The 110,422-nt window shown below is 50.6% G+C and overlaps 3 protein-coding genes across 18 annotated transcripts; 1 reads left to right on the top strand and 2 right to left on the bottom strand.

The window, feature by feature from the left end:
- Nucleotides 1-252: 252 nt before the first annotated feature.
- On the bottom strand, nt 253-17,322 carry FAM186B (family with sequence similarity 186 member B). The gene is made up of 7 exons (XM_036019068.1): nt 16,949-17,322; nt 11,113-11,295; nt 7,401-9,075; nt 6,724-6,916; nt 5,014-5,192; nt 3,933-4,123; nt 253-1,187 (listed from the first exon to the last, which is right to left on the bottom strand). The coding sequence occupies exons 1-7, from the start codon at nt 17,232-17,234 to the stop codon at nt 1,030-1,032; spliced, it is 2,865 nt and encodes a 954-aa protein (XP_035874961.1). The 5' UTR covers nt 17,235-17,322; the 3' UTR covers nt 253-1,029.
- Nucleotides 17,323-32,229: 14,907 nt separating this feature from the next.
- Nucleotides 32,230-52,673, top strand: PRPF40B (pre-mRNA processing factor 40 homolog B). Of its 10 annotated transcripts, XM_028531870.2 has the most exons (26): nt 32,232-32,403; nt 38,781-38,861; nt 39,628-39,771; nt 40,079-40,144; nt 40,816-40,843; nt 41,067-41,092; nt 41,227-41,337; nt 41,629-41,749; nt 41,830-41,854; nt 42,084-42,296; nt 42,493-42,622; nt 42,705-42,769; nt 43,236-43,400; nt 43,500-43,608; nt 43,962-44,112; nt 44,765-44,898; nt 45,604-45,718; nt 45,866-45,957; nt 49,956-50,072; nt 50,294-50,431; nt 50,637-50,732; nt 50,961-51,047; nt 51,260-51,437; nt 51,698-51,759; nt 51,873-52,016; nt 52,117-52,672. In XM_028531870.2, the coding sequence occupies exons 1-26, from the start codon at nt 32,401-32,403 to the stop codon at nt 52,207-52,209; spliced, it is 2,694 nt and encodes an 897-aa protein (XP_028387671.1). In that variant the 5' UTR covers nt 32,232-32,400; the 3' UTR covers nt 52,210-52,672. The 10 variants fall into 10 exon arrangements, with proteins under 10 accessions (XP_035874950.1, XP_035874954.1, XP_035874951.1 ...); XM_036019057.1 differs by having other exon boundaries at nt 32,230-32,403; nt 45,604-45,957; nt 50,637-50,723; nt 52,117-52,673; XM_036019058.1 differs by having other exon boundaries at nt 32,231-32,403; nt 41,629-41,701; nt 45,604-45,957.
- An 840-nt stretch (nt 52,674-53,513) lies between these two features.
- On the bottom strand, nt 53,514-108,498 carry FMNL3 (formin like 3). 7 transcript variants are annotated; one of them, XM_036019065.1, is made up of 27 exons: nt 108,101-108,498; nt 76,059-76,142; nt 74,096-74,176; nt 73,756-73,832; nt 70,548-70,631; nt 67,860-68,012; nt 66,550-66,658; nt 66,297-66,373; nt 65,874-65,967; nt 64,715-64,789; nt 61,802-61,912; nt 61,339-61,485; nt 60,788-60,889; nt 59,559-59,838; nt 59,035-59,103; nt 58,821-58,945; nt 58,420-58,622; nt 57,456-57,690; nt 57,239-57,307; nt 57,031-57,111; nt 56,788-56,917; nt 55,974-56,134; nt 55,568-55,669; nt 55,139-55,231; nt 54,736-54,859; nt 54,495-54,611; nt 53,514-53,876 (listed from the first exon to the last, which is right to left on the bottom strand). In XM_036019065.1, exons 1-26 carry the CDS (start codon nt 108,224-108,226, stop codon nt 54,520-54,522), a joined length of 3,084 nt encoding a protein of 1,027 aa, XP_035874958.1. In that variant the 5' UTR covers nt 108,227-108,498; the 3' UTR covers nt 53,514-53,876; nt 54,495-54,519. The 7 variants fall into 7 exon arrangements, with proteins under 7 accessions (XP_035874958.1, XP_028388119.1, XP_035874959.1 ...); XM_028532318.2 differs by having other exon boundaries at nt 61,339-61,488; nt 108,101-108,497; XM_036019066.1 differs by lacking the exon at nt 108,101-108,498 and adding an exon at nt 93,056-93,074 and having other exon boundaries at nt 61,339-61,488.
- Nucleotides 108,499-110,422: the final 1,924 nt, after the last annotated feature.

Here is a 110,422-nt window from a genome sequence, read left to right as displayed (position 1 = left end):
GGGCCCGTTGCTGCCACAGCTGTCCTGTGTGACCTGCCTCAGGGTACCTCTCACCTTCCTTCCCCCCAACCAGGCTTTCCTTGCAATATGTTAAGCTTTGGCTCAGAAATCATATCCTACTCTGACATCATCCAAGAGCCAGCTGTTTACATCCCACATCCTTTTCTTCCTTCCAGACTCTCAACCTTACAGCTTACTGGAGGGAAAGATTGGCACCATCCCTAAGAAACAAATCCAGGGATTGCAGGTTCTCTAAGGACGGGGTCATTTCCCCATTAGTCATATTATGTCTGGTCCTGCTGGGTCTGGCCTGGTGAGTGAAGAAGGGGAGGGCGGAGGCTCAGGGAGGGGTGAGACAGATGGCTGTGTGCTAGGAACAGTGAGAGCGGGGCAGTGCGCTTCAGTTGGATGATCTAAGGAAAGTGGTGTCTTAACTGAACCGACAGTTGCCCGAGATGGTCTCCTTAGCCCACACCATCTAGATTTGGAACTTCCATGTGTGCATTTCTTCTACTTTTGCTATCACTCCTGGGGAACTTATTTGCCTTTACCTCCCACACAGTGACACTTGGCTCTGACTTATACGTGGTATTTCCTTTTGTTTTTATCCTCTGTGTGTTCATGCTAATGATCAGTATTTCAGTTACTTATGTGCCCGTACCTTTGATAATGCAGGTGTTCCTGACCCTACTGTGTGGCAGGCACCATGCATGGCTGTCTTTGCTTCTTGGCTCTCGAAGGACAGACAGCACTTGGGGCGTCTTCTCTGATTGGTGTCCTGGTCACTGGTCAAGTGGTCATGGACCTGGTTCCAAAATTCAGCTGGGAAGGTGTGGGTTTCAGCAATGAGACAGAAAAAATTTAAAAATAAACATATCTCTACTTAATTAAAAATATACAGTTTGGGGAATGCAGGAAAGTAGAGTTCCTCAAAGTTGTAGGACTACTTAGCAACACCCCTGGTGTTTGTTGAAAAACACCAGCTGGGAACCTGAATCTGGAACAAGCTCCCATGTAATTTTAGCCACCTTAAAGTTTGAAAATCACTGGCTCAGGGATGGAGTGGCAACTGTGGTTGTCTCGATCCTTCTGGCTTTTTAGGGTTCCAGGGGGCAACTCGCTTGACTTTCTGTGAACGAGTTCGGCTGACTCACTTGAGGGATTCTGGCATTCCTTTCTTTGGGTTGCTGAGACACTGAAAGAGTAAATGTGGTTACAGGTGGGGGAGCAGCAGAGACAAGGCCCCCGGATGTGAGTGCCCCCACCCACCCCACCCAAGAGCTTCCCAGGTCTTCCCTGGGAGACCAGTCCAGGGCTGGGCCCAGACTTGGCCCGAACATGGAACTGCTTAGCACACATCTCTGCCACGTCCCGGGGTCTCTGCTTCTGTTCTTGTGAATCTGCTTCTTGTCTCACATCACAGAATACTTCCCACTTCCTTCCTCTCACTGTTCCCTGCTTCTTCCTACCCAGCTCCATTGCCATCTAATCTCCTTCCCAGAAACCAAGTTATAAGCCCTCTCTGCAGCATGTTGGACATCTGCGTGAGTTGGCACTGGCTGCAGTTCGGAGCACACACGTGAACCACTGTGAACTTTGGCTGTGCAGAAATAGGCCCTGAGCAAGGGAGGGCAGTTAGAGTGAAGGTTAAGATCCTTCTCCCACTGCAGACAGAGTTTGGCGTGTGCAGACACGTAGGTATCTCACCTGTCAGATGGAGAGCCCAGGGAGGACACTTGTGAGGCAAAGCAGAAAAAGACCTTGAAGGAGGAGGTCTGCTAGTTTTTGAGGGACATGGTCCTCCTAGTGTCCCCAACCACAGAGGGAAACCACACTGTCCCTTCCCCACATGCTGAAAGAGCACCTCAGCCAGCCTGAGATGAGAAGGGCTGTCAGAACCAGGCAGATCGGGAAAATGGGGCAATCAGTGCAAGGTTGCTGGTCCTAATTATGAAACCAGGTGGTGCTGTGAATGGGACAGTGTGGCCAGGGGCGCTGGTGAGGTCAGCAGGATCACAAAGAGGTGAGTGACCTGGGACCACGCAGCAGGTGGACTTGAGGATTCATGGTAGGCCAGGGGTAGGTGGTGGGCGAGAAGCTGCACTCTTGGGAGTGGAAGCAGAGTGTGTCTTCAGAGTACTCACAAAGAAAGCAACACGTCCACCCCTACCCACCAGAGGCAGCAGTAGCCTAGGTGGCAGCAGAGAACTTTTGTTGAAGAGCAGCAGGTCCTCATGCTACAGTAACAGGATCCCAAGACAACCCAGGGGGACCCCACGCTGAAATGTTAAGGACCAACTTGACACACTGGTAGGTGGCACCAACCTGGGATGTGGAGAAAGAAGACAGAAGAAGCAGGGCTTTGCCTCTACACCTGGCAGTGAGATAAAGTGAGTAAACTTATACAGAGTTGGAAAGGGGGGCAGAAAATTGTATTCACCTGAATTCCCCTGGAAAGGGGAAGCTGTCTTTGCTGGGAACAATATTTTGATAAGTGCTTAAGCCTGAAGCTGAGATCCCAGGGGAGGCCTGGGTGTGGGTGGAACAGCTCTGCATAAGACAGGAGGAGTTTTTAAATTCTGCATGTTATACCAAAGAGAGAGGGGGAGAAAAGAGGCTGCTGTTTGGTGCTGTTCGCTGTGAATCCCTTTCTGCATCACCCTCTTACATTTTCCAAAAGTTACCAACATCACAAAATGCTTGGGTCAAATGCAGTATGTACCCTTGGTATTTATGTGTATGTATTTGCACACATGGGAAGAACAAAGGAGTTAGGGGCCTCCAGTTCAAACAGATGCCAAGTAGAGCCCCCACACTGGCAGGGATCCAGAGGGAGAAGAGAAGGAACTCAGGAGAGACACCACCATGGGGTGCTTTGGCCAAGTTTAGCCAAATCTCAGCAGCTCGGGGCCCCATTTGACTCTTGGGTCATTTCATTCTGCTACAGTGGTTTTCTGGTTGTTCTCAAATAACTGCGTATGCTATATCCAAATCAATCCACAACAATAGTAATACACATACACACACCCCTTGGAAACTCTCCAGAAACTCTATCCATGTACTAGGTAGGCTATAATGCTAATGTCCAGCTGGGACTCTCAGGCCCACTTCAGAGTGGAATCCTAGCCAGAGACCAGCCCCCTCGGATGCTGTCATGCTACCCTGTGTTACCTAAGTCCCTGTCTCAAGGGTGGCAGCAGCACCAGCATCTCACAGCTCTTGGTTCTGGTTAGGTCTAGACTGGCAGGCATCAGTACCCTCTTGCTATAAAAACCTTTAATTGGGGCAGGGCCGGGGCCAGGGCCACAGGAGGCGGCTGGGATTGGTCATCTAGAAAGGCTGCTTGAAAGAGCCTTGAGTTTTCAGTAGTGACGGCTTCAAGCCCTGAGAGGCAGAGGAGAGTTGAACCTTCCTAACCAGAAAAGCTGATTGCTGGTCCACAGAGACCTCCCTCCCACCCCTCAGCTGCTCTTCCCTGGGACAGTTCTTGAAGGCTTGCAGGAAATGACAATGCCAAAGGCAGGCCCAAGCCCATGACTCAGGTTTATCATGCAGTCCTTGGTCTCCCTCATCTACCTACCCTGCACCTGGCTCTCTTTGAAAACAACCCCCAGACCTAGGGCAGGGATACACCTCTTGAGCAATTCACTGGCAGCCCAGGGAACAAGGAGAAGGAAAGACTTCTGTGGTCTTTCCTGAGATACCATGGAAAGTCCTTTGAGAAAACTAGACTGGAATTGGCGTGGGGACCCAAGCTGATGGCTGATGAGGCAGGCAAGCATTGCTCTGTCTGATGTGGCATAATAAATGAGGTCATTATTAGTGTTTGGAAAGAGACCTCTTGGGTCTCTGGACAGAGACAGTGTGTGCTCTGGCCCCCACCCATGGTGGGCAGGTCTCCCTGAATCCAGATCAATTGCCCAGCTGTGCACCTTTCCGGGCCTTGAGGGACGTCAAGCTTTTGTGGTAGGAGGAATGCACGTCCAACGCCAGCAGCCGGGGAATGTCTGGGTACCCCCCTAGCTGGTCCCAAGACAGGCTGGTTGGGGTCTTCTTTTCTATTGGGTGACTGGAGGAGGCCACGTCGGTCTTCCAAACAGCCTCCATCAGGTTCCCCTGTTGGCTGGGGGTGGCAAGGTAGGGATGGAAAGTGTAAAAAGGAGATAAAGAGTTAGACAGCCAAAACTCTCCAGAACCACAAGGTTCAAGACTTGGTTTTCTTTCCTTCTCAAATACTTGTCACTGCCCTCCTTGTCACCTCTCTTCCTATTAACCCTAAGTCTCACTCACTTCTCTGGGGCTCCTTTGGCTGAGGAATCTCCCCCAGGCCCATGTCCTGGGGCTGAAGCCCTGAACCCGCCATACAAGGGTGGTATAGATGTGGGTCTTTTTGGCTCCCCAGGGGCTCACAGTGCCTCTTTTTTTTTAATAGATTTTATTTATTTATTTTTAGAGAGGGGAAGGGGGTGGGGGAGAGAGAGAGAGGGAGTAACATCAATGTGCAGTTGCTGGGGGTCATGGCCTGCAACCCAGGCATGTACCCTGGCTGGGAATTGAACTTGTGACACTTTGGTTCGCAGCCCGCACTCAATCCACTGAGCTATGCCAGCTAGGGCTCCACAGTGCCTCTTTTTGAGCCCAGGGCCACATGGTGGGAAGGATCAGGCTTATTTATGTGGACAACCCAATGGCAGGTGCTGGACCAATGCTCAAGGTAGAAATGGTTGTAAGTTCTCAGCTGTGGGTCCTCAGCATCCTTCCATTGCACAGTTTGAAACACATTTGGTTAGGCTGGCCCCTGAAGCCCACACTCCCATGCACACCCCAGCCCCCATCTGAGCCAATGGCCAGAGCAGAGCAGGGCAGCTGAGAAGACAGGTGCCTTGCTACTCATGGGATGAGTCTTGCCTGTCTGTGCCCTTTAGGAGCTGCCAGCCTCCCAAGTGTGGCCACCCCTGCTCCCTGCCTCCCCATCCATCTGTGTGACTGCACCCTTGGTTTCCCTGCACCTACCGGGCCATCCTCAGGGGCACATATTCCCGGTGCTTTGATGGAAGATGCTCTGGGGGCTGCTTCCTGAAGGGGCTGCTGGAGTGGACACGCCGGAGTAAGGATGGGGACGGCTTGCTTTTCCTTGACTTTGGGGAGGTGAGTACAGGGGTGTGCAGGTGAATGTTCCACTCCAGCTGGAGCTAGAGGAACCAGCAGAGAGGCATCAGGGAGGCAGGAAGTTATCCCCTCTCTAGTACAGGAGGAGGCATTGCCTAACTCAGGGTTGAGCAGAGAGGGTGAGACCCAGGGAATTCCTCCAGTTAGAAGCTCCTGGGGCCCCAGGGTATTAAATTTGCTAGAAATTCCTTGGATTCTTATTTGCTAAATCAGTTCCTGTTATTTCCTTTGCTATGGAGAATCTGGACAATGGGTAAAACAGCAAGGGGGTGGGGGGGGGGACAAAGGAAGCCACAGCAGCTGGAACTCCTGAGGCATTCACAGAGTTTGTGACCTGGGGCCAGGTTGTGCCTGGAGTACTCTGGGTATCTTTTCATCAGCCCCCACACAGGCACTGGGCAAGGACCTGGGGGAACCCTCACAGCCACCAAAAGAAGTCATATGGTCCATTTCCATCTCAACCTCAAAACCAGTATAGCAAGACACTTACAGGAGATGATTAGGACTAGAATAAGGTGTTAGGCAACTGAGTAGGGAGATACCTCTATTGCCAAGGCTCTTCCAGCTGCCTCCTGCTGGCACTGACACAGGGTCACTTAGCACACTGCTTCCCCCAGACCTAGGCCACTGTTGCTCAGGACTCAGGGGGCTTACGCTCCAGCCCAGCCCTTGGGGAGATCCCAGCATGTTTTGAGTCACTGCTGTGGGATTCTCCAGTCCTTCCAAGCTGTGGGCTAACTCCCTGGGGACCATGTCACTCGCTGCTTCTCTACCCAAGTAACGGGGCGGGGGTGGGGGGTGGAGAAGAAACCAAAGCCAAGCCTCAAAGAGTAAAAACAGGTTAAACCCAATGGACTGGCATTCGAAATGACTTTGAACTCTCAGTAGCAACACCAAAACCTAGATGAGCAGTGTCTTCAAAATTGTGAGGGAAAATGAATTCTAACCTACACTTAACATTTCCATGCAAACTGTCTGTCAATTAAGCGTGAGAGTAGATACTAAGTAAAGATGTTTTCAGACAACCAGGGTTTCAGTGCTTTTATCTGCCCTGCACCCTTTGCCAGGAAGTGACTAGAGGAGATTCTCCCTGAAAACAAGGGAGATCTGGCATTAGAAAGCAGGGGAGCTGTCCCCCGAGAGAAGCAAAGCAAGTCCCTAGCACGAGGGTGAAGAAGACAGCTGTGACCAGGTCTGGAGAACTTACAGGAGCAGGGCAGAGACCCACCGGGGAGGGAGAACCTCACTGCAAAGCTGAGACTGCAGGGTCCAGCTAACTCCCCCTCCTGAGGAGTCTTTCTTCTGAAGCTCTTTTGAAAGTCCCTCTTTATTGCTCTCTCCATATATGGAGATTGAAAAGCTGCCCTTCCTTGCACTCAGGCATCTCCTGCCTTCACCTTTTCCTGGTCAGAGGCCTTGAGCTATTCTCTTATTTACCATCTGCCCCTCTTGTCTCCAATCACACCCCACATTTCTGGCCCCCTCCCACATTTCCTGGCCCCCTCCCTACAGGCTGTGCTGACCCTGGAGAAGGTCACCAGGCAGGAGGCCCACCTTGGGGAACATGGTCACCATACTGCTCAGGCACGCTTGGCGCTTCTCTTCCAGGTCCTTCTGCTTGTCTGTCCAGGCCTGCAGGCGAAGGTCCTGCAGGTGGTCGATGTTCTTCAGGGAGGTGTAGAGACTCTGGGCCTTATAGGTAGCCCCAGTTTTTCGAATGGCTTGTATGTGGTTGATCACTTCTTGTCTGGAGAGAAAGGAAAGTCATTTAGTGGGTGAACAGGCCTTCTTTTCCCTCTAAGTCTGTTAACCAGAGATGACTGCATTTGTAATTGCTGGGAACAAGAAGAGAAGCGGAGGTTGGTGAGAGCTAAGGAAGACAGGGAGCAGAGAAGTGGGAGGTAGTGTCAGATGAGGAGCCTTGGGGCTGTGCTGGAAATAGGAAGAAAGTAAGGCAAGTGAGGGAGCATATTAGGTGGGTTATGGACGGGGGCGTAGGAGACAAGAAGAAATGAGGAAGCGAGCCTAGAGAAAAAAGCCACCATAGGGAGAACAATGTGTAAGTCCCCTACCTCCCACTCCTTTGGGGTTGCCGAAGGCCTCAGGGGCACTTTTTTCAGGCCTGGGGTGATTCTCCCCAACCCCTTTGCCCCATGCTCCTCATTTCCCCGTGGGTTTTGACTGTGCCCACGTACCTCAGTGGGTGTGGGTGGGTGCCAGGGAGGACCTACCGGAGGCTCTGGAAGCACCTGTAGAGGATATACTTATGGCACAGGCTTTGCAGCCTGAGCACAGTCAGCTCCATGGCGCTGGTGGTGAGCTCCTGTGCTTTGCTGCGCAGGTAGTGGGGCATTCCCTGCTCAGCATCCTCACTCAGGAGCTGCAGATTCTTCCTCTGGGCCTCCACGTCCATGTGGTATACCTTGCCCTTCAGAGTTATTGAGGTTATATGCAAAGGGGGCTGGGTCACCTTTCGGATGAATGCCCCTGTAATAGGAATAGAAGCCGATTTCTTGGGCTTTGTGGGAACCTGGTGGGTCCGTGGTTTCTGGGTAAACTCGGTTGAACTCATCGCCCTCTGACTTCCTGGGGTGGTCTTCTGGGTATTAGGAGACCTGGACAAGTGTGGCCTTCTGCTTTGGCAAGCAGATTGGGCCCGGCTTAGGGGAGGTGACAGTGATGCCTTTTCCAAGTCCCTCCATCGACTGGTGGTCACAAAAATCTTCTTCTCCTCATCTTCCCTTGGCTGCTCCAGCTCCCTCTGTGGGCCCCCCTCCTCCTTTTCTGGCTGGACCAATCTCTGCTGCTCCTCCTTTGCCACCTTCTTCATCTCCCACTGCTGTAGCTTCTCCTGGTGCTCCTGCTCCAGCAGGGCCCACTCCTTCTGCCGCTGCAGCCACGTCTCCTCCTCCTCCAGCCACTGCTGCCTCCTCCTCTCCCAAATGAGTTCCTCTTCCCAGGGCTCCACCTTGCTCTCCAAGGCCACAGTCCTGGAGCTGTCTGGGGACAGCTGCTCCTCACAATGAGACTTGATGTGGAGTCCTTCTTTCTCTTGGGCTGCTTCCTGGAAGAAGTCCTCCTGGTCTTTGACTTTGTGGCCTGGGCTCTCTGCCCCTGGTATTTCCCATTTCTGAGAAAACCTGTGATCCACTGATGGCGGCAACACAAGCTGAAGACTTTCAGTGTCCTGGTTGCTGTATACATCTGCGATCCTCAAATGTGTGGTCATGGTGGAAAGTGGCTGACATATTGAAGACCTAGCACCACTGTCCCCAGCTGCAGCCATGGGACCTGGGGAAAATGGTGAAAACAACTGCTCCTCCTTCCTGGGTTCCTTTTGGGTTTCCTCCGTGACTGAGTCTTTCTTTGGAATGGTCTCTTTCTCGGGGGGGCCTGGGGAGTCAATGAAGATTTTGACTGGGTCTTCTGCTTGACCTCTAGCAGTCTGAGCCTTCTTCAGCTGGAACTCTAGGGCATGCTTTATCAGGAGAAGGTCATGGTACTTTCCCCCTACAACTTCTAACTGCCTTATTAGGGCATCCCTCTTACTCTTGAGGACTTGGAGGGACTGCTGAAAGTATAGCCTCTGGCTACTGAGTTCCTTGGTCATCTCTGTTTTCAGTTGCTTGTATTTGGTCTCCAGGCTCCTGTTCTCATCGTGCTGGAGGATCAAGGCCTTGTTGAGGTTCTCCACCACAGCTGACATGTACCTGATGGCCTTGACTTCCCCCTGGTTGAACATGGTGGAGTCCAGGAGTTCCTGCAGCATGGACCTCACCTCAGAAACCTTCGTGCAGGCAGTATTCTTATCCTGGAGCATCTGCTCTGGGCTCAGTGGCTGAGGGTAGGATGTAAATTTTTGCAGACTTTGTTCCTGCCAGCCTTGCCAGAAGGTGTGTTTGGACACTAGAAGAAGTAGAGAGAGTAAAGGCAACAACCTCCCATGGGTCCTAAGGACTGTACTGCTTTTCCAGATGCTGTTTGGCCAAATTTCCATCCAACCTCCCTGGAGCTTGGCAAGAAAGGCGCTGAGGCTACATGTGAGGCCAGGCGAGAAGGCTTGCCCAGGGCTTACCTGCAGGGCCCAGAGGAGCCCGGAACTATTCAATCCAGTTAACTCAATTCAGACTACTCCCGATCCTCCATATTTCCCTGGAGTAAAGTTATTTTCTAATCATGCTACTTTCCAGCCTCAATACCTGTGTTTCCCAACTATCCAAACTCTGGAAGTCTACCTGGCATTTAGACGCCAGATCACCTGGGACAGTTTATCTCCCTTTCTTGTTATCACTGGACTATGTTTATAGAGAATTTATCATATGATCCTATGCCTATTCACATGTTTTTTTTAAATGACTAACGTCTTTTTCCATTTGAAGGGTTACAAATTCCTTTGATACTCTGATGAAAGCAGAGGACCTTCTCTCCCTGCAAAATATATATAAGCAAAGGCTGTGCACTCTGTGTTTAAACCTGTTCATAGACACAGCTCCTCAGGGCTAGGGCATGGTCAGAGTTGTAGCCCTTTGAATCTACTGTGTAGGGCTGCTGTATGTGTGATTATCTTGGAGCATCCATTCATTTGCTCATTCAGGGAACATCACTGGAAAACTTTGGATGGGGGCTAAAGGAAATATGGAAATGAAATGACACTGAAGTCAAGTTAGCATCAAGCTAATGTTGTCTGAGGGGCCAAATGGCCTAGTGGTTCAGGGTTTGGATTGTGGAATCAGGTAACTTGAGCTTGAATCCCATCCTTACCACTTGCTTTGGGCAAGTTTCCTAACTTCTCAGTGCCTCTGTTTCTGAAAAATGGGGATGATCCTAACATCTAACTTATAGTATTTAACTTAAGTCATCTTTAGTGCCAAGCATAGAACAAGGTACTTTGTAAGTACTCAAGAACTAATTCCTAAAAAGAAATGAATAAGACACAACCTTTGCCCTCTAGGAGTTTATAATCCAGCAAGGAAGTATATAAGTAACTATATTTAGAGAAATAATATGGTGAGGACTGTAGAAGAGATGGTCTCCTTCTCATCCACTTTTCCCTGCTTCCTCCCTCCCCCAACTGTGAACCTTGCCTGGTGAGAAGGACCCTGTCCATGAGAGTCAAATGTAAAATGCTACTGTCAGCTATTATGTATTAAGCCCTGAGCATGTCTTAAGTACGGTGCCAGATGTCTATACCAAGTGGAACCCACAAGTGGGCAGTGTCCTCCTCATTTTGTATATGAGGAAGATGAGGTTCAGAAAAATGAAGTAACTTAGTCACACATCCAAAAATTGGCACATGGGATTCACACTCAGCTCTGTCTGACTCTGAAGCCCATGCTTTTGAGTGAGATTAAGAAGCCAGAAAACCTGAGTGTAGGGCCTGGTTTTGCCACAGGCTTTCTTTGTGGTCCTTTTTCCTCTTTGAGCTTCAGTGTTCTCATCTACAAAATGTAGGAGTTAGATAATCTCAGGTGCCTTCCACTGCTGGCAGGAGTGAAATTTTAAGGTTGAACCTTGTTGTTGACTGACCATTTCTGGAGCAGCCACAATTGAGAAGGTTTGGGAACCTTTGGCCTTGTTTCACCAGACTTTTGGCTCTGTGGCTGGGTTCATAGTAAGGAAAGGATGTACCTCAGACTCTAGTGACAAACTCCACCCTTTCTGGCCTTCTAGCTTTGTTCCCCAGATGTCACATGAGGCCACAGCTCCAGAGAGCACCCATAAGAACCTGTCTCCACACCACCCCTTCCTCCAGCCCTGAGGGACAGCTCAGAACTCCACAGTGCTCAGTTCAGGTTCAATGCCTCAACCACTGCCCATCCATCTCAGATAAAGCTTTTGTTTTGTCTGAGTCAGAAAGACCCCCACAGACCCTAGTACATAACTTCTCCCCTAAGATGGCATCTGCTCCACCCAGCACCACTCCCAGGTACTCCTGGAACCTACTTTGTGCCCTTTTCTTTTGTCCTTCAATGAGAGTGGAGCAAAGGGAAATGAGAGACTCAATGCCTCCTTTGGTGCTGATCAGAGAGAGAGGTAACACCTTCTCCATCACCTCAATCCATTCATCCAGGCTTTCCTCTTCCTTCTCACTCTTCCTGTTCTTGATCTCATAGGTCAGACTGTCACCTAGAGAGGGAGTGGAGGTTACAGCTCTAATTCTGTCTTCTAGGGAGCCCCAAGCAGCCCTATTGCACAGGGGTGACAACAGCAGGTTTTGAGGTCAAATTGATTTCACCTCTTACTAGTTGTGTGTTGTTGGGCAAATCCCTTATTCCCCTGAGCTTCAATTTCTTTGCCTATGAAAGGATTAGGTGGGGATTAAAGGAGATAATACATGTAAAATGATCAACATGAGGCCTGCCATGTAGTAAATATGTAGTAGACATTAAACAATATTGTCCTACAAGGCCAAGGAGGTGTCTGCCTTGTTATTGCTCTATCCCCATATTGCCTCGTCCAATATCTGTACAATTAAATGAATTAACTGGACTCAGCAGCCCTGCTTAGTTCTTGGGGGCAGCTGAAGAACCACTGAACTGAGAGCTCCTCCAGGTCAGGGCAGTGTGAAGCAGGCGGGACACATCCCTGTTCCACCTTCCTCCAGTACTGCAGCATCCACCACACCTCACCGCAGACTCTCGTGATGGGATAACTCTGATAAGGGGTGTAGCATCTGGCTCCAGGGCTGCATGCAACTGGTCCACACCCAAATGGCTATACTAGTTTCTTACTGTGACATCAGTGCTGTTTGACCCAGCATCCATGCAGTAAAAATCATTTAGTACTGTGAATAAACCTTTGGGTTCCTATATAAAATAACTAGTTTGTGCCACCAAAAAACTGTTAGAACTAATAAACAAATTCAGTAAAGTTGCAGAATACAAAATCAACATACAAAGATCAGTTGTATTTCTATACACGAACAATGAATTACCTGAAAAAGAAATTTTAAAAACTACAATTTACAATAGCATCAAAAACAGTAAGTACTTAGGAGTAAATTTAACCAGGGAGGTGAAGGATCTCTACACTGAAAACTATAAGACATTAGTGAAAGAAACTGAAGAAGATACATGTAAATGGAAAGATACCCCATGTTCACAGATTAGAAAAATTAATATTATTAAAATGTCCATACTACCCAAACCCATCTACGGATTCAATGCAATATGAATACGGTTTCTGCAGAAATAGAAAAAACAGTTCTAAAATTTATGTAGAACTATAAAAGCCCCAAAGCTGAATCAACCTTGAGAAAGAAAAACAAAACATCACACTACCTGATTTCAAACTATATTACAAAGCTATAGTAATCAAAACAGCACAATGCTGGCAAAAAACACAGACACATTGAGCAATGGAGTAGAATCAAAAGTCCAGAAATAATCTCATGTGTATACAGTTAACTAATATTTGACAAGGGAGCCAAGAATACACATAGTCTCTTAAGTAAGTGGTATTGGTAAACCTAGACATTCACATGCAAAAGAATGAAATTAGATCCCTGTCTTTTTTTTAAGTATATTTTATAGATTATGCAATAGTTGTCCCAATTTTTTCCCTTTGCTCCCCTCTGCCCAGTACCCCCGTTTCTCTCAGCAATCCCCTAACCGTTCATGTCCATGGGTTGTGCATATAAGTTCTTTCGCTTCTCCATTTCCTCTACTGTTCTTAACATCCACCTGTCTATTTTCTACCTACAATTTATGCTTCTTAATCCCTGTACCTTTCTCCCATTCTCCTCCCTCCCCCTCCCCTCTGATAACCCTCCATATGATCTCTATATCTATGATTCTGTTCCTGTTCTAGTTTTATTAATTTGTTTTTGGTTTTTAGATTCAGTTGTTGATAGTTGTGAATTTATTTTCATCTTAATGTTCATAGTTTTGATCTTCTTTTTCTTGAGTAAGTCCCTTTAATGTTTCATATAATAACGGCTTGGTGATGATGAGCTCTTTAATTTTACTCTGTCTGGGAAGCACTTTATCTGTCCTTCAATAATGATAGCTTTGTTGGATAGAGTAATCTTGGTCATAGGCCCTTGCTTTTCATGACTTTGAATATTTCTTTCCAGTCCCTTCTTGCCTGCACAGTTTCTTTTGAGAAATCAGATGATACTCTTATGGGAACCCCTCTGTAGGTTACTCTCTAGTTTTCTCTTGCTGCTTTTAAGATTCTCTCTTTATCTTTAACCTTTGGCATTTTAATTACAATGTCTCTTGGTGTGATCCTCTTTGGGTCCAACTTGTTTGGGACTCTGTGCTTCTTGGGCTTATATGTCTATTTCCTTTGCCAAATTAGGGAAATTTTCTTTCATTATTTTTTCAGATAACTTTTCAGTTTCTTGCTCTTCCTCTTCTCCTTCTAGTACCCCTATGATTTGGATGTTGGCACATTTGGAGATGTCCCAGAGTCATCTTATTGTCTCGTTTTTTTTTTATTCTTGTTTCTTCATTCTGTTCTGGTTGACCGTTTATTTTTTCCTTATGTTCCAGTTCATTGAGTTGAACCCTGGCTTCTTTCCCTTCACTGTTGTTTCCCTGTGGATTTTTCTTTATTTCACTTAGTGCAGCCTTCATTTCTTCCCTTATGCATTTGCCATACTCAGTGAGCTCTCTAAGCATCCTTATCACCAGTGTTTTAAACTCTGCATTGGATAGGTTGGCTATGTCTGTTTCACTTAGTTCTTTTACTCAGGTTTTGTTCTGTTCTTTCATTTGAGCTATATTTCTGTCTCCTGATTCTGGCAGCCTCCCTGTATTTCTATGTATTAGGTAGAGCTGCTTCAACTTGGTGTCTTAGTGTACCTGGTACCTGTTCCATTGTATGGGGTGGAGCCTTAGGTAATTGCCAGGGTGGGGCAGCCTGCTTCAGTGCTTTGTGCCTTTGTATGTGGGGGAAGGGTCAGAGAGGGAGCAATGTTGCTGCCTGATTGCTGGGGGCTTGCTTGGCACTTGCCCCACTTCCAGTTGCTTATGTGACTGGTGCCCCTCTATCAGTTGTCCCAGTGGTGATTCTCAGAGTGGGTGGGTTTGACTACGTTCTAGGACCCTGTGGGTCCTTTCAATGGACTCTCCTGAGAAACCTGCAGTTTCTTCTGTTGCCCCAAGCCCCATTGGTTTTTACAGCCAGGAGTTGTGATACTTTATTTTCCCGGCACTGGAACTCTGGGCTCTGCAATCTGGCCTGGGGTTTGCTCCTCCAATATCCCTAATGTGGGACCACCCATTCCGCCAGCTGTTGCCACCACTGCCTGGCCACTGCCACTTCGCTGCGGCCATACCACATCTTCTCTGCTCCAGCTCCTGGTCTCTGCCACTCCTACCTGTCTGGATGAACATGTCTTCTTTAAATCCTTGGTTGTCGGACTTCCATACAGTTTGATTTTCTGGCATTTCTGGGTGTTTTTTTTGTTTTGCAGTTAGTTGTAATCCTTCTTATGGTTGTGCAAGGAGGTGAAGCGTGTCTACCTATGCCTCCATCTTGACCAGAAGTCCTAGATCCCTATCCTATGCCAGTCACAAAAATTAACTTCAAATGGATTAAAGGCTTAACTGTAAGATCTGAAACCATAAAATTCTTAGAGAAAAACATAAGGGAACAGCTTCTTGATATTGGTCTTGACAATGATTTTTATTTTTTTGGATATGACATCAAAAGCAAGAAACAAAAAAAAATAAACAAGTGGGATTACATCAAACTAAAAAGTTTCTACAGTAGAAGAAATGATCAACAAAATGAAAAGGCAATCTACAGAATAGGAAGAATGTTTGCAAACCCTATGTCTGATAAGGGGTTAATATCTAAAATATATAAGGAACTCAAATAACTTGATAACAAAAAAATCCAGTTTAAAAATGAATAGACATTTTTCTAAAGAAGACATACAAATGGCCAAAAGTACATGAAAAGATGTTCAACATCACTAATTATCAGGGAAATGCAAATCAAAGCCACAATGAAATATTACCTCTTACCTGTTAGAATGGCTATTATGAAAAAAATAAGGAGTATTGGTGAGATGTGAAGAAAAGGGAACCCTTGTTCATGGAGCACTGGTGAGAATGTATATTGGTACAACCATTTTGGAAAACAGTATAGAGGTTCCTCAAAAAATTAAAAGTAGAATTACCATATGATCCAGCAATCCCACATCTGGATATAAAAAAAAATCACTATCTTCAAGACATATCTGTATCCAGGTTCATTGAATTTATAAGAGCCAAGACGGAAATAACCTAAGTGTTGGTCAATGAATGAATGAATAAGATGTGGTATAATGGAATATTACTCAACCACAAAAAGAACAAAATTTTACCATTTGCAACAACATGGATGGACCTAAAGGATGTTACACTAAGTGAAATAAGACAAAGAAAAATACCACATGATTTCACTTACATGTGGAGTCTAAGAAAGTAAACAAAACAGAAACAAATTCACAGATACAGAGTATAAACTAATGGCTGCCAGATGTTAGGGGGGTTGGAGGGCTGAGTGAAGAAGTTGAAGGAATTAAGAAGTGCCAATTTTAAGTTACAAAACAGTCACGGCAATCTAAAGTACAGCATGGGGAGTATAGTCAATAATACTGTAGTAACTAAGTATGGCATCAGGTAGGTACTAGACTGATTGAGGGCATCATTTTGTAAACTCTGTAAATGTCTAACTCTAACCACTACGCTGTAGACCTGAAACTAACATATTGAATGTCAACTGTAATTGAAAAGTTAGAAAAACATTTTAAATGTGGTATTCAGTTATAAAAAGAAAGGAATCCTGTCAGTTACCATAACATGGATGGACCTTGAGGACATTAAGCTAAGTGAAATAAGTCAGACAGCACAAGACAATACTACATGATCTCATTTATGTGTAGAATCTAACAAGTTGAACTCATAGAAACAGTGGGTAGATCTGTGGTTACCAGGGGCTGGGAAGTGGGGGTGAATGGGAAGATGTTGGTCCAAGGGTACAAACTTTCAATTATAAATTCTGGGGATCTAATGTACAACATGATGATTATCATTAATAGTACTGTGTTGTATACTTAAAATTTGCTAATAGAGTAGATCTTAACCGTTCTCACCACATAAAAAAAAGGGTAACTGTGAGATGATGGATGTGTTAAGTAACTTTATTGTGATAATCATTTCAAAACATAGGTATATTATTGTACACTTTAAATTTACACAATGTTATTTGTCAATTACATCTCAATAAAGGTGTAAAATTTAAAACAAAATAGGTAGACCCGGGCTGGTGTGGCTCAGTGGATTGAGTGCTGGCCTGTGAACCAAAGGGTCGCTGGTTTGATTCCCAGTCAGGGCACATCCCAGGGTTACCAGGCAGGTCCCCTTGGTCATGAGAGAGGCAAGCACACACTGATGTTTCTCTCCCTCTCTTTCTCTCCCTCCCCTCTCTAAAAATAAATAAATATATTTTTTAAATGTCATCATGGGTAAAAAAAATAAAAATAAATAAAATAGGGTGGGTTTGAATTTCGTTTCCATCTTGTTAAAAAATGAGATATCATAATGGACCCATGAATTAGGCTTTATCACATATGACAGCTAATATCTGACAGCTACCTGTTTGCCGCTGTGGCGAGTGAAGGCGATGTGCTGTGGCATGAGCGGGAGAACATTTCACTAGAGGGGCACCATGATCTATCTTTGCTCTCTCCACAGCCGCCACCCCACACCTGGCTCCTAGAGAATGCTGACCAAGGGTGGTGAAAGGAAGGGACTGAATGCACTGCACCAGCCTGCAAACTCACCCCAGTCAGCCAGCCAGTGGAGGATATCGTACAAGTGCTTCTCTTTAGTCTTAGCATCTTTGGAGAAGGAGGCAATTTTCTCCAACAAGATGAATCTGTTCTTGCCCTTTTGCTCCATCTGGTAAAATTTTGCCTTTTCTCTTAAATCGTATCCTAATTCTTCCTGGAAGCGAGTGATGACACAATTGACATTGTCCAAGATGTCGGAGAGCTGGGAAGAAATGTCCTGTATGGAAGATAGACGACTAGTATTTAGAGGTCTGAACTGTGGAACCAGATGCCACATTCTAGTAGTATGATCTTAGACAAGTCATTTAAGTGCTTGGGGCCTCTGTTTTCTTATTTATAAAGTAGGGATTATTAAAATAATGATGTCACAGAGTTTTTGTAAATATTAAATGAATTAATATTTGTAAAGCACTTAGGACAGTGTCTGGCACATAAAATAAGTAGCTTTTATTACTGTAATTTTGATTATTAAGGTGAGGGCCCTGGCCAGGTGGCTCAGTTTGTTAGAGCGTTGTCCCCATACGTAAGGTTGCAGGTTCAATCCTCAGGGCACATACAAGAATCAACCAGTGAATACCTAAATAAGTGGAACAACAAATCTCTCTCTCTCTCAAATCAATAAATAAAATAAAATAAAAATATCTAAAAAGAGAGAGAGAGAGCCCTGGCTGGTGTGGCCCAGTGGATTGAGCCCTGGCCTATGAACTGGAAGGTCGCCAGTTCAATTCCCAGTCAGGGCACATGCCTGGGTTGTGGACCAGGTCCCTAGTGAGGGGGGTGCAAAGGAGGCAACCACACATTGATGTTTCTCTACCTCTTTCTCCCTCTCTTCCCCTCTCTAAAAATAAATAAAATATGGACTTTTGGCCAAGATGGAGACATAGGTAGACACACTGTGTCTCCTCATACAACCAAAAGAGGGACAACAATAATTTAAAAACAAAAAAACAATCAGACTGACAGAAAATTGAACTGTATAGAAGTCTGACAACCAAGAAGTTAAAGAAGAAACATCCATCCAGATTGGTAGGGAAGGCGGAGATGGGCAGCTGGGTGGAAAGGACTCACAGCAAGGTAGCAACTGGCGGACCCAGCAAGGTGGTAGCTGGTGGAGCAGGTGATCCCACATTCGCATGCAGATAAACCAGGAGGAAGAACTGGGGAGTGAGACAGACCTTGCAACCCAGGGCTCAGTGTGGGAGAATAAAGCCTCAACCTCTGATTGAAAACACCTGTAGAGGTTGACGCAGCGGTGGGAGAAACTCCCAGCCTCACAGGAGAGACAGATGGAGAGACCCACAGGGTCCTAGTGTTACAGGGTGCAGCCAAGAGGGGGGCCCCAAACAGGCATTTGAAATGGGGTCCAGAACTTAAGGTGTCCAGGAGATTTTGGGATGTCTCCATCCCCCCCCCCCCCCCCCCCGCCCAGGGTGTGGGTTGGGGGAAGGGACAAATGGAGCAGGGCCATTGACAGCTGTTTAGCATAGCAACAGCCTTGCAGCTAAGCTCTGGCGTCGTTGTTTGGCATATCTATAACCTTTGACTGGTTGCATAGATAAGTTAAGTAGCTGTGATCAGCTCTAAGCCAGGGGAATGGAAGTAACTTCCCCACCCAGATGTAACTGGCGGGCGGGGGTGGGGGGGGGGGGTGGGCGGGTCCCCTGAGTTACAGCGCCTGCGTGGGAGCTCAGAGAGGATTGGCTCCAGGACATGGGGCCACGCCTGTCCAGACTCCTGATGGCAGCCCAGTAAAGCTGGAAGGATACGAGTTCCGGCATGTGAAGCCAAGTGTGGGAGGAGTCAGAAATGAGGCTGCAGAGGAAGATTGGCCGTGGGGATTTAAAAACCCAGATTTGGCAGCCATTGAGGAGGAGAACCACGGGGACTTGACGGAGTGGAGACTCCTGCAGCCCTGAGAGAGGGAGAACCACGCGGCAGCCCTGAGGGAGAGAACCACATGTCTTTAGCAGAGTGGAGACTCCTGCATCCCAGAGAGAGAGGGAACCATGCGGCCTGGCAGAGTGGGGACCCCCACAGCTTTAGAAGGGGGAACCACCACCTGGTTTTAGCAGAGATCCCGGCGACTCAGCTGAGGGTGCCGGGAACCCAGGGAGGTCTCCCAGTCAAGATGGAGTACTAACTGGGAAGAACCAGAGGACTGCCTGAGCCATGGACTTCTATTTCCTTTACTGAGATACAGTACTCTGGACTGGACAAAGGGGGTAAGGAAAGAAGGACTGTGTGTTTGTGGGTGTTTTAAGGGACTTTGGGATTTTGGTAAAGACATTAGGTCACTACTTTAAGTTAGTATAGCATTAAATAAACATTTCCTTTCCTTTTCACGAATCTCTGGCATTGAGAGACATCTTTCCTCTGGCGGCGGACATAACGGACCCGGGGCCTTTTTTCAATAATAGTATATCATCCCAGGCCCCCCTTGTTGTGTGTTCTGTAACACTAGAATGTACATAAACCCACCCACCCAGGAATCAGCACCAGAAAGGCTCACTTTGCTTGTGGGTAGCGGGGGAAGTGACTGAAAACTGTCAGCGGAGCAAGTGCCATTGTTCCCTCTCGGGCCCCTCTCCCACATACAGCATCATAACACAGTGACGTGGATTGCCCTGCTCTGGTGACCACCTAAGGCTCTGTCCCTCACTACTAACAGGCACACTGAGACAAAAAAAAAAAATGGCCCAAATGAAAGAACAGACCAAAGCTCTAGAAAAAACACAACTAAGCAACGAAGAGATAGCCAACCTATCAGATGCACAGTTCAAAACACTGGTAATCAGGATGCTCACAGAATTGGTTGAATATGGTCCCAAATTAGATGAAAAAATTAAGGCAATGCTAAGTGAAATAAAGGAAAATGTACAGGGAACCAACAGTGACAGGAAGGAAACTGGGACTCAGATCAATGGTGTGGACCAGAAGGAAGCACGAAATATTCAACCAGAAAAGAATGAAGAAACAAAAATCCAAAAAACTGAGAAGAGGCTTAGGAACCTCCAGGACACCTTTAAACATTCCAACATCCAAATCATAGGGGTGCCAGACAGAGAAGAGGAAGAGCAACAAATTGAAAATTTATTTGAACAAATAAGAACTTTCCTAATCTGGCAAAGGAAACAGACTTCCAGGAAGTCCAGGAAGCTCAGAGAGTATCAAAGAAGTTGGACCCAAGGAGGAACACACCAAGGTACATCATAATTATATTATCTAAGATTAAAGATAAGGAGAGAATCCTAGAAGCAACAAGAGAAAAGGAGATACTTACCTGCAAAGGAGTTCCCATCAAACTGTTAGCTGATTTCTCAAAAGAGACCTTGCAGGCAAGAAGGGGCTGGAAAGAAGTATTCCAAGTCTTGAAAGGCAAGGACCTACATCCAAGATTACTCTATCCAGCAAAGCTTTCATTTAGAATGGAAGGACAGATAAAGTGCTTCTCAGATAAGGTCAAGTTAAAGGAGTTCATCATCACCAAGCCCTTATTATATGAAATGTTAATGGAATTTATCTAAGAAAAAGAAGATAAAAAATAGGAACAGTAAAGTGACAGCAAACTCACAGTCATTAACAACCACACCTAAAACAAAAACAAAAACAAACTAGGCAAATAACTAGAACAGGAACAGAACCACAGACATGGAGATCACATGGAGGTTATCAACAGGGGAGTGCGAGGGGGAGAGAGGGGGAAAAGGTACAGAGAATAAGTAGCATAGATGATAGGTAGAAAATAGACAGGGGGAGGTTAAGAATAGTATGGGAAATGGAGAAGCCAAAGAACTTATATGTATGACCTATGGACATGAACTAAAGGGGGGGAATGTGGGTGGGAGGGCGTGTGCAGGGCGGAGGGGAATAAAGGGGGAAAATGGGACAACTGTGATAGCATAAGCAATAAAATATATTTTTAAAAAATAAATAAAATATTTAAAAAATAAAATGAGAGAGAGAGAGAGACCAAAGACCAAGTCAGGGAGAGAATACTAAAAATCCACAGCAAACATTTCTTCAGAATTTCAGAATTTGACGGGGCTGTCTGGACATCTCTCCTCACAAGGATCCAGAGGCAAAAGACTGAAAAAATTAGTCTCCAAGAAACTCTCAGGATCAGGGGCTTCCATAAAAAAATGCACTACTAGAGGCTCTCAGGCAGGATGATTCCAGCCTTTGGCCATTTCACTGTGAGCTTCTAGGGCTCACCTTAGGGGATTCTGAGAGGTCACCAAGAACCAACTCCAGTTACTAACTCTAGGCTCCTCCTCTTGGCTTGCTAGGACCTACCCCTCTGTGTCTCAAGGTCATCCTGGGGTTTCCAGGGGCTGTTCCCTTCCTGGGCCCAGCCCTGCCTCAGGAGGGTGGTTTGACTCTAGCCCTCCCTGGAGAAGCCAAGTCTAGGAGGTTGATATTTTACACTAATCTGTCTGCAAACCTAGCTTGCCAAGGATCACAGGACTCCTGAAGGCCCAGACCTGAATCTTGACCAAATATGGGACCGGTCCCCAACTGCCACATTAGACCCCAACAGAAAAAATATTCCCTCATCTCCAGGGTTACCTCCTGAGCCCGAGTTAGCTGGGCAGCCTCAATCCTCGAGATGATGGCTTTCACCGATGCAGGGGTCACCAATTGTGGGGGCTTGTCCTCCTCCATTTTGGATCACTTCGTCAGTCACAAAGATGTCCTGTGTCTCTAGTATACAAGCCTGGACACGTGATGTTGGCTGCTTTGGAGTTAAGGGCTCCAGGGCAGCTCCTGAGTGCCCCACGCCTAGCCAGAGCACCCAGTAACTGCCAGACATCAGGTTCCAACTGACCTTCTTTTCTCCAGTGACATCATCAGTTTGATTAGAAGAATGTCTTCCTGTCATCTATCTGCTTGATTACCTAGCTGATACCTAATATTTATTACTGTGACCTGTTGCTTTAAAATCATTAAATGTTTTGCTCCCAAAATAAGTGTTAATGGCTAAAAATAGAAAAAAGCAATTAGAAAAAGTTCTTTTTTCCCAAGAGAACTTTTAAAAAATTACAGCTAATCAATAACTAATGGGAACATGTTTGCATTTGCACTGGGGACCAGGGCTCAATCAGCACTTTTACCTCCTGAAGGTGATCTTCACTACAAAAGGGGTATTTTAAACAAATGGCTAAAATGGACAGTGGTGTATGTGCAGGATCCAGGACTGTGCCTGGCACATAGTAGGCACTTAATAAACATTTGTTGAATGAATGAATATGTAAGTACAAATACATATACATGCAAATTGTTCTATGCTACTGAAAAGTATTTCCATTTAGCAGATAAGGAATTAAAATAGGTTCAGTTCTTCGAAGTGCCATAGCCATTTAATAACTTGTCATCTGACACCCACCTGTCTTTCACATACTATCATTCATTCACCTGCTCAGTGCAATCTGTCTCTGAGGTGTTCAAACCCTGGTTTATGGATACCTGTCTATGTATCTGGCACTAGATGGTCCTTTAACCCTTACGATTTCAGAGCATGTCATAGTTCATAAATAATTTTTTCATCTTTACAAATGTGTGAGGCAGCTTCAGCTCAGAGGAGTTCAGAGATTTACCTGAAGTTACAGAGCTGGGAGGTTCAGAGTCAGGACTTCAGCCTAGTTTCCTGACTTCCAACCTAAGGTCCTTTCCTTTTTCCTTTTCCCTTCTTCGACTTCCTTACTTTTTTCTTCTAAACCTAACATGCTGATAATTAGATTACATATAAATGACCTAAACATCCAATTAAAAGATAAAGATTGAGCCCTAGCTCAATCTTTAGCTCAGTGGATTGAGCTAAAGATTGAGCCCAACTCAATCTTTAGCTCAGTGGATTGAGCACGGGCTGCGAACCAAAGTATTGCAGGTTCAATTCCCAGTCAGGGTACATGCCTGGGTTGTAGGCCATGACCCCCAGCAGCCACACATTGATGTTTCTCTCTCTCTCTCTCTCTCTCACCCCCTTCCCTCTCTAAAAATAAATAAATAAAATCTTAAAAAAAAAGATAAAGATTGCACAATTCAATTAAAACCCAAGGTTCAACTATGTGCTGTCTATAAGAAACACAGATTAAATAAGAAGGCAAATATAGGTTAAAAGTAAAAGGATAGAAAGAGATAAACCATGCTAATACTATAATATAATAATCAAAAGAACACTAGAGTAGCTATATTAATATCAGATTTTGGAACAAGAAATATTAGCAAAGATCAAAAGGGAGGAACCTTTCATATCAATAAAGGTGTCAATTAATAAAGAGGACATAATCCTATATGTGTATGCACCTAATAACATGGCTTCAAAATACATGAGGCAAAAAAACTTACAGAGGTCAAAGGAGAAATGGATAAAACTACAATTGTAGTTACAGATATTAATACTTCTCTTAGAGGAATTGGATAGAAATAGAAAAAGTGAGTAAGGATATAGAGATTTTGAAAAACACTATCAACCAACATAATTCAATCGACATTTATGGAACACTTCACCCAACAATAGTAGGACATACATTATTTCCAAACACATACAAACAGTAATCTGGGCCATTAAGTAACAATATACTTAAGAAGATTAGAATTATACAAAATATGTTCTCAGACCACAATGGAGTTAAGCTATAAATCAATAATTGAGAGATAGCTAGAAAATTCCAAAATATTTGTAAATTAAACATACATTTATATAATCCATAAGTCAAAGAAGAAATAAGGAAGATTACCAAATAATTTGAACTGAGTGAAAATGAAACAAAATTTGTAAGATGCTGCTAAAGCAGTGCTTAGAGAAACTAGAAAAGGAAAAACAGAGAAAACTCAAAGTAAGCAGAAGGAAATAATAAGGCTAAGGATAGGAATCAATAAAATAGCAAAAAACAAAAATAGAGAAAAATAAAAAAATCAATGCAATAAAAAACTATTCCTTTGGAAAAAATGAATGGAATTGATAAATTCTAGCCAGATTTTACCAGGAAGAAAAGAGAAGACACAAATTATCAACATCAGTGATGAAAGAAGGGACATAACTACAGATCCTACAGTGGAAATAATTAAGGGAGTAGTATGGAAAAACTTGGTCAATAAAGTTGGTAAACTGGATGAAATGAACACATTCCTTGAAAGACACCACCTATCAAAACTCACTAAAGAAAAGAAAACCAGAAAAGCCCTATATCTACTAAAGAAATTGGATTTGTAATTAAAAGCCATTCCCTCTAAGAAAACTTCATCCACAGATGGCTTAATTGGTGAATTTTGTCAAGCATTTAGGGAAAAAGATAGTTTTATATACTGCTAATCTCTTCTGGAAAACTGAATGGTAGTGAACACTTCTCAAATCATTTTATGAGGTTAGCATTACCTTGCTGCTCAGACCAGACAAAAATATTATAAGGAAAAAAATCCAATATCCCTTACAAACATAGATGTAAAAGGAAATGAAACAGAAGCCTCTGACTTGAAAAAAAAATATTTGCAAAATATGTTTGATAAAGGACTCGTATCTGGAATATATATAACACCATTACAACTCAATAACTAGAAAAAGAATAATCAGGTTTTTAAAATGGGTAGAAGTTTTGAATAGATGCATCACTGAAAGAGATATACAAATGGTAAATAAGCACATGAAAAGATACTCAACATCATTAGTTGTTAGGGAAATGCAACTTAAAACCATGAGATGCCAAGTCTGACAAGAATGAGTCAGATGATACAAAGTATAACAATACCAAGTGTTGAGGAGGATGTTGGGAAAGTGAAACCCTTGTATATTACTGGTGAGAATGTACAATGGTACAGCCACTTTGGAAAACAGTTTGGCAGGTTTTTAAAAAGTTAAATATAGATTACTGTACAACCCAGCAATGCCACTCCTAAGTAATGAAAATACATGTCTGAAGACATATTCACAAACATTTAAAAGCAGCTCTATTTCCTATAGCACAAAACTGCAGACAACCTAAATGTCCATAGACTGACAAATGGACAAAACAAATTGTAGTATGTCCATGCAATGAAATATACAACTTCACACTAAAAAGGTGTGAACTACAATACATGCAACAATGTAGATTATCTCAAAAGCATTATGCTGAGTGAAAGAAGCCAGACACAAATTACTACAAGCTGTATGATTCTTACTTATCTGAAATTCTGGAAAGGCAAAACTATAATGACAGAAAGAAGGTCAGTAAATGCCAGGAGCCAGACGAGGAGGAAGAGACCGGCCACAACAGAGCGCAAAGGAAGTTTCTGAATGAAGGAAATGTTTTATGTCCTGATTATGGCTGTGGTTGTATAACTGACAGATGGGGCGTGGAGGGCCTGTTCACGTGGCGCCTTGGTGCATGACCCAACAATCAGCATTGGAAGGGACAGGTCTTTATTTACAATATTCCAACTTTGGGGGGGTTCAGACCACTTATACTTAGAGCCCTCCTTTCCCACGAGACCCAGCACTTCCTTTGTTCCCCAAAAGGCTATAAGCCAAAACCAAGCCCAATAGTTCCCCATGTGAGCCAGCTGCACAGTCTCTCTGGAAGGTACCAAAGTTGCCATCCTCACACAGCAGCTCTCTCCTTCAGGATGTTGGGTACATTGGCATCAGCCTCTGTGTAACAGTCCAGGAATACATGTGCCATGGTGCACTGGATCATGGTCAAGTTCAGGAAAGATGTAAGTCTCAAGAGTCCCGATAAAGTTCAGGTTTGCACGCCAGTAGGTATGGCTTGCAAGGAAGGCTTCGGAGTCAGCTAGAGCAGGCATGATCAGAGCAGCAACATGTCTCCTTCCTTACTACACCAGGCCTCATGGCCGGATCCTGACTACAAACACACAGAGCTTGCTTGCTTCTCCCTCTCTTGTCATTCCTCCTTCATGGCTCTTCTACTCCCAAGCAGCATGGTCGAATCCCTCATGGCTGCCACTTTTCATTTAAATCCTGACCTGGAACTCCCTACATGACCTCATCTCTAACTCCTCCCACAATGAGCTACATTTTCCAGTTTTCAGTATAGTTTACATTCATTCAGCTGCCATCCCCATTCAGGGCAACAGTGACTCAGTGATCCAGGGGGAACCACCTCCCCTGGCTACCTCAAGAGTCAGGATAAGCCCTCAAAGTTACACCCATCTTGCCCCTAGGTAGCAGCACAGCTATTAAACTAGCTACCAAGTTGTCTTTGTAATGTAAAGTATCTTAATCCTGTCATCTACCCTTCCCTATCCCCCAACCAAGGTTTGTGCTGGTTTTCTGCTATTCTCCCAGGGGCACCCCTTGCCCTGTACCCCATTACAGTTACATGACTATATACATTTGTGAAAATTCACTGTACTATACACTTAAAATTGGTGAATTTTATTATATGTAAATAACACCTCAGTAAAGCTGATTTTTAAAAATGTGATACTTTATAATGTCTAAGACTGTGGTAGTATTGTGGGCAGGTAGTATTGTAGCGCAAGGGGCTGGAAGTTAGTCGGGAGGGTACTGGAGGATATAGGGAAACAACCCTTCCTCTGGTCTCGGTGGCAAGTCTTCTTTACTTCCATTCCCTTTCCCTTGGGGCTGGGATGCTCCCTCTTCCCGGCTCCTTCCCCATGCAGTTCAGTGGCCAATAGCAACACCTTCACCACAATTCAAGGGCCAGGAGAGGTCACTTGCCCAGGAGAGATATTTGTAAACATTTATTTTAAAGATTTTACTTACTTTCAGAGAGAGTGGAAGGAAGGGAGAAAGGCTAGGAGAGAAGTATCGACATGTGAGAGAAACCTGGGGACCTGGCCTGCAACCCAGGCATGTGCCCTGACCTGGAATCAAAACAGCAACCTTTGGTTTGCAGGCCAGCACCCAGTCCACTGAGCCGCACCTGCCGGACTGTAAACATTTTTTTTTTAATGCAGGCAACGCCCTTTTCAAGCAAAGCCTTTTGCAGAACATTACTATCTAAAACAGGTAAAAGGCAGGAGAGTCAGAAAGGAGGAAACTCCGGAGGAGCCCCAGAGTTTAGAGGACAACGATACAGGACAGAGGTCCTGTTCTAAGACCCGTTATTCCAGCTTTCAGGAAAAGCGCTGAATCATGGTGGATCATGAATGCACCTGTGAGAAGATGTTACATGACTCCTGATCCATTATAATAGCATTATAATAAATTAACATCCTGCAACCCCCTTCTCTGGTGGCCAATCAAGGAGAATCATGGGAGACCCCATGCACAGTAGCTTTAAAGTAATATAACTACTTGTACATCCACAATAAAAGCCCACCAAAACTAGCCAGAAAATATATGCCCTATAAGATAGAATCCCTCCAGCCCCTGAGGTCAGTCTCTGCTCAGAGTTGGCCTGCTCCCATGTTCTGTGGTGTGTACTATCGCTTAATAAATCTGCTCGCTCTCTTTCTGCTATAAACTCTATGTGTTTGGTTCACTTTCTTGTCTACAATCACCAAGAACCCACCTGTGACAAAAGCAATGTCTTATTAGAATGCATTTATATAAGATCAACTTCATGATATATCTGTTATAAAATCATTCAATGTCAACAAGACGTTTTTTAGAAAATTTTACATATTTATTTTTAGAGAGGGGGAAGAGAAGAAGACAGGAAGAGAAACATCAGTGTATGAGATACCTCTTCAATCGGCTGCCTCTCGCATACTCCCAACTAGGGACCTGGCCCGCCACCCAGGCGTGTGCCCTGACTGGTAATCAGACCAGTGACTTTTTAATTCACAGGCCGGCACTCAGTCCACTGAGCCACACCAGCCAGGGATCAACAAGCCTTTTTTGATAAACCCAAAACTTTGATATGTAGGACATTTGTGTATATATTTTTAAACTGTTGTTTTCAGAAGTTAAAATATATTTAAAGTTTCTGGGTAAAAATTGTAGATTAAATACATGTATCTAAATTTGATCCACTGAAAATACACTAAAACTACAGCAAAGAGATTTCTTAATTTTATTTATTTGTTTTTAGAGAGGGGAAAGGGGGGAGAAAGAGAGGGAGAGAAGCATCAATGTGTGGTTGCCTCTCATGCGCCCCCTACTGGGGACCTGGCCCAAAACCCAGGTATGTGCCTTAAACGGGAATCAAACTGGCGACCCTTTGGTTTGTAGCCCATGCTCAATCCACTGAGCTACACCACCCAGGAGCAAAGGGAGTTTTTAAGGTATAGATTCACAAGGACAGGGAAATAGGACAGGAGACAAAAACCAAATAGTTTAAAAAGCTGGAAAGCATGTGGGTGAGTGGCTTCTGATTTAGACTAGACTAGAGAAGATGGATCTTAGGGCAGCAGTGGGGCAACCATATGGCAAAACAGAACTCTGTTGTGCCCCATGGCTTACCACCCTGAGAGGGAAGTCCTAAAGATGCTGACAACAGAGGTTCCCTGCAGTGAAACTGTGACCAACAAGTCCCATCGTGTACCTGAACCCACAGAGCGCAAACACTTCAATCAGCTTTTAGGTAACTCATCCTTAAAAGTGAACAGACAACTGCCCTGGCTGGTATAGCTCAGTGGATTGAGTGTGGGCCTGCAAACCAAAGGGTCATCAGTTCAATTCCCAGTCTAGGGCACATGGCTGGGTTTCAGGCCAGGTCCCAGTTGGGGGTTGTGGGAGGCAACCATACATTGATGTCTCTCTCCCTCTCTCCTTCCCTTGCCCTCCCTCTAAAAATAAATATATAAATTTTTTTAAAAAATGTGAACAGACAACCAAGCATTATAAGACCTCCAAGAAAAGGATCTAACATGAAAGAGACCAAAACAACAGAAAAAGAAATTTAGATGCTCTGGCTGGGTAGCTCAGTTGGTTAAGTGTCAACCCAATACGCCAAGGTTGCAGGTTTGATCCCTGGTCAGGGCACATACAAAAATCAACCAATGAATGCATAATTGAGTGGAACAAGTTGATGACTCTCTCTCTAAAATCAATAAATTTTAATTTTTTTTAATTTTTAGAGAAAACAAAGAAGCAGAAAGAAGAAAACTTAAAACTCTAATAGCTTCAGAGATAACATAAGCTATTGCAATTCTGAAACCAAATGAGATGCTATAAAAATGAATATTCAGAGAATAAAATAAGGTAAAAGTAATAAAAATCTTTAACATATTGAAAAACTCAGAAGATTTCTCAGAAGAAGAATGGTGGAAGATAAAATTGAGGAACTATCCAAGAAAACAAAATAAAAAGATGGAAAGGAGGAGAGAAAAGTAAGAAACTAGAAGGACCAGTCCAGCAGATCTATCATCTGAATTACAGGAGTTCCAAAAAGAAAGAACAGGGAAAATGGAAGAGAAGACATCACCAATGGGATGATTCAAGATCATTTCCCAGAAGTGAGGGCACTAGGTGTTCAGCACAACTAATGGCCTCTCACCAAAACAAGACTGTCATTTCAGAACACTGGAGACAAGAGGTTCGGGTTGGGCGGGGGGGAAGTCACTTACAAATGATAAGGGTTAAAATGCTTCAGACTTCTCAGCAGCAATGATGAAAGCTAGAGGGGAAAGTCACACTGCTTCATAATTCCCAAGAACATCCATTCCCAGCTAAATGATCGATCCGGTGTCGGAGTAGAATAATGGGAATGTCAAATACACCAAGTTTCCAAATAATATACCACCCCTTGTCTCAGGAAGCTTCTGGAAGGCGGTCCCCTCCAAAAAGAGGGAATATATTAAGAAAGAGAAAGACATGGAATATGGCAAAGAAAAGACCCAACAAAGGAGAGAGGGAAAGAAAATGCCCAAGAGGATGAGGGAGGAGATGCCAGGCTGCCAGATGGGCAGCAAAGATAGTGGGTAACCCTCGGATTGGAGCGGGTCAGAGGCTCCAGGGATATGTCTTCAAGAAAGTAAAGTGAATAGAATTATCTGCTGTATCTAAATATTCTGAGAAGAGACACAACTGAGAGAAGATATTAAGGCAGATTTTGTGATAAATACATAGACAGCTAAACAAATAAAAAACAAGATAATTATTCATTCTAGGAAAAATAAAAAATTGTGCTAGGAAAGGAAGAGTAAGTTTTCTACACGGCTTAACTCTGAATGCCACGTGTAGTCACAATGTTGTAAGAAATTGAACTAGCAAAAATGATCAAACTTGGAAGCAGGGAGATGGGAATTAGGTATAAGTGGTGGGGAGAGAGGAAGGGGGAAAAATCCTTAAATCTGCCCCTGTTATTTGTGGGGGCTAAGGCAATACTACAATGGAGACTCACATACTAAATATTTTAATGCTATAAATTAAGCTAACAAATTGTTGAATAATATACCTTTTAAACTCATTTACAAATATACCTTCATAAGGACCAGGAAGACCAGGTTCTAAATTAGAATTTATGGAATCCTCAGAGTTCTACACTAGAAAATAGCATCCCCCAGTCCCTGGCTCTTGCCTGACCCCCTTCCCTTCTGTTTTTCCCTGTTCTGCATTGAGGGAACCTTAGACAGGGTTCTGTGGATACCACAGCTGTGCTCACACCTCTTGCTGTAAAGAGCTGTCCTTAGCTACCTTTCAGGCCTAGGGATGCCCACGTCATCAGCAAGGTGTTTCTAGGGAGGAGAGATCCAAGGAAGAAGCTGGTACAGGCCCACGAAGCAAACTCAGCAGGGAATTCCAAGGTCCTAGGTATCCAGAATATGGCATAAAAGGGGGAAAGTGGTCTCTGGATGGGCACACCACCTGGGAGTCCTCACTCTGTGGTAGGGAAGCAGCCAGAGGAGGCTCAGAGGTATGAAGGTAACTGCCAAAAAGAAACAGCTTAAAATAGTTGAAAATGGAGAGAGGGCTCTTCTATTAACAAATCTAATGCAATTTGTCTTGACTCTCTGAAACAGGTGTCTATGTATTCTAAGAAAATACCTCATGGAACACTGGCTGGTGTGGCCCAGTGGATTGAGCACTGGCTTGCAAACTGAAAAGTTGCAGGTTTGATTCCTAGTCAGGGCACATGCCTGGGTTGGGGGCCAGGTCCCCAGTTGGGGGCATGTGAGAGGCAAACACACATTGATGTTTTTCTCCCTCCCTTGCCTTCTCTCTAAAAGTAAATAAGTAAAATCTAAAAAAAAAAAAAAGAAAAGAAAAATAAATACTTCATAGAAAAAGAAAGCCTTTAAAAATAAAATCTGATTGATATAAGTTTATGGAACCTGTGAACTACTTCTGCTATGCCTAGAGGTGTCAGTAATGAAGTTAAAAGCACAGTACTAGATCCTCATGAAAAACCACAATGAAGTTTGTCTCTACAGTGGCACCCAAGAATGAAGCCGTCTTCCCTTCCTTCAACCTGTTGCCTTTAAGTTAAGACTCCTACTTCGAATTGGTTGTTTTCCTCCCTCTCCCATTAGACTCTGAATTCCTTCCAGGCAGAGACCCAGCTCAGAGTTCCTTGTATCTCCAGCACCTAGCACAGTGCCAAGCAGGGAGTGCAGGCTCAGCTAAGTGTTGATGGAGAAAAGAAAAAGGAAGCCACTTTACCCAGGCTTTGGAGGGAAGGTGTTGGAGCCCTTTCTGCACCGGTATGCCTGAAGCCCTGTCAGTTACTAGCCCTTACACCTTCATCATATTCATTAAATAGCTTTGGGTTATATTTCCCTTATCAGCACAACATAGTATTTATTTCACATATTTAATTCCTATAAAAGATTGGGTCCCTGCTCCAAATCTCAAAAAGAACTTGAGGATCACGTGAGAAGCACGTGTATGCCCCAAGACCGCAGGGATTTCGGGGGTGGGAGGGAGGGTCAGGGGAAATCTGCTTTTTTTCCCAACTGCTTTATGTCCGGTGCCAGGAACAGTTCCTGGCACATACAAGGTATTCAATAAATAGTTGTTAAGTGAATTAATGAATTAAAAAGTACTAAAAATAATCTCGCACCGAATAAAAACACGCTTTGAGAAGTGCAAAGATACCCTATACTCGGAATAAATACTTCGGCTCAGCCCCTGGTCCTGGGAGCGAGCGCGTGGGATCCAGTCGCTCAGAGACAGCGCCGAGCGGAGCGGAGCGCTGGCCGAGGTCTCGAGGTGGCTGGTGGGAAGGGCGGGAAGACAGAAGAATTGCCGGCGAGCGCAGAGCCGGCTTGGGATCTAGAGCTCCAGCCGCTAGATGCAGCCGGGCGTCCGAACTCTAGCAGTCAGCCAGCTTGGGGGAGGTGCGCCCCGCCCCTGGTGGGCGGACCCTGGACCCGGCGCGGGGGCGGGGCCTGGCTCTCCGCGCCGGGGGCGGGGCCGATCTTGGGCGCTCCGGGCCGGTGCGGGGCCCGGCTGGTCGACGGGGAGCGACCGGAGCCCCGGCCACCAAGGGGTGCGACCCCCCACTGGCCCCGCCTTCCCGGCTGTGGTCTGGCCAATCAGAGAGGCTTTTACTGGCGGGTGGGCCCAGCCGGCTCAGCTGCTCCGAGGCTCTGGCATGGTAACGTCCTCGCGCGGGGGTGGAGGGGCCTGGGGCGGTCCCATTGCGCCCCACGCGGCCCGGGCAGGGGCCGGGGAGACGGGCGGGGTATACAGGACCCTAGGAGAAGGCGAGGGGCATGAGGGGCTAGGGCGAGGAGCCCGGGAAAGGGGATGGGGTCGGGGATTTGGGAAGAAGGGGTGGGGGAGGCCATGATGGAGGATGGCGGGAGGGGGGTGTTGAAGGGAATGAGTTGCGTGACTGTGTGAGGAAGAGAAAGGGAAAAAGTAAAGGATAGACTTGTGGAGAACGGTCGAGAAAGAAGAGAGAGGGCAGGAGATGTGGAAACCGCTAGACAGGGGAAGAGCTGGGGGCCACAGTTTCTCCTCCTGGGATATTTGGCTTGCGCCATGCCCCTCCCCCAGATTCGGTGCTTGTTCCCTTTGGGAGCCGTGTATGCCCCTTAAGACCTCTTGGAAACCTCCTCTTTCATTTCCTCATCTTGTCTCCCGAGGTGAGGAGGGGGCACTGTCTCCTGAGGAAAGAAGGCTTCCAGCCCCCACCTAGTGCTGGATAGTCCAAGAAATAGGAGAGCAGACGCCCCTTGATACCAACCGTGGCTCTGCCATCAACAAACTATAAAAACTCCGTGTGACCTTGGGCAAGTCATTACCTTTCTTTGGGCCTCAGATTTCTTATCGATGAAAAAAAGAGAGAGAAATGCATAAGAACGGTAGCCTAGATCTCTTCCAGCTCCAAAATGGAGTGGTTCTTAAGAGATTTCTGGATAATGGGTTCTAGGACGTGGGGGAGCAAAAGAAAGGATGAAGATGGAGGTAGGCCTTCAGCTGGGGCTGCAGAAAATCCCTAGGGATGTAAGGGTAGGGATGGTAGGCACAAAGCCTGCAAGGCTGGGACAGGCTAGTCAGGGCCTCTGGAATCCTGGTGGAGGGATGGAAGAACTCAAGTGGAGGAGGAAGAGATTGAGACCTAACCCAATAAAGACGAAGACCAGAAGTAGCATTCTTTTCTTCAGAGGAAGAATGACTGAGATGTCAGGATCGGTGAGAAGCAGTGGAAGATATTTTCCAGTAAAACAGTATCTTTGCAAGCAGGAGGAATAATAAGGCTGGTTCAGGAGAGGGGGGACTAGGATGGTCTTGAAAACTGGGTGGGAAGACTGAAGAGGGGCAGCAGGTAGGTAGAGCATGCTACCTACATGCTACCTAAGGTAATCAGTGGCTTCCAGCCTCCATGATACTTTTCTTTTTAGTGATGACTACCTCTTTCTGAGAGAGGTGCCTTTCAGGCTTCATTTACCAACACAGATCTCAGGGAGTGAGTCAGACCAGATCAGTCTTGGGATCACCTAGCTGTCTGAGGATTTGAGGATTGGGAAAGAAAACAGAATGAATTTGAGTGTAAGAGAATACCTGTGACACCATTGTCCTTGCTGGGAGGAAGCTTTGTGAAGTAGTTGAAAGCTCAGGCTTTAGGGTCAAACTGCTTAGATTCCAAACATGCCTCTGCCATTTAAACTCTTTGAACCTCAGTTTCTTTATCTATAAATGGGGATAATGACCTCCAAGATGGTTGGGAGGGTTCAGTGTGTGTCATGGTATCTGGTTCAAAATAAGCACTCAATAAATATTACCTGTTAGTTGTTATTCCCTCTTTCCATTCTCCTTTCTGTTCATCCATTCTCGTTCCTTTTTCCTTTTGTTCTTTCTTCTGAGTCTTCAGTTCTGAGATGACCCTTAGATGTGGAGGCTGAGAAGAATTGATTACATCTTGGGGGTCTTTCTGCTGGTCCAGGTGAACACATGATAATCAGACAATCAGTCGTCTCTTGTCATCTCTCCCCAGCCCACAAATGTGTTTTTGTTCCAAGAAAGACACAGGATCTGCTTCTCTTTCAGTCCCTTTCCTATATCCCTTTCCCGCTTGAGTGAGTTCTTCAGATTCTTACCTGGAAGTGTAATGATATATAAAGTTGTACAGGCACTTCAGCAAATGAGATGGGGGAAGGGGTGTTTCAGGAAAGGAAGAAAATGTACACATCACACAGGGGAGGCTTGGGAAAGGGAGGGCTTTGGAAGTTCCATAGAAGCTTATGTTCATTCCATTGCTCTGTCCTCTGGAAACAGGCCAGTGTCTGGATCCTTGCCAGGGGTCTCCATTCCAAATTAAAGATTGTCATATATAATCAGTTTTCATTATTGAGGTTTTCCCAAGCCAGTATTTGATCCAGTTTCCTTTCCACAGCCACACAGATCTCTGCCAAGCTGCCTCTCTGTCTTATCACAGCCTTTACCCAGAGAATTTATGCAGAAGTACTGGGCACATGTACACACACACACATTTCCCTTTTTTAGGATGTTCTAGTATGCAAACATCTAATAAGGTTAAGGATAAGTCTGTGTTTTCTCACATCACTTTTTGTACAAGGCCCTGACTAGACACTCAGAAGAGGCTTAAAAAGAGAAAACTCTTTTCTCTGAATGTAGAGAAATCCCCACCCAAGCAGGGAACAGGCAGTCCCACATAAAACACCTGAGATACGTCCGTAGAGTAGCATGTCCCTCGGTGCAAAGTAGTACAAGTAGGTGCGTCTGTGTGTGAAAGTCATAAGGCACCCTGAAGAAGGTGACTATTGGGTCATCTCGAACAAAGTGAGAAATGAAGTGGACTAGAAGAAACAAGCCATTGAATCAGAAGAAGCCAGGAAGAGTTAGGGCATGGGCCTTGTTGAAAGACTGTGAATGTTAGAGAGTCTGCAGGGTGGGCAGTAGGGAGCCACCACTGATTATCAAGAAGAAAATGTTGGGTCCTTACTGATTTCACCAGTACATGGATTGCAGGGGTATGTATGCTGAAGTAAGAAAACTGACCTGCTTCCTGTGGTGAGGACTGTGCTTTTTTAAAAACTAATTTTATTTTTAAAGATCTTATGTATTTTTACTGAGAGGGGATGGCATAGAGAAAGGGCGAGGTACATTGATGTGAGAGAAACATTGATGAGCTGCCTCTTGCACACACTCTCAAAACCCAGGCATGTGCTTCCCACTGGGAATCAAACCGGTGACCTTTTACTTTGCAGGGCAACACTTAACCAACTTGAGCCATGCTGGTCAGGGCTGTGCTTTTTTCCTGTCTTTTTTGTTTTAATTTACTGATTCTAGAGACAGAAGAAAGGTGAAACAGACATCAATTTGTTGTTCCACTTAGTCTTGCAATTCACGGGTTGATTCCTATATGTACCCCAACCTGGGATCAGACTCACGGCACTGGTGCATTGGTATGACATTCCAACCCACCTTTTTTTTTTTTTTTTAATTTATTGAGGTGACATTGGTTAATAGGGTCCTATAGGAAGGACTGTGCCTTTAAAGGAGTAGAGCTGGAAGGAAGATTGGGTCCAGGCCTGGCTGTGTCCCTAAGCAGCAGTACGGCCTTGGACTCATTCCCCTTTAGTTTTCTCATCTGAAAAAAGGGGGCTACCTTGGGTGATTGCCAGAGTCCCCTCTCCATCTCTGACATCCTGAGTAACTGCTAGGCCATACTAGTGGCTTTGATTTGTGGGACTTGTCAAGACCGTTTAGTCATGAAGTCAGCAGGTGTTTGTTAGCCCCTACTGTGTGTCAGTAGCAGGTAGTGAGGAGAACTCAATGGGGGTAGGATATCAGGCTGAGCAAAGACAAAGTCTCATCCCCTGGAGTTTTCAGCCTAGTGAAGGCGGCAGATGTTTCATTGATTCTAAGATCACAATCTAATATTTCTGAAGTCAATATGCATCTTAAAATCCATGGAATAACATGATTTAATTGATAACATTTGTTTTTCTTAGTGTCACATAATAGTAAATCAGAATTGTACAAGTAACTGTGAAATTCCACTGGATAATTGCTGAAAGGACAGGTCTGTGGAACATGAGCATGTAGAGGAGGGTGCTGACTGGTCCACTGGGTCGGCAGGAAGGTTTTTCTGAAGAAATGGTGGCTGATGGATGTGAAGGATATGAGGGTAGGTGAGATATGTGGGGTTGGTGGGAAGACTGCCCCACACAAAGGTGGGTGCCTGAGGTGGAGAGCCGAGCGAAGGTGCGTGTGGCTGGAGCATGGACCTGGGAGCTCAGTGTGGATGGGGCTGCCAAGGCAGATGAGGAGCAGATCCCCCACAGCCTCCCAGGCTCCGGGCAGGGGTTTTGGTCTTTACCCTGAGGACAGTGGGAGGGCACTGAAGAGTTTTAAGCAGGGAAGTAGCATGGTCTGAGGTGCATTTTGGTGAGCCTGTTAGGGCTGCAGAGTGGAGTGGATGTGGGTAGACCAGATGAAAGGGGTGGTTGGTGTGGAGGAGGAAATGGAGAAGAGTAGATGGGTTCAAGAAATCTTTAGGAGGTGAAGTTAACAGGACTTGGAGATGTGTGGAGAAGGAAGGGGGAGGGAGTTGTAGAGAGTGACTGTCACGTTTCTGTCGTGGACAGCCTGCGGCAGCAGTCTCTGACACGGGCAATGGCTGGAGCCTGGGAGGACCTAAAGATGGTTACATGGCATCTGGGCAGGTGGAGAGGACCCGAGGGCAGCGTGAACTGGGAGTGGCACAGAGAACTTGATTTCTTTTCATTTTGATCAGTTTCTGCCTTCCCATGTTAAGGAATGTTTCGGGGGGAGGACAGGGCTGATACAGGGCTAGAGGAGCTGCACACCCGGGAAAGGTGATTCAGGGTGGGGTAGTTTGGCTTATCCCCTGCTTTCCTTAGGGTGGCCATATGGGCGGCAAGAGAGGAAGCACAGATGTCACTAAGTGTAGAGATTAGAAAGTATTTTTTAAAAGCCGAGGCTTCTCAACATAGGGGTCAGTGGGAAAATTGGGCCCCAGTGAGGCAGCTCCTGGCTCAGCTTGCCCTGTTCTCTTCCCTGCCATCCCCCTCCTTTCAAGCAAAGGGGCGGGGGAGGTGGGGCCTTTGAGCTGCATCTCCACACCTCAGTTTACTTAAAACCATGTTTTTGAACGGGTATCATTCGTATGGGTGCATATTCAAAAGTTACAAAAGGGCGTATAGTGACAAATCTCTGCCCTGGTCCCCATTCCAGCAGTGTTTTGTGTGTCGTCTTTTGTGTCTACTTTTTACACAAGTGGTAACACTTCGCAGCACTCTGCCTTCCCCCATTTGTTAATACACCTCCCCAGTGGTTCCGTGTCACGACAGTGAGCATGGTGAGCGTCTGCAGTCTTCTTTCTGGCCACGTGGTGTCCCCTTTATGTTTGTGTGTGATTTCATAGTTCATATCGGTGGATGTTTAGGCTGATTCCAGTCTTCCATTTTTACAAATAATGCTGAAATGGAAACTTTGCAGAGACATCATTTTGGCCATATGGGGCTTTATTTATAGAATGGATATTTAGAATTAGAAGGTTCCACATAGAGTTTTTGTTCTCTCACTTGTCATTCATCCTTACAATATTTATTGAGTGCCCATTATGTGCCAGATCCTGCGGAGGTGCCAGGAATCCAGCTTCAACAAGTGAGATACAGCTCCTGCCCCCATGGAATGTTATTACCCTCCACTAAGAGGAAACACAGAAGGGGATCAGAGAGAATGAATTGGAAGGCTCTACTTTAAATGGAGTCAGGAAGGCTTCTTAGAGCAAATGATACTTAATCTGAGAAGTAAAGAGTGGGATGTGGCCAGCCATTAGGTGCAGGATGGGGAGACCTAGGCTGTTCACAGCCTCCCCACGGGGCAGCAGAGTTCAGGATCTGTAGGGGAGGAGGAGTAGAGCTAAAGAGATGGGGGAGGTGATGGGGAGTGGAAGACCTCAGAGAGTAGGTGACCAAAGATGAGGCCAGATGGGGGAGGGGGCTGGTGGTGGCCAGAGGAGAGTTAGGGAGACTGGTACTTAAGTTATTTGTGTTTACAGGGCTTTGGTATTGAATCTCTCTCTGTACCTGGGTGAATTCAGGTGGGGGGACAGGACAGGAGGCCACTTCCTCCCTGGATCCTTTGTGAATATGAGGCCACAGTTTGTTTAACGGGTGTGAGGGAGGCACAGCCTTGCCCATAGGCAGGAGAGTGGGTGGAACGCCTTGGGCAGAGCCAGTCTGCCCGTAGTACAGCCTCCTCCATCTTTTCTGTGGCTTTGGCAAAATGGAAACTTCTACTGATAAAATAAAGATGATGGTGGGGCTCAGCCAGCTAGCTCTGGGCTGGTAGAAGAGAGAGCAGACCTACCCAGAGCTCAGGGCTAGAGTTGGGCAGGGAATGGGTCTTGGATACCCTTCCTCTGAACTTTGTGCTCCTTTTTTATCCTTACCCTCTGCTTCCCTTTTGCTCCCTTTTGCAAAAGCCCATCTCTTTGCCCATCCTGGGTCCTATGACTTTTCTCTCCCTCAACAGTCGGTTCCCGATTCTGGTCCCCGGCCCCCAGCAGCGCCTGCCCCCTTCCCACCGGGGCCCCCCATGATGCCACCACCCTTCGTAAGTTTTATGCCTTTCCCTGGGCTTGGCTTTTCCAGCCTGCACCCCTGATTCCCCAGTCCCTAGCACTGCTGCACGGTTTTTGTGTGAAAACCCCCTTCTGCTGCCCTTGGAAGAGGGATGGTTTTGCTGGGGTATTGGGGTGGGAGAGGCTGCTGTTCAGCTCTCCATTCATAAAGTTGACGGTTTCCTCTTTGTCTTTTGTCCTTGGGACACACTGGGGCTGGAGTAGAGGTAGAAGTGGAAGGGAAATGACCCCGGGAGTATGAGAGCAGGGCGGGCTGTCTTTCTCTTTCACTGCTCCTTGTCTGCATTCTTTAAATATGCCACAGAAGTCAGGCTGAACTAGCAGGTGGTGGTCACTGAGTTGGAGAAAAGGGTTGGAAAGCAGGGGACTAGGGGTTTGGGTACCTGAACACCTGCCTTCTGGCCCTGCATCTGAGAGGCCTCTTTGGGGAGAGTTGCCGAAGAGGTGGAGCCTTCCAGACGAGGTCTGGTGGTGGTTATACTTTTCTTTTCCTTCTCCCTTCCCTGTCTCTCAAGAAGCTGTGTGCTTGCCTGTTAGACCCAGAGGACCCCCCCAGTTATCAGTCTTTCTCAGTGGTGAGGAGGGAGGTAGTTTCACACTTCGTGCTTCTCACACTAAAACCTTGGAATTGCTTCAAAGCCAGAGTGGAACGTTTGGGCGGGAGGCAAGTGGGTGTTTCCTGCCCGGTCCAAGGTGGTGTCTCCTCTGCTCATTATCTCTTCTCTTCCTCCTTTCCAGATGCCCCCTCCGGGAATCCCCCCACCCTTTCCTCCGATGGGGCTACCCCCCATGAGTCAGAGGCCACCAGCCATCCCCCCCATGCCACCAGGCATCATGCCCCCAATGCTACCACCAATGGGGTCACCACCACCAATCACACAGGTAATCCTCTCCCCTGCTCCAGGGCCTCCCAAAACCTGTCAGTTTATCTGGGAATGGAGATGAGAGTGGAGATCTGGACTTCAGAAACTGGGGAGGGAAGGGAGGGAGCTTCGAGACAGGCCCACTTGGATTTGCCTGCTGTGTGACTGGGGAAAACTCGCAGGCTAGGCTGGAAGCCCAGAGTCCCTCAGGGATTGCCTGAGGAGGTGCCCACGGGAGGATCATGGCCCCAACAGAAACTTTGAGGACCCTGCCCAGCCTCTTTCTGCCCTACCTCAGTAGGTGGTTTCTGTCTTTGCATCCATAGATACCGGGAATGGTGCCTCCCATGATGCCAGGAATGCTGATGCCAGCGGTGCCCGTCACCGCAGCGGTAAGCACTGGGGCCAACAGGAGGCAACTATGCACCACGGCACTGTGGGTCTGATTTGGAGTTCAGGGATATGACCTCCATTCTTTCCCTCTTCTCATCGGACCCACCTGGGCCCTGCCAGCACTCCCCACACCTGAGTGCTCCTGTCCAGCCATGCACTCAGCCCTTGTGTCGAATTCATCCCCCAAGCATACACGTTCTCTCTCGTCTCTCTCTGCTGTGCTCTTCTCTTTTAAGCAACACGCTCATGCCAGACACTGCTTGACCACACAGAGCTAGCACTGTGGACACTTAAATACAGTCCCCTGTTCACACTGTTTTCGTCTCTGGAGGAAATTACAGCACCTGGGGATCTCGCTGTGCCTTCTTGTGGTGTCGCTCAGTGTAGTCGAGTCTGGATAGCATGTAGAATTTGGCATCCACTGTGGAAGGAATGGGCCGCAACAAAATGCTCTCACCTGAGGAAAATGAAGAAAGGAGTTGCTGCGTGGTTCCCCCAGGGATCCTAGAACCACAGCCCCTGCGGGTGGGGGAAGCTCGTTAGGTAGCAGAGACCCCTGAAAGCAGGACATTTGGATCTTGGCCTGGCCTGCTTCTCCATCCCCCATGGCCTGGGTCCTGGGGGCCACTGGGCTTGGCCCCAACCCTTCCCCCTCCTCTTTCTTCGGCAGACGGCTCCAGGTGTGGACACCGCCAGCTGTGAGTCTTCTGGGGGCCTGCTCCCCCCAGGCTCGGAGGTTGGGGGGTACAGGGGAGAGGGGACTAGAGTCCACCCTGGATCATGCCTGTTGGGTTGCCAGTGTTCTTGGGCTATTGATGGGGCCAGGGGGTATTTTGGGGGGTGGAGTAAGGGAGGCATAGGTGGGGATAAGAGGGGAATTGGAGTGAAGACTTAGTGTCTTTCCTTTGGCTTCTTTTCTAGCTGCTGTGGCTGGGACAGGCCCTCCGGTGAGTTCTTCTAGCTCAGGGATCTCTGGGTAGAAAGGCTGCACGTGGGGGGCTAACAGTTCAACCTTTGGGGTAAGGAGAAGCAGCTTTGAGAAGGGGGCCTTGACCACCATTCTGTGCACCCCCTCCCCCAGAGGGCCCTATGGAGTGAGCATGTGGCCCCTGACGGGCGCATCTACTACTACAATGCTGACGACAAGCAGTCCGTGTGGGAGAAGCCCAGCGTGCTCAAGTCCAAGGCAGAGGTCCTGAGTGGGGCTTTCTAGCCCTTCCTTTCAGCTACCCTGACCCTTCTAAGTGCTTGGTCTTCCCTGAGTCTGCAACCACACACATTATGGTTCCTCTTATCCCGACACCCCTGACCACCCCCAACCTCCCTAGGATCTCAGGAAGTCCGCCTTCCCCCATGTTGAGTCAGGCCAGGTGGAAGCTAAAAACTCCTGTGTCCCCTACTCAACTGGGTCCCCTTAGCTCCTTCAGCTGTGGCTGGAGGGCGTACCTAGCCCACTAATGTCTTCTGACCCATCTTCTTACAGCTGTTGCTGTCCCAGTGTCCCTGGAAAGAGTACAAGTCGGACACAGGCAAACCTTACTACTACAACAACCAGAGTAAGGAGTCCCGTTGGACCCGGCCAAAGGACCTGGATGACTTGGAGGGTGAGGATGGGTGGGCCAGGCAGGGGCTCTGAGGGGTGGCCTTTGCTACCCTGTGAACATGTTGTCTTTTCCCATTGCAGCTCTAGTCAAACAAGAGGCCATAGGGTGAGTACCTTGCCCCCTTTGCCCACCTATCCATCTGTACTTAGGGTCACCTGAGGGGTGGGAGTGGACTCGAGTGATCCCTGCTCTGTGGAAGGAAGAGCAAGCTCTGTCTCCTTGTGGAGTGGTCTACTCTGGCCCCAGTCCTTCTCAGGATGGAGGGTCCAGCCAGCCCCTGACCGCCTCTGTCCCTGCTTCATTCCTGGACACTGCCCTTCTGGCCCACCTGCAGGAAGCCGCAGCCACAGCCACAGACACAGCAGACACTACAGCCGCAGCCCCCTCAGCCACAGCCCGACCCTCCACCTGCGCCTCCTTGCCCCACCCCAGTGCCTGTGGGCCTCCTAGAACCCGAGCCAGGTGGGAGTGAAGATTGCGATGTGTCGGATGCCGCCCAGACCTTGGAGCAGGGGTTCTCGCAGCAGCCAGAGGAGGGCCCCAGCAGGTGATGCAGAGGGCTGCCCCCACAGTATTCTGGATTCCGGCCTCTTGGGAAGGGTGTGGAGGTCTGTTCATGACCTCTGAAGGCAGAAAAGGGCTGCTCTGGGGAGCAAGAAGGGGGTGGTTTGCTGTTAATCAGCTAGGGCATTGAAGCCTATAGGAACTGGGGGTGCTATGCTGAAGTCTCCTTTGCCCCCCAGTTCTGCTGGACTGCATCAGCCACTACAACAGGAGGAAGAGGAATCAAAGCCAGAACCGGAGAGGTCTGGTCTCAGTTGGAGCAACCGGGAGAAGGCAAAACAGGCCTTTAAGGAGCTGCTGAGGGACAAGGTGTGGAGGACGGGGCTCCCAGGACAAGTCTGGAGGGGATAGAGGTAGCCAGGCCCTGTGACACCCACCTGCCTCATTCCAGGCTGTCCCCTCCAATGCCTCGTGGGAACAAGCCATGAAGATGGTGGTCACAGACCCCCGTTACAGGTAGGCCTGGGCAGAGGGAGCCAGGGACTCCCTGAGAAACCCCAGCGCAATCCTTAGACCCAAGGGGCCAGAGGGAGGAGAGTGGTGAATGGTGCAGGTTCGAGGGGAAGGGCAGCTATGGAGGGGCTCCAGGAGGAGGGAAAAGTATCTGACATGAGACATGCAGTAAGTGCTTGTTGAGTTGAATTGATTTGAATTAACTGGGGGAAGGGGGCAGGGTAGGGCAGATCCCTGACTGCCATTTGAGCATCCCCCAAATAAGGGCCGAGTATTGTCAGTGGCCTGGGACTCTTCTCTTCCTTCACCACCTCTCAGCCCTCCCCGAGTCCAGAGACCTTTCTTGCCTCCTGGAGCCCCTGCAGCCTGCTGCACCCGTGCATGGGCCCCTCACTCAGTGCTGTGGTGACCTGTCCCCAGTGTGCCATGAACCACAGGGTTCAGGCCAACTCCTCTGTTCCTGCCCCAGTGCCTTGCCCAAACTGAGTGAGAAAAAGCAGGCATTCAATGCATACAAGGCGCAGCGGGAGAAGGAAGAGAAAGAGGAGGCCCGGCTGAAGGCCAAGGAGGCTAAGCAGACCTTGCAGCACTTCTTGGAGCAGCACGAGCACATGACCTCCACCACCCGCTACCGGTCAGGGGCTGGGGCCGGCGCGGGGCTGGGGCACCCTGAAAATGCCTTTGCCAGGGGTCTGTTCTCCACCTGCCTACCCACAGCCCGTGTGCTCCACAGGAGGGCAGAACAAACCTTTGGGGAGCTGGAGGTCTGGGCTGTGGTCCCCGAGAGGGATCGAAAGGAGATTTATGATGATGTCCTCTTCTTCCTGGCCAAGAAGGAGAAGGTAATAGTCGCTGGGCTGGATTTGTCAGCCCCGGTGTCATCTTAGATTCTTTGTGTCTGTGCTCTTTTTGGATCCTGGTCATTAATTTCTCTGATGCCCCACAGTCCTAGCTCCTTACTCTGAAGCTGCTGTGGCACATACACATCCTTTCATTACTGCTCTGGGGCTGCAACCCCAGGCGAGGGAGGGCGGGAAGCACTATGAGGGGCTGGTCTGTAAACTGCCCCTCCCTCTTCCTGGAGACGGGAAAGCCTTGCATCCTGCCCTCCAGGGTTCCCTAGCTGCATTCCTTTATGCAAAATCCCCCTCTTCTCTGGTCTGCCCTGCCTCACACTGGTCCTGTGGCTCCCCAGGAACAGGCCAAGCAGCTCCGGCGCCGCAATATCCAGGCCCTGAAGAGCATCCTGGATGGGATGAGTAGCGTCAACTTCCAAACCACATGGTCTCAGGCCCAGCAGTACCTCATGGATAACCCCAGCTTTGCTCAGGACCATCAGCTTCAGAGTAAGCCCTGGTCTCCACTGGCACCTGCCCTTCCCCTGCCCTCACTGACCTGGCTGCTATCGCCTGTGTCATTCACACATCACTCCCGCACCTCTGGAGATCCCAAAATGCTCAGGGCACCCTCTCCCTCCAGGATTCACTGTTCACCTGGAAACTGTGTATCCTTGGAGGAGGAGCTTGGGATAGGAATTAGAAGACCTAGAGATGGTGACCTCTGTAGCTGACGTGAGCTGCCTTCAGTGGCCATGGCACTGTGGATGTTCACTGGTCACACATTACAATAAGCTGCTGGTGGCCTGTAGTCACTGGTGATACCAGAAATTTACCCTCTGAAGTTGTAGCAAGACCTGTTTTCCAGTTTCATAAACTGAAACCTTAGATCCCAAGAAAGATGATTTCATAAACACTGACTTTGGTACCTAAAGCTACAAGAGCTGAATTCTTGCTGATTTTTTCTCACGCAATTAGTGATCCCTCCTCAAGAACAACCATTCCAGTACCCTCTCTCACAGAGGCCTCTGTTCACCTTGTTCCACCATCCTGGCTGTCCCCAACACCTGCAGGGACAGCATCCTCGAAGCAGTGGGGCTGCTGGGGACTGAGAGGGTGTCCTGCTGGTGCAGGGCCTGCTGAGCCTCCTCTCTGTGGTTAGACATGGACAAGGAAGATGCGCTGATCTGCTTTGAGGAGCACATCCGAGCTTTGGAGAGGGAGGAGGAGGAGGAACGGGAACGGGCCCGGCTTCGGGAGCGGCGCCAGCAGCGCAAGAACCGGGAGGCCTTCCAGGTATCTTTGCCACCCCCCCGGACCAGAGCCCAACTTTAGCCTCCTCAGTCAGGCCCACGGTTTTGTCTGCGCCCCGCCCTGTGCCACCTCCACAGGGCCTCTTTATGCCTGCAGGTCTCCCTGCTGTGTCCCTTCAACTTGGCCTTGCCCCTCCAGGGAGGTGAGACGTACGCAGCACCTGGAGGCTGTCGGCAGAGAGCCCCCTAAAGGCACAGCTTGGCAGTTAGGCTGTTTGTTTGCCTTTGGTGGGGAGCCAGCTAGGCAGAGTTTATCCCCCAGCTCAGAGGTGGCAAGGGTGGTGGTAGTAGTGGGGTTACTTCGCCGTAACGCACAGGAGAGTTGAAACAAGTCATGGGAAGATTGTGCTGCAGGCGAGTTTGTGTCTTTGCCTCCCGGCCTGGCTCACTGTCACGATTTAGTCTGTCCCTCTGTATTTACATTCTCTCCTTTTGCATTGCTCTCTGCACCCCACCCCCCTCCCCCCCGATCTCTTCATCTCTGCCTCCCTGGCCTGCATCTTCTCAGTCTGGCTTGTCCCTACCTCTCCTGCCATTGCCTTCCCTGTCCCGCCCAGTCTTTGGTTCTGACCCCCTCCGTGTCTCCCTCTCCCTTGAACCTTCCTCTCCCTCCATGTCTCCGTCTCCCTCGGTGTTTCCCTCTTCCTCTGTGCCTCACTCTCCATATAACCGGCCTTTCCCTGCTCAGACCTTCCTGGACGAGCTGCACGAGACAGGGCAGCTGCACTCCATGTCCACCTGGATGGAACTGTACCCGGCGGTCAGCACTGATGTCCGCTTTGCCAACATGCTGGGCCAGCCGGGTAAGGCAGCCAGGCTCCCCTTCTCTGGCCTGGCTTCCTGCCCTGCCGGCCTCTCTGCACCCATACTCTTGGGTCCTGTCCTTGACCCTGCCCCTAGGCCTTGGGAAGCTGCCGCCTGCCAGGCCCCCCTCCCTCCCTCCCCTGCAGGCTCCACTCCTCTGGACCTGTTCAAGTTCTATGTGGAGGAGTTGAAGGCACGATTCCATGATGAGAAGAAGATCATTAAGGACATCCTTAAGGTGAGGGAGGCCTGGGGTTGTGGATGGATGCAGGCCGGGTACAGGGGCATGTTCCCCGGGCAGGACTCCCCGATACGCCCTGTTTTGCAGGAGCATTGCAGCTCAGCTCAGCAGGTATCTGCTGTGACCCTTTTACTGTGCACTGGGGACACAGAAATGAATGAGATACCATTTCTGCCCATAAGGAGCTCATGGCCTAACAGGAAGATAGACGATACAGCTGTTACACAGAGGGGCAAGTGTTACTACAGAGATGAGAGTCAGAAGAATTGATATTTGAAGAGTAGGTGGAGGTCCTGGACATAGGGACCTACAGGAGCGAAGGCAGGGGTGGGGAGGGACAGGGCATGGTAGGTTTGAGGGGCAAGAAGCATAGTTAATAATGAACACAGCTGTGTTTCTTCTGGTCCGTACAGTGTTTGAGAAAAGTTTGGAATTTTTGCTAACATTTTAAGATCAAGAGATTGTACATCTTAAGCTTCTCTTGGAAATTTAGATAATTTAGTGGCGCTGGGCTGGTTTTGCAAAGCATTCATTGGCCTCCAGCCGAGACGCCACTGCCCTTTAGAAGGGGCGCATCAGCCTTACCTGCACCTCCCTGTCGTGGCAGCGTGCTCAGCTGGCACGCACCATCGCACACACACACTGCCTTTCTGACACCGGGGAGAGTGTTCTGAGTACCCACATCTACCAAAGGTGGAAAAGGGAGCTATGGACCAAGAGAATTCATTTCTGGTGAAGAAAGCATATTTCTTGTGCAAGTGAAAGACATCCTAATGCATTTGAACGGGCAGTGGGCATACTTGTTAGGAGCATGACTGTGGAGGCAGACTGCCTGGGGTTCAAGTCCAGCTAAACCACTTACTAGTTGTATGACCGTGGGCAGATTATTTACCCTTTCTGAGCCTCAGTTTCCTCCTCTGGAAAATGGGAGTTTTCTACCAAAGTATACCTAATTAGCAAGGGGGAGTAACTTGGCACCAGAGGTGAGGAGGATCTGAGAATAAAGCTAGAAATGCCCCACCACACACACGTTTCATGTATTTTGCCTTATAAATTCATGTAGGTATTGCATTTTAATGCCATATTAATTATTTAATATAAACAATATTTTAAAATTGCTGACCTTAAGACATACTATATTGTCCTGTGGCTTCCTTTATTTCTCTGGAAGCACATGTCCAATTTTGGAAGTAGATTGCTGTGTGTGAATTCCTTGAATGCTAAAATAAGTTTGGGTTTTTACCTTGTAAGTAATGGGGAGCTGGGGATGATCCAGTCAGATGTGTGTGCCCTGGAGAGGCCCTGGTGTGTGTGCGGACGGTACCTCTCGGACGGAGTGCTGTCTCCTTAGGGACAGGGTAGTACCCGAAGCCTAAGATATACTAAAAGTGTAGTGGCAAGTAATTCAGATTCTGAACTTGAGTCATCCTCTCCTGACTCCCCCCAAGACCACTGCCCCACTGTGGGGGACACTCGGTAAAAAGTGTGAGCAGCTCTGGATTCCCAAGGCTGGGTCAGGGGTGAGCAGGGTGACCAGTCAGGAGGCTGCTACAGTGGGTGATCTGGGTTGCAGGGGGCTCGGTGGGGTGCCAGGGTTGGCCGCTGAGGATGGCACTGGCGTGGTCCGGCTGTCTCTGACACTTCCTGGGTTTCCTCCCAGGTGCCTCGCTAGCAATAAGGGGGTAGGGGGCGTGTTATGCTCCTTCCTCTATATTCATGTACAGCAGCTTCTCTTTTATACATCAAAGTTTTGTATAAGGGTGTGTGTGTGTGTAATTGGGGGAAAGGAAGGCATGAGGTGCAAGGGGATGGTGGCCCCATTGATAAGGATTAAGTAGGAAGATGAGGGCTGGAGAAAATGGGAATTCCATTTGGGAAATTATTCTCAAAAACAACCTGGAGCAGGGTGGAATGAAGTACATACCATATATTAAATGGAATAGTCATATGCAGTAGAAATATCTAGTCCCAGGAGAGCTAAATTTTATTGGATGCCTCTGGTTTGTAGCTGCAGAGTGGCTGGTATTACTGACAGGCCTTTAGGGGGCCTGTCCTCACTGATTCCCGCTTCTCCACATCTCTGGAGAAAGAAGCTTCTGTGGGCAGTCCCTGTCCCGTTCTCCCTGTTGGTCTCCTGCCTGCAGAAGGCTGCCAAGCCAGGAATCCCTGTGGCTGTCCGCCAGCCAGGCAGATTGTGATGGTGCCTCTCATCCTGTAGGGTGATGCTGAGAGCCCCGAGCTTGGAACAGCTGGAAGACAGAAGATCCAGGCCTGGGAGATTTGTAGGAGGGGGTGGGCAGGAGTTCGAGAGAAAGGAATTTTCTTGGGATCTGCTGAATTTGAAATGTCTGTGAAATATCCAACCCAGTATGGGTCTGAAAATGAGAGAGGTAGAGAATTGGATTACTAGGGACAGTATTGGTTGCAAAGACTCAGTGCTATTCTCAGGTGAGTGTGTGCATGCCAGAGAGGCAGTAGAAGAGATCAGAGAGACAGGAGGGGACCTTGGAGAGGGAGCATCAAGGACGTGAACCGCAGAGGTCTGAGGACCAGATGAGCAAGGACCGGGAAGAAGCGCTATGAGGGCATGAACCAGCACTGGGAGAGCAGTGTCCATGAAGAGGCTAGAGCAGGCACGGCACAGGCTTTAGAGTCAGACGACTCTGGCTGTTTACTGATTGAGGCCTCTGCAAGTTATATAGTGGTTCTGCGCCTCAGTTTCCTTATCTGTAAAATGGGGACAGTTTATGTGCAAGGTTGCAAGATTTTAACATTTGCAGTGTCTTATGTAGGTTCAATAAATGCTTATTCATTTTCCTCTGTGCTGCATTTAAAGATTTTTGAAACGAAGGAAAAGAAGCAGGTTGTTAAGCCTGAGGAGGATGAGAGCAGAGTAGGAAGGAAGTCCCAGTTAGTGAATTGTGTGTTTGAATAGAAGGAGCCAGTGAAGAGGTGAGAATGAATCTTTCAGTTCCCTGAGAGAGAGATGGACACGTTTGAGAAGGGCTGGAGTGTGTGCGTTGGGGGAGTCCTCTTGGGAGAAGCCGGAGTATGTCTTTGCCATTGGCGGGAAGGCAGGAGCAAGGTGGAGCTGTGTGGAAGGCGAGGGAGGGAGGTTGGGCCTGCGCCCCAGCTGACTGGAGGGCCAGATCTCGAACTCCAGGGGCTCCGCTTTCCCCCATGCTGCCCTGGACCCCGTGAGATTACTTTCCTAAGCCTCAGTTTTTTGGGGGTGTTGTGAGACTTAGATGAGAATCGCAGAGCCTGGCCCCGGGGCACTTTGAGGATGTGAGAGGTTTTTCTTGTTTGGGAGTTGCATGCCTCGGGGCTCTGATTCTCCTGAGGACTGAGTGGCCTGTGCGGGTGCAGGGCCTGCAAGTGTACGCTTGGTGTCAGGGAGACCTGGGGTGGAGTTTTGGCTCAGCCATGCGCTTGTTAGCTGTAAGGGGAGGCAAGGGCTCTAGTTTCTCTAAACCTTGGTTTCCCTTCTGCATAAAATTAGGAGACTAGGATTTATGCTTAAATTTAGAGAGGTGAGGATTAAATGTATATGAAGCACCCAGTTTGGTACTGGTACTTAGTGGGCCTTCAATAAATGTAGCTAGAGTGGGACCCGAAGAGATTGACTAGAATGTAGGAGAGTTACAGAGCGGCAGGAGGGCCCAGAAGGGGCCCCAGCTGTAAGCTAAAGAACCAGGAAGTAATTGTAAGAAACTCAGGCATCATTCCGCAGCCATGGCACACGCACATCCACACACACCCTGCCTCCAGCCCCTTCCCCCATGTGATCCAGCCCCCAGTTCTCTGTGACAATCTCAGCAAGGGTAGGCACGGGGGCTTAACCAGTAGGTGATGAGGACTTGGACAGCCTGGTTTCGGAATGCATCCTAGTCCTGTGGATCTCTTGGGGTGGGGGGCTTCTTGAGCATCCTATAGCTGGACCCCTCTGCCCACCCTGGCGGTGCCCCCTGCTTCATGCACTGCTGTGCCCACAGGACCGGGGCTTCTGTGTGGAGGTGAACACAGCCTTTGAGGACTTCGCCCACGTCATAAGCTTTGACAAGAGGGCTGCTGCGCTGGACGCAGGCAACATCAAGCTGACCTTCAATAGTGTGAGGGGTTGGGCGGGGCGGGGCTGTAGCCAGGGCTCCTGCTCCAACTCGTCCCTGTGTCTTGTTTCATTCCTTCTCGCTCACTGCCCCAGTGTAACTGTACCCCAGTTCAGGGGACGATGGCAGGAGCCCAGACCCTAACTTCCCGCTTCCTGAGGTGTGCCTGCGTGGGGCTCAGACGCCCACCCTCCCGAGTGACCGTGTGTGCTTTCTGCCCTCAGCTACTGGAGAAGGCAGAAGCGCGGGAGAGAGAGCGAGAGAAGGAGGAGGCACGAAGGCTGCGGCGCAGGGAAGCTGCCTTTCGAAGCATGCTGAGGCAGGCCGTGCCTGCTCTGGAGCTGGGCACTGCCTGGGAAGAGGTCAGGACTGCAGCCTGGCGCACATGCCACCCCTCAGTCCTGAGGGCAGCGGTGCTTCTCCACCACTGGGGGCCCACCCCAGTCATAACACAGCTGGGGCCAGCTCCGGCTCCCTTCCTTCCTTCGCCCCAGCCCTGCCCTGTGCTCACGGCGGCACCCATGCCGTGCCGGGGCTGGTCTGATCAGCAGTGCTCTCCCGTTCAAGGTCCGTGAGCGCTTTGTGTGCGACTCAGCCTTTGAGCAGATCACCCTGGAGTCGGAGCGGATCCGGCTCTTCCGGGAGTTCCTGCAGGTACTAGAGGTAAGGCAGAGCTTCTGGTCCTCTGCATGTCCCAGCTGCTTGACACTGGAGGCCAGCTCCACAGAGACATTCCCCCCACTTCCCTGGATAGCTAAGGGGGAGGTCTTACATGCCCTGGTTAGGCCTAAGGCTCCAACCTCAGTAAAGGAGGCCAAATCAGATTTTAGGATGCAGGGTCCCCAAGGCTAACCCAGGTGCCTTCCTTACTCCTCCCTCTGCCTCTACCAGACTGAGTGCCAGCACCTCCACACCAAAGGCCGAAAGCACACCAGAAAGGGCAAGAAGCACCATCGCAAGCGTTCCCACTCGCCCTCAGTGAGTTGTCAGGAGAGGGATGTGGGTGAGGCTGGACTTTCTTGGGGAAATAAGAACTTTTCTTATTTTTCCCCATGTCATCTCCCCTGGAGGGAGATTTGAGGATTCCTTTTGCCTTGCATCCTTTTTTTTTTGCCTCCCAATCCCCAGACTTGAGGGATTTGGGAAGCCAGGGAGTGTCTGCGCTGACATGTACCTGCTGGTTCACCCAGGGCTCCGAGTCGGAAGAGGAGGAGCTGCCCCCACCATCTCTCCGGCCCCCCAAGCGGAGGCGGCAGAACCCCTCCGAATCTGGCTCTGAGCCTTCTTCCTCACTTGATTCAGTTGAAAGTGGGGGTGCTGTCCTTGGAGGACGGGGCTCCCCATCCTCCCGCCTTCTCCTTGGATCAGGTAAGCGGCTGGGAGCTGGAGAAGTTGGCCCAGACTGAGAGGAGGCCCTGGGGAGCCCCAGCCCCCGAGGGTAGATGGGCTGGGGGGGCACCTGTTGGGGAGGAGGAGGAGCTTCCCATCCCTGCCCAGGCAGGAAGCTGGAATGACCAGGACATCCCCAGGCAGGTGTTTGTGAAGAATGAGCAGACAGGTGGACTGTGGCAGAAAGGATGACCCCTCCTTTCTCCTATGGAACTTAGCAGGGGGGTTTCTATCTGCAGATCATGGCCTTCGGAAAGCCAAGAAACCAAAAAAGAAAACTAAAAAGAGAAGACACAAGTCGGTGCGTAGAGAAGGAACTTCTGCCCAAGGCCCTGCTATTTTGTGAGATCTCTTCCACCCGCCTCCGGGCTGTTCTTCACAGGAACTGAGGAGGCGGGCTCTGGGCTCTTACAGAACAGTCCCGAGAGTGTGACAGACCCTGAGGAGAAAGCTGGCAAGGAGAGTGATGAGAAAGAACCAGAACAGGACAAGGACAGGGAGCTCCGGCTGACAGAGCTCCCTAATCGCTCCCCAGGTTTTGGAATCAAGAAGGAGAAGGTGAGAGGCAGGTGCCTGGCCCCAGCCCAGGCAGTTCTCTGTCCAGACCTCCACGGCCCTCAGGGGAGGCTGTGGGTGAGCTGTGCCTTTGCTCCCCCAGACGGGCTGGGACACGTCAGAAAGTGAGCTGAGTGAGGGTGAGCTGGAAAGGCGGCGGCGGACACTCCTGCAGCAGCTGGATGACCACCAGTGACCCAACAAGCTGCTCGGCCTTGGGTCTGTGTGAGGCTGTGGCTACTAGGTCACCCTCACTGTCTGCCCCAGGCGCCTTCCTTAGTCTGGTCTATGTCCATTTTTCCTCAAGTAACCACCCCAACACGCCATTGCCGGCACCTTCTGAGGTTGCTCGTTGTGATGAAGGGCCCCCATTTCCCGGACAACTAGTGCAGTCCTTGCCCTCAGCCCCACGTGAGATTGGTGGTGTATGCCACGTGGGGTGGGTGGTGCCAGTAGATAGATTGTGAGAAGGGGCCTCCAGGGGAGTGACAGGCTGGTGGACACAGCCTGGGTGGCAGAGGGCAGCTTCCTTACCCTCTAGCATCAGTGCCTGCTCCTGCCTGCCCAGGTCCTGGGGCTCCACCACTCCTTCCCTCCAGCCTTGGGACCCAGTTTATGTGTGTTTTTGTTTGGTTTTGTTTTATAAATAATATTTATAACATGGTCAGTGGCTCTTTGTCTTCAATAGTGGGCTGGGTGAGTGCACCTGTGGCCAGCAGAGGGCGCTCGTGTCTCATGGCAGACCTGGTTCCCTTTGTGTGGTCAGAGCCCAACTAGCCTGGTTCTCCCCAGGTTTCTGTCCTCACCTCTGGCCATCTCCTCCCTATCTGCATGGCTCAGGTCAAGCTAAATTGCCACCCTGGCCCACCACACTCAGAAAGAGGAGACAGAGTCTGGCCTGGTGCTTCAAGCCTTTGTTGAAAGAAGAGCTAGGGTTTATGTACAAGAGAGAAGGGAGGTGGTCCATGTACAAAAAGGAGTGGGTCCCTGTATTCCCTTCAGGGGCTAATAAACGGGCAGGGGACTGAGAATATAGCGAGTTAAGACTGCCATGCCTCCTGCCCCTTCACAAAACCTGGCTGAAGAAAGGGGGTGAAGTTGTTGGCACACCCTCTCTCCAGCCGTCTTCGGGCTGGGGCAGAACCAGCCCCTCTGCCCCCCTCAGCAAGGACAGCCTGGAATGGCAAGGGCCCAGGGCAGCAAGACTGGCATCTCTCTCCACTCTTACCACAGGCACAGCTCAGTGGGCCCCAGGCTCAGGAGGGCCTTGCTCCTGGGGAAAGATGATCTGAGATTAGCAGGGCTCCCATCTGAGATGGGATCTGAGATTAGCAGGGATCTGAGATTGGGGTCCCAGGGCTCCCCAAACCGGGACATGTGCAGGCCACAGCTGACCTTGGGGCAGTGAGAGAAAAGGAATGGTTGCTTCCTCCTCCCTCCAGCTTTAACAACAGAGGCCTAGGTGCTGCTATGGAGGCTAAAGCTGGAAATGGTTTTTTCCAGCCCTGAGCTGACCCTTGGTGACCCTTCAGGAAATGAAGTTGAAGACCTTGGGGGCAAAGTGCAGTTCTGGAGGCACCTGGGCCAACCAAGGCCCCAGGAGACCTAGTGCCCGCAGTGGCAGCAGGCAAGATGCAGCTTTGAGAGCTGGGGTGGGAGCTGGGTCGGGAGCAGCGAGGCCCGCCGTGGGGCTCTTAGCCGATTCCAGGGATCTGGGTCCACTGGTTAGACTTGCAGGACTCGGAGTTGAAGTGCTTCTGCCTCCTACAGGGTCTCAGTGGGGGCCTGGAGCCCGAGGGGGAGCGCTGGGTGGGGCCACACTCCTGGCTTGGTGGCGAACGACAATGGGCTGGTGCTGGAGGCCTGTAGGGGAGACAGAGGTCCGTGAACATGCCAAGCGGCCAGGCCAGGCCCACTCTGTGTAGGAGTAGCTCGCAGACAGGGCCAGAGAAGAGCCAGCCACGAGTGGGATGAGGGAGGAGCTTAGAGACACTGGAGGGTAAGGTCGGGGAGATGGCTGGGGCTCTGCTTATTTGGAGGCCAGCTGGGGATGACTGGAGGCCACTGGGCAGTGGCAGAAACAGGGAAGGCTCAGCAAGAGCCAGAAGCTGGGAAGAGACCCCCAGCAGACTGGATGTGGGGAAACAGGTCAAGGGATATCTGAAGCTCTGGGGCAGAGCTGCTGCCAGTGCTCTTATGAGGAAGGGTTCCAAGAGGGGAACAAGCACAAAAGACACCCAAACCCAGTAACAGCCTCAGGCTCAGCCATTGGAGGCAGTGGCCCTAGTCCCTACCCCTAGTCTTAGTAGAAGCTAGGACAGCATTAGTGGGAGAGGTACCACTTCCCTGAGGGCACATGCAGGGCATAAGCCACGCTTCTCAGAGCATGGGGCATGCAGGGAGGGAAATGTGTGTCCCCATCACCACGGCAGCCAGAGGACAGTGCCAAGTCATGCAGAGGGCAGCTGTGGCATCCGGTACCTGGCAAGGGCCCCAGTCTTGGGGGTTAACAGTTTGACTCATCATGGTGGGCTGCATCGCAGAAGAAGCGTGAGCCCCTCTTGGCAGTACGGGCCGTGAAAGGGACACTCTTCAGCACTATGGCCCAGGAGAGAGACACTGGTCAGGCTCCATAGGGGTGGGGTGGGCAGAGAACCCAAAGGGTGTGACTAGGTTCTGGGGGTGGGGCTGAATGGGGCCCCAGGGAGGAAGGGAGTCCCACCTGTGATGATGTCCTCAATGGTACCATCTTTCCCCTCGTACACAGGCCGGTGCTCCTTGGCCTGGCGCCGCCTCAATTCTGCGATTAGCTCCTGCTGTTGCCACTTGTTCCGCTGGGATGGGGTCTAGGGCCCAGCATTTGAAGGGAAGGGACTCATCACTAACCTGCCATGGGGACATTCCCGCCCCAGGATGCAGTCCAAGACTGCCCCTGACTGTGCACCGCAGCCCTCCCCCATGCTGCCCGGGAACTCCCCCAAAGGCCCCTTCTCCATCCCTCTGGACGCCAGCCTCAGGCCCTCTGGGTGGTCCACGGGCTCCAGTTTTCCACCTCCTCTCCGTTTGCCCCGCCCCCTCCTAATCCTTCCCGGTTTCCTCCAGGCCCCTGCTCTGGTCCCACCCACCTTGGCATCCAGTTTCTTGGCTTCCTGAGCCAGCTGCTTCTCCCGCATTACCTCCTCCTGCTTCTTACGGGCTTCATTCTCTTGTTCTGCTTCCTGAGAACCGTGGGGGGGGGGGGGGGTGCAGATTGTGAGGCTCACACGAGCTGTGCGGGGAGGGGCTGAGGGTGGAGAGTGGGTGGCAGTGGGACCAGCAACCCCAGGTGGCCACCCTCTGGAGGGGCACTTCCTGCCCCAAACAATGACAGGAAGGGCCTGGGCCCCCACCCTGCCCACCAGTTCACAGCTAAGGCCTAGGCCTGTGGCCAGCTTCCATCGCTCCCTCCCAGGACTCAGAGGAGAAGGGAAAAGCCCAGACTTGAAGCCCAGCCCTCTCGCCATCAATTAGTTTTCTCTCAGCCTTTTTTCTTTAAAAGCCTCTCTCCTGCTTACCTTGTAAGAACGAATGAATCGGACAAACACTGGGAAGAATACAGAAGGAGGTGTGGTCTTGGGGCTCTCACCGAAGTAGCGCACCACTGCATTGTAGGCCTCCTGGGGAGCGAGGGCAGCAGGGGTCAGCCTGGCGGAGAAGGGGACGCCGGGCTCCTCACCAGGGACAGGAGCCCGCAGCGGCACCCAGCCCCTACAGGCTGGAAGAGAGGCGGGCTCCCACGCTCCCTAGGGTATGCTCCCAGAGGCAGCTCCCTGTACCCCCAATACCCGCTTTCCCCCACATCAAACCAGCCAGCCAGCACCGGAGAGAAGTTCTTTGATCCAAGAACCCAAAGTACACCCACCTAGAGGGATGCGGTGCCTTAATCCCAGTCACTCCCGCCAGCCTCCACCCTGTGCTCACCTCGGCCGTCTTGGCGTCACGCTGGAGCTTGTCCAGTTTGCCCTCATTGGTGGTGAGGAAGTTCCGAAGGACGCTGTTGTCATGGATACTGCACTCTCTCCGAATCAGCTCCATGCCCCGGCCCAGCTCCTTCACATCCAGCAGCACGTTCTCCAGGGACACTGCGGTTGCCAGAGCCCTGGCTGAGGCCTGCCCAGGGCCCGACGTGCCCACCCACCAGCCCAGGGCCTCAGTGAACTCTGGCCCTCACACTCAGCATGGGCTCATTCAGGCTCCCTGGTTTCCTGAGCCACCCAGGTGGATACTGAGGGACACACCAGGCTAGCCAGGCTCTCACGGGGGCGAGAAGAATGAATGTAGGCTGGGAATTCACGATCCCAAAGAGCGAAGTAGCAGAGGAAGGCAAGCCAGAGAGACGGCTGGTCTCCAACACAGAGCTGCCTCGGGCCTGCCCAGTGTTCGTGAGCGGGCGGAAAGAGCAGCTCCCTAACACCTGAGGGGCTTTATGGTCCTCTAAGCACTTCCCACACATCACAGAGAAACGCAGTCCAGAACCAGCCTGCAGGAGTCAGGGACAGAGAGCCACTGCGGCCCCCTCTGCCTGCTCCCACCCACCCAGGTGAGAGGGGCTCTGCTGGGTCTGGTGCTTGCAGGAAGGCTCCCTCTGGGTGGCCCCTCCTGTGGCCCCAGCGGAAAGCTTTGAAGTGGTCAGAAAACAGACAACAAAATCCAGAAACAAAGAGACCCAAGTGTTCCACCTCCTCAGAGCTTCCTGGGATTGTCCTGAGCCGAACAAGGGGGCAGGCCCCCTCACCTGCTGCAGCCTTCTCCACGAAGTGCAGCTCGTGCCAGAAGTTGGCCAGGTCTGGGTATTTCTCCTTCACCGTCAAGGCGATAAAATGCAGCAGTGTCATTTTCCTGTCCGTGGACTTGGTGTCCAGCAGCTAAAGGGGGCGGAGGGAGGGGGGACAGGGAGCAATGGGACAGCACTGAACACGCGGCTCCACGGCCGCCATCCCTCAGGGTTCCCGGCGCCCGGTGGTCCCCCCCATCTTACCAGATCCAGGCTCTGGAGCTTGAAGCCATACACAGCCCCCCGCTTGCTGCTGTTCATGTAGTTCCCCAGTGCAAGTATGATCTGTCCAAAAGACGAGTGGAAGGGGGTCAGGCTGAGCCCCAAGGGCTCCTCCCTCTTCACTGTATGGGCCCAGGTCCCACCCAGGACCCAGGGGCCGTGAGCACCCCCACCCACAATGTCTCCCCACCTCCAGCATCTGCTTCAGCTTCTGGGAGGACTTGACAGAGGCGGAGGCTGCGATGATGGCATTGAGTTGCTGGAAGGCAAGATGAAGAGGTGAGCAACCCCAGGCCAGGAAGGGCAGAGTCAGAGAGGGGCCGGGAGGACTGGCCAGGCCAGGGAGGTGACTAGCAGGTGGACGGTGGAAAGGGGGCGGCGGGCAACTGTGACAGTGCAGGGCCTACCGGCGTGAGCATCTGCAGGTTGTCCTGGAAGTTGCCCAGGAAGGCCATGCCGGCCATCCGCTGGGTCAGCCGCTCCACCTTGCTGAAGAGCAGCATGAAGCGGTCCTCGGCCGCCAGCTCCTCCAAGGGCTGCCGCTCCCGCTCGTACTGCCGCAGCAGCTTCACTTCGGCCTCCGTGGGCAGGAAGCGCATCAGGCACTCCACGAAGTCCACAGGTAGTGTCTGCAGGTCATACCTGGGCAGGAGGGAGGAAGCCCTTCAGGTCTGGCATCTGCCCACATTATCCATCATTCCTTTACCCTCCAGCTCCTCGGAGGGCTGAGGGTGAGGTCTGTGAGCAGGACAGAGCCAGAGGCAGAGGACCACCCTAGGGGAACGTTCCACGCCCTGCTTAAAAGCTCCTCAGTACCTCCCTCTCTCTTAGGGAGAAGTCTTAACAGTGAGCGTGGCTTAGGACGTCCAGCCTGCAAGACTTCCGCCCACCTTCCTACCTTGTCTCTCCTACTTCCCTCCTACACGAAGGCCGTAGCCTTTTTCAGTACCCGAGGCACCATGCTCCTCCCTCCGGGACGTGAACTGGATTTTATATACTTCCTTCAGGTCGCAGGTAAGACATCACTGCCTCTGGGAAGTCTTCTCTGATGACCCACTTAGCTACCTGGCCCTCCCTGTTCTCCCAAAGCTGCCTGTGTCTCCATGGCCTTGGTGGTTGTCACCCAGTGTTACTGGACTGTTTCCATTAGACTGGAAGTCCCTTGAGCGCAGGTCTGGGACAAATCCCCAGCACCTCACACGGTGCCTGGCACCCAGCACAGATGCAGTAAGTTCTGGCCAACCCAGTGGACGACTAAGGGGTGTGGGGCAGTTCTGCCATTGCCTGGGAACCCAGGGAAGGCCAGCGTCCGAGGTGGAGAGCGGGTTTCCAACTGGCTGGGGACCAGGGCCCGGTCAGTGGGAGCCTCACGTGTGGACGGCTCTGCAGATCTCCTCGGCCGAGCGGCCGGCCTTGCGCAGCGTGATGGCCAGGTTCTTGGCACGGTTGGCTTCCAACAGGGTCACCTTGCTGGCGGCTTTCTGTGCCGTCTTGTTCTTAGAGCAGATGAGGTCAAGGGCAGGGCCCTGGGCTTTTGTCTTAAACAGTTCTTCGAACTTGTCCAGGTCCAGGTCCTGGCAGGAGTTGACGAGAAGAAAAGTGCTGTGGCTTCTCAGGACTAGAGCGGCACGGCCGGAGTCCCAGCAGCATCAGCTCAGCTCCGGGTCACGGGCGGCTGAGTCGGAGGGCTTCTCCGAGGCCAGGAGGCCTGGCCGGAAAGGAACCTGGTCCCCAGCCTCCACCTTCCCCCTCAGGGCCCCTGGCCCCGCTACCTCCAAGATCTTCTCGTCATCAAGTTCGCTGAAGACAGTGCCGCTGATCTGGTTGGGTTTCAGTGCTGTCCAGTTGAAGACCGGCAGCCGGAACTTGGTCTTGATAGGTTTCTTGATGCGAATGGCTGATTTGGAAGGAGGGTCAGCGAGGCAGGGGCCGAGGACACACTCCCTTGGTCCCACCAGCTCTGCCCAGATCCCTGGGGACACTCACCTGACAGGCCTACTGTCAGCACCACAGAGGGAGCCGCACCGGGGAGAGGCGGGGCTGGGGGACACTTGTCTGGGGGGAAGAATACGCAGTGGCCCAGGGGCCGAGAGGCTCTGCAGAGGCCCCTCCCTTCTGCCCGCCCCACCAGCCGGCCTTCAGGGGAAGGAAGCTGCCTGCACTCCTGGCCCCAGCGGCTCCCAGGGGTCCTAACTCTGATGGGGCGGGCATTGGTGGTCTCTGACCCTGTCTCTGGCTTTGATCTAAGCCCTCCCCTTGGCTGTCTTCAGAGGAACCAGGAGCAGCAGCTTTCTTAAAACAGGTCCATGTCCACCCTTAGACATCCCTCCCCAGTAGCTTGAGCTTCCCTCAGATTCCAGACACCCCCTCAGGCCTCTCCCACTGCCTATACATCCTTCCAGCCCTGTCCCCGGCTTCCCCCTGAGGCAGGGGGAACCCCACTGCTGACTGGGGTTCTGGTCCTGCCCCACAATGAGACTGCCCCTCCCAGCTCCCAGGGTCCTGCTTACCTGGTAAAGGGGGAGGTGGAGGGGGCAGGGGAGGAGCAGGCGGAGGGGGTACAGGGATGGCCTCCTCGGAGGGCGGGGCTGGAGCCAGGAGGTCCAGGTCGGAGGCTGGCAGGCCAGCGCTCAGCTCCACGGGGCCCACCCGGGCCAGGGCCTCACTGCCCACCGGCTCCAAGTCCCGGGCACTGGGCTCCAAGTGGCATCGGCGCTGGAACGCCTCCTCCTTCTCCTTGATGAGCCGCCGCAGGGTGTGCACCTGGTGGCTCGTGTTCTCATAAGTCTCCTGGTGGGCAGGTGCACCGTTCAGAAGAGAGGGCTGAAGGCACAGCTGTTGCTGCCCCCGAGGGAGACTTCCTACCCAGGGGTCTCCCAGTTAGGGTCTCTGGGAGGGCACCCAGCAGCAGCCCAAGAACACCGGGTGGGGACCAGGGAAAGCTGGTGGGGAGCGAAGAGTCCTGCCATGTCCTTCCTCTCCACTCCAGCCTCAGTCTCGCTGGTCCCTCAAGGCCCAGCAGCTGCCCCTGTGTAAGCCAGCCTGCTACATGGCTGTCAGCCCTCTGTGCTGGGCACTGCTCTCATTTCTTTTGGCCTGTGAACTTGCTCAGTTGGGCGCCCCCTACAGACAAGATCCTGCCTCAGCCATCTCTGTAGTCTCCATACCCCCAACGCAGCCCTGCAGACCCCCAGCAGGGGCTCGGCAGGTGCATACCAAGCTCCACGGAGCCCGCACAACTGTATTCCTCTGGCAGGAACATACTCTGGGGCATGATTCATTTGATAATGAACAAAAAGTTAGCTGAGGGGACAGAAGAGACACTGAAAGCTGAGGAGCCCCTACTCTCCGGTTCAGGAGACTTGGTGGGTATCCTAATATCAGCCACCTTCTCTGTGCCTGCTCATGACACAAGGGCGGGGGCAACACTGGGGGTGCGGGGGAAAGGGGGGGAAGCAGCAGGACGGGCTGGCAGAAGCAGCCCTGGACCCCGCAGGTGCCATGTACGCTCCCGCCTCTTCTGTGCATGTCCGGCCCACTCTGGCTTTAGCTTCCCTCTCCAACCAAAAAAATGGGGTGAAATCATCAGCCCACCCTCATCTGAGTGCCTCAAGGTCATGAATCAAGATCTGGATTTTCAAGGACTTGACGTGACTCAGGAAAGAAAAACAATGATCCCCAGGCCCTGGCGCCAGCAGCAGCCAGGGGTCAGGGCCTGCCTCCCCTGACTACTTGGTACCTTGATGCTCTCTAGTTCCTTATCCCGCTGCAGCAGCTGCTTCTCCAGCTCCGCCACCCGCATCATGTTCTCGTTCTCTAGGTCCAGAAGCTTCTCTGTGAGCTGCAGGATGAAAAGGGCAGATCCAGGGCTGGCCCTAAAGCCTCGGCACTCGGCACAGCCTGAACCCCAGTCAGGACCTGGGCCCACAGGCAGGCTCAGTTAGGCTCCCCCTACAGACAAGATCCTGCCTCAGCCATCTCTGTAGTCTCCCTACATCGCTTCCCTGGGCCTAGGGTCTGAGACCACGTGAGACAGGACAAGACAAATGGCCGTATCTGACTCTCAAGCCGGAGACCACCTCACACCTGGCCTCGGAGGTCAGTGTGTGTTCCGATCTCTGGATGATCCAGTGCCTCAGCCCGAGCGTGCTTTAGAGCCCCGGGGGTGCCTGAGGCTTCCCTGGGCTCAATCTGCAGGCAAGTGGGTTCGCTCAGGGTTCCTGGAACTCAGATGTCCCCCTTCCCTCCCCCCAACAACAGTGGCTCTGGCAGCGGAGGAGGACCACCTACATGGGACACGTGCTCCTCCAGCTCCTCCACCTTCTCCAGGGCCACGTTCTTGGTCTCGGCGTCTTCCAACAAGCCCCCCACATCAAACACGTTCTCCAGGTATGCCTGGATCTGCACCTGCAGCTTCTCGCTCTCCGTGTGCCTCGACTTCTGGGGGGAGCAGAAGGATGGTAGCCGGGGCACCTCCAGAGAAAGACTTGGTCCTCGTCACCCTCCACGGCCACCTCCTAGAGCCTCGGACCCAGGGAGTCCCTGCTGCGACCACGCCGGAGTCTCACCCTGTGGAGCGGACTGCCTGGGGCGCCCTCTGCAGGAGGGTCTGAGTCCCGTGCCGGAGAAGACAGGCAGGGTTCCAGGGGCAGCCCCGACTAGGCTCTCATAAAAGATAAACCCTTTGAGATATGGCTAAGCTGGTCCTTTGCTCCAAAGCTCCTCGTCCCGTGAGGACTCGAGCCCAGCTCACCTGCAGGAACTCCTCCAGCCCCAGCTTAGTGAACTCGTACTGCAGGTGGACCCGGAAGTTCATGTCCTCCACCGAGTGCACCACTATGTTGATGAACTGCATGCAGGCCACCTGCGGCGGAGGCGCCCCGGCCGACAGAGACAGGAAGGGCAGGAGAGACCAAGAGACAGGGAGGATGGGGGGCTGTTAGAACTGGCATCCTCAGGGGCATAATCAAAAGCAATGAGTAAAAAAGTTACCTCTTTCTGGGAGCAAAAGAGAATTTTAACTTTAAAGATATCAAACTTAAGCCCTGGCTGGTGTAGCTCAGTGGATTGAGTGCAGGCTGTGAACCAAAGGGTTGCAGGCCGGGTCCCCAGTAGGGGGCACAAGAGAGGTCACCACACACTGATGTTTCTCTCCCTTTCTCTCCTTCTCCTCTCTCTAAAATTAAATAAATAAAATCTTTAAAAAGAAAGATATCAAACTTAATACTCGGTGTATTAAGATAGGTAAATTACATGGGAAATAGATGTAAATGAAGCTATTGCTCTGATTTCCTCCACATACCAACAGGTACTTTTTTTTTAAAGATTTTATTTATTTGGACTTCCAGCCAAGATGGAGGCATAGGTGGACGCACTGTACCTCCACGCACAACCAAGATTGGAACAACAACAATTTAGAGGCAGAATAACACCCAGAACTGACAGAAAATTTATCTGAATGGAAGTCGGACAGCCAAGAAGTTGAAGTAGACCCGTTCATCCAGATCGGTAGGAGGGGCAGAGAGGAGCAGCCAGGTGCGGGTCATGGCTCGCAGCAGAGAACAGGGTGCATAAAGCAACCAGGAGCACGTAAGGCATCTGGGGCGCGCAAGAAGGCAGCGGGTGGACCCTGAGTACGCAAGCAGCAGCTGGCGGACCCAGTGAGGCTGGGATTGTGAACCAGGGCAGAGCGCGCAACCCAGGATCCCAGGGAAGGGACTGAGACCCCAGGAGAATGGAGCTGCCACCATTGTTACCCCCTACCCCCGCCCCCACATACAACATCACAATCTAGCGACTGGGGTGCCCAGCCCTGGTGAACACCTAAGGTTCCGCCCCTCACCATAAGAGGAGCGACCAGACCCCCCCACCAAAAAAAAAAAAACAGAGAGAGAGAGAGAGAGAGAAATGGCTCAAATAGAACAAATCAGTGCCCCAGAACTCATCCTTTTGAGCGACCAAGAAATAGCCAATCTATCAGATGCACAGTTCAAAACACTGGTGATTAGGAAGCTCACAGAATTGGTTGATTTTGGGCGCAAATTACATGAAAAAATGCAGGTTACCATAAAAGAAATGAAGGAAAATGCACAGGGAACCAATAGTGATGGGAAGGAAACTGGGACTCAAAACAATAGAGTGGACCAGAAGGAAGAAAGAAACAACCAAACAGGAAAGAATGGAGAAATAAGAATTCCAAAAAATGAGAAGCATAGGAACCTCCAGGACATCTTTAAATGTTCCAACATCTGAATTAAAGGGGTACCAGAAGGGGAAGAGGTAAAGGAACAGATTGAAAACATATTTGAACAAATAATAAAGGAGAACTTCCCCATTCTGGCAAAGGGAACAGACTTCCAGAAAGTCCAGGAAGCTCAGAGAGTCCCAAAGAAGTTGGACCCAAGAAGAAACACACCAAGGCACATCATAATTACATTAGCCAAGGTATAAATGAAGGAGAGAATCCTAGAAGCAGCAAGAGATAAGGGGACAGTCACCTACAAAGGAGTTCCCATCAGACTGTCAGCTGATTTCTCCAAAGAGACCTTACAGGCAAGAAGGGGCTGGAAAGAAGTATTCCAAGTCATGAAAGACAAGGACCTATATCACAGATTGCTCTATCCAGCAAAGCTTTCATTTAGAATGGAAGGGCAGATAAAGTGCTTCTCAGATAAGGTCAAGTTAAAGGAGTTCATCATCACCAAGCCCTTATTTTATGAAATGTTAAAGGGACTTATCTAAGAAAAGAAGACTTAAAAAATGTATAGTAAAAGGACAGCAAACTCACAATTATTAACAACTACACCTAAAGCAAAACCAAAAGAAACTAAGCAAACAACTAGAACAGGAACAGAACCACAGAACCAAATGGAGGTCACATGGAGGGTTAGCAACAGGGGAGTGGGAAGAAGAGAGAGGGGGGAAAGGTACAGGGAATAAGCAGCATAGATTGTAGGTTGAAAATAGACAGGGGAGGGTAAGAATAGTATGAGAAATGTAGAAGCTAAAGAACTTATAATTATGACACATGGACATGAACTAAAGGGGAAGAAGTGGGTGGGAGAGGGTGTGCAGGGTGGAGGGACGTCAAGGGGGGAAATGGGACAACTGTATTAGCATAATCAATCAAATATTTTTTAAAAGATTTTATTTATTTATTTTTAGAGAGAGAAAGAGTGGGAGAGAAACATCAATGTGTAGTTGCTTCTCGAGTGCCCCCTACTGGGGACCTAGCCCACAACTCAAGCATATACCCTGACTGGGAATCGAACCAGCAACCTTTTGGTTCGCAGGTCAGCACTCAATCCACTGAGCCACACCAGCCAGGGCGGCAGGTACTTCTTCAGACACCCCTGCTTAGCTGAAGACCTGAGACTGAAGGGTAGAGATGCTAGAGGAAGAGTCTGGAAAAGGGAAAGCAGCTCAGACATGACCCAAACCAGGGACAGAAAGGCCACCAAAGGGAAAAAAGGCAGACTCGGGACACCTGAATGACAGACATTGTCTTGCAGATTCTAAATGCTCGCTGTAGTGGACAAATGGACAAGGACCATCCTTTCTGGGAGGAGAACCGTTCTGCACTCCACACAGAATATCAAAACCCACCGCCAACCTGGCCCCCACGCTCAGGGAGCACGCCGCCCGCCAGGCCCAGTGGGCTCCTCACCATGAAGTCGATGTTGCTGTCCTCATTCCGGAAGTACTCCATCAGCTTCTCAAAGCGGTGCATCTCCTTGCACACCTGAACGATCAGACCTCTCAGTGGAAGCACCTGTCCCAGGCAGAGCCCAAGCCCCCAAACCCTGGCTCCCAGGCACACCATGGCCCAGGGGCAGGTTCAGACCAAGTTTAACCACAGCTCCCTCTAGGCAGCGGACCATTCGGGACCCGACAGAAGACAGCCGGGGACCTAGCACCTGCCCTGGTCCCCTGTCCCCCACCAGGTTGCCAAGGAAGCTTGATAAAGCCTGTGCCTTCCTTAGTTTGAGCTTTAGGTGCCTCTGGCGGGTGGGCCAAGAAGAAACACAGGGGTTCGCTGTGGCCCAGTTACTCAAGGAAGGAGGGGGTGAGGAGGGAGGCTGGAGGTGCTGGCTGAGGCAGGGGCCACAGTCCCAGTGGGGATGCAGGACTGAGGCCAGGGTGCAGGAAAGCCCCTGTGCTGACAGGGGTCCCAAGACTCCTCTGAGCTCTGGCTTCGAGGAGGAAGAGCCATTTCCTGGCTTGAACAATGGATGCTAGGGAAGCCGTCTACAGAGGAGAAGGAAGGGGCAGGCCCGGCAGCTGCAGCTGGATGTCGAGGAATCCTATGTTCGGGCAGATGGGGGTTTCACAGCCAGGCCCAGAACTGGGAGAATTCCAAGTACAAGCTCCCTTTCCCCTCACTAATAACAGCCACCAGCCCAGGAGGATCCTGGTTTGCCTTCTCCTCCCACTGCAAAGGCATCTGCTTGGGCTCTACCAGTGAGTTTGCCTCAGAACCACCTGGGGAGCCTGTTAAAACACAGATACCCAGGCCTCCCAGGAGTCTGTTCGCTTAACAAGCTCTTCAGGCATTCTGATGCACGGCCGGACTAGGACCACTGGACTAGAGACCTCAGCTTTCTGAGGAAATCCTTAGCTGGCCAATCAAGAATGTTCCTGGCACATAATCTGGTAAGACTGAAGTTCTGGTTTTGCTGGAAGTGGGGGCGGGCAGTGGCAGGCCCCTAAGGTTAGCACCGGGATGTGAAAATCACTGGGGTGTGTGACATTGTAGGAAAGGGTGCCTGCCTACCTTGCTCCCACCTCCTCCCTGCCAAACATACACACGAATGCAGGAGCCTGACCTCTTTGAAATTGTCAAAGGCAGCCAGAATGATTTCATGACCTCCCCGCACCAAACACACAGCTGCTAGGAGCTCCAAGACAAGGGCTTTGGTCCTAAAGGGCAAAGAAGGAAGATTAACGCCTTGGCCCCCCACCACGGCCGGCCACCACACCGCTTGTGTGCACAGAGGGGTGAGTCCTTTCAGAGCGCGGAGACGCCTCAGTGAGGAGGGGCGAGGCTGCATTTGGGAAAGAAGGGCGGAGAAGGCAGGCTTGCTCCCTCACTAAGCTGTACAGACCAGAGAGAAGCCAGGAACACTGCTTCTGCTCCAGCAGAACCAGGGCACTGCCCCAGCCAAGGGACCCCACGGCCAGGGGCTGGGGGAGCCCAGATCTCCTGAGCCCTGGGCCAAGCGGGGAGGAAAGGGGAGGAAGCAGCTCACCTTGGGTTCTTGTTGTTGAGACTGAGCGCAATCTCGTTGACGGCATGGGGGTGGGACATGACCAGGTTGAATCCATACTGTAGCACGGGGAAAAGACAGAAGGAGGGAGACCTTGATGGGGGAGGAGGCACATCCTTGACTCCTTGACAGTAGGCCCACCGGCAACCCTCTTCTAAAGCTGGTGTCCTCCTAGCGCTCCCGGCTGGGCGGAGGAGGCAGCAAGGCCGAGGACCAGGGCCCGTGTGCCCCTTACCTGATAGTTCATGATGGCTCTGAGACAAAGGATGCAGACGTGCACGTCATCCTTCTGGCTCACCAGGCGGGAGTTCTTCAGGGCCCTGCGCCCAGGCAGAGTGCTATACCTGGGGGAGAGGGGGCTGCTGGTGAAGGGTCTAGGAGTGCTCACCATCATCCTGACAGCAGGCTGCCCTCGGCGGCAGCAGAAAAGGGGGAAAGAGGACCTTGCACCACCAGCCCAGAGAAAGGGGGGTGGGGGCAGGGCACTCAGCTGTTTCACCCCCTGGAGCAGGCCTTTGTCAGTCACTACCCAGGGTCCTGGCTTTAGAACCGGTGCCCAAACCATCCTAAGCCCAGAGGTCCTCCCAAACACAACAACAGGTGTGTAGGCCTTCCTAGTCCTCAAGATGGGTCCAGGGAGACATCCATTTGAGCCTCTCCTCCTCTTCCTCCTTCCGGTGGCTACATCTTGCACACACTCCCCGGGGTGGGAGCACTTGGCTCCTGGCCCACTTCTGTGTCCCAGAAAAGGCGGCACAGACCCCAAAGGCTTCAGGAGCACCGGGGGCTGCATCTGACTACAACCCCTGCCACGTGATGTTTGATGGAAGAAAGAGGAAGCACAGATGGTATCTGTTTATGCAGGACTAGAATGATGAGCAGTGTCAGAGGGCGAAACCCAAAGGAGACCAGGAGAAAAGTATGACCACAAAAGAGAGACCATGGAGAGGGCCACAGGGCCCAAAGGAAAGCCGCCCCAGGTGGGAGGGGCTCGGAGGTCCATCCACCTGCCCCTGGGCAGGACAGCTCCTAAGATACTGCAGACAAATGAACACCTTGCAGCCTTGGAGAGAAAAGGCCTAAAGGCAGCAGTGAGGGGAAGGCGAGTGGTGGGCAGGTCGGCAGGAGCTGCTCTCTGAGCACCTGACGGGCAGAGTGCAGAGCCAGAGGGAAGCAAACAGGAGGGCAGAGCTGGATCGCCTGGCGAGGCCGCGGGAGCTGGGTGAGCACGAGCCCTGCCTGAGAGCCTGGGAGGAAGGGCAGAGCGAGAATGAGGAGTGGAGGGACCCCCAGAGAGGGGGCGCGGAGGGGGAGAGCTGGAACCCCAGGTGGGGTGGGCACAGCTGAGGGCCATGTACTTACCCAGGACAGATCGCTGGGCAGAGTCAAGGAGACAGAGAGGACAGACCAGAGACAGACTGGCAGGCAGAAGGCAAGAGAGCTGAGCCTGGAAGCGAGAGTGGAGGGAGGAGCGTGAGCACTCACCGCCGTCACCCAGGACCTGGACGGGGGCAGGGCAGGCGGGCAGCGCGAGAGCACACATACCGGAGCACAGACTGGCGCGCAGAGCGAGCGAGGCTGTTGGTGAAGGGGGCTGACAGGGCGCTGGGTGGCTGCAGGTCCTCGATGGACCTGCTCCAGGACCGGAGCTTGTCAAATGCACCGTCGTCACCACTCTCCAGACCCTCAAAGTCAAACCTGGAGCGGGGAAGGACACACGTGCGCACACACAGAAGTTCAGTGCCAAGACCCCCGGCAGGCCCACCCCGCTCTGTAGACTTCTAGGGCAACGACAAGCGAGGGCAGTCAGAGGAGAAAGCGGGACTGGGCAATAGAGGCGCAGCCCCGGTCAGGAGAGCCGACCACGGGGGCGAAGGGCAGAGCAGCGTAGGCTCAGGAGTGCTGAGGCGGCCAGTTGCTGCCCGCAGGCCAGGCGCCTCAAGGAGTGACAGCACCTGGGCCCAAAGGGACGTGGGGAACTGGAATCCGTCCGCACTCTCAGGCCCGGAAGAGACTTCTCACAGAAGTGGTGGCTCCGCTCGGAGAGTCTGGCCCCTGGACAGCACGCCACCTGCAGGTCTTGCTGGCCGGCAAATGGCGGTGGCCAAAGGAGCCTGTGAGTGCCCCGAGGGGACCCGGCTGGCTATGGGCTGGAGTCACGAGGGCAGGTGAGAATGCAAAGATGTCGGGGTCCCAGCAGGCCCAGAGAGGGACAGCCTGCTACAGTCAGGAGGAGATCACGGCCCTATACTGTCACTGCTTTGAATGACCCGGTTCTCTGGTACAGAGGTTCCCTGGGCCTGAGCTTCCCCGGGGGAAGGAACCACACAGGTTGGGTGTCCCTAGTCTGTCCCTACAGGAGCTGGGATGGGTTCTGTTTGTCACTTCCTGCTCCTGGGACCAGATGTTTCAGCAGCTGGGGAATGCGGCCAGGGCAAGGAGGACAATTCCAGATCACAAAGCCGCAGAGCCTTCTCCCTTACCTGTCCTCGCAATGGGGTATGTGCCCTCTGAGAAGCCAGCCTGCTCCTCCTTCCTGTTCTTTCCCCCTGCCGGTGGCTAAGGGCTGAGCGAGCACCTCCCACGGGCTCTTCGCCCAGAGAGCCTTCTGCTTGGACACACGCAGCCCCGGGGGGCACAGACCCGGAGGCTGAGGCTTTCCGAAATCGGAAGCGATGCGTGAAGATGCATGGACGTTCCGAAGGAGGCAGGAGCAGGCTCAGTCCCGCGGGTCAGGGGACGTTTAGTGGGGCTCGCGTGCAGGGGCCTCGCTCACAGCTGCTCCCCCCCCCAACACCCGAAGTTCACAGAAAGCGCCCTCACACATACACCGTCTGGCTCTACCCTGGTCCTCTCCCCCTCCTCGGACACACGCACGCTCTCCTCCACCCCGCCCCCACGCCTGCCCAAAACCTGTCTTTTAAAAACAGAGTCAGAGGCGCTGCCGTGGACACGACAGTCCTGAAGTCTTGGTGCATTTTGGTTTAAAGCAGCTGGAATTTGTTTGCTTTTCAAACAAGATAGGCTTATTTGGAAAAGTGATCTACATCTTTTTACTTCAGAAGTTCTGAATTTTTTTTTAAAAAGTCACTTCAGCAAAGGTTCTTCATTTCTTTCTATAAAAAGGTCAGTTTTTAAAGGGGCAGGAGGCCTGTGAGGCAGGACTGCTGCAGGGGTGGGAGCGTGGTGCGGGCTGCCCTTGGTCTTCACATGGAACCACCTGGACACAGTGGCCGAGGCCAAACCTAGGACGGGCGTTAGTGCAAGGCCTACGGACAGGAGACCGAAGGCCTGCTGGACAAAGAAGAGCAGCCAGGGGGCAAGGGCAGTGTCAAGAAAAGGGAAAGTGGAGGTTGGGGCTCAGTCCTGGGATGAGGAATTCCCCAGGATGTAGGACTTTCAGGGCTAAAACCGGGGAAAGTCACAGGCAGCGTGGGCCAGCTGGGCACCCTGGGGCTGACCTAGGGCTTGAGTGTGAGTCTGAATGTGTTGGACCTCTGGTGGCCCATTACTATAAGCCCTCCCCCCACATATTCAGGTAATTACAGTAGAGAACACCACCTTGAATATTAACAATGAGCAATAAAGTAGCTGCCAGAGGACTTATGTTCCAAATACTGCAAAGTGCCTTATACACATTATCCCCTAGTCCTTAGAAGCCTGGACTGTGGGTCCCCTCTGATATAGGAGGACAGACAGACGGTAAACGACAGAGACCCACACCCAGCTCTGCTCCACACCACCGTCTCATCTGAGTCAGTTTGCTTCTGGCTGCCTCCAAGCTCCCAGCCTGCTTGCAAAAGGCTCCTGATGCTTCATGTTCAGTCTGGGCCGAAGGTCATGCTCATTGCTCCTGGAGTGACCTGGAGTGACCTCCACACAACTGGAGACCCAAAGGAGCTTCTTGAAGATGCCTGCTTCCCACCTCACCGGGGCGTCTCTCCCAGAGGCCAGGACGCCCCCTGGACTGCCCCCAGCCTGGGGTTTGGACCCTCTGGGTTCCGATTCTGAGCTCCCTTCCAGCGTCTCTCTCCTCCTGCCCCCCGAATGCACCTTCTGCTCCAGCCACCTCACATTCTCCAGTCGGCTGCCTCTCAGCAACTCCCTTCTGGCTGGGGTTACCTGTTCCTACCCTCCCTATTGCAGTCTCACCTTCCCCCTTACACCAGAATGGGACTGTGTCCTCTGTCCGCCCTCACTGGTCCCCTGCCCCCGTCCCAGGGTGGCACTCACATGACGGAACATTGGGCAAAGGACAGGTAATCCACCAGCACATCCAGGCCTTTGTTCTCATCGTTCAGAAACTCCCGCACCCACCTGCAAACAGAGAAAACATAGTGGAGGGCTCTGCTGCAGTGGGTTGAGGGGGAGGAGGGAGAGGGAACTCTGATCCAACAACACCCTCCGGGAATCCCCAAAACTTAGTACCAGGCTGGGAATATTCTGAAGATCAAAACCCATGGCAGACCCACCTTTGGCCATGTCACCAGCCTGGGCCTCCCCTGGGCCAGGAAGCCAGGAAGGGGGCAAGGCCCAGGCTTCCCGATACCACACCAGCCAGACAGGCTTTCAGGAGGCCCCTTCGGAGCCAGAGCCCCAGCCCGGTCACTTTCTCTGCCCCTAGTCTGTCTAGCATGGGGCTGGGCGCACTGTCTTTGCATGATGTTTCTTAGAAGCACTGGGGGATGACTAAGAGTGTTTGCTGCCGCGACTGGGCAGGGCTGATAGAGACCAGCGGGTCCCCAACTGGACCCAAGTCTCAGTCAAAAGACGGGCAGGAAGGGTCAGGGAGAGACTGGAACAGAGGCATACCAATGAGCCTAGGGGTTGTGCACCAAGTTTAAGGAAAGGTACTTTGGGATGTAGTGAGCAAAGACGGATCTGCGGGAATTCTATGTTTGGCAGAACAGGAAAAGGAAGGGGGAATAGTCAGAAACTCGAGTAACTCCAGAATGGCTCTGGCCACTCAGCCAGACTGAACAGCTGGGCCCCTGCGGCCAGGGAGGCAAGAAGGGAGACAGCAAGCCGCCCTGAGACAGCAGCAGACAGGGGCAGCCCCAGCCAGCGCTCTGTCTTCGGGCCCCTGGGGCTCGGGCGTCCCTGAAAGGGCAGTGGAGAGCGTGCCCCAGGGAGACTGTTATAGGACAGGTTCCGTCCAGGGTAGAGGGACATGACACTGTCAAGATGGAGCCCCCGGTGTCCTGCAGGCACTGTTCCCTCGGAATGTCTCGAGGTCTTTAACAGTCAGCTGTGCCCAAAAGTCCTGCAGGGACGCTTCTCCCCCACAGCTGGAAACCAGCGCCATGTTTGCCAGCCACACCCGAAGCTCCAGAGAGAGGCCGGCGGAGCACCGGCCCGGCGGAGATCTGGCACAGGCTCTGGCAGAGGCTGACTGACACCGGAGCTGCCTGAAGTTAGCTTCCTCTCTGGGGGCCGACGGGCCTCCCGTTTCCTGTCTGTCTGCTCTCCAGCTCCCCACCCCCTTCTCATTTCCTGTCTGAGTCTACACTGCTATTTTCGGGATCTTGACACTTTGAGGAGAGGTTAAAGGGCACTTAGGCACAGCCGAGAAACCAATACAAAGCAGGGAGAGGAGGAGCTGCGGAGGCGCTGGAATCCCACTTCCCAGCTCACCCCGCGCCAGGGTCTGAGTTCCCACTGCGCTGCTGCTGCCCACCTGCTCCCACGGGCCCTGGCCCATCGGGCTGTGGCCAACACAGGATCCTTCTCTCCCTTCCTTTCCCCAGGCTGGCACTGCCCAGGGGCACCACCCCAAAGCCAGACAGCCTGACAAAGTCTCCCCAGGAATCTTGGAAGGATTCTGGCACCCCTGCACGGCTCTACCAGGAGAGGCCCCAGTCCAGATGACCGGAGCCCCTCAAGTGCCAGACACTAAGCTGTTCCCTGGGGACCAAACCCAGGTCCAGACCTCTTACTTGGGTGCCAACCGCCAGGGGGCCCAAGGCCTGGGAGCCATGCTGCTCCGGCCCCACTTCCTGGCCAGGGGCCAGAGGGGCAGGCGCCAGGTAGAAGGGGAGGGGAAAGGGCTGTCGCACACACTGCTCCGTGGCCCTCTGGAGAAAGGCAGACCCCCGTCACCACAGGGCGAGACTGAATGAGGGAGACAGGAGGGCCTGAGCAGGAGGGACTGCGGGGAAGGGGGGGATGGCAAGGCCCCATGGAGGAGTGCGGGGTGGTGCCGGGGCCCCAAGCTGCCGTCTCTTCCACTCGTGGCCTCACAGGCAGGGCGGCCCAGGAGGCTCCGCCTGTTTTCCTTCCTGAGAGTCACCGAATAAAGGTGGAGGCTTTGTTACATGTTTCCTAGTGGGTCAGCTTTCAATATCTGGTTCACAGATGAGGTACGGAAGCCAAATCTGGCCACCGAGCACAGCTACCGAGGCCAGAACTGTCCCTTTCCTGTTCTCCCCCGTGCCATTTCCTTTGTGGCCGCGGCAGCTGGCTAAGCACAGGTAGCCTCTATGAGGGCCCTGGGCCGGCTGGGCGCGAGCGTGGACCAGGAGGCAGCTGCCTTGGGCAGGAGGGGGTGATATCATTGGGCTCTTCTCTCAGGGAGCCCAGGACCCCCACCCCAGCTAGATTGGTCACTCTCATAAGTTCTCGGCACTTGTGCCAGGGCCCCTGGTCGGAACTGTAGCCCTGCCTGCTGCTGTCTGTCAGGTGTCCCCCATTGTCTTTTGTGTGCTCGCTCGCTCGCTCCCCCCTCCCCCCCCCCCCCCCCCCCTCCCCGCCCCCAATCCATCCCTCGCCCAAGCTCACTTTCACAGTGTATGCTCTGGCTAGTTTCGGTTTTCTAAAACTGAGACCACTGCCATCTTCCATGGTGCCTCATGCAGCAGCCCTCTGCCCGTTCAGCAAGCGCCAGTTCCGCACCAGAGACCCAGGGGACCCGTCAATGGGTCGGCAGTGCCAGGGCCCGTTCGCACAGGAGCCAATTGATCCCTGGCCCCACCGCCTCAGATCGTCTCTCCTGGTACCTCAGGAAACTTCTGCTCTTCTTAAGATTGTCTTAACATCAAGCAAACTATCTTCTGGGCACAAAACAGTCCGGGGACCAGGTCTCGCTACCCAATGCGACATGCTTCCCCATCCCCAGCCTTCTCTGGGCCGTCCTTGGCCCAGCCCCAGGCCACAGGCAGACTCCAGTCTCAGCTGCTCTGGAAATATCTTCCACTCAAAGCCACAGGCTGAGGACCCCAGGAGAGGCCCCAAGCTTGCCAGCAGCATCCAGCCAGCAGCTGTCAGGGCCGAGGGGAGGAAAGCCAGAAAGCAATAGTCTGAAGATCAGGGGAACTAAAGCCATTCAAGGGGCGACTCTGCCACCCCCCGCCACAGGGGGATAAGCAGGCAGACAGACCATCCTCAGAGGACACCAGACCCCGAGTGACCGGGCAAAGAGGCGCTGAGGGCCAGGCCGACTCACCCGATGTGGTTGGTGCGCAGCGAGATCTCCAGCTCCCTCAGCACTTTGGTCGACTCCTGCACTCTCCTCCTGAACTTCTGTAAACATGGGTTTCTGTCACTCATCAATCCAACTTCACAGGACAAAGCAAAGGGGCACAAGAGCGAAGGGAAGGGACACAAGAGGGCAGTTACAGGCCTTCCCTCTGCCATCAGCCAGCGCTCCGGGCCCACGGTCTCCGAACCCAGAACCGACTCCCACTGCTCAGAAGCCCGTGACCCACCCCGAGTCCAGCGGTTTGCCCCCCACCCCACGGGACTGGGACGGCAGCAAGATGGGGCCTCCCCGTCTTGTACTGCACCTTCCGAGTTACGCTGGGGTCCAAGAAGCTCTGGAGTTTCTGGATGTAAGTGTGGGGAGGGTTTTTCACCTGGAACCGTTCCTGCAAGAGAGACACGTGTGTGCGCACAGACGCCCGAGCCCCGAGGAGGGTGCTGGGGATAGAGCTCACTCTCATGACTGCGAAGGCCGCCTCCTACGGGTGTCACCTGGCTCCTAACGTCGCCCACGCCCCACACCCCAAGTTCCCTTTCTTGACTTATCCTCGGGCGCTGGCCCTGTGTTGTCATCTTCCCCAACTCCAATCAGCACTCCCTGAGCCTAGATATTTCTATGTCCAAATTCCGTTAAGATCTCGGAGCTCTGAGCAGCACCCAGAATGTAGACACGACTGGCAAACGTTGTTTGCTGCCTGGCCAACCAATGGATGGGGGAGGGGAGGCCAAAGGGAGGACAGCCCGCCTTACAGAGTCTGACTTTCTCTGCTCTGAACCCAGAAGTCGGGATCAGCCTGGTTTTGTGCATTAACGAAGTTAAGGGCTCAAACACACTCCCTACTCCTTGCCAGGCCCTGGGTCCCCAAAATGCAAAGCGACCTCAATGCTGAAGCCCGCTTTCAGCAAAGTCACCCCCGGCCTCCTTCCACACAGGGCGTAGTCAAGCCCTTCCCATTTTGGCCCGACCCCCTCATCTGGCCTGAGGGGAATCTCAGGGAAAACTCTTAGGTGTTCTGGTCCCGTAAAAAGGAAGGAAGGGAGGGAGGGGAGGAAGGAAAGAAAGGAAGGAAAGGAGAAAGAAAGAAAGGAAGGAAGGAAGGAAGGAAGGAAGGAAGGAAGAACTGAAAGATTATCAATTAAAGAAACTCAGTACCGAGGGCCGCTGTTCTCCAAACCTCAAGCAAGCACTCACTGTGCTCGCCAACTCCGCATGATGCAGAACACAAGGGAATGGGCCTAGGCTGGCCGAGGCTGTCCTACCTCTGGGCAAGCAGCGTGACTCGGGCAGCAGGGGAGCCTAATGGTTAGCACAGGGTCGGCTGCCTGAGCCCGGCCTCCACCGCCTACCAGGGTTCTTCATCTATGAAATGTAACAGTGCCTTCCTCACAGGGCTGTTGTGACAATTAAATGAGGTATTTCAGTGTATATAAAGTGCTTGGTCCATACGAGCACTCAACAAATGGCAGCTATTATGATGTTGTTCAGTGCTTGAGAAGAAATAATGCATTTGCCCATGCGAGGCTCCAGGGCAAGGCGCTGGGCAAAGGCACTGCCCACGCGGTGCCGGGGCTTCCACACCTCCCAGGAGGGGAGGCGGCAGAAGCCTGCACTCTCAGCCCTGCCAACAGGCCTGTCCGAGTTCACAGACTCGTGACTTTGATCTTCAGATGTCTGGGGGGTAAAGAGCCAGGCCCTAGATGTTAGTTCTTGGTTACGAGCTAAGTGATAATCTCTATATCCTCTTCCAGCTCTAAACACTATTCGTACAGAGAGAGTTTCCAAGCCTCATGTTCTGAGATTTGAGAACCAGAGACTGGGATTGGGGCTTCTCATGCAGACAGGCCTATAAATAACAAGGAAAACCCTGCTATTCGTCAGGCATGGGGCAGAGCGAGGCAGAGGTGGTCCCTGGATTACTGCCCTGCCAGGCACAGCCCCTGGCCCTGAGAAAAGGCAGCAGCAGGTTCTGTGGGGAAGTGGCGACACGCCTCCACAGCCCCCGCCCCAGGCCTATGCGAACCTGCTGCTGCCCACTGCCCTTCGGGGTGACATCAAGACAGCACTTTGCAGGAGCTGGAGGGTAATTCAGCCTACAAGCCCTGTCTCTGCTGGGGCCGTCCTCTTGGAACAGAGTGTCGGCGAGGACTGGGGCCAAGTCCGGGCCAGTCTTCCTCAAGGGACACCGAGGCCATGGTTTGTGCCTGCGGCCCCGCTACCTGGTTCAGCCCCAGACACAACCCCCACCCCCCCTGCCCCGAGCCCCGTACCTGGTCACAGATCAGATCCCACTTCTTCTCATTGTCGTACTGCCGCAGGAGCCGGGCCTTGTCCGGGGGCAGGTTCATGGAGCTCTAAGGAGAGAACTCAAGTCAATGGATTGAGCTCGGGCTGTGAACTCAAGGGTCACAGGTTTGATTCCCAGTCAGGGCATATGCCTGGGTTGCGGGCCAGGTCTCCAGTGGGGGCCACTCGAGAGGCAACCACACACTGATGTTTCTCTCCCTTTCTTTCTCCCTTCCCTTCCCCTCTAAAAAATATTTAAAAAATAAAAATAGAATAGGATAGGAGACACCAGGATTCACTGCAAGTAGGAGATATGAATAATGAAGTTTTCATAAAGCTTTTGTTTCTTTTATAGTTCATATGCATATGAAGATCTGTCCAGAAAGCATCCAGCTACATAGTAAGAAAAAGAGAGACATCTATGGAAGAAGATACAAGATATAAGGAACATCATACACAGGACAATGACTCCTGAGTCCTCTTCAAAGTAGGCACCTCAGGACCTCACACAATTCTCCCAATTGCCACCAACTACCCTGTAGTATTTTCCTGAATCTCACTGATGGTCTGGAATCTCTTCTCTTTCAAAGGTGATTTTCATTTTGGGAAAAGCCAGAAAGAAGTCACAGGGCACCAAATCTGGGTTGTAGGGGGAGTGAGTCACCTGGGTGATTTGATGTTTCACCAAAAAACTCTGTACAAGACGTGATGCACGAGTGGGTATGTTGTCACGATGAAGTTATCAATCACGAGTTACCCATAGCTGCAGCCTTCTGAATCATCCAAATAGTTTCCAAGGAGGAATGTTCAAGTTTAACCCAAAATTTGATGCCGATTCATTGCTTTACTCACTCAGTCATTTTGAATGCGACAACCACACAGTACACATGCTCACTCAATAGCATCTACTGCCCCCACTGACTAGTACAGTGAAGTCGTCATTGTTCGCCTATGCACATTCTAGCCCACTCTCCTTGGCTGCCAGGTTACATTGATATCACACAAACCATTCTCATTATAGTAGCAATGGCTGGACTTTTTCCGGACAGACCACACACACACACACACACACACACACACACACATGTCATGCTGCAAAATGTGTTTCTTCATGTGGGACAGGTCAAGAAAGTTGGAAAGCCACAAGTTTAAAACAGAAGCTTTCAATCTGCTTTTCCCCTATGGCATGAGAGACAGGAGGCCACCCTGCACCACACATACCCAGGGGCCAATCCTGAGCCGCCCGCCGACTGTGCAGGTGCTGCAACTCTACCCCTGTGCCCCAGGTCAGGACACCCCAGGTCAGGGCACACGTGAATGAGAAGGACATTAGCATAAAGGTAACTGCTCAGAATATTTTTAAGAAATAAATTACAAACTTTAGTATTTTAATTATTAGTAGCAAATCACTTATGACACACATACCTCCCAATTAATTAAGACACAGTCAAGTGTCCTGACCCCTTGTTGAGACACCCTGATCTAGAATATACAAGGACAGACCATCCTTGTATCTTGTCCACTACTGCTTGCTGAATGGATAAATGAACAAAAGTGCAGGTGAGTGAGCAGGTGAAGCCCAAGGCATCCGTGCGTGACCTGGACACACCCAGGGCAGCGGCCTTTATCGCCACCCACCTAGGCCTCTCTGCTACCCGGTCGGGCTGCCTCGCCTTAGGTCACATCCCCTGCCTCTGAAGGCAGATCCCTGGACCTGCCCCCGCACCCACACTCTTGAATCAAATACGATCCCGTCTGAGTATCACAGCTGTCTGATAACCACATGACTCCCCACAAATCCCGCCTCATCCCCAGCACGCTGCTGGCCACCTGGAGGGCCTTCCTCTCATCTTTCTCTCCTTTACCGACTGCTCCGAGTCCAGCTCTGACTCCCTGGTAACCCAAGCGTGACCACTTGGTTTATCTCTGCCCACTCCTTGACATCCTCCTCCCTGGGGACGTGAATTGTGTGCACCGAGGAGTCACTCAGGGCCTGCATGGCTGCAGAGGCAGCAGCTGAAAGGGAATCCTGAAACATTTATTTCTGTCACACGTATCTATGATGCATTTATCTACATACACCCTACTGAGGCAGCTGAACGCTCCTCTAGCCTCTAAAGGGCTGTCTATTTGCATGGCCTCCAAACCCCAATACCGTGGAACACTGTGATCGGCACCCAGTGGAGAGTAAATGGGCGGTAAACCTCTGGTGAAGACGTCCCAGTCTGAGCTGTGGGCCCAGATCCTGGCTGGAAATGGGGTCGCGATGGCTCATTAAAAAAAGTAGGGTTGGGATCTCTGGTCAGCATTTAGGAATGGTGGAATTTAGAAATATAGATGTGGGGCAGGACAGAGAAGGAAGGAAGGGGAAGACACTGCCACGTCACACCTCTCTGCCATGGCCTCCACTGCCGTGGCCTCTGCTGCTGTAGGAATCTGCCTGAACTTGCCCCGGAGAGAGGGGCCAGCAGAACCCCCCACTGCTGACGTGACAGGGACGGCTGGGGTGGGACGGAGCAAACACAACCCCGAAGGTTCTCTCTGTATCTGCTTTGCTAAGGGCCAAACTTGGCGTGTCTATGTGGACAGCAGAACAAGGGCAGAAGGCCACAACAGGGACCCAAAGGCCACAGGTGGGCCCAGAGAGAGGTCTGCTGCCTAGCCAGGGCCAGGCCACTGCCAGCTGAACCCAAGGGAGATCGGAGTAGAAACTGTCCTCCATGCGCATCCTAAGCACATCATTGTCACCTGCCCATCTATCCCAGTTTGTGTCATGAATACAGTTTTCTACTGTCACCCCTAGAAGAAAGCCACTGGGGAGGGAGCGGGGGAGTGTGCACTGCTGTGGCAGACGTCATATCCTGTCTACGCCAACTTCCTCCCTCAGCCACTCACTGCCAGCTGCTACGGGCTTGCACTTCCCTGCCAGGTGAGCTGGCGAGGAAACGCTTCGTGACCCTGGGACTTCAAATACGGAACAAAGTCACCGCCCCCTTTGGGACCACTAGCCTGAGAGCACAGAAGGGGCATGTCAGGGACCCGGCTGAAAGTTCAGATGCTCCAAAGTTTGAGACGAACCCCCAAAGTATGGAAACAGGCGGCAGGAGCAGGCATCAGCCAGACCGCAGGCCCACGTGCTCCGGGCTCCAGCTCTGTGTGGTCCTTTCCAGAACAAGCCTTCTCTGCTTGTTTGGGACTGAAGCGTGATGGGGATGAAGTGGGTAATGAGAACTCCCCCAGCCTCCAGCACCCTCACAAGAAACTGATCACTGGCTGGGGGTGGGAGCCACCCACCATGGGGGCAGGACCGGGGCCTGGCCAGGGCAATCCTCTCCCTGCCAGACAAGGGTGTCGGGGCTTCTGCCCCCACCTGACACCGCGCGCGAGTCCAGCAGGGCTCCCGCGTCCTGAGGAAGGATGACTTCCTGAGTTCCGGGGACAGCCAAGGAGCAAACCTGACGAGGTTCCGGTCTCAGTCAAAGGTTTGTTTCCTGGACACTCAGCGGCTCCACAGGGACTGCGGGCTCTCGGAAGGCAGAAGGCAGGCTAAGTGCTTGCCATCTCCTCGCTGAGACCCTTGCCGAGTGGGAAGGAGGCGCAGCCGTCTTGGAGCAGGGGACACGGAGTGGAACGTGGAGTCAGTGCCGGGCGACCTGGGAACCTTTGGGGTGCTGAGCCGCAGGGAACTCATGTGTAAAGGAGATAATCTCGCTCCTTCCCAGAGGTTTATGAGGACTGAATGATAAACATTTGAAGTCTGTATTTGCCTGGAACACTGAGGATGTTCACATTTCTCTTCCCTTCCTCGTGAAAAGCCTGTGTAACATGTTGGCACCCACCCTCCTGCTTCTGGATTGTGTCTGTCTCTCTCTCTCTCTGCCTCTGTCCCTGCTTCAGCACCTGTTTCTCAGCACTCTGAGGACGGAGCAATCCTTTACCCTCCTCTGATCCCTCTCGGGTTTCCTCTAAGACTGGAGGCAATGGAATACCACCATGCTTGGGGAGGGATGTGGAGACTCCAGGGAGCTGGGAAAAGGGGAAGATGAGCCCAAGCTGAAAGTAACTCTGGGACTGAGTGCTACAGCAGAGGGAACCAGCAAGAAGTCTGATAATAAAATCCTAGAATGGAAAGATGCAGCAAGGGGCGGATCTGATGCTTCTCCAGCAAGGCTGCTTTGGTGGCCTGCCAGTGTGAGACCAGGCAGAGCGGCCCACTCTGCAGCCAACCCCGCCCCCCACCTCAGGTTCTGTGGGAGCGAAGTTTCTTCACTCCGCACCTGAGCCCATCAGCCAGGAGGGTGGCAGCGCTGGTGATAGAGGTTCCCTTCCCCTTCCTGCTCCTCCCCCAGCCCCCCCGCCCCCCCCAGCCAGTTAGCCCCTCCTTGTTTCCTTCCCACTGTGGGGAGGGAAATGCCGGTGGGGCTGGGGTTTCCTTCAGCTGTGGGCTCTTCAGGACTCACCCCTGACTTGTCAGTCTCCTTGGGCCGGGCCTGGGGAAAACCCAACACAGAAATAGGAACCACCAAAAATTTCCAGCTGTTGCTGTTGGTCCTAGTCAATCATGAATCTTAGGAACAGATACAAAAATGGCACGGCCCCTCCAAGAGGCAGGGGCAAGGGGGCTGAAACTTTCCCGCAAAGGGGATTCTGGAGGCTTTAGGGAAGGCAGGCAGGGGATGTTTATTTTGAGCAAATACGGAATGTGAGTTGGTGGTTTCTTAGTATTTTCCCTTTCGGAACCATGCTGGACACTCCTCCCAAGTGTGGTAGCCCCAGCCCTCAGGCTCAGCCCACAGGGGCGGGGAGCCCTTGGGGAGCTGAATCTACAACTTCTTTAGAGATATGAGACACCGTCCTCCGCACCACACGCTGCTGAGCCCTGGGCCACAGCTACCACCAAGTCTCGTGCATCCACGGACTGGAGGTCATGCAGACAGGCAGAGGTGCACGTGGTGAAGAGGTACCAAGTTCGGGAGCCCAGGGCAACACCAGGAACGAAGGCCCATCCCTGCCTGCCAAAAGGACAGAGCGTTAGGAGCCGCCCAGCCTACCCTCCACGTGTCTCTACTGGTGGGCAGCAGGCACAGCCGTGGCCAGCTGGGCACTACTCCCAAAGGGCAAGAGCCCCAGGAGGTGGGAGGTACCAGCTCCTGCTGCCTTGGCCCCCTCGGCGGCCACAGCCAGCCCTCGCAGTAGCAGCTCCCAGACAATGAGAGTTATTTTCAGCCAGTGCTTTAACACAAGCCAGCTGGCCAGTGTGCAGGGCGGGAGTCCTCCTCCACCCAGCCCGCCCAGATGGCAGGCAGGCCCAGCCCCTCGCCTACGCTGCGTCACTGATTGTTTATCTCGTCGTTTCAGCACAACTCCCTATAACTTCCCCCAAACTACAATCCTTTCCAAAGGAAACCAAAAAATCAAAGAGTTTGATCAAAGGTCCAAAAGCTAAAGTTAAAAGGTCAGGCGTGGGAGGTGCAGCAGCCCCCAAACACCCCCACTCTTCCCCAGCCCCGGACGGCGGGCGGAGCACCCGGGAGGAAGCGGAATGGGCCGGTAGCCAGATCTCACTGCAGCCCCCAAGGACCAAGGCCGAGCTGGCTTTGCTGCCAAACTGGAGGACGGAGCTCAAGACTGTGCTCCTCGCCTGCCTCTCCCCGGCCCTTTTCAGAGCTCAGGTTTGGGGAAGATAACGTGAGACAGACACGTTGGAATGAGCCTGAGACAACGGTGGAAGACCTTGGGAGAACCGCATCCTGCGGCAGAAAGGAAATGACAGGAACAGTTCGTGACACCCGGCTGGAGGGAGAGGTACACGCCCCGGGACAGAGTGGAGTGAACACTTCGGCCAGCCCTCGCACGTGGGAGAGTTCAAGAAGAGGAAGGGGTTGTGGGCAGCTGTCACCTCCCTGGACGCGCAGCCTCGAGCTCCCCCGCACCCTGCTCCTCCCTTCTCCATCCACCAGCCTACGTGGAGGAGCTCCCCGGCAACACAACTCTGCCCAGCCATACACACTTTGCTCCAGGCCTGAGCTGCCCTATTAGACTTATGGGGAAGCTGCTGGGTACCCCATGACAAAGGACATCAGAAAAGTGGGTGCTCCATGACTTAGGTGTCTGTAGTAGCTTAGGTCCAGCTTTCTGCTTCTGTTTTATTGAAGCTGTCACTCTGGGGACAATCTGCCAGGGAAGAGCCAGCTTTCACAGGCTCAGGGGCCTGTCAGAGAACATGCTTCTGTGGTCGCTGATGAACTCCAAACCAGAAATGACTTGCTGGGCAGTTATGGGCCGAGTCCCTGAGCAGCCAGAGGGAGAGATGGATTCACCAGATGTCTCAGGCTGAGCCCTGCGGCTCACACCAGTATAACGTCAGGGAAGGAGAGGTCCTAGAAGGCCGTCAAGCAAACACAAAGGTGGCTTTTCCCAAATACAACTGTGCCCCTGAGGCCCCTTCTCCACCTTAGAGGACTCCTCCATTGGATTCTCAGGGGGCAAAGGAAGTTGGCCATGCCCCAATGCCAGCAAAGCCCCCCGCTCTACCCTAACATCAGGTAACCTGTTCAGGTAACCTGGCCCCCCACCCCTGGCTGAGGACATCCCCCTCTGGCCTACTCAGTCAAGAAGCACACCATCTCGAGAGGACTCTTGTAAGCTCTTCCCAACCGAAGACCCCAGGGCCTAGCTAAAAAGCCACTGCCACAGCAACTCGATCTGCCTGCTGGCTCCCCAGCCCCTCCTCGCGGTTAGCCAGACCCACACGCTCCCCAGTTACGCAGAATGGAAACTATTCTGCTGGGGGCAGCCGGCTTTGCAAAGCCACGGAGTCTTGGGGCAGAGCCTCACATTCTTCCTGCAGCCAACCAAGGTCCTCCCTTCCCTTCATGACACTCTGCCTTCCTGCCTCGGGAGCCCTAATAGGCAACCCAGCACTCAGAGGACACACTTCTGGGCTTACACCCTACAAAGGGCATTTTCCTCTCTTCCCCTTACTCACTGAGACCCAGTACATCTCCTTCCTAGGGTCTCTCATCCATACCTTGCCCTCCATTCCCACTGTCACCGCTGGCTGGGCCTGTGCTATTCACTCCTGACCCCTGGGATAATCTTCTGGTTGGTGCTGTTCCGCCTTCCAGCACCTCCACCCCCTCACCTGCACGTGGATGAAATTTCTAAACTTTCAGGCTCGTAAATAAATTGTTTCTTCTCGGTTTGGGAATTTTCTCTGGCTCGTTATTATTTACACAAGAAAACCTGAATGGTTTGGCCTGTCCTGCGTAGCATCTTAGAGTAAGAAAGAGCTCCCGAGGTAAGATTCTCCCCGCACTGGCCCCAGTATCTCTGATCTGCCTTATCCTCTCCTGGACCCTCTCTTCTGGAACAGCCGCTCTTACTTGCTTGTAACTGATGTTTTGCCAGTCTTCTGAATCTCTACCTATTACCACCTGACTCAAAACCCAACAGTTCTGTGACTACCCAGCCTATATAATCAGCCCCTCTTCCGAGCTTCAAAGCATAATCACATGTGGAAAATATGGCAGAGACCTGCTTGTTATCCCCCAACATCTTCTCCTCATTTTTCTTAGTAATGAACCTGCAATATTCAGTTGGTCACTTGGCAGCCGAGAATAGTTCCCTGACATTCAAGTATGGCTATGTGATTATGTAGGATGTGAGCAGGAGTGTGTACTTCTCAGAAGTGTCACGAAAGGTGGGGAGTATACCCTTCTTTTCTCATTTCTGATTCCAGCTGATTGGAATGCAGAGATAATGGCTGGAACTTCAGCAGCTATTCTGGACCATGAAGTAACCCTGAAAATAGAATTCCAGATGGGTGAAGCAACAAGAAAGAAACTACCCGGTCACCAATACCATGGACCTTTGCACAAACTGAATGTGTTCCACATAGCATCTTTTCGTGTGTGTGTTTCCTCTATGCACAACTAGAGCATGAACTCCTTGAGAATAAGGGGTCATGTGTTATCCTTCTTTAAATTATGTGCAAGTACTAAGTGACTGATCCTGCTACAGCCTCTCCCGCCAAGTCCTCTGTTCAGCCCCTGGTTATTTTTAGAGGGGATTATCCAACTTGTCATCATTATCCTGCTATCTCTGGACTCTGATTTAACCTACCCCATTTTCTATGGCCCAGACCACTTCCTCTATATGCTTCTTCCTCAACAAATTCCCAGACTTCTCATTCTGAGTTTCAACTCTGTCCTTCGGTCCATGCTATAAATCTCAGCCACCCAACCTGCCCTATTTTTCAGCCAAACTCATCTTCTTACAGCCTGCTAGACTGCAGGCCCTGGGCACGGAGGTCACCCCCTCTTGTTCACCACTGCAGCAGGTGCTCAATAAAAACCAAGCAAGTTGAGTTTCCCCATAATGAACTCCTCTTCCTCCTGCCCCTAGGTTTTCTACTCCATTGCACCCCAGAGAAATGATCTCCTCCCCAATTGCCAGACATGCTCATCCTTCAATTTGAAACAAGTGAAATCCCACCTCTAGCAAATCTTTAAGTTAGAGTGGTCACATCTACCTCCCTGCCTCTCCCCCAACCGTGTTTCCACACATTGACTAATGCCTTTAAAATATGCTCCTGGAGTTGTGAGTTATGGCTAATGCCTCTTCACCTTTTCTTAGACGCTCCACAGATACCCTACCACAAATCTCACAGTGTGGGGAAAGCACAGGATGAGGAGCCACACTGTCCTGGTGTGGAACCACTTACTAGTTGTGTGGCCTTCAGCGAGTATTTAATCGCTAGGAGCCTCGGTTTCCTCATCTATAAAATGGAGGCAGAAATAGTACCTACTTCATAGGATTGCTGATGATTAAATAATTTAACATATGTAAAGCATTTCAATCAGAACCTAGGTAGTAAATGTTACACATAATGCTAGCTATTTTTTTTAATTCGACATTTAGCTGGAAAACAACTATATGCCAATCACCGAGCTAGAAGCTGAGGACATGAAAGTAAATGGGTCAGGGTCCCTACATCAGGAATTTTGTATCCGGAGGGCAAGCAGACAAGCAAACCAAGAGCAACTGCAGACAGCGCTGCTGAGAGCAGGTGCCCAGGGCACCGTGGGGCCCCGGGGAGGCAACATCTAACTGGACAGAGGAATCAAGTATGGCTTCTTGGAAGAAATGCTACAGGACTTAATCCTAAACACCAAGCAGGAGGGAGGCAGGCAAAGGCAATGAAGGAGGGCAATAAGGCGATATTCTAGGTGAGGAGACAGCACTGGCAAACGTGAAAGCACAAAACACCACAGAAAGTCCAGGACCCTCTGAGCGATCTACCGTAACAGAATGAAGGTGCACGTGGGGAAATTACAGTGGGCAGGGGACGGTCAGAGGGCACAGGATCTTAGGAGCTAAGGTAAGTAGGTGGGCGAGGGTAGGACGAAAATAGTAACACTGACCAAAGCTATGTTTATTGACAGAACTGGGAAAAGAGCTCTACGTGAATTATTATATCATCTAATTTTCACAACAACTCTGTGAAGATGGGACTATGTTTATTCCCATTTTACAGGTGAGAAAACAAAGGCTTGGCAAGGCCACAGAATTTGCCCAGGGTCACAGAGCCAGTATGTGGTGGAGCTGGGCTTTGAACCTAGGCCTGACCCCAAAGCCTGAGCTTGGATCCCCGGACAATGCCTCCTCTGAGACAAAGAATTATATTAGCCCCCCACTGCACCTTTCCAAATTGCACACATCCGTCAGAACCAAAGCAATCGACCTTCCTTGTGAAACGCCCCCCAAATGACCCAGACACCTCACACTCCTTCCTCCGAACTTCGGTGAGGTGTCCTGCCCTTACCTCCTGTTGACGGTCCTATTCCATCGTTCCTCCAGCACTGGTGCCTTTGATGCACCACCCACTGTGCCACTGGGGAGACCTGTTTTGCCTTGTGTGACTTGTGGATTTACAAAGGAAAGGGAAACTGCAGCTCCCACACACCTGCTCCGGGTCAGGCACTGTGCCGGATCCTTTCATTACAAGACTGCATGGAGGACTCACTCCTCCCTATGTTGTCATTCACCATTCACACTCTGTGTTATTGCCTGAACTAGAGCGTAAACTCCATGAGGGTGCGGACCTTGCCTTGAGCACACGTGTTCCTGGACAAGGGTGTCTGGCGCAGGGCAGAAGCTCACAGACACTGCGGCTGTTCACGGAGGCCGCAGAGGCCAGCTGGGGCAGCGCTGCATCGCACCCAGTGCACCACTGGAGACCCCGCTCTGGCTTTCCAGGGACCTCATTCCAAGTCCAGGAGCTTATGATCAAAGCATAAAACTTAATGACTCCCTTCCTATTTCCAGACTACATGTGGGAGGGGCATGACTCCTGCTTTATGGAAGGGTAAACTGAGGCCCAGCATGGGCACGCATCTGTCACAGTTCAGATCGGGGGAGAGGCACTACAAGTCCTGTCTCTCTTTGTCTTTTCAATTGCTCTCAAATGGGGGTCCATCCTCAGCCTCGGAGCTCCTGTCCACTTTGGGGAGGGGTCAGTCACAATGACCTCCATCTGCTCTTAATCCATGAGCCATCCTCCCAACACTGTCCCTCCATCCTGTCCTTAAGGGCAGAGCTTGACAGGTCACAGCTGCTCACACCCTGACTCTGTCTTTGAGTGTCCCAGTTTTTTACATCTCATCTGGTTGTCCAGCTAGCAAAACACACCTATTTGGAGTTAGCCTTCTGAGAATTCCACCTCATGAATCTTCTCTGCTTCCCACGTCTGTGGTCTTTAAGTGCGGTATTCAGTCAGGGCCATGGAGGGGGAGAAAAACACTAGTGGCAGTTTTCTCCCATGATCTCACTTACTGTTCTTAATAACCTGTGGAGGTCGACATTATGCCTACTTAGCCCTGGCTGGTGTAGCTCAGTGGATTGAGTGCCAGCCTGCAAACCAAAAGGTCGCAGGTTTGATTCCCAGTCAGGGCACATGCCTGAGTTGCAGGCCAGGTCCCCAGTGGGGGTGTGTGCAAGAGGTAACCACTCGGTGTATCTCATGCACATCGATGTTTCTCTCCCTCTCTTCCCTGATCTCTAAAAATAAATCAATGAAATCTTTAAAATATATATTATGCCTATTTAGCTGGGGAGAGAATTAAGAATCTTGGACCAGCTGGCTCAAGGCCGCACAGAAAGTGGCAGGACCCAGATTCAAACCCAAATGTGTGGCCTCCAGAATAACTTTTCCCAGGCCATGTCCTGGCATCTTCTCACAAAGCCCACAAGTCTCCATGTCTAACTTGGGTGGGGCCACCCGGATCTGTCTGAGTGGCTTTGGTTGATCATTAAACAGCACTTTCCTCTCTGGCCCAACTGGGGTGGAGCCGGCTCGACCAAGGATGTGGGCCGGACACCTGAAATTTAAGTTCTGTCACAGAGTAAGAGGGTGATCATGCAGGGCACAGGGTCCAGGGAACGGCCCTCTCAGACACCACGTGGTGACCACGCCCTCATAGCTGAGTGGCATTTCAAACATTCCAAGTGCCATAGATAAAGCATGGGCTTTGGAATCAGGGGTGACCCAGATTCGAGTTCTGGTACTTTCCATGAGACAGTGGGAAAGTCACTGAACTTCTCTGAGCCGGTTTCGTCTATAGAGTGTGGATTATAGTATCTACCTCTTAGAAGAGTTAAGGGAAGGGACAAATGAACGGCAAGGACTGTGCAAGGTGCCTGGCATGGGAGAAGGGCTCTGTGGAGGGTGACTGGAAGGGCTGCTCCAGGAGTTGCGGTTGACTCCAGTTAGAGCTTCTAAGCACATACGCAAAGTACAATTCCACAGTGCTTTAAAATGCAAAAAGAGAAAGCAGTAGATACAGCTGAACAGTATAGGTTAAATATTTATATGCTTATTTCTTCTCTAGGTACAGCAACTGCACACACACCCCTTTGAAAGATAAGACTGAGACGCCAACAGTCGTCCAGGGGACTTACAAAAAAGTTGGGACCAGAATTCGGGGAGACAGAATTGAGTGGTCCAGGACAACTCCCCTGACCTTTTGGAGGCGATTTTGCTAAGCTGTCATTCATGTTCCACCTTCTCTCAAATCCCTCACCTCCCCATTGACTGCCCATGGCCCACAAAGCTGCGGTCTGATCCTGCCACAAATCTGTTCCCAGCCCCTCAACTAACTCCTCTTTTCAACAGCTCCGCTCCTCTCCTCCTGACACTGCGTGAGTCCCGGAGGCTGTCCCTCCCAGTCACTGAAGGGCTGTGCTATCTGTGGGAACACAGAGAAAGGTATGAGAATGTTTCAGCCCCAAATTTTAATTGACATCGATGACTCTCAGACATGTGTTTCCACCTCAGACTTCTCCTTTGAGCTTTAGCTTGAAATATCCAACCACCCATGAGACCTTTTGCCAGCTTCTGCAGCCTCGTGAATCTCCAGCTGGCCTCATCACTTTCCCTTCTACGTTATTTTTTCTCCCGTATCCTCTTCACTAGTGGCACATCTACCTAACTGATCTACCAAGCTAGGAATCTGGATGTCCTCCAGAATGCCTCCCTTTTTCCTCATCTCTGCCTTCTAAATGTCAAAGGTAATCAGTCGTCAAGCCCTCAAACTTTTAATCTTTGAGAGTCCTTGTTGACTCTGGCCCACCATCCCTACCACGCACACCAGCCCGGGGTTTAGGCACCCATCGTTGCGGCCACACTGCCAGACCTCCCAGTCAGCTGCCACCTCCAATTCTGGTTCTCCCACGGCTGCCAAGCCCATCTGCCCAAAGGCTCAAAATCTGACCACGCCCTTCTCCTTAGAGAAAGCATGAAGTACAGTCCCTTCCACCCGGCATTGGGAGCCCTGCTTATCACCGCAGCCTCCGCCCCACCACTCTGCGTTACACCTCACTTCTCACTCCCACAGCCCCGGGCAGCTGCCTGGAGAGTCTCTGGAAACCTCCTGCTGTCTCCTCTGCCCAGGCTGGCCCCTCTCCCCAGAACGCTTCCTCCCCCACACTTTAACCCTAATTGTCCCTGTGGCCAGGAGAGATTTCTCCCTCACAGGCAGGGTTCCCATGCGCTGTGTTCTCGGGACACTCTGCATATCCGTGCCACTGAGTTTCCCAAGCTGTATATTGCAGCTACACGTTTAGTGTGCTTGTCTCCGCCTCTGGACTGTTAACTCCTGGGGCAGAGATGGTCCCAGTCGTCTTGACTTCTCTGGCACTCAACACAGTTTCTGAAGCGGTCAATAAAGGCTCAGTGTGCGAATGAACACCAGGCTGCACTCGGTGAGTCTCTGAGGGCTGGTATCGTGTCCCTCTCCATCTCAGGCAGGGAAGAAAAGACCTTAGCCATTCTCAGTTCGCTGCCCCAGAGGCCTCTGGGCTGCCAGGGCACTGATGTGAATCTCCACCTGCCCTGCCGTGGAGTGAGCCTGGGGTGAGCTCTCTGCTCTCCTGCCTCAAAGACAACAGAAGCAGCTGGCACTGCTTTTACAATGCTATGTCTCCATCCTGAGGTTTTCCTTGGGCATTTGAGGGGACAAGTACTAAGTGATTTTTTAGTTTTTGGAGGCAATCCACTGAGAAGCCAGATGCTACCAGACACTCTCTAACTGGTGACCCCTCAGCTCCTGAGTTTATGCTCATAACTTTACAAGGACATTCTGGGGAAATGACAGATAAATGCGTTGACATCTCACCAGGACCTGTTGCCCCATACATACACAAGATTCTTAGTTCCTTAGTCACTCGTGATGCCGGCAGTAATTAGCCAAGCCCAAAAGCAGCAACTAACTAATAGCTGCTATTGGGCCGTCCATCTGGAACGCGTGCCAGATGCAACAGAAAATAATGCGCAGACGTGAGCACTTTACAAGGGATTCACCAAGTGCCCTGACTGCCAGGGCCTGAGGATAATGAGTGCTTGTGTGATGCTGATTCTGCTGAGCGACAAGTAAAAACAAAATACCACAACCACAAGCAAGAAGTCTATCCAAAGTTAGGGGCCCAAGTTTACTCTGGACACAAAGGGTTCACACGAAGAGGCTCTTTCCTGGTCAGCCATTTCTCCTCCCTCCATCTGAGGACACTGTCTGGGGCTCACGCGAAGGCTGGCACTGAGGGGAAGGGAGCGAGTGACCTGTAATCTGCAAACGGGCCCACGTATCAGAGGCACCCACCATGAGCTCCACACAGTCCCAGGGCGCAGGATGGACCTGGCAGGCCTGTGGGGGCTGGGCTGGCAGTGGTCAACAGCCCCGCCCCAAAGGCTCTTAAAGCAGATCCTTCCGTGGCTGTACCAGGGAGTGAAGTGTGCTCAAGGGCCGGCCAAGGGCTCCGCCGGTGCCTGGAGGCGCGAAGGCCTGCGGAGAGGTCCTTACAAAGACGACCTCGCTGAGTAGGATGACAAGGCGGCTGACGTGTGGTGTGCCGTTGAGTGATTTTACAGCTCTAAGGCACACAGAACCAGTCCCCATTCACCCACAGTAACTCCTACTTCTTGAATATTCTCATTGGACCCCTTAACACAAGATCCTTGGCTCCAAGAGGTTAGGGGTCTTAGAAGATTTCTACTTAAAATTTATTGAGCACCCTCTCTGCCAGACACTGCCCTGGATCCTTTGCATCTGTTATTTAATCCTCACAAAATCCCTAGAAGCTAAGTAGTATAACCCTGATTATACAGATAAAGAAACTGAGGCCCAAGGAAGTTAAGGCACTGGCCCAAGGTCACGGCGCTGATAACTGGCAGAAGCAGGATTCAAACCCAAATCCACTGAGCCCTAAAGCTCTTGCCAAAAGCCTGGCTGAGCACCGGCCGGCAGGAGAAAGCCCCATGCTCCTTGCAGTTTCCCGGGGCCAGACTCCTTCCTCCTCCTCTAGCCAAGAGCACACAGAGTGACTTCAGGAAGTCTTGCCCCGAGAGTCAGACTTGAGGAGCCCTGGAAAGATAAGTATCCATTTACAGTTAATCAGCACCCTGCCCAGCCCTGCAGACAGTTCTGACAAGTGGGGCAGGGAAGAGGCAACCACAGGCTTCGATGGGTCCACCTGGGGCCAGGACCCCGCCCCCCACCCCCGCAGGAGGACGACCCGAGCCCTGCCCAGACTGGCTGTGCCCCCACTGGGAGCCCCGTCCTCGTCCTAGGAGCAACACTCAGGAGCCGGGATCCAGAGTCCACAGTGTTTGCCCTTCACTATTTTGCTTTTCTCTTATACGTGCGCCCCAAGACTCACTCTGTCACCTTCTCTAACATAGCGCCCCCCTTACTCTCTATCCTCCTGCCTCCCTCCTCCTCGTGGCACTCCCTTGGCCCTAACATCACATCACATCTCTGTATTTGCGTTTGCTGTTCTCGCCAGCAGCGGCCTGAGCTCTCTGGGCAGGTCTCTTCGTCTCTTCCGGCCCTGACGGTAGCCCTAACGTCTAATACACAAAGTAAACACTCAGTAAATTTTTGTTGAATGAATAAATGAGTGACCATACAATCAAACATTTAAAAACTCTACTTCCACCCCAGTGGGCTACATAAGAAGCAAGACTGTATAATGCCGACTTCCCAGGAAGTCCCAGCAAACCTGTCATTGGACCCCAGCGTCCCTTCCAAATATCCCCTTCCAGTCCCCTGCAGCTCACCCCCAGGCCCACAAACCTTAACCCACCCCAGAGCAGGCACTAAAGGGAGAAAATGGAGCAGAGCCTAGGGAGGAGACACATTTCTCCTCCAGTTAAATACAGCCCAGGACCTCGGCAAATTAAAAGCTCCCTCTTTACTGAATCCACTCAGCTTTAGTTATAGGTCACACTTTTTATTTTTGTAACCAGCCAATCCACCAAATTATAGGCTCAGGCCACCGGGAGGCACGCCAAACACTGGGGCCAGCCCAGCAGAGGCACTGCCCTTTCTGGCCCGAGGGGGGGACAGCGCTGAGGGCTGAGCACCGGTCAGACCTGAAAGGGCAGAGGTGAGTGAGGAGCCCAGGCTCACTCAGGCCAACACGCTGCCCACAGGGGATCCAGATTCCAGGGCTTTCCACACAGCAGCCACAGTGGACTCTTAAATCCACAAAGCAGATTAGGTCACTCCCCCTACAACTAACATCCAAACTGCTCACCAGGGCCAAGAAGGTCCCTAGGACCTGCCCTCCCGAACATCTCTCCGGCATCCTTGTCAACCAGTCTGCCGTTCCCTCAGTTCCTCCAATGTGCCAAGTTCTTTTCCACCTCAAGGCTTGCACAGGTGGTTCTCTTCCTAGAAACCCTTCCCCAGACCTTCACTCACAGCTGTGACATGGGTGCGGGGTGGCTGGGTCTACAAGACTGGAGCAGAGAGACCACTAAAAGTGTCTATTACAACAGACGAGGCAAGGGATGCGGGGAAACTGAAGCGGTGGCACATGGAGGCGGCGAGGGGAGAAGTGGCCTAGAGTAACTCCCTGGTGCCCGGCCTGGATGAGGAGCTGAGAGAGGGTGCCATTGCCCCATGCCCTGCCCCAACATGGTATTTGAGGAAACACTAGCAAGCACAAAGTGGCTGAAACACTGGACACTGCTACTGTGCAATGGGATGTACTGGGCAGGCGCCATGAACAAGGCATCGTTAATCACACAAGTTGTTTAGTACAAGATGACGTTTCACTCTAAAAAGGAAGGAAAGATAGATTCGGCAAAGGAAAGAAATTAGCCCAAAATTTGGTCATCAGAAACGGAAGCTTCTCTATTTCTGGACTTCTGCAGTTCAGAGGTAACCTGTGGGATTATCTTCTAACCAGTTTTACTCACAGCAGATGATTCTGACTCTCTAATCTATCAGGACTAAGCATTTCTCATATACTGCAATGACTCGACATAACGAACGGCCCACGAATGGCCAGAAGCTACTTACCACCTGATCTCTACTCCTCACTGGAAGCTGGGCAGGAGGGCCTCCACGGCCTTTCGCACTATCAGACTCTTCAGACAGAAGCTCTGAGAGAACTGGCCGTCTGTTCTGATCCCACTCACCTCGGTCTGTAACGGGGCTTCTCCATCCCAGCAAGCAGGGCTCAGGTGCCCTTGGCCGCCCTTCAGACAGCTGGTTCCTTCTCCCTCTTTAATCCCCTCCTGTGCTCCAGCCGAGACAGCCTCCTCTCTCCTGATCCACACCTGATTTAAGCATCACGCCCTCCTTAGAGCACCGCCTGATTAGAGGTCGAATCCATGCCGACCCTTCTCTAACTCTCCAACCCTTCTGTGCCTGTAGCTGTGTGACACCCATCCCCTACTGATCTCATCTGGGTCTTCAAAATACATGCGACTGGGCAAAACAAACAGTAACCCCTTTTGTGGATAAAATAACGAAGGCAAGGACTTCCGGCAAGATGGAGGAATAGGTGGACGCACCGTACCTCCTCGTACAACCAAGATTAGAAAACCAATAATTTACAATAATAATTTACTATCAGAATAACACCCAGATCCGGCAGAAGATTTATCTGATTGGAAGTCGGGCAGCCAAGAAGTTGAAGTAGACGTGTTCATCCGGACTGGTAGGAGAAGACGAGCTGGCGGGCGCGGGGCTGGCTCGGGTCGGCGGCGCGCGGAGGTCGGGGGAAGGTTTGGTGCGAAATCAGCGCAAAAGCCATCCGGGGGCGCAAGAAGGCAGCGGTGATCCCTGTACGCAAGCTGCGGCTGGCAGACCCAGAGGGGTAGCGATTGTGGACCAGGGCAGAACTCGCGGCCCGGAAGCCCAGACAAGGGTCTGAGTCCAGGGGAACAGATCTACCGCCGTTGTTTTCTCCTGCCCCGCTCCCGCTCCCACCCCGCCCCCACATATAACGTCACAATCTAGCGACTGGGGTGCCCAGCCCCGGTGAGCACCTAAGGCTCCGCCCCCCACCGTAACTAGAGCAACCAGACCGAAAAAAAAAAAAGGAGAGATAGGGGAAAAAAAAAAATATATGTTTTCAACAGAGCAGATCAGTCCCCCAGGACTCATCCTTTTGAGCGACCAAGAATTAGCCAATCTATCAGATGCGCAGTTCAAAACACTGGTGATCAGAAAGCTCACGGAACTGGTGGATTTTGGACGAAATTTAGATGAAAGAATGCAGATTACCATAAAACAGATGCAGGAAGACACGCGGAGGAGAGCCAATAGTGAAAGGAAGGAATATGAGTCTCAAAACAATACAGTGGACCAGAAGGAAGATAGAATCAACCAAGCAGGAAAGCATGATGAAATAAGAATTCAAAAAATTGAGGAAAAGATTAAGAGCATCCAAGACACCTTTAAACGTTCCAATATCTGAATTATAGGGGTACCAGAATCGGAAGGGGAAAAGCAACAGATTGAGCATGTATTTGAACAAATAATAAAGGAGAACTTCCCCAATCTGGCAAAGGGAACAGTCTTCCAAGAAATCCAAGAAGCTCAGAGAGCCCCAAAGAAGTTGGACCCAAGAAGAAACACACCAAGGCACATCATCATTACATTAGCCAAGGTAAAAACGAAGGAGAGAATCCTAGAAGCAGCAAGAGGTAAGGGGACAGTAACCTACAAAGGAGTTCCCATCAGACTGTCAGCTGATTTCTCCAAAGAGACCTTACAGGCAAGAAGGGGCTGGAAAGAAATATTCCAAGTCATGAAAGACAAGGACCTACATCCCAGATTGCTCTATCCAGCAAAGCTCTCATTTAGAATGGAAGGGCAGATAAAGTGCTTCTCAGATAAGGTCAAGTTAAAGGAGTTCATCATCACCAAGCCCTTACTTTATGAAATGCTAAAGGGACTTATCTAAGAAAAGAAGATAAAGAAAAGACATGTATAGTAAAAGGACAGCAAACTCACAAATATCAACAACCACACCTAAAGCAAAACCAAAAGAAACTAAGTAAACAATTAGAACAGGAACAGAACCACAGAAATGGAGGGCACATGGAGGGTTAGCAGCAGGGGGGTGGGAGGAGGAGAGAGGGGGAAAAGGTATAGAGAATAAGTAGCATAGAATGTATGTTGAAAATAGATAGGGGGAGGGCAAGAATAGTACGGGAAATGTAGAAACTAAAGAACTCATAAGTATGACACATGGGCATGAACTAAAGGGGGAAATGTGGGTGGGAGGGGGGTACAGGGTGGAGGGGAGAGAAGGGGGGAAATGGGACAACTGTAATAGCATAATCAATAAAATATATTAAAAAAAATAATAAAATAATAAAAATAAAAAAGGAAAAAAAAATAACGAAGGCACACAGATAGCCTCATAGACATGCACTTGTTTTAATTCCCTGGTGATTCAAAGTACAGTTCAAAATAAATATTCTGTCTGTTCAGCCTCGTGAGCATTGTCTTCTGTTTCTTTGGTATTCTCCAAAGCACTCAGCAAAGTGCTGTGTATAGAGCAGGCACCTAAGACGTACTTCCTTAATAAATCAAGGAGAGGAGGAAAACGAAATGAAAGCAGAAAGTTTCTCACGGGCTCCCAAAGCCCCCTGTCTCCGGCCTTCATTTAGCGGGGAACCTTGGTTACGCGCTCTCTTAAGTATCTGTTTTTTTGCCTCCCAAGGAAGTATCATAATTGATCATTAAACATTTATTTGTTGAATATCTTTCCCCATGAAGGCAGAAGTGCTATTTGTTTTTTCACCACTGTGTGCCCAATGGCATCGCTGGCACAAAGTTAAAAAAAAAAACCCAAAAAACAAAAAAACAAAAACTTGTCAAATAATGGATGTCCTAGTGAGAGAGCTGAGAGTCAAACCCAAGTATGAATCTCAGCCCAAATCCTTCCACCACATGTCTCGGCAAAGGAAGACATGTTCTGGAACTTCCCCTACGCCTGCCAGAATCTGGACAATCCCCTCCAAAGCAGCGCTGAGGGCAAAGGGGGCTGACCCTGGAAAGAGGAGGAGGCTGTAATGAAGAACATGGGCTTTAGAGTGAGACTGCTTAAATTCAAGTCCAAACTTCAATACCTAACTGTGTGATATCAAATGAGCTATTTAAGCCCCCGGACCTCAGTGTCCTCACCTATTAAATGGAGATAATCATAACTGCTTCGTAGAGTTGTGATGTTTAATGAGATAATGTATGTAGAGAGCTTTGCACAGTGTCTGGCATGAGATTAGCACTCAATAAGTGTGAGCTGTTAGAATGATTAGCTGGCTGTGTTCCTGGGAGACAAGAATCTAGGGAATGTGGCTTCCATGGGGGTCAGGCCTGCTGAACTGACCTGACTTGGAGACACTTTTAGCTGCGGTGAAGCCCAGAGCTCATGAAGTCTTCGCTGACTTCCCTGCTACAGCTCTGCTTAGGCTGAAGCTGCAGCTCTCACTGGCCTGGAAATGAAAGAGGCTAAAAATACACAGGCTAGCTGTGTCTGGGACCAAGATCATGCCTACATTTATGAACTTAAAATACAGTCTCAGGGCAGAGGAGCATCTCGTAGGGTTCTTGCTACTCTGAGGACTTGTTCCAAGCTCAGCACAGGAGAGGGAAAGGGCTGTGGCCCGTTGCTGACCCCCTGGTGGCCTGCCTCCCTTATCTCCTCTTCTTCTGGCTCAGTGCAGAGAATGAGAGAAAGGAGCTGCCTTTTTTTTTTGTAATAAAAGTTGAGTCTCCCTCCCCTATATTTATTCCTTCCTTTTCCCTTAAAGGAGGAATAAAAACATGAATACATATTATTTTTTAATCAATCACCTCAAAGGCTTGTAAAATAAAACAAGTCACTGTTTAGCCCCCAGCCCTATACAACCCCCCCGCCTTAGGTCGTCACAGTCAGCAGCTTGGTGTTGATTCCTCTGGCCTGTCCTATACGTTAACAGACAAGCACATGTGGTTTTATAAAGGATTATATATATAGTCTTCTTTCCATTGCCTTTTTAGATGGTTATATTTATACACACCTATCTTAGAGAGTCCCATAAGACATAGCCGCATACCCAGTGCCAGGCATTTGGTGATACAGTGATAAGCACACACACAGTCTCCACCCTCATGTAGCCAACAGTCTGGAGGGACAGATAATGAACAAGTAATCAAACAAATAATTTCAAAATGAAAACCAATACAAAAGAACAAATGAATAGGACACTGAAACAAAGGATAATAAGGAAGAGAGGCCTGAGAGATGGCATTTTTAAAACTGAGACCTGACGTATAAGCTGGCTTGAGCCATTTGAAGATCCAGGGAAAGGGCGTTCCAGGAGAGGAAACAGCTTGTGCAAAGGCCCTGAGACAGAAAGGAGCTTGTCCTGAACTGAAAGGCGGTTGAGGTGGAGCTCGGTAAACAGGAAGGCAAGTAAGGTTAAAGAGGTCAGCAGGAGCCAAATAATGCAGTCCCTAAGGACCAAGGCCAGGGTTTTGCTTTTTTTTTTTTAAATACAAAGCAGAGGAATGATGCTAGTTGATTTATATTTTAAGTGTGGCTGCTTTGTGGAGAATGGATGGAAGGATAGAAAAGGGGCAGCAGAGAAAACTGGAGCCCAGACAGTTGGATGTAATGCCAGCAAGAGCCACTCTTGGCTCCGACTGAGGCAGTGGCAGCAGGGACAGAGATTGGGTAAATCTGAGACATATTTTAGGAGACTGAATTGGCAGGGCCTGCTGCAGACTGGGCGGGGGAAAGGGACAAGGAAATATTAAGGATCACTCCCAGTATTTGCCTTGAGTAACTAGATGAACGGAAGAGAAATAGATTTGGGAAATGTACAATCGAGTTGTTTCCAGTTTTTTACTGTTAAACAATGCAGCTCCGAGGGTCCTTTCCACGTGCCTTCGTGCACATGTGCCAACAGTTCTATAGGGCAGTTTCCTGGAGGCGAGGCGGCTGTTAAGGGAATGCACACTTGACACTGATAAACCCTAGAAAACACCTTCTAAAATATCTGGTTCAAATTACCCTACCATTAATAGTGTATTCATGTACCATTAATGACAACCATGGACACTGTCAATCTTTAAAATTTCACCCAGATAATTAGTGTTAAAGTATACCATCTATTCATTCATTCGGTACCCTGACAGGGAATCGAACCCCTCAACCTCAGTGTATCGGGATGATGTTCTAAACAACCAGTCAGGTTGTAAAAAGCATATCATTTAAACGTTCATTTCCATGACTTCTACTGAGATAAAGAAGTTTTCTTTAACTCTTAATTATATAACTAACACGTAAGTATATTCTCCTTGTAAAACTGTAAACAGTATAAAGCTAAATTCCTTTTGACTCTCTTGTTCTTCCCATTCTGGTTCCCTCTGTGCATCCCAGGGGCAACTATTGTTACCATTTTTATTTGCATCCTTCCAGAAACTTTTCTGTGCATTTTTAATTCTATATATAATCAAAGACAAAGCATGTTTTAGAAGTTGTATTTCTAGCAGTCCTTTTAGCATGAACAAAATACCTAACCAAAAATTTTTGCTTACAGCCTAAGTAAGTGACATCTAAGGTGAGACCTCTTCCAAGTTGGTTAACCCCTCAGAGCCCTGGTTTCATCACCTATAAAACAGAAGTGAAATAACTACTTCACAGAGTTCCTGCCAAGTCGAGTGTAAAAGCATGCAGCAGTACCCAACAAATGTTCATTCTCTTTCCTTAATGTACACAAGTTAAATCCCGGCACTTGGTGGAGACAAGAAACGAAGCCATTCCCAAAGGAATGAGACAGGAGCATTCACCCAGGAAAAAAAACGCTCCTAATGTTGGCCTGAAAAAAACCTTTTATTCATAATAAATAAAGCCCCCAAAAGATCTGAATTTTTCTTCAAAGTTTTAGTATGAAATATTCTGAGCAGTCAAAAAAAAAAAGTGTAGGCTTTTGTTGTTTGTCTTGCTCATGTAAGGTCAAAAGCAAGAGGATTGAGGACAGAAGTGACATCTAGAGCCCGGACGTGTGAAATCACTCAGGCGCGTCTGAGAGTGGGAGCAGGAGCGGAGGGTCTGGGCATCCCGGAGACCGGCCCGCCCGCAGGAGGGAACTGCAGCGTAGGCCAGCAGCGCCTCCACACACAGGATATGAGCTCAACTTCGGGCCACATGAGAATGCCCCTGGTTTCCCTGGCTTGTCACAGCACATCCTGTCACCCCTACCTGGATGTTCCTGGATGTTGAGGGCGTGGGTCAAAGGGGCACACCCCTCCACAAATTATCCTTAATCAAAGTTTAAATCGAAATGTCCCGGGGCCAGACTCTCTCTCCCTGAAGGGGAGTCAGCCGGCTATCAACAAGCTCTTTTTGGAATGACAAACAGAGGCATCATTTAATCTGAACTGATAACCAGGGTTCCTTCTCCTTACAAAGCAGCAGGAGCTCCTGCAGCGGCTTCTCCTCACCCAGCACCACGTTCCGCTCCTCTAGGCTTGAGGCCGGGGATTTCCTAGCAGATCCAAGAATGGGCTTTAACCCCTCCCCCTGCCCCAATACTGTGTGTGTGTGTGTGTGTGTGTGTGTGTACACAAATGCAAGGAGGGAGGGAGAATTAGGGGTCAAAGATTTAATCAGACTGTAAAAAGGATCTGTTACCCAAAAGATTCAGAAGCACTATTGAAAGATCTCTCAAGTACAGAGTCCAGCACAAATAATGCCCCTTTTTTATTACAAAATCAAAGCATGTAATTCTGTAACATAACAATATCACGCTCAAGCACACCATATGACATTTTAGGTGGAATGTTCGGATTAAAACTATAAATTATTACACCCATATTATTACCCTACCAACCACACTCAGGCCAGCCTGACTTCTGCCGCACCCTGTATACTCCCAAACTAAAAGAACCTTTACCCAGGCTTTGATGAACTACGAGGGGGTGGGCAAAAGTCAGCAGTGAAGTAATGTATACCCCAAGCTGCTTCTTGATAAGTTTTAGAGTAGAGCCCACTAAACCCACAGACAGGTAATGCAAAGAGGTCTGCTTCTAGTAGTAGGAATGGGAAAACCAAGAAAGCACCAAACATTGTGACTCTGCCTTCACTTTCACTGCTCTTGAAGCTTCATCCCCAACTGGGACCCAGGACAATGGACGTAGAGATTAGAAGAGGATTCTCAGCAGGAGTGCTGTCAGCACGGTGGACAAGATCATTCTTCATTGTGGGAGGATGACCCAAACACCTTGGGGTAGTTAATACCCCCAGTGTTCAGACAGTAGGAGCCAGAAGCACCGCCCCCACAGTCCAGATAATAAACAAAATATCCTCACTTGTTTCCCAAAACTCCCTGCTGGGACAACACCTCCCCCAGTTGAAAATCACTTAAGGGAACAGAGGTGGTATCATGGGTATTGCGTATGCCACACACACTTATTTGTACAACCTTTATTAGATTACAAAGTATTTTCACTACGTTTTCTACTTTAAGTGTCCTCCATACTCTGTAAGGTAGGTATTATCACCCATTTCTTAAAGGATGAAATTGGTCCAGAAAAGTTCTAGGTTTTGCCTAAGGTAATTCAGCTGGGCCAGGGGGCAGGGGTGGGCTGCTAGAAAGCTGGATCAGAACCCCAGTCTTCTGACCTCAAACTTACACTCTTTCTTTCAATCCATCCTGAACCAGCAAGAGGCTCAAACCAACTACCTCCATCCAGATTTTTTTTTTTTTTTTGCTTCAGGTTTCACGGAAACACTGGGAAGATCTAGGGATTGCCCCACCTCTCCCTGCATGGAAGCGGATAAAAACCGAGCAGAAACTCACTGCTCTAAGCTACAGGTAGTTCTTAAAACGAGGTAACCACCCCTAAAGTACCCAAACACCAGGCTCACCCCTGGGTTACTTAGAGGGGGGCTAAGCAACTGGAGTGGGGCTATGTATGACATTCTCTAGTCTAGATCTGAGTAGAAGTGAGCCAGCAGGGAAGAGGAGGCCACATATCTTCCCTGTGAATATTTTCAGGGACCCAGAGGCAAGACCGCCAGCCCAGCCGGAGTTAATGTCCTGGTGACAGTCGTGAATGAAGGTGGGGAAGTGGTGAGAGATGGGGAGGGGACAGGGGAAGAGATGAGGGCAGGCACTGAACCATCATGGGTTTACGATTACCCAAACTGTTCCTCTACAGGCAAAATTTGCCATGTAAATCATTCTGTTAGTCCCTTGAGGTTTAAACATTATTTAGAACACCTTACAAGGAACTCAAAGTACTTTTTATAAACTGAAAAGAGTATACATATTGGTAAAGCTGGGGGTTGGGGGGAAACTGCTCCCAAAAAAACCCTACCCGGGTCCTCCCCTAACCCAACATAGAAATTCCCAACTCACGATTTTGTTGTGAGGTGAAGGAAGACAGAAAGGGTAAGAAAATCTGGAAAGAGGATTCTGAAAGATGAAAAGAGAAGAAGAAAGGAGGGTGGGAGACAAAGACAGCCGGAGTATCTCCGGGAGTGAGAGGCAGCCCAATACCGCTGCGTCTTCCTTGGGGGCTCGCTGCCCCGCGTGCAGGGAAAACAAGATATACAGACGTGGCTCTGCTGAGGGAGGCAAAAGAAAGACTGAAAATGGGAACTCAGGAATTCTAGCCACCCGTTTGCCTCTTTTCTGGAATCCACTTTTCTTCTTCACGGATGATGACTTAAAAACCCTTAAACTCCCATCTGGTGCTATTCCAAGAGCGGGCCCTGAAGTACCCGTAGAAAAGCAAGCGCGCGAGGGGAGCTGTGCAGAGGCAGCGCCCTCTCTTATCTTAAAAGAAAAAGGTTCTTCCTCCTCTCTAAAGCGCACTTCCGAACTGGAACAAACCCCTGGCCTGTCCTTGGCACCTGCTTCAGTTCAACTCGGACTTGGGAGAAATGTTTCCCTAGAATGGAAGTGACCAGCCTGGCTGACCAGATAACAGACAAAGAACGAACTCCAGGCAGCAGCCCTGCTGTCCCCTGGGCCACTGCAGTCATCTCTGGGGCGGATACTTCAGTCCTGACCACAGAACAGGGCCCTGGCTCCAGCTAGCCTTCCCAGGCAACCTCAGGGGCAGAGGAGGATCTGTGGTCTCATTTCCTCTCCACCTTGGCTTCTTTTTCTCACTGCAGTGAAGATCAGCTATTTCCACCACGGCCAGTTCCTGTCCTCGCCAGCTGCAGCAGTTTTTCCCTGCAGGCAGAGCTGTGCAGCACTGGTGTGGCTGCCCCCTGGACCGTCCCAGCTGCAGGAACGGACCCAACAAGTCCCGAGTGAAATGGGCTTTTTCATCCCAGATAAGACAGCAGGAAGAAGACATGTTAAGGGACAGAAAGCATTCCAAGAACACACAGTGGTGGACATTTTCTTTTTGATCTTACATAATAGTTGTATGTGAGAAATAGTTTATAATGAAAAAGTGTAGGAAATGCATACATTTATTACATAGAAATATGTATATATAATAAATTTCGAACAAAGAGCAAAGGACACAAACAAAAGAAGGCCAAAACACCTACGATGAAATGTCAATAGAAATGCAAAGTAAAATAAGATACCATTTCTAATTGATGAAACTGGAAAAGGTTTTTAAAAAGTTAACTCATCCAGTAATTGTCATCTTCTACAGAAAGGAAGATACTGACACTATGAGTGGAAAAACCCACTGGTACAACTTTTTTAGAAGGCATACTTCTCAAAAGCCTTTAAAAAGCATATACCCTTGCCCTGGCCAGCTAGCTCAGTTGGTTAGAGTGTCTTCCTGATATTCCAAGGTTGTGGGTTTGATTCCCCGGTCAGGGAACAAAAAATAATCAACCAATGAATGCATAAATGAGTAACAACAAATTGATATTTCTCTCTCTCTCTCTTCCTTCTTCTCTCTTTCTCTCTCTAAAATCAATTTTAAAAAATTAAAAAGCATATACTCTTTGACCCAATAACTTGACTTCTAGTATTTATCCTAAGGAAATAATCAGAGAGACACACAAATATTTATGTGCAGGATATTTGTCAGTGTTAATAGTAACAAAAAAGAGGAAGAAATATGAGGCAATAGTAAAATATAATATCATAGAATATTATGCATGAGATGAGAACAGTATCATGCATGCATAGAATAGTATCATGAAATTATGATACTGAAGGATATTTTTAAAATGAGAAAATGCTTAAAATAGTAAAATAAAAAATCAGTGTATGAAACAATATGCACAGTATGATCCTAAATGCTAATAGTAGATAGTAAGATCACAGGTGATTTTAATTCTCTCCATTATACTCTTCTATATACTTTGTACTTTTTTCTATTTTTAACTTCCAAATTTGCTTAATAAACATGTATTATTTTCATAATTAGGAGAAAAGAAGCTATTCTCAACCCTCCAGTCTCTCTTTGAGGACACCCATGCATCACACCCTTTTTAGAAAACCATTTGGAAATGTGTATTTAGAAACTTAAAGACATATCCCACAACCTGGCATGTTCAATTCTGGGTTTCTATCCTAAGGAAAACTCTAAATACTGAAAAGGCTTTGTACACCAAGATGTTCATTACAGTATTGTGTAGGATAGCAAACAGAAGCACCTAAACATCCAACAATAGGGGGACAGTAAAGTAAACAACAGTCCATGTGCTGGACTGTTGTACGCACATTTTAAAAATGTTTACAATGAATAGCCTGGGAAAACTTATAAAATAACAACAAAAACATCCCAAAGGGAGCATATGCATATATATCACCTATGCAGAGGAAAAAACATTAAAGGTTTTTAAACATACTGGTAAAGGAACTAAAAAAAAATAATGGATGTTTTGTTTTCCTTCAATCTTCTAATCACCCATACTTTTTTTTAGAGAATGAGTATTACTTTAAAAGAAAAAGGGAAATAAACAAAAACAAAACAAGAACAAAAACACCTGAATCTCCTTCTGAGCATTGGAGACATTCCCAAATGACACGGAGTCCATCCCTCCAGACCACCGCCCCCAACACACACAGAAGTAACCCCGCCCCCAGGCCTAAGGCAGGGTTACATGGGAATGGCAAGGGAGTGAAGCTCCTCCCTGTGGCCTGGGGTCTTCTCACTGAGGCCTCTGCACAAGAGGGGTCTCTGACCAGCTGCTGCCCAGGGCCCTTTCCTTCTCACAAGTCCTATTCCAGCCTGAACTAATTCACCAAAATCCCCAGGGCTGGGAGAAAAATTTCCACCACAGCAATGTGGAACTTGATATCTAGTCCAGCTTTTTCCCAGCCCCTTTCTGTGTCAGGGGAGACCCGTCAAAGCCTCTTAGACAACTAGCACCCAGGCCAGTTCAGCTCCCACAGCAACACCACACTCAGAGCAAAACCCCAGGTCATCAGTCATCACCAGGGAAATGGGAGAAAAGGAGCCACCGCAGGGGCAACCTGTCATACCACTGCACCCTCATGCCCCGAGAGCCTCCTTCTGGGGGACATTCAGGGCTTTTTCTGGCGTCAGTACCTTTAGACTCTGTTTCAAGCCTATATAATAGGTCAGCAAAGAGAAAAAGCAGGGTGCAACACAGCAAAGGCAGACAGTTATCCTTTCAGCGCCCTCCAGCCCTCTGCCTGCCCTATCAAAGGAAAGGCCAGTCAGTACTGGCCTGAACGCTGGCTTCTGAGTAACTGAGGGTGGACTGCAATCTAGCGGGGACCGCAATGCAGACTGGGGCTTTATCAGACCAGAGATCAGCTCAAATCCTAGTATCAATAAAGGGGAGCCCCCGAAACTGCCCATCCCTAAACTTCTCAACACTCAACAGAATGGGAGCTGCGGCTCAGAAAGAGTGGATGAGGAAGAATCCCAAGGAAACATTGCCACAGCAGCTTTGCCAACAGCAACAGCAGCATCAACACTGCCTCTTAGTTCTTTGAGGAACTGGGAACTATTTCCCCAAGTGTTCAACCTCTGATAGCAGCTATTCCATCACCTAGTTAGCCTTCTCTCTCCCAAACTTCATTTTCATACCAGGGCACATCTAGAAAATACTATTTGTACAGTATATGGGATATCATGGCAGCCAGAGGGGACCAATCAGGGACCTCAGCTATCCCTAGGGATGAGGGGATCAGTATCTTAGCATGTCAGCAGGGAAGCCCTGGATTAGGGCACCGGGCTCAGTCAGGGCTCTTGGGATCAATGCCCTGAACAAATCACCTCAGGGCCCCAGACCTCGAGCTCTCCAACCTCGGCCGGCAGGCAGGCCGTGGGTCAGATCATGTGTCTGCATCAGGAAGATGGGAACACGCCTGTGGTCTTGACTCAGCAATGATACAACTTCCCCAACCAGGGTGCTTTTTGGAGGGGGGGGGTTTCCCATAGATACACTGGGACTGGGGCAGCCCTCCTTCTGATACCAGCAGACTTATCCTGTGAGACTGGCTTCAACAGATTTCCAAACTTAAATCCCATTTTGGGAAACACAAGTGGTCTCAGATCTGAGTCACTGCTAAGAGCTACATATTTAAAAGCTACTATTTATTGAGCATATAGTAGATGCAGACTCTGCTAAGTACTTGACTTTCAGTTTCATTAAATCCACACCACAGTCTCATGTGGCAAATACTATATTTATAAGGGGAAGCTGGGACTCAAAGCGATGAAGTCCCTTGCTCAAGGTCAAACACTTTTTAACTGAAGACTGGAGACCAGCACTTGGGCCCACTTTGACCTGAAAGTCCAGATGCCCCACCAGGACACCAGTAGGTCACTCAACAACCCCCCCCAAATACTTGGTTTTTCCTGAAAGAAAATCAATCACAGTGAAACTGACAACCTGAGAAAGGAAAGGGTGAAAAAGGAGCAGCCTGTCTGACACTTTCACACAATCAAGAAAAACAGCTAAGCTCTATCGAGTACCTCCTGGGTACCTACACAGCTCACCTGTTTGTCACAGTCCCATCAGGATGGGCGTTATTAGCTCCAATTTACAAATAAGTAAACTGTAAAATTATAGATGAGGCTCAGACTGGTTAAGACAACTGCTAAGACAGAACCCTGGCGTGTTCTACCACACTTTGTTTCTCCTGACTATTCAAGAAACACACCCGAGCCTATTCCAGGGTCAAACCTCCAACAGCCAGTATTGTTCCTGAAGGACATTGTATAGGGCACGTTTCAGCGGCAGAGGAAAAGAGATGTTGAAGAGCCCCCGCAGAACTCAAGCCTGCAAGAGAGCATGATTTCCCTGTGTTGAAAAAGTGAGGTAAAATCCACTTCTCTCTTAAGGCAGCTAACTAGCCCTGGCCTGCCCTGTTTCAACCCCCCATCAGCAGCAGCTCAGGCACACAGAAACACGACCAAAACAAAAACCACAAGGAAACACATCTGAACTTTATACAGAAAGGCTTGTGAGTGGGTGGTTGGTCCAGTCCTCTGCTTAACCTGGGCTCCCCGGGTGCTCTGGCTAGTAACCAGGACATCACGTGCATTTTGTAGATATTAAGCCATTAAATTTATCAACCATGCTCCAATGAGGGCATGATTGACTCTGGTTCTGACTCTCACAACAAATGGCCTGGCAGCCCCTACCTAAGGCAGCCCTCCACCCAGTCCACCTCTTTCTTTTTCTTTCTCTCCAATTCCTGAGGCTACCTCATGCCAGCTCACTGGGGGTTTTCACACCCCCACTAGACTGCAGATTTCCTCCCACTCTTTTTCCCAACAGTTGAGCTCTTGTTCTCTTGGGCACCAAGTCGCAGGCTCCTCTCTTCAGCCTCTGAGATGGCCACAGAACATTAGTAATCACTGACTCACCCATCCCCGAGGAGGCTAGGGGAAATGCAGAGAGCCACAGGATGTGTGATCCAGATCCCTTTGGCCCTGTGCAAAGCTGGTGGGCAGATAGGTTGAGAGGTGCCAGTAATACTGCTTCCCCATGGATGCTCTCTGATCTGGCTGTGGTGCCAGCAGGCCGATGTCAGGCTCTCCACCATCAGAGAGACCCGGATCTTCAGACAGCTCCACTGATGCCAAGAGATCTAATCTCCCTATTCCAAGGCAGATGAAATCCAATAAGGCTGCTAAGTCCACAACTTATCCCTCTCCTCATAGGCAAAGGCAAAGTCAGCGCTTCGGGCCATACCAACAATAACAGCAGTATTAACACTGCCTCCTAGTTCTTTGAGGAACTGGGGACTATTTTCCAAAGTCTTATACCTCTGTTAGCAGATACTCCATCACCCAGTTCACTTTCTCTCTCCAAAACTTCGTTTTTAGCTCCAACATATTTCTGGCTCCATCCCAGTGATACCAGCTCAGATCCTCTCAATCCACAGAGCCAGCAGCATCAATATCCAATTCCCATACCATAGAAGAATCCTATGGTATTCTCCTAAAGTCAACTCTAAAAACTCATCTATATCGATCATTTGGAAACCTACAGAAAGACTAAAAAGAAACATAGGCAAAGAATACAATCAGCCACACTAGGGCTTAACATAAAAAGGTGGAGTGGGATGGTTTGTGCATTGTTTCAATTGGAAAAGTACACTAGTGAAATGGCTTATCCACATGTTCAGCCCTTTTAGGCAAATCCAGTACAACTTTGCAAGATGCCTGCAGGCCATTCTGAAAATAAGTAGAATGGCATCACTCTTTATTCCACCTCCTTCAAGAGCTGCCAGCCCCCTCCCCATTCTCCCTAACCTCCCCCAAACATCTGGTCCGGGCTGGGAGCGGGACCCATTCCCTGGAAAATGTCCATGTTAACAAGAGAGGCGGTCTCCCCAGTCAGAGAGCCCTGACTTAGGCTGAAGAGTGGGCCGGCCCCAAGCTTCTGAATTCCCCCGCACCAGCCAGAGGCTTAAGAATGAGAATTCTAGGGATCTGGGGAAACTGTCTGGAAAGTGGGGAGAAGTGAGAAGGGAAGCAGAAGGGTGGGGGTAAGAAAGAAGGCTGGATCCTAGGACGGTCCCAAGCTGGGGATCCCTCCTCCTAAGTGTCCAGAGGCTGAAGCGTCAGTCGTGAGGTCCCCGACGAGCCTGTCGGGGCCGGCCAGAGGCTCCTCAGAGATTGCCGGAAAGGCGCTGGAGGTCGGGGTCTGTCGGAAGCCCTGATTGAAGGGGTGGGCCGGAGGGGGAACGGCGGCCAAATCCCACCCCGGGCTCTGGGACCTGGGTGGGAGGCGGTAGAAGGGGGAAGGGACTGGGCTCGGCTCTCACCAGCACCAGGGCGAATCTCTCTTCCAGCTCACAGGGCTCAGGCATCGGCATCTTGCCGGGCGGCGGCAGCAGCGAGACAGAGGACGGTTCGCCCGGACCCCCCTCGGCGCTCTCCAGGTTGCCCATCGCGGCGGGGCCCCCTTGGGGGCCTCAGCCCCCCACCTCCACTCCCGGGGGCCTTGGGCACGGCCGCTTGGACTCGGTTCCTCTCTCAGCGCCGATTCCCCAGTCCTGATTCCTCGGCCCGGTCGGGGGCTCCTCGGGGTTCCGCAGGCGACGAGGAGGGCGGAGGAAGCGCAGCAGACAGCGGCACAGAAACGACCGGCACAGCCGCGAAGGCTCTCCTCACACCCGCGCCTCGCCTCTCCGCGCACCACCCCGGCGCTGCCCCTCCCCGCCCCCCGCGCTCTTTCCCTTCCTCCCCCGCCCCCCACCCCCCCACTTCGCTTCCTCCCACCCACTCCCGGCCAGTACTCCGGCTTCCCCCCGCGAGCGCCGACTGCAGCCAGCTCGCCGCGCGCCTCATTCATGCAGGCCCCTCCTCCCACCCTACTCCCGCCAGAGCGCGATTGACGGTCGCACCTGCCAATCTCAGTGCCTCCCGCCCCCGCAGCCTCGCGCCTGGCGCCTGGCGCGCCCTGGCGGCCCTGCTGCGCATCTAATCAATGCGGTTGTAGAGGGTGTGAAGTGCGTGTTTTAACAGTGGGGAAGAGGACTTGGCCCATTTCGACGAGGGGCTCACAATGTATAGAAGTAAGTAAAATATAGGGCAAATTGTGAAAAGATAACTACAAAAGAAGTAGAAACAACTAGGATGCTCAGAAGAGGGAAAGAGACTATATCTGTATGGAATCATCATAAGGGAGATCATGTTTGAAGCTGGCATTACAGGATGAGGAAGACTTTAACTGACAGAAACAGGTGAAAAAGCATTTAGGAGAGAACTTACCAAAGTTCAGAGGTTGGTCTGGCTAGATGTGAAAATGGAGGGGCAAGAGAAAAATGCTCTTCTGGGATAGACTTGCTGGTGGGTCATCGTTGATGATGTGATAGACACCTGTTTTTCCTGCCAGCCTAGCTGCCATCCCTCTTCCTTAAGTGATAACGCTCCATTTCCTTTTAGGGAACCATCTCTCCCATATTCTCAGTCCAGGTAGAGCTGAACTTTACCCAGGCCTGGCCAATCACAGAGGATTTTCATCCTCTACCTTCAGAGGTTGTTTTAGGGATCAACACTTGACCCAAGCCCAGCATATGACTCATTTCTAAGGCTTTCACTAGAGCAATCAGGAAAGGGGTGCTCTCTTTCCATTAAGGCTGCTGAACTGTTAGAATGTAAATCTGGAGCTGCTGGTGGCCATCATGCCATCACCCATCACACCTCAAGCTGCTTAAGAATGAAACCAGCCCTGGCTGGTGTAGCTCAGTGGATTGAGCATGGGCCTGTGAACCAAAGAATGAAGCCAATACAAGGCAAAGCAAAGCAGCTAAGAGATAAAGACAGAGTTCTAGTAATATGCTAAGAATCTCAATCCTATCATACCTGAGGTTTTCCAGCATGAAAACTTTCACCATGTCTTTTCATTCATTTACTCAACAAACATTTACTGAAAAGCTAATTGTACGTCAAATACTGTTTTAGGCACTGAAGATACATCTGTGAACAAAAAAGGTGCATATCTTGCCTCTTGGAATTTACATGCTGGATAGGAGGAGAGGTGGACAATGAATAAGTAAAATGTACAAATGTTAGTGATTGGTGTTAGTAAAAATAAAACTGAAAGGGAATGGAGGTGGTAGAGGGTTGAAATTTTGAATAGAACAATCAAAGAACTATAGATACCATTTGAATAAAAACAAAACTGAAAGTGAAGGAGTAAGCCATGTAGATATCTGGGGAATAAAGATCCAGACAGAGGGAATGGCAAGTGTATATTATGCCTGATGTGTTAAGAGGAACAACAAGGAGGCCACTGTGGCAGGGATGTAATGAACAAGGGAAAGACTAGTAACAGTTGAGATTAGAAAGTAACAGTTGAGATTAGTAGTAATAGTTGAGACCAGAATCCATATTATGCAAGGCATTGTAGGATATTGTAAGGACTTTGGCTTTTCTCTAAGTTGGTTAGGTAGCTATTGGAGGATTTTGAGCAGAGAAGTGACATGATCTAATTTATGTTTTAAACAATCATTCTGGCTCTTGCATTGAAAATACACATGGGCAGGGAGACCCGTTAGGAGGCTATTAAAATAATACAGGTGAAGCCCTGGCTGATGTGGCTCAGTGGATTGAATGCCAGCCTCACCAGTTCAATTCCCAGT

The sequence above is a fragment of the Phyllostomus discolor genome, chromosome 2 (genome assembly GCF_004126475.2).
Source record: "Phyllostomus discolor isolate MPI-MPIP mPhyDis1 chromosome 2, mPhyDis1.pri.v3, whole genome shotgun sequence".
Lineage (NCBI taxonomy): Eukaryota > Metazoa > Chordata > Mammalia > Chiroptera > Phyllostomidae > Phyllostomus > Phyllostomus discolor.
This window is presented reverse-complemented; position numbering and strand designations above follow the sequence as displayed.

Coding starts and splice junctions, on each gene's coding strand:
- PRPF40B (XM_036019056.1), top strand. Junction 40,844..41,066: donor AGGTGTGGACACCGCCAGCT/GTGAGTCTTCTG, acceptor CTTCTTTTCTAG/CTGCTGTGGCTGGGACAGGC. Junction 51,760..51,872: donor AAAAGAGAAGACACAAGTCG/GTGCGTAGAGAA, acceptor GGGCTCTTACAG/AACAGTCCCGAGAGTGTGAC.
- FAM186B (XM_036019068.1), bottom strand. CDS start 17,234: ATGTGGCATCTGGTTCCACAGTTCAGACCTCTAAATACTAGTCGTCTA. Junction 5,193..6,723: donor TGGTGACCATGTTCCCCAAG/GTGGGCCTCCTG, acceptor TGGTTCCTCTAG/CTCCAGCTGGAGTGGAACAT. Junction 1,188..3,932: donor GTCCCTCAAGGCCCGGAAAG/GTGCACAGCTGG, acceptor TCAGTGTCTCAG/CAACCCAAAGAAAGGAATGC.
- FMNL3 (XM_028532318.2), bottom strand. CDS start 108,226: ATGGGCAACCTGGAGAGCGCCGAGGGGGGTCCGGGCGAACCGTCCTCT. Junction 66,374..66,549: donor GAGCCATCATGAACTATCAG/GTAAGGGGCACA, acceptor CCCGTGCTACAG/TATGGATTCAACCTGGTCAT. Junction 59,104..59,558: donor TCCACCTCCCCCTTTACCAG/GTAAGCAGGACC, acceptor TCTTCCCCCCAG/ACAAGTGTCCCCCAGCCCCG.